We start from the raw sequence: 144179 nt of genomic DNA on the forward strand, positions 1-144179 counted from the left end.
GAAATTTAATACCATTTATTACTTTCCGTACACATTATACAAATTTAGAAATTCCTGATATATCCTTAACCCAATACCAAATTTAATACCATAAAGTACATCAACTAGTACACCAACAATTCTCTTCTGGAATACTACATTTTAGTCATTTCGGCTTAATAAGAACGCTAAACTTCCAACTACCGAAAAAAGGGAAGACCGTTCTGTGGGGGCTATACATATGAAGACTTGGACGGTATACAGAAACGTTTCTGGTTGAATGTTCTTTACCCCCACGGAGACTTCATGCCAAATTTCAGGTTTAATATGGAGGCCACAGCCTTCAAGATACAGAAAATCGGGAGGTACCATTCTAATGGGGCTATATGAAGACGTGGACCTGTACCGACAATCATCAATTTCAGCTATTTCTGTGCCATAGTGAGGTCAAACCCTTTAAAATATCCAAAATCGGGAGGTACCGACCGAAAACCAAATGCTAAATTTCAACCATTTTGTTGAAATAATCAGGCTACAACCTTTAAAATACAGAAAATCGGCAGAGTGGAATAATGAAGCCGCAGCCTTTAAATACCTAAAATCAGGAGGGTGGAATAATGGGACCACAACCTTCAAAATACCTTTCTATAGCGGCTATATGGAGACGTGGACTTATATCTGGAGAAAAATACATGTTAGAAATATGTTTTGGTGCCACCGTAGTGCAATGGTATGCACTCCCGCCTTCCACGCAGAAGGTCATGGGTTCGATTCCCCGGCTAGGCAACATCAAATCTTCAACGGTGGTAAAATACCCCTCAGTAATTTTTTATTTTTGCCTTATTAAGGCGAAGGTCATTTATAATGATTTTAATTAATTCTCTTTCGAGTTGAGCTTATTAGACCTATCATATACATTAAAAATACATTATATACATTGAAAAGGAATGTTGGCGACATTTCCTGAGTATTTCAGCCATGTAAAACTTCTCTACAAGTGGCGTCTTAGGACACGCCGTTCGGACTCGGTGATAAATTGTAGGTCCCATATAATTGAGCTAATTTAAATCGGGGTGCATTTATTGATATGAGAGAAGTCTCCCTTGTCCCGCCTGGAATGTTTGTGGAACAATTATAATATGTTTTGGTCCAAACAAATATATGTTTGCAACATTTTGTAACATATCCCAATTTTATTTGTTTGGGTACCAACATATTTGTTATGTTAGAGTATATTTTTTATGGGTGTGGAGAGGATTTTGTTAAAGATCGTAACAACAGGGCTCTCGCTTATTCTATAACAAAGAGCTGTGTGTATGGTGGTACAGAAGACTAAGAAGCGACGACGGGAGCCTAAAAAAAGTTTGTTTTTACTTTGCTGTACAAGCAGTAAATTTTATCTGTAACTAAGAGTTAACCAACCTAATAAGAAAACAAGTAAGAACGGCGTTTAGTTCGGAGGGGCCGAACTTGTTATACCCTCCACCGCAAGTTGTATTGGAGTAAAATGGAATAATTTGTTTCCTTTCGTGTATGAAGAAGACTTAATACTAAATTTCAGTAATTTCGGTACAACAATGTGAGGCACCATTCTATGTGGGCTATTTCAGAACGTCGATCTATACCGACGAATTTCTTACGGAAAGTTTTTAGGCTCAAAGAAGACTAAATACCAAATTTCCTATAGTTCGGTAAGAGAATGTGGCTAAAACTTAAAAAATACCGAAAATCAAGAAGTACTGATAATATATATCGAAACGTAGACCTATACCGACGAATTTTTTCAGAAACGGGGCAATATGAAAGCGTGGACCTGTACAGACATATTTCTGGCGAACAGTTTTATATCACATTGAAGACTAAATACCAAATTTCAGCCATTATGGTGGAATATTGAAGACACAACCTTCAAAATACGAAAAATCGGGAGGTACCTTTCCATGTTGACTATATGAAGGCGTGAACCTATACCGACAAATTTAAAGGGGAAGTTTGAGTACCCCCAACGAAGTCTAAATACCAAATTTCAGCCATTTCGGTGGAATATTAAGGCCACAACGTTCAAAATATCGAAAATCGGGAGGTTCCGTTCTATGGGGGCTATATGCAGGCATGAGCCGATACCGACAAAGTTCTGGGGGAATGTTTTATACCACCAACGTAGACTAAGTACCAAATTTCAGCCATTTCGGTGTGATAATGAAGCAAAAACCTTCAAAATACCGAAAATCGGGAGGTACCGTTCTATAAATTCTGGGGAAAGTTGTATACCCCTACAGAAGACTACGTACCGAATTTCAGCCATTTTGTTAGGATAATGAAGCTAAAACCTTAAAAATACGAAAAATCGGGAGCTACCGTTCTAAGGGGGCTATATGAAGATGTGGACCGATACCGACAAAATTCTGGGGGAAAGTTTTATACCCCTAAAGAAGACTACGTACCAAATTTCAGCCATTTTGGTAGGATAATGAAGCTAAAACCTTAAAAATACCGAAAATCGGGAGGTACCGTTCTATGGGTGCTATATCAAAACTTGGACCGATATATCCCATTTTCAATACCAACCATCCTGCAAGTAATAAAAACTTCTGTACCAAATTTTGACTCTCTATCTTTAAAATTGCGAGCTGTATCTTGATTTCAACATACGGACGGACTGACGGACGGACATGGTCAAATCGACATAGAATTTTATGCTGATCAATAATATATATATACTTTATAGGGCCTCCGACGAATATTTCGATGTGTTACAAACGGAATGACAAATTTAATTATACCCTCCATATGGTGGAGGGTATAAAAATGGTACGAATTACTTTTGTTCTTTTTGCGAGAAAGGCAGAGAGCATTTTTTCTTCATTTTCGCCAAGGCAGTCGCTGAGTAAAGACGCTAAAGTGAGTGAGTAAATCAATGTTTTGTTTTTTTTTTAAGTAATGGTGATTTTTAGTAAATTAATTGTCCTGTACATTTTATAGTTGGACATTTTATAATTAAAAAAGGTGAATGGAAATATTTTATGGGACAAAGAAGATATCGCATATATTCGTAATAGCATAAATACAATTTTCATATGCATGCATATATTTGAAATATGGATGTACATATTTATTACATTATATAATCATTTGATTTCAGATGCCGATTTCCCATTTATGATGTCAATTTTGAGGAGAATGTGTTTTATTTTACAACTAACGAGAAGCGTTCAACGATGTTTCTATATTTTGTAATTAGTTTTTATTTGTTTTTCTTTCTGAAAGTGTGACACTATTTCTTGTATTTAATATTTTGTATGTACCTCCGCGTCTGTTGTTGCTTTTGTATTTGGTATTTCTATGATTTCAATAAAAGAAAAACCAGTGACATTTATAAATGTTTGTATGTGCGTATTTTTTGTGGATTTTGGGTTTGTTTGCACCCAAGCAAATATTTGTTTGCTCTCAAACATATATTTGTTCGCAGGGCCCAAACTTATGTTTGGAACTGTTGCAAACATATATTGTATCATTGCAACAAAAGATGTTTGGGCATATGTTAGAGAGGTCTTTTTTCCTCCGTCTATGTACTGAAGATCACGGCCGTAACACCAATTAATGGATAACTCAATTACGGAAATAGTGGTAATTTTGGAAATAATTGTTTCCCTCCTATGAAATTAATATTTCGTAACTTCGAAAACATAAATTGTACCAAATGATATACAATGTGTGTCAACTCTTTGTTCAATTGTGAATTATATGTATGTTCGTTCGTCTGGCCCACACTTTATTTGCTTTTCTATTTTCAACTATTACAAATGCATACATATATTATTCAGTTTTATTTTTTTACTTTTATACAGGATTATAAATTTATTGTTTGAATAATTTTTACACAAAACCAGAAATTTGTAATCGAGATAAAATTTTATTTTATTTTTCTTTTGTTAAGTTAGTTTCAAATGGTCCGGATAAAATATGTAAAGTAAATGTGAAAATTAGTTTTAATAATAAATAAAGTAAACTACATTGGATATTATCAGGTGACAGATATTTCTGTAATAAAATATGAGATTTATATAGTTCCGAAAACATTTTTTGTTTCTTTTTTTTGCAATAGAAAAAATACCCATGTCAACAAAGGAATATATGGTTGTATTTGAATATATTTAGTTGTGCTTAAGGATTAAATGGATAACATATCAAAAGGGAAATATTGCAAAGTATTGAAGTAATAATTATGACTCTTTCCTTGGCCATAAATTGCTAGCTATGTAATGATAGCAGATATGCGAAAAATTTAAAATTTCAATTTCAATATCTCAGCATTTATCTGATTTATTTATAAGAAGTTTACATATAATCTCCTTAAACTACCACAAAAATATAAAAAAAATATTTCTACTTGCTGCTTTGTTTATAAAAAACATCAAAGATAAAAAAACAAAACAGTACAAAATAAATTCACAAAATGATCAAAATAATGGTGATAAGTACAATTACGTTGTGGATGAATGAATATGTCAAACTAGTTACCAAACCATTGGAAATTTTATTTTCTTTAGTCTAACTCTTTTAATGCACAGGGATGATGGGGTCATGATGATGATGATGATGACACTGGGGAAAAACTGGACGGAAGCGTTTAACAAAAAGACACAACATCCATGAAAAACCAGTTGGCTGCTGCTAAATAGCAGCTTTCTGTCACAAGCAATAGATATGTTTTCATGTGGTAGGGAATCCAAAAAACAACGAAAATAAAGGAAGACCAATGCAACGAATAACTAGAAAAACTTGTAATATACTACACCGAGAGTCATGCAGTCACCCACTGGCCATGATTGAGGGTAAGGCAAATGGAAATACCGCAATACGCCAAAATAAGAAAACAAAAGGGTTGTGAAAAATGTATTATATTTTTTTATAACGAAGCCGATGCCCATATATTAACATTTTTTCAGTCTACTAAAACAGAATCTTAAAATAACTGCAAATAACTTGAAAAACTCAACGCGAAGAATAATTTAGTATTGTTTTTGTGTGTACATACTTGATATTTTGTATCTGAACAGCATTTCCAAAAAATTTGCACTTTTTTGAAACCCTCAAATATTGGAAAGTGCAAAAATAATCATGTGGCATTTTTAACCAATTCAACTTTAATAAGAGGTCATAAAAGTTATAGCTATTAGGAAAAAATACCAAGCGTAATAGTAAACAACTGTTAGTATCTCAGTGCTGCTAGTAATGCCCAGACTACTCAACTACAGACAGCTTCACTGCAAACTTCAATAAAACTGGAAAACCAACTACAATTTTATGTACTTTGAAGTTTAAAGTCAATATACAATTTTTGAGATGATGTTGAGAGCAAAAGTGATGGTAGTGGCATTGTTTTAGTTTTTAATACCACAGATCATCACGATCGCAACATTTTGTTACGCCACAATGTATATGCAATTGTGTGTAATATTGTTGCCTAAAACAATTCCCATAATTTGTATTAGCATTTCAGAGAGTATTAAGTAAAATATGAGATAATTGAATCGCACCTCAAGCAATTTGCTCCTCATAGCAACATTTTGAGGAAAATGAAAATGGTTCCTTGGCAATTGAAAAAAAAATTGATTGATATCAGATTGAAATGTCTGAGGCCAGAAAAATTAAAAGAATAGTGAAAATATTCCGTAAAAATAGAAATAAATTGATTTTTTTAATCTAAGACATATTTCATATTAAAGCAGAAAACTGAAAATTAAATTTCCTCTAAATACGGCAGCAGACTGACTTATTAATGTTAAATTCTCAGAGATCTTCAATATTTTAAAATACACAATGGTTCAAAAACCGATTTTCCTGGCCAAAAAACCTGTTTTGTGACCGATTGTTAATTTCTATATAGGATTCGATAGTAATCATATTGGAACTAAGGAAATCAAAAACAATTAGGACAAAATATTAGGCGTGCTCCTAAAGACGACAATTTTCCCCATTTTTGAAAACACGTATTTTTTGCAAATTTCTGTTTTTCTGTTAGGTGGATAGAAACGTTTAAATAAATTAAGAAACGTTTAAATAAATTACCGTAGCGCCTAGTCGTAGTGAGCTATTTTTTTCCTCAGGTACTAAATTTTAGTGATTCAACTTTAGTTGAGTAGAACTCATAGGGAACAACATGGAACAATGATTTGTAATCGCAGAAAGATGACCTACATTCAGCCCATATATATTTTTGAGCCCGTCCCGTTCCATCCGTTTAACACTTATTTAAATTTATTGAAGTTGCATAGATAAAAATGTGTGTTTATATCCTCATCTCTTAAAATATCGAGGGTATATACACTTTGACACGATCAAAAATGTGCCTCATCGACATAATGCTTTTAGACCCGGCGCACACTGGTTCAGAAATCGATTTTCCTGGACAAAACACGAATTTTTGTCGTCTCTGATTGCAAATTTCTGTATGGGATTCAATAGTAAATATATTGAAATTAAGGAAACCACAAAATTAGGTCAAAATATCGGAAGGTGTGGGCGTGGCGTGCTCCTAAAGACGAAAATTTTTGGAAAATAAGTTATTTTTCAAATTTCTGGAGGAAGGAATAGCTATTTCTGGGAAACTATAACAGATATTGTGTTCATTGTTTTTTGTTAGGTAGGTAGGATTGTTGACTTTAAGATAATAAATTACCGTAGAGTTTACACGCAGTGACCTATTTTATTTTTCCTCAGGTACTAAATTTAATAAATTCCCAATTTGGTGGACTAGAATTTTTATAGAACAATGTTCCGTTTTCACAGAATGATGCCCGAGAGCATTCTCTTTCAGCCCAAATATACTCTTGTACCAGCCCCGTTCCATCCGTTTAACACTTTTTTAAAATTTTTGAAATTACATGGGTAAAAATTTGTGTTTTTCCATGCCGTTTCCAAATGGACATTTGTTTAAATATATGAGATTTTAAAAGAGCTACATATATGAGTTTTATGAAAACCCAAACAGTATTTTTTAATTTTGGAAATTTTTTAAAAAATGTTTTGAAAAATGTTTTTTCCAATTTTTTGTATATTGAAGGTTTGTTTATTGGTGTTTAACATTTTTTCAATAGTTAGAACTATGAAAAACTCAAAAACACTCATGAACTGATTTGCAGCAAAATCGATGGAAAAATGAAATGGTAAAAACGGCAGCCGTCGTTACATAAGCGCTACAAAAACCGCGGGTCTATGTGGCCCAATTTGAGCCCCACACTATCTACTAATATAAGAAACATCTTTGCAAAATTTTAGGAATGTACGCACTTCCTTGAAAATTATAATGTTATTACAATGTCTACTATGGGTCACTGGAAGCAGCTGGAGCTTTTAAATTTCGTTCTTTTGTTTATAATGGGCATAAAAATACATCTGAAAAATTTGGTTGGAATCGGTTCAGATATAGATATAGCATGCATATATATGTTTTATCCGATTCTATATTTAAGCCACGCAAAGGCCACAATTTGCATCCGATGGCTTAGAAATTTGATTCTGATCGGTTCAGATATATATTTACAAATATATAGAAAATTCTTCAGGTATGCCACGATGTTTGAAATATAAATCCTCTGAAATGGCTGGACCGAATTGGATAACATTTTGTTTGTAGTTTCATTAGGTCTGAGAATAGATCATAAGATAGTTTTTATACCGAGAAATTTAAGGGGCGGGGACCTCCCCCACAACGGGTTTTAGCCAAACACGAAATCTCAGTGATTATTAGACGTATTTGTATACAAAATAATAGTAATTGTGACTTTTATCATTAATTGACGTTTTGGAAATAGAATACCGCGATCGCTTCCGATATTTGCAAACTTTATAATTACAAGTTTAGATCTCGCAATTAAGTAGGAGTTTGTAGTCCCAGTTACTAAATTTAGTGATCTAGAATATTGAAGATTTCTACGACTTGTATCATATTGAGCATCGTCCGTTCACAATGCAGTCCAATATTTAAAAAAATTAGAGTGGGGCGATTTGAACATCATCCCGTCCGTCCTTACCATTTTCATTTTTTCATAGCAATTTTAAAAATGTTCTATGTCTTATTATTGTTATGTTCCAAAACCTGCAAGAAGCTACTGTTTTTTACTACGATAGCATTTTTCCCTCTATGTTATCGGAAAAGGACGAGAACGGAGTTGAGTTAGAGGGATGAAATATTCTACAAAAATATTCACCATCCGATTTGACTGAAGATATATAATGTCAAAATGAAGCTACAATAACGCTTTAGAGCGATATAAAGCTATTTTCTCACATATTGAGGGGCCAAAATTGAACCATTCTTCTTCTTTATTTGCACATCCGGTATTCGGATATAAAGCGATCATACAATATAATAAATATATTCTTTATACATTTTATTTTATATACTTCATTTTATGTTATGTTAGTGATATTAATTATCTATTTCTTGCAGCGTGTATTAGATTTCTTTCATTACTGTATCCAGTCCAATCCTGGATATTTTTAATCCAAGATAACTCTTTTCTGCCTCGAACTCGATTTCCTTCAACATTGCCTTTAATAATGGTCTGGAGAAATTTGTACTTATCGTTCCTCATGAGATGTCCTAGGTATGCAATTTTACGGCTTTTGACAGATTTCAGCAATTGTCGATCCAAATTCATTTTTCTTAAGACTTCTTCATTTGTGACCCGCGCAGTCCAAGGTATTTTCAAAATGCGACGGTATACCCATATTTCGAAGGCTTCAAGTTTTTTCTCATCAGCTTTTTTTATTTTCCACGCCTCTACTGCATATAATAATGTGGACCAAATATAACATTTTACGAATCTGGTCTTTGTCGAGAGACTCAAGTCATGGTTAGTAAGAACTTTCTTATATTTGTAGAAAGCACCTCTGGCTAACTCCACACGACGTTTTATTTCTTTTGACATGTTCCATTGTTCGTTCAACAGTGTTCCCAAGTATGTAAAGTTTTTAACGCGTTCGATTGTATCATCTTTTATTTTGAGTATTGTATTGTAATTTTGATCCTTTCTTTCCTATAAAGCTATTTTCTCACATATTGAGGGGCCAAAATTGAACCATTAATCACGCAATATCTCGGAATCTTGGCCTATGGTGAAAATTTCCTTTTGGGTTCTTACTACACTTACCAAGGGCTTTCATCTCCAAAAAGAATTTTCCATCCACTGACTTTGAGTCCCATTTTGTAGCACAGTGTCATTTATCGATATTTTCCGAAAAATTTGCACCTTCTCGAGGCCATAACTTCCTGGAAGGAGCGTTCCAATGCTTTTGCGATATACTAAAGAGTTCTTTATTATTGTCTTGGCTACAATTGTTGTCTTTGTGTTGGATCGAAAATCTCAGTGGTTTGGTTGTTATATGCCAAAATATGCAAAAATCCTTGAAAAAAATCTTCAAGTCAAAATCCGGGGGCTCGATTTTCACCGTAGACATATGGTCTAGTTGACTTTTTTGCTCAGTACAATCCCAAGAATCAGAAACTCCAGGCGCCCGATAACACTTTTTTCCTTCCATACAAATCGCCCCGGCCTATTAAAAATATCAAAATTTGTAAGTGTCTCGCTATCTGTAAGTATTTTTCTATAAGTTTCCGGGTCCATCCGGGGATTAATTTGTCTATACATGTAGTACTCACTATTACCTTCTACCACATATATACAGTTTTGCGGATGCGTCGCTATACCGGGAGTTTTGCTCCAAAAACCTATAAACTACAATAAAAACTCATCACATGCCTACGCAATAATTCTTTATCACATCTAATTTGGTTTAATTCTTAATAAAAATCTTAATTAGAATACCTTTCCACGTATTATCCAATTAAATAAACGTGAATTATGTTAACTGCGTTAATTGTCGAGCGAAACAATTTTGTTCTCCCTTTGATTGAATATTATACAATTTTACAATGTTAGATGTGACATATTTGACAGCCCGATATGTGATTATGAAGCGTTGCTAGGTTGAAATGTTTTTCTTATTAAGTGGTCCGAAATGTCAAGAATCGAAAGCCGTTACTACTTTATTCAAAAATATGACTTAAAAACAGACTTTTTGACTCAGAAACCTGACATTGGGCCCATAGTGCGACGGTGCATTTTTTTGACAAGTCTATTGTTTCTGAGATAATTTCTCAAAAGCTGCATCCTATTATTTGGACTACGTCAGAATATGGACTACCTCAGACCACACCTTCGGGTACCTCCCACACACATTTTTAGAAAGAGTGCTGATGAAAGACTATTCTCAAATAATTTTGAATTTTTTGCAACATGTTATCTTTGTGGCCCTTGTTACGATGGTGACATTTTGTCGGGTGTCCAAGTCCATTCTTCTTGAGAAAGTGACCAAAAAACCTTGAAACGTTTGAAGTATTGTGTTCACTTATGTTTTTTGTGCCCGAAGCTATGGGTATATCTTTGTAAGTACACTTAACTGAAAGTATTCCGTTTTCCATATTTATTATAGCTTTGTTCCACAAACAGTAATTTTTTATATGTGGAAAGGGTATTGCAAGTTTGTTTTGTTAAAAATTCATGTAACACCGCGAAATATTCGTCGGAGACCCCCAATGTGGTATACCAATCTTCATATCTCGCGAAATAAAGCGATTTTAAGATGTGTGTCCGTCCGTCCGTCTGTCCATTATAAATTGTAATCAAACTCCATGCCGCAATTATGGGCCGATCCCGAAATTTTAAATAATGTAAGATTATATGATAAAGAAGAAGCTTGCAATATGAAATGGCGATCAGATAATATTTAGAGGGTTAAATGGACCATCCATATTTTAATTTCTGGAGCTTACATATGGCAAAATAACTGCTGACATTTCCCCTAATGCAAATTGCAATAATGTGTCTGCTAGATAACGGGCCTACGTCCTAATGCATAATGGCTTTTCTGCAGAGAACCACAATTTCCTCCCATACTACAAATTGTCTCTATCATGACTGAGAATTGTTCAGTTCAGTCGTCCAATTGGATTTTTTTATACATATATTGCAGTATTGGGTCGCTTCGACAACTATTTTATACCCTTAGCCTTTAGGGTAAAGGGAATATATCGTCTGCTCCGTCGGAAAAGGTCGTAAGTCCCTCTCAATAAATTTTTCAGGAGGAAGAAAAAACATTCCCGCGCTTTCTGCATTAAAGATTTTATTATGGTGGTAAAGGCAGTATTCTTCGTTTATTTATTCCGCTTCAATACCTGTACTTTGTTTGATAAAATTCCGTCGCGTTTGGGAGATAATTGGATGTCTTTGGACTTACGACCTTTTCCTTGTATAGTTTTGTATTTTTGTAGGGACTTACGACCTTTTCCTACAATTTACGGACGTTTTTAAAATAAAATATTTATACTCTATAAAACAATGTGGAAAGGTTTGTTTTGTTCAATATTCGTGTAACATCGCGAAGTATTCGTCGTGGACCCCCTCCCCTTGCCATTTTTTCATATCTTGACGAGATAAAGCGATCTAGCTATGTGTCCGTCCATCCATTAACAATTGTAATAATACTCCAGACCTCAATTTTGGACCGATCGACACGAAATGTTGTGGAGAGGTCGGGTTCCGACCAGAAGTGACCCCATTAGATGTTGGTTGTGATCGAAAGGTGTGAAATGGACCAAACCCACAATTTTTACCCTACTTTGTACCTGTCCTGTAGATCGCAGTAATATTCCGATCAGAGCGAAATTTTAAGAACGATTTGAGTTTAAGACAGAGAATAAGCTTGCAATTTAACATGGTGATCAGATAATTATTAGCGGGTTTAATGGACCAAAACCTTTAGGTGAAATATAAATTAATAAAAATCAAATGTAGTTCGTTGGCAATGACATCAGTTTAGAACGGCTGGACCGGGGTCTGTTAGTATTTAATATAAAACATGATTATTTTAATTTACATATCTTTATTCCTTTAATGATAAAATTAACTAAGATATACGACAGAAAAAAACCAGTGATATTTTACAAATTTTTCTATATGTAAAGTATTTGAGCACATACAGCACATCAGTATTAATGAAAAGACCAGAAGACAATCTTTAATAATCACTTCGCTTATAGAATAAAATAGATTTCTTATGTAAAATTTCGTTGAAATATAGAAATTCTCACATTTTTGTTCAAAAGTTTGGTCCACTGGCTCCGCCAAATTACATCCGATTATCATCCAAAGGTCTAGGCTAGTTCTTTGCATTGTACCCCAACCGTGGATGCCGTCAAACATTATATCTGAACTACATTAGCTGTAGCATTATTTTAAAGTATACATTTTCCTGTGGACTTACGACCTTTTCGTACTCAAATTTGTACGTTTTATGGACTTACGACCTTTTCCGACAAGGGCAAAACATATAGAAAAACGCGACATACTACCATTTTCTTTGTATCATACGACGTGTTTTGACTTGTACTATCATTCTGTAACAAAAACGCGATTTCCAAAAAAAGTGGACTTACGACCTTTTCCGACGGAGCAGACGATATACAAAATACAACTAAAGATGTGCCTCATCGAAATAATGATTTAAGACACCAAGTATGTTTGGACGAAATTCGGTTCAGACAAATTGGAGTCCATTTAGCCCTGCCCGTTCATCTGTCTCTCTTACTGTCTAGCTGACTGGTGCGCACGATAACTCCCGAACGGATTTACCGATTCGAACCAAATTTTACACTTCGTAATATGTTGCCAAACTTAGTTTGGTTTCGAATGCGGGCTATATCGGTTCACTCCTTCGGGCAGATCCCCCACAAAAGTTCAAAATTTTTCTGACAAATTGTGTGAACGATAACTGTCGAAGTGAGCAATCGAATTGGTCCAAACTTTCCATATATTATTATTCCTTCCAGATATAGATCAGGTAAGTCTATATCTCTCCACACCTTCGTACCTCCCTCACAAAATTCGGAAAAGTGAAATTTAAAAGTCCTCTCGAATCGTTATGAATTGTTTCAGCAGATTATTCTTGCGGTCCCCTTTACGATGGTACAATTGCAATGGCAATTCCATACTTCCTGAGATTATGGCCGAAAAGCTCCAAGAAACCCTGAAAAACAAACAAGAAACCTTACTAAAATGGCAATTCCGCAAGAAAACTCTCAAGGGGATTTTCTGATTGGTCCAAACTTTGCACATCCCAATATCTCATACAGTCATGTCTTTCGAGTACCTTCCACACAAAATTTGGGAAAAGTGCAGTTTGAGGACCGATCTCGGATCTATTTGAATATTTTTGAAGAAGGTTCTTTTCACGGTCCTCAAACTTTTTCAAAAATGAGAAGTTAGCTTACTAAAATTGATTTGGTATAGTCTTACACTACGAATAATTTTGGGATTTATAAACTTGTTTGCATAGAAATTATTTGAATTTATATTCATTATTAGTTATTTGTACGGGTATAAAATTTATGTTTGATATCACAATATATAACCAAAATAAACTATTTTCGAAATGCTCTGAAAATCACAAAAATGTATAATTTATATAATTGTTCCACAAATATCCCAGTAGGGACAAGGGAGGCTTCTATTATAGCAATGGATTCATATTAGGTCATTGATATGTGACCTAGTTTTTATCGCCGAATCCACAAGGCGTGTCCTAAGGTGCCACTTGTAGAGAAGTTTTTCATGGCTGAAATACTCAGGAAATGTCCCCAACATTACTAAGGGGTATTTTGTCACCGTTGATAATTTCATGTGGACAGGCCAGGGAATCGAAACCGGACATTCAGCGTGCAAGGTGGTTGCATATAGCTAATTCTTAGAGGTTGTGGTGTAGGGTATCACATGGTCCGACTATAGCCTTTGCTTACTTGTTATTAAATAAAAGCAATTGTTTTTGCTTCTTTATATTTCTGTGAAGTACTTGTGTAAAATGTGAACAAAAGTAAAAACATTTCCGCCATTTTTATTTCCAAATTAATGGTGATGACAAGTTAACGATAATATCGATTTTTTGATATGAAATATCGAAAATATCTAATGTTGTTCATCCCCTACATCACTGTTGAAATCAAGATATATGTATGTAGTTCGCAGTAAATGTATAAGATGGAGCCTTATACTTTGGTACAGAAAATGGAGTTACAGAACGGTAACTCCCGATTTTCGCATTTCAAAGGCCGAAATGGCTGAAATTTGGTATTTAGTCTTCCGTGGGGCTAAAAAAATTTTCACCACGATTGGATATAGCTCCCATAGAGCGTTACCTCCAGATTTTTGTATTCTGAAGGCTTCAGCTACTTTATTCAACCGAAATGGTATTTAATCTTTCCCCCAGAAAATTGTCTGTGTAATGGTTAAACTGCAATGGCTAAATTTTGGTGTTAGTCTATGTTGGAGCCATTAAATATTTCTGCACAGAATATAGAATATTACCAATGAATTTTCGGTATTTTTAAAGCTTTAGCGACATTATCCAACAGAAATGGCTGAAATCTGGTTTCAACATCATCATTTAGGGTGAAGGGTATACGAGTTATGCCCGAAAGAACTTAACACCGTTTTCACTTACATATTTTTGTATTTTATTCGAATGAATGTTTCTAAATATAGAGAATGTTCAATACTTTACATACTGTATTAGTTTGGGTGGTACAGGAGGAATTGGTATCGTCTCCGTAGTCTTAAAAGAAATCGGGCTAGAATTGGATGCTAACCAAAAAAAAGACCCCACGCCGCAGCCTGGTTTCATTAACTAACACTGTATCCGTGTGTAATATTTTCCATTAAAATTGCCTTTGCTTATGAAAGAAAATGTCCGCTGTCCCGCCTGAGATGATCGCGGTAATAGACTTTTTCAGGTATTTTTTGAATTTCCACAGACATTGTATAAGATTAGTGCTTATGCGTCATATGGATAATTTTCCAATGTCTAGTTTGAATTTCAAAATTCCAGAAATACAAGGCATAAATTTACAATATTTTATTTCGCATTTATTGTACAATAAAAACCAACTATTCGAAAATTATTTATTATCCACTGACTACATAACATCATCTTCAACTTGATTTCAGTTAAAAAACAATAGTCATGCCAAACAACACCGCACCGCCTGCCTCATCGCGCACATGTGAACGTGCTGGGGTGTAGAATGCGCATGAGCAACTAACTGTCTGGCCAACTGATGCCAAAGATCACCAAAGACCTATCAAAATTGAAATTGAAGAGGGTTAGTCAGAAAACAGGTTTTGAGTGTAACTTGAGGATGATGACGATATGAGAGCTAAGGTTACATTCAGTTTATGAGGGAAATTTTATGTTGGTCATTACAACAACTATGCAATGCTGATGATGATAATGATTGAAATGAAAGCGAAATGAAATGTTGGCCAAGAGAGTTACTGCGGTAAGAGAGTAAAACTGAAGATGAAATGAGAAATGACCATAACAGAGGTGTTGATTTTTTATTTTATTTAACTGTAAGTCAAAGCAATGTTGTGTAAGGTTATTACTGCTGGTGCTGTTGTTGCCGTATGTGAGGTGAGTAAGCAATGCCGCTTGGCTATGGGGAATTCACCACACCTTTGTGGACCTGCATGTGTATTTGTGTGTGCATTTGTAAAGTTGCTATTCATGTTCGTGGTGGTACTCTATGAATTGTAAATTTGCATGAACATAAACAAGTGAAGATCTTTTGCTTGACTTTCTTACCCACACTCTCACTTTTTACTTTTTCTCTGGGGCAAGAGTGCCTTCAACCATCCATCCATTGATCGTAGGACGGTGACGGTAGGCCATATTTTTGTTTCTTCATCATCTTCTTCTTCGTTTATGTTAAGGAAAACGATGTTGTTGTTTGCTAAAGTCATTGTCATGGTGTAAACACTTTCAATTTTATTTGCATTATTTCACAAAACCAAACAACAGCACCAAAAACAACAACACGGTAATCATGGAATGTCTCTCCCCGTTGAACATCATCTCTTTTGCTCTTGGCATGCAATCGATTGATGATGGCTGAAACCGACCGAAATTTCAGCAATGCCCTGGTTGGTTGACTGTCTGGCATGTGATCTTCCGTACGTTGTCGCTGGTTTTGGGGGTTATATTAGTAACCGTTAGCATCTGGGAGGCAGCATTTATTATTCAAAAGCGGCAAGTGACGGTCGTACGTGTGGCCGTATTACCAAAAAGTCGCGAACGGGCTTGTAACACAAGCTTCTTTTAAAACATAAAAGCAAAAGGCGCGATTTTTGTTTAAATTTTAAAACTTACGAAAAAGATTCGACAAAAAACATCATATGCAATAAAACGGATTGAAAACTAAATGTTTATATTTTGTGCAAGCAAACAAACAACGACTTAAGGAATAAATACTTAGTATATCCGCTTCCGTTCGTGTTTGTAAAATATATCTATTTTTAAACTGTACCGGAAGTTTTGTACATTGCCCAGAGAAAAGAATCGTCAAACAAACAAAAAATAGAAAAAGAAAACGTCAACATCAGCATCCTTGTCTCCGACAACATTCTGTCCTACGAACCAGAGCTTAAAGGATTAACAGTGTTTTTTTGTGTGGAATTATATCGTGTGCTTTTTTCGTAAATGGTATGCAAAAAAATAAAATCTAAATGGAAAAACATATATATAGTTACGAATATCTTACAAACAAAAAACTAAAATCTCTTCAAATATGACTATTTGTGTCTCGTTGTGTATATTTGTATGTGTATACTTGTGTGTGTGTGGAAATGGAAAATAGGATTTCTTTTTTATCCTTGGCAAATCGATGTATAATATAACTATAAAGTGATACCCGTTACAGAAAACAAGTAAAAAAGTGAACAGTTTCTGCTACTTTTGTGACAGAGAGATTGTTATGATATTTTGGGAACAACGAACGAATTCTTGTCGGTGTGATATGAAGACAAAAAACATAACAGAATTTTAAAATAAACAAAAAATAAATGCGAAAAACGCTGTCCTTTAAAATGAGAATCGTAATAAGTTATTTGGATAAAATATAATATTTGGATTAATTGGAGATTTTGCTGTTCGGATACAAACAGAAAAATTAAATTTATAGAAATAATTAGAGGGCAATTTTCCAGTGAATTAAGTATTTGGGTTTTATCATACAACCTTAATCGCGATAGATTATTGCAATATTAATTAAAAAGCAACATCAAAAGTACAATAAAGGTAGTGTTTCATGTACATTTGACGTCATGAAATCCGTCTTAAATAAAAAATCAAGATTGATCCCCAGAATTTACATCAAATTTTAAGAATGATTAAACTGAAACTATTACCAGCAAAAAACGAAATCAGTTCCGTGGACAAACCCACCTAGAGAATCAAATTTCAAGCGGGTCGAACTTCAGGCATTTCTAAGTCTTGACTTTATAATATTTGATCTCCAATTTTTATGAAATATCGAAAATGAAGAAACAAAAAAAAAAAAAAACAAATACATACATTTGAAAGAAGAAAAGTTCGACGACAGAGAAGCCGCTCCACAGCCGATATGTCTGCAGAACCTCTGCCAAAGGCGAAACATGCATGTCACATAGTGGTGGTTCTGTGGGTTCGAATCTTCGGCTTTCCTTTTTCACTTGCATCATTGGTCATTGAGCTCAATTCCAACGAGAAATTAATGTAAAAAAAAATCCTCGGAATTTACATCAAATTTTAACAATGATTAAACTGAAACTATTACCAGCAAAAAAACCCGAAATCAGTTCTGTGGTCAAACCAACCTACAGTATCAAATTTCAGCCGGGTCATTCGAAGTCTTCACATTAAAATATTTGATCTCCAATTTTGCTGAAATATCGAAAATGAAGCACTGGAAAATAGTTTTTGCGAGTTGGTTGAGTTATTCTCTTTTCATAATAATTATTTAAGACTTGGACCTTCCAGGGGACGTAGTCAGAAATGCCTCTTGACACCATTTCCGGAGGCGAAATGGACCAAATTTGAACTTTTACAAGGAAAATGTAACAAAAACGTCTAAAAAATACCAATTTGAAGGGGTGGGGGCGTACCGCGCTCTGACTACGTCGGTGGACCTTTCGTATACCTGTAAGACTTATCAAAATTATCAAAACCAGGATAGGAATATTTAACTGAAGCCAAGACTAAGCCCTATATAAGGGAATAAAAGTAAACAAGTAAAAAAGTGTCAGTCGGCTTTGCCGACAGATATATACCCTCAGCCAATGTGAAGCGAAACTTTTATCTCCGGACAGATCGAATGTATTTCAGGTCTCTTCAGAATTTGGCCCTTTTTGGACATTTGAACTTGCCGACAACATCCAACATCCATCCAAGATCCAAAGTGATATTTTTTAAATATAGGGGAGAAGTACCGAAAGTTGTGGACCGGTATTGCCCATGTGACTATGTTTGGATATAATATGACGAAGACCAAATGTTGGAACAAAACGCTTGAACAGTTCTAGAGTTATCGTGTTCTCCGACTGCCACATATGGTGACATAGGGGTTTTTACACCTTTCGGGCTGTTTTCGCAAGAAATATGGACTTGCCCCAGAAAAAACTTTTACCGTCGTAATGGAGGTAGCGAATGCAAATCGCTTCAACAAAAATCAAAGTGATTCGATAGCAGGTCTTAAAGTGAAATTTTGTGTGAGCTGTACCAGAACGAGTAGACAAATTTAGTCCATATTCGAACCTGATCTATATCTAGTAGATATATTAGGATGTGCAAAGCATGGATTACATCGGTCACTCCCTTCAAGAGTTATCGTGCGCAAAATTTTTCCAAACATTTCTGAAGTTTTGTGGGGGAAGTACCTGAAGGAGTGGACCGATATAGCCCATCTTCAAATTTAAACTATGTTTTGATAAAATATTACGAAGGCCAAATTTTGGACCGAATCGACAGTTCCGTTCGAGAGTTATCTTGCGCTCCTACCACTACACAAGGTGTCATAGGGGCTTTCTGCAACTTTCTGGCCATTTTCTCGGGAAACTTGTACCGTCGTATGGGGGGAAGTGAATACAAGTTGTGGCAACAAAAATCAAAGCGATTCGAGAGCAGGTCCTAAACTGAACTTGTCCAATATTTTGTGTAAGAGGTACCCGAAGGAGTGGGCCGATTGAGTTCATATTGGAACCTCATCAAAGTCTGGTAGAAATCTCACGATGTGCAAAGCATGAACCAAATCGGTTGCTCCCTTCAAGAGTTATCGTGCCCACAAATTTTCCGAACATTTTGGAACTTTTGTGGGGGATGTACCAGAAGGAGTGGACCGATATAGCGCATCTTCGAACTTAAACTAAGTTGGGAAAAAATATTACGAAAGCTAAAATTTGAACCGAATCGGTTCATCCGTTCGAGAGTTATCGTGCGCACCAGCCAGCCAGATAGACAGACAGACGGACGGACATTGCTAAATTAACTCCAAATTCTCTGAAACACATTTCGTCCAAACATACTTGGGGTCTAAAACCATTATTTCGATGAGGCACATTTTGCCCGTATGAAAGTGTATATACCCTTTCTAGCCTAAAGGCTGAGGGTATAAAAATAGGTTACGGTAAACTTAGCATCGTCATATCTGTATATGCATATCATGGTATAGTGAGCAATTTCACATAGAAGATATTTTATTATCTTGCAGAATTCTGCTGATTTGGTTTGTCTGCTTCTCAGCCTTAAGTTAAAAGAATATTAGTTTTAGACCCCAAATGACTTAAGGTCCCCAAAGCGCTAAAAATTACTGATGCATACGATAAATCTGTAGTGAGTAATCGGCTTTTCAAAAATATGCATATAGAAATACTTTTTTCAAAGTAAGGTTAAATTCGAACAGGGACAAAAGTTCAACAATTTTGTAAAAAGAAAAAAACGTTTTCCCAAGAATGCCCCTCAAAACCAAGGCAAACATCCCCCATGTAAATGAGTACAGCTTGATTCTATATTAAGCTCAATTTTAAGCGATATCTCTTTTATAGCCAAGTCCTAATGACTACTTTAGGGACATCAGACATAAAGAAATTTTACATGGATGAATAATTTTCGGGAAATGTGAGTAGGAGCTTTCGGGGCACAATGGTTCAGAAAAAGATTTACCTGGTCAAAACCGCGACTTTTACTCGTCGCAGACTCTTAATTTCTATATAGGGTTCGGTAGTGCTCATATTGAAACTAAGGAAACCAAAAAACTAGCAAAATATTTGAAGGTGTGGGCGTGGCTGCTCCTAAAGATGGAAATTTTCCCCATTTTGGAAAATATATAATGTTTGCAAATTTCTGGAAAAAGAAATGGCCAATAACATATATTGTGTTCATTGTTTTTTGTTAGGTAGGTAGGATTGTTGATTTTTAATAAATTACCGTAGCGTTTACACGTAGTCAGCTATTTTATTTTTCTTAAGGTACACAATTTTAGTGATATTCAAAATTTAGTGGAGTAGAACTTTGACGGAACAGCATCGAACAAGTTTTGGTATTCGCAGAAAGATGCCAGAAGGTTTCGTCTTTCAGTTCATATATACTTTTGAAAACATCCCTATTTATCCGATTAACACTTTTTTAAAATTATTGAAATTGCATGGGTAAAAATGTGTGTTTTTCTATATTAATTACAGCTTGTTTAGAAAAAGCAAATTTTTTAAGTATATGAATTAGACTATGCGACACGAAAATTATGAACCATATTTTGACACCGCAGCGTGATATGAGATCAAAAATAAGAAGACATGTGTCTCGACGTTTTTCCCTATCACTTCAACTTCCAACGACCTAAGGCTTTGATGTCAAAAGGGGTCATTTTGTCAGGTACATATCTTTTAAACCGCTTGGAATTTGAGATTACTAAAAGAATAATAAAAGAATAACAGCTTCATATTCAAGGTCAAAATCGTCAAGGTCAAATTTACATTATATTTTTTTCTGAGATTTTAGCCTGTAGATATCAGAGCGATCAAAATTGAAGCAAACAACCAACAAGTAAAATGTTCCTTAGAGCTCAGTAGTCAACTTTCTAGAAACTACGAACTCTGCAGAAACGGTTCCTAATGGCCAAAATGGCTCCTCTTTTCTCCCTCTCTCCCTCTTTTCCGCTCCATAGATATTAAACCGTTCAAAATTCAAGAAACAATTAACAACAATAATGTTGCAAATATATCAGCAAACAACTTTCTGAAACATTCGAAATGTCTATGAACGGTTCTTGAATGCGAAAATAGCAAAAAACTTTTGAAAATATTAGATTTTTATACTTTTTTCTCCTATTCTGGTCCACAGATACCGAACGGAGTCCGAACGGCGTATCTTACGGCACCATTTGTATAGAAGTTTTTCATGGCTGAAATGCTCAGGAAATGTGGACTATATTGGGCAATTTCTTTCGGTACCTCCTTCACAAAAGTTCGTCTATTATTTTGAAGTTTCATCGAAGGTTCACCTTGCAATTATGATAACAATGCACAGTGGTCGCTGCCATTGGCCAAAATTAAAAAAATTAAAGTATAATTTTTGGTACCAAATGCGTTCATATCTACTCCTAACATACTAAATTTCTCTAAAATAATTTTGTTATGTATTACTTCCTACTGTACTCCTTGAGAATAGCATCAAAAAAAAAGAAATTTTAACAGGTTGGATTACGAGGTGAATTCAATGCAAAAGTTAGGTGAAAGTAAAATATTAATATCAAACTAAATGAACTCAATATAGACCCAACTTAATTCGAATATTGAAAAACAATGTATTAACTTCATTTTTATGCAGTTTTGCGTTTGTTAAGTTTTGGGATTAATTATTGAATACGTGTTTTGACTAAAGGACCTTTGTAATGTCATTTCTTCATTATAATTAAATTTCATGTAAAGTTTTAGTTATGTTCCCCCTCTTTCCCCCCAACGAAATTTTTTAGAAGATAAGCAGTAGTCTGTAGCTTTTATTTTCAAAATGTCAGCTGCAACTTTTCGCAAATTTGGAACTCGTTCCCAAAATACTAATCGTACCTTAAGGGTGTTTTTGTCATTTTTTTCAAATGTCACCTGCACATTTCAGTTTTTTAAGTATATAGAAGAGATACTGTGCGGTTCAGTTATATGAAGGATACGTCAAAATGTGGTCCTCAATATAAAATTTGGAAAATTCTGCCATTTTGATTGATCATTACGGTTAGAAGCCTAAAAATACCGAATATTGGGCGGTACGGATTTAGGGGCCAACATCAAAGGGTCGACCTACATTAATCGACAATCTGGGGGTAGCCTACCTCCAGGACAGATTTAGTAGCATTTTGACCATTTCTAATTAATAATTTATATAAAACCTTCAAAATTCCGGTACCATTATATGGGGCCCCTATCAAAACGTGGACCCAATTCACAAAATTTTTGCAAGAAAGTTTTCTAACACTAGGGAATACCGATAGTCAAATTTCAGCCAATTTCATTGAAAGATGTGGTCAAGACCCCAAAATGCCAGAAATCAGGGGGTACTGTTCTATGGGGCTATACCTAAAGATGGACCTATGTTTAATTTTTTTGCTCATTTTTATTTGTGTTGCTAAACTAGCCTTTACTGAAAATTTCTTATTGATATCTCCACAGGAAGTATTTTTGGCCGGTCTTCCCATAGAAGTTCAACCACAGTGCAATGGTACAATTGTCTGGTTGGCACGAGGAATATCAAAAAGGAATTTCTGCCAAAAAGATCCAGCTTCAAGATCGATTATGTTGAACCATTTTTTCAGATACCTCATTCGCAAAAGTACAACACTTTAGTCCAGCTTATGTTCACATTTCCTGAAATAATGTTCCAAAATGCTCTTAAAATCCTTGCTGGCACTAACTGCGATTTGCCGAAGCTTTGCATTGTGTAAAATTTCTTTCATAGATACATCAAGTTCCAAGGTAAAATTTTGGAGTACATACACCTGTAGCGAGTTCATATTAACGGTGGCCAAAAATAGAAGGAGTCATTGTAGGTGAATTAATTTCGGTACAAGTACATATTGTTGTCAACATTATCCAGTGGAAATTACTTAAGTTAGATGTTTAGATTTCGTATATGTATAAGACATTCTTTAGAGAATTGTGGATGTAGGTCCACATAGTGATATATTCGGTATATTGAAGGTTTTATTCATATTTTTCAACCGAAATGTATGTAAGCTTCAAAATCACGTATTTAAAGAAGAGAATTTGAACAAAAACAGAATTGACTGATTTACACCAAAAAAAAAAGACCAATTTTTGTTGAAAAGTGGCATCTTTGACCATTTTATTTAGTTTTCAAATTCTCTCGTTTAAATACGAGGTTATTATGTATTTAATAAGCCCACAAATATATGTGATGATCGGTCCATTCGTTTTCGAGCTTTAATGGACACCGCTTAAGTATAAAAAAAACAGATTGCCAAAAAATATAGGATTTGAACCCTCATATTTACACAACTACTTGCCGTATGAAAATCATAATTCAAATTCCTTCAAATGTTCTCTATAAATTCCCATCAATATATTTTTTTTTTTTTTTTTTGAAGTACTTGGTTTTGGCTATTTGTAATTTTATTCTCCATAAGGTGGGTGCCACCGTGGTGCAATGGTATGCACACCCGCCTTGCACGCTAAAGGTCGAGGATTCGATTCCCAGTCCAGGCAACATAAAAAAAAATCAACGGTGGCAAAATACCCCTCAGTAATGTTGGCGACATTTCCTGAGTATTTTAGCCATGTAAAACTTCTCTACAAGTGGTGTCTTAAGACACGCCGTTCGGACTCGGCAATAAACAGTAGGTACCATATAATTGAGCTAATATGAATCGGGGTGCACTCATTGATATGAGAGAAGTCTCCCTTGTCCCGTATGGGATGTTGGAGGAACAGTTATACTTCTCTTGGTCAGAATGTTCTGAAAACCTCGACCAAGTGGTATTCTTGCAATATATGAAGGATTATGTTTTTGTTGGAGTAGATTGTGTTTATTGGGTATGCATGTCAGTGGAATAATTAGGTTCATTATTTATGATGCTCTGCCCCACAAATGTCGACAAATCTACGCTTAAATTTTTTATAATTTGGGATCTGTTCTAGACTAGGAATAGATCCCAAATTATAAAAAATTTAAGCGTAGATTTGGCTTACCATTACTGTTATTATCTATTTGTACAGTCACAGACTCAGGATATTTAGCGGTCGACAATGCTCACTGATTATTTTTTACTTGTTAATTTTAAATTTTTAGTATTCACATTAAAGTTGGTGATAAATAAAATATTTTTTTATAGAAAATTCTAAATTCTCAATTTTTTGTTTGTTTATTATTTTTTGCTAACATCATAATATTTATTATTGCATTAAACAAACATCTATTTCATCTCTCATTGAACAATAACTTGTTGTTACTTTCTTCAAAAATCCTAGCCTCTGACATTGTAAAGCAATTTCATCACGTAAACTCCATTTCCATACTGTTTCTCATTTGAAATACAAATTTGCAAATTTTCAAATTGTTATCAAAACATTCGAAATATAGGTCAGCAGACTATGAAATCAAATTCAAAGTCAACAATGTCATTTACATTATTTTCGGATACAGTGCTCAGGGCTTAGTTAACTCTAAAATATGACGTCTATTTATGTTTGTCCAAATAATTAGTATGCATAACATACACACATACATATGCTATGAATAACAAAGATATCATCATCCGATTAACAATAAACCGTGTGAATATGACAATTGCCAACATCAATTCTTGTCAAAACAAAGAGCAAAAAATGTCTTTAAAGAATGTTAATGGTTCACTTTCTTCGAAATTTAATGGCATCGTGGTTTGGAATTCTAATGGGATAGAAGAAAAAAATGGAAAGTTATACCATTTGATAGATACTACTGAGAGAGATTTCAGTAAATAAGAGCAATGTTCACAAATCCTTTTCAAAAATTTGATTTGTTATAATTAAAATAAAACCTTTATATGAAATTCTTTGAAACAATTTTTTTTATTTTTTTACTTGCACAATTCTTAAGAAAATAATTTCTACAATAACGACAAACTTTCGCATAACTACAAGTATTTCTCTATCTTCCTTGTCTTGAGAAGTTTTTTTTTCTTTTTCTTTGCTCGCTCTTCTTAATGCTATAAAAAGAAATTATTTTTCATTTACTGCAATTAGTGCAAAAATATGTGTTTTTAAACTTTATCGGATGTACGACAATGTACCACGAAACCAGCACGAGGCAGCAGTAGCAGCAGTCAGACAAACGGACGTACGCCAAGGAACGAACATACGAAGAAAACTACTCAACGTTTTTTTTTTTTTCATTCATAAGGTTGTGTATGCTCTAGGAGCAGTGAACAAAAAAAAAGAAAAGCTTTAGAAAAAACCATGCAACTGAACTCAACCAAACCAAACTCAAGTGAACTCAAATGAAACAATATTTGTAGTTTCCAAGGAAAGTGGCAGGCAGGCTACACAACAGAAAAAAGTGCGTTCATTTCTTGTCTTGGTTTTGTGTTGAGGTCCCTTTTTTATGTGCCCAGTTATCAGCAGCGTCTTATTTTTACTGTTGCTGTTCACTTGCCGTACTAGTTTACTTAACTACTTAGCACAGTATTTGCCAAGGATTACAAGGATAATGAATGTAGACGCATAATGTCTGTTATATGCTACTTTTTTACTACTAACATATAATTCCTTTTAGATATAAATTATTTGTATGTATGACTGTGTGTGAGTTTGTTCTTTATCACTGTTGTTGTTTTTGTTGTTTTCTGTAACATCCAAGTGCATCCGTTTGCTGTGTGTTTCTTCCTTTTTTAACAAATATAATTTCCTTTTTGTTTTCTCTAAAGTTTACAAGAATACTGATACTTTAAGAAGAAACTATTGTTCCAACTCACGCAAAAGGAAGAACAGGAAAATCTATGAAACAACATGAAAATATATTAAAAACTAACTAAGCACTTAACTTAAAGAAATTATGAAATTAGTTTTGTGAAGAAATTTTACTTTATTTTTATAACAAATCAGAAAAAATAGTAAATATTAAAAAAAAAATCAAAAAACAAGTAAAAAAGTAAAAGTCGGCTTTGCCGACAGAGATATACCCTCAGCCTATGTGAATTGAAACTTTCGGACGTTTGAACTTGTCGACAAAACTCTGGATTAAGAATAACGGTCAAGAGTTTTGCGAAGGAGGTATGGAAGTGGATCTTATTTTGGGAGTCATGTCTTTTCGATAGACATTGCGCCCACTAGTTATTTCAGTGTATTTCGTATTATTTTTGAACCAGTATATCAGGACGCATGGACTTATCCACGGAAAACATAATACCGCTGGAAGCAGGACCACAACTAATAGCACCGGTATGCATTTCCAACGGATCTTCGACCAGACTCTAAACAGCACTTAGACACAAATGTTGAACTTTTGTGGGGGAGGCACCATAAGGAGAGAGCCGATATAGGCCATTTTAGAAGTTAAACTAAATTTGGACAACATATTAAGAGATCCAAAGTTTGGACCAAATTGGTTGCCCCAATCAAGAGATATCATGCATATCATTTTAGTGAAATTTTTTAAATATTGGGGGAAGTACCGGATGTTGTGGACCGGTATAGCCAATCTTGGAACTGAAACCAAGTTGGGACAGAATATGACAAAATTTCGGACCAAATCGGTTGATCAGTTCATGAGTTATCGTGCTCTCCAGCCACAACATATGGTGCCATAGGCGTTTTTTACACTTTTCGGGCTGTTTCCACAAGAAGTATGGACTTGCCCCTGAAAAACTTTTACCGTCGTAATTGAGGCAGAGAACGCATGCTGCTTCAAAAAAAAAAAAAAAAAAAGAAAAATCAAAGTGATTCGAGAGCATTTCTTAAAGTGAACTTATCCGAATTTTTTTGTGGGAGGTACCTTAAGTAGTGTTTTGATATTCCATATCTTCGAACTTAAACTAAGGTCGGAGAAAATATTACGAATACCAAATTTAGGACCTAATAGGCAAATCCGTTCGAAAGATATCTTGTGCTCCAACCACTACATATGGTGTCATAGAGTTTTTTGCATCTTTCAGGCTATCAGGAAATATGGACTTACCCCTGATGAAACTTATGCCTTCGTATGGAGGACAGTGAATTCACTTTGTTATAGCAAAAATCAAAGCGATTCGAGAGCAGGGCCTAAACGGAACTTATCCGAAATTTTGTGTGAGATGTACCCGAAGGAGTGCACCGACTGTGTCCACATTTCCGAAATTTTGTGGAGGAGGTAAGCTAAGGAATGGACCGATATGACCCATCTTCGAACTTAAACTAAGTTTTGGAACGAAAGCCAAATTTTGGACCGAATCGGTTGCTCCGTTCGAGAATTATCGTGCGCTCCAGCCAGACAGACGAACGGACATAGCTAAATCAACTCCAAATTGTCTGAAATGTATTTCGTCCAAACATACTTGGGGTCTTAAACCATTAGGCACATTTTGCCGGTATAAAAGTGTATATACCCTCATTAGCATAAATGCTGAGGGTCACTTACTTAATTTGTTAATTTAAACAAAAAAATAATATATATTTTTTATTTAGTTAGTTAACTAATAATTAGTATTAAAAGATCTTTGCCCTAACATGCAAAATTTCAAATAAATAATTTAGCTTTAGCAGGCTGGGATTTGAACCTACGTTCTCGAAAACATATAACATGCTAGCCTTCAAAGTCAAACTCGTAACTTCCGAAGGCTGCGCTAAAAAGCGTTTGTCGTGAAAGCCTTGCAGGTTGAATGGGAAAAAAGCTCATCACTACAAAAAGTACATTACATTTCAAAACTCAAGTTTCGATGGCAAGCTTACCCCCATTATTACAAGTCTTCTTTTGTTATAGTTTGGATTTACCGAACAGATTTATAGCGTTCCGGTTAACTTAAAGTTAAAAGTGATAATTGAATTCCAAGCATTAACTTCACTGGTCAACAGGACTTTTGTTTCAACCGAAGTTGCAGTTGTTTCTAGATCAAATCGGCGAGTTATTTTCAAATCCGGCCCCAGATTTTCTCCATCAGCTCTTGTTTTTGAGATATAGCTCAAAATCGGTTTTTACGAGTTTAACCCAGACATTCGTTATTTTCGGATACAAACAAATATTTTTTGTGGGCTTTTCCACATTATTATATTAAGGAGATGTTGTACGCTCGATACAAATCGTTTTTGACATAGTTATGGTGAGTATATATCAAAAAAATATAGAAAATGTACGACGGACCTTGTAAAAATTGTATATTTTGAGTACTTTAAGCTGTAATTACGTCATCGGGGGAAGTCATAGGATCTTCATATGGTACCCCGGATATGCTTAGGGTGTCTACTATATCATCCAGTATTCAAATGTATAATATAAAGTTCATAGCCCCCATGATTGGGCCCTAACCTAAAAATTGCCATGAAGACTGCTAAAGGGAAATCATTTACCAGTGATATCATTACCACATAAGCCATTTACTTTTCAATGGCAGTCTTCATGATGATTTTTAGGTTATGGCCGAATCATGGGCGCTATGAACTTTATATTATATATTTGAATGCTGGACTGTATAGTAGACACCCTAAGCATATCCGCATTGCCATATGAAGATCCTATGACTTCCCCCGATGACGTAATTACAGCTTAAAGTACTCAAAATAAGCAATTTTTACAAGGTCCGTCGTATATTTTCTATATTTTTTTGATATATACTCACCATAACTATTTCAAAACCGATTTGTATCGAGCGTACAACATCTTCTTAATATATTAATGTCGAAAAACCCACAAAAAATATTTGTTTGTATCCGAAAATAACGAAAGTCTGGGTTAAACTCGTAAAAACCGATTTTGAGCTACATATATCTCAAAAACAAGAGCTGATGGAGAAAAACCGGGACCGGATTTGAAAATAACTGCAACTTCGTCTGAAACATTCAACTTTTTCAATTATGTTGAGCAGTGCTTTCAATGTAAAAATTATATTTGTAATGTCTCCATATTGGTTTATTTTGCGTTTTCAAATCCATCAGATAGTAAAAGAACACATATAATAATGGCCCTTAGTCCCTTTATTACAATATTCACAGTTGCAATATTACAATAACTTCGATATAAGTATAACTTTCGAAGCATTGCCAGAGAAGCCACAGTCGATATGTCTGATGAGCTGTGTAACCAACAGCGAAACCGATAGCATAATTTGATGGTTTTGTAGGAATCTGCTCGGCATTCCCTTTTCATATGCAAAAATCTTCGATCATCCAGCTTAACACCAAACTATTTTGTTTACTGTCAGCACAGCTTTAGTCAATTCTTTTTTGACGTTTTCAAAGGTGATTTTTGGCGTTAGTAGCGCCTGATCGACGTACAGTGCGTCGAATTTACCAAAAAAAGCTGCCGGTAACAGGCAGAGGAGAAATATGTAGAGAGAAATATGATTCGAATGGATCGATCTTATCCAAAATTTGCTACTCGAAATATTTTGTCTAAACTTAGATCAAGTTTGAAGATAGGCCTTATCATGCCACTCCTTTCGCTACATCCCCAGTAAAGTTAACATTTTTTCGCTAAAATGGAGCGCACAATAACTCTCGAATGAGTCAAGCCATTTCGCCCAAAACTTTGTTCACATAATATTATAAGGTTCGAGATTTTGCTGCGGTGACAAATCCCCTCAATGGAATGCTGGCTTACATTTCCTGAGTATTTGAACCCTGAAAAAGTTATCTACAAGAGGTGTCGGCGATAAAAAGTAGGTCACATATCATGGAGCCAATATGAGTCGTCGTTCACTCATCGATAGGTCCCTTTGGGGATGTTGTGGTACTGTTTATACCGTCATAATATATTTCGATAACCATTTCATGCTTCCTGACAAAATGCCCAAAATTTCTACAAATCCCTACGGTGACCAAATAAAATGGCTGATTGACACGATACAATGGAAAGGAATGTCTGCCAAAATTAGATGCAAGAAAAACTAGGTCGCATCATTTCTTGAGGTACCTCCTCCAGTGTTTTTCAAGGTTTAATCCATTTTAAGGGCACTTGTCGAATCCTGTTGAAATGTTGATAACGGGTAGTCTTTGCGGATAACGGGTGGCCTAACAATGAAAACGCGAATTTTCTTATGTAGAATGCAGCATGATTTATACACTTACATGATTTATTACACTCCGATCGAGACACCTCCAAAACATGGGATTTGAGCGCGTCAACAGAATCTTCTGTCGAAAAAATGTTGGTATCAAATTGATATGCTGGTATCAAATGAAGTCATTGGATCCCCAGTCAGGGTTGTACGGCGGATGACCCATCAATTCCTCGTTTTGTCCGGTCAATCAGGCGCTGGTTTGAATCGATGTGTGGGAGCTGATGCCGAATTTCGAATTTTTTAGGAGATTTCAGGCAAACAAAGTTTAGTGTACCACTCAGAATAAACCGTCCTACATTTCTCAAGCCGTATAGTCACCACACGGTGAGTTTTGCCGAAGAAACAGGCGACCATTTGCTTTGAAGTGCTTCTTACAAGAACAACTTTCGTTTGGCTCGCTTTCGATGACATAAACGGTCGATTCCTGCTGTTGTTTAAGGCTCTTAAACATAGATCCTAGATTCGTCGTCTGTGACGATCTTATAAACGTCGTTTGAAGCACCGCGATCGATTTTATGCACAATTTCCTTAAACCAATTCACAGGAGCCTTTTTTGAGCGATTTTCCAATTTTGATGGATCTAACGAGAAATATCCATTTTTGAGGCCATGCGTTTATGTAATATCAAATGTTAGTCGGTGGAAGAAATGCCCAAGGATGCCTCTATCTCACGATATTTAACATGGTGATCTTGCATTATCCGTTCGTGCACGGCATATTTTATTTCTGGCACATCGACGGATTTTGGGCGACCCTCACAACCTTCGTTTTTTGGCGAGTGCCGACCACGTTTGAATTCATTGAACCAGTTTTTCGTAGTCCTAAAGGATGGTCCTTTATCGACATACAAAGATTTAATTAGATCTATACACTCTTGCGGTGATTATCCACGTTGAAAATTGTGAAAAATTCTTTGACGAAAATGTTCACAAGTAAATTCCAATTTCTTTTGCAAAGTGATTTTTTCAAGTTACTGAAAACAACACATAAAATGGTCGTACGACAAACTGTCCTGAGTAAGTCTAGGCTAAAAACTGTCAAACTATCCAAAATTTTTTCAAATGACGCCTGGCAATACGCGGTGTTGCCTAGGCCAGGTAGTTTTCGTGCAGCCCTTGTATGCACTAAATACCCTTTCCCAATACCTCCTTCCTGTTCTACGGGTTGTTACTGATTCTCTTCGGTTGCAACATGACACTTCTAGTCATACTATGGGTTCCTTTGTGATTAAGGTATACAAATATGGATTGTGCAGCTCTTTGCGTGGAGTGAGCAATTCTTTCCCTTTGCACTTATATGTCAGGGGAACAAGGAGTGTTTTGATTAATGAATAGGACCAGTTGAGTGGAGTATGGTTATCTGCTTTTATTGCAGTTTTCTTATATCCAACATTCGGGTTTTGTTTGTTCGTAATTTATTTGTTACGTTTAATAGTGTACGTACCTTTACTCACGGTGCTCTTGAACCAACTTTTAATGGAAGGTGCTTACGCCTAGAAAATTTTTGCGGATTCTGAATCTACAATGTTCATAGATGAAAAAAAATAAATAAACCAAAAAAATCGCTGGAGCGCTATTTCAATAAATCGCGATTCATGTTTTCATTTTTAGGGGGTTTTTAGGTTTTCACGACTTTGCTTGGAAACCGCAAGTCCTATGGAAATGGAATTAGAGAAAATATTGTAGCTGTGAAAATTCTCTACAAGACTGATATTTTCGTAGGTCTTACCATTTTTGAGATATAGATGTTCAAATTGGGACAATGCACTGACTGTATCAACTCCTTATAAATCAATATCATGTACGGTGCACCTTAACTAACTTTAATTAAAAACATCTGGGAAATTTTTGCGGATTTTGAAAGAGCAATGTCCATAGATGAGAAAAATCCAAAAACAAGAAATAATCACCGAATGGATTTTTAAATAAATCGCGCTCAAAATTCACATTTTTTTGGTTCATTTTAGCTGTGAAAATTCTTCAGAGGATTGGCCGTTATGATTTGTTCCTAGGTTTTACCATTTTTTTTATATAGAAGTTCAGTTCATTTTTTTAAGTTTTTTTGTTAGGTTTTCACGATTTGCTTGAAAATCTTAAAGCTGTGAAAGTTCTCTATATGATTGGTTTTCGTAATTTTTTTCTAGGTTGTACCATTTTTGAGATATATAAATTTAAGTTGGGAAACTGCAGTCATGACATTGTTTTATAAGGATACAGTCAGTAAATTGTCAAAATTTGAACTTCTATATCTCAAAAATAATAAAATCTACGAAAGCATCATTAAGGACAATCATGTAGAGAATTTTCTTTGCTATTACATTTTCCTCAGTTCCATTTTGATACGGCATGCGGTTTCCCAGCAAAATCGTGAAAACCTAAAAAATCCTAAAAATGTTAACTTTGACCGCGATTTATTTAAAAGGTGCTCCGGCGATTTTTTGTTTTTTGATTTTTCTCTTCTATGAATATTGTAGTTTCAGAATCCGCAAAAACTGCCCAGGTGTAAGCACCTTCTATTTAAAGTTGGTTCAAGAGCACCGTGTACTGCAACAAGGTAGTAATCCATGGTACATCCAGCACGCTCGATAAATGTCTTCCATTTATCAGAAAGTGATAATTTTTCTTTTATTTGGTGACAGCTTAAATCTGATTTTTTTCCGCTGCGAAGTCTATTAGCCTTATTTCATTGTTAGATGTGGTACTGTGGAGACTAATTTTCCGTCATTTGGGTCGGAATAAGTTGTCATTAAAATCGATTACAATAATTTTAATGTCATGGATGGGACTCCGGGTTTTTAATTTTTCTTGCGCGCAGATGAGGCTAAATGTGAAATTAAAACTAATTTTGTTAGCAAATGTAGATAAACATTTCAAAATACTAGAAATCAAGCGGGTTAATATGAGGGTTATACCAAAAAGTGGATAATTTCAAAATACCTAAAATCTAGTGTTATAGTTATATAGGATAAAACAATGCCTTGGCTAATATAGCCCACCATCGAATCTGATCTGCCTGCGAAAAAGCCGAATCTGAGCAAAATAAAATAAAACGTTATAAAAGCAGTTTATTTTATTTATTTATTTATGTATTTATTACAATTATATTAAATTAAAATAAACTTATAGCTAAAAGCACTAGCGACTACGGTTATAAAAGGAAAAGGAAAAAAAATCACTAAAATTGTAAGCACCTTCATTTAAAATACACCCGCTTAATTCAACTTCCAGAATACCACAAGTAAACCCCAAGAAAATTAATAATATAAACAAGTTCGTTAAACTAAAAACAATCTGAAATAATTAAAATTCAAACCGAGAAAAAATCCAAGAGATTACTACCAAAAAAGAAACCCTAATTAAAATGGCTCTTCCCACTTCTTTTGGGAATGGTCTTCTTTTATGGAAAAGTGTTAAATATTATCAACAACATTTACACTGCAGAGAATACTATTTAAGATCCCTTTTAAAATTAAATCTCTTGAAAAACCTTTATCAAACAAAGTATTTACGTCCGTCTATTCTTCATCAACTGTCAGCGTCGTGAAGGAATGGTTGGTTGGTTGGTTAAGGCTTCGTGGCACAAAATATTGGTGATTAGCACAACGCCTCATTGGAAACAATGACAACAATGGACAGACAACAACGGTCTTCGCTTTTTGTAAAAGACAATGAAACCTTTTATTAAATAACAAATAATTGAAAGTTTTTTTGTTTTGTTTTTCTTACTTTAACACTGTTTATTTGTTTAACAATCTTATTCTTTTTCTTCTTCTACTGAAACTAAACAAATTGTCCCTTTTTCGGCATGTAAATTAGGAGTAGGGAGGGTACTATTAAAATCTAAAATTCTTGTTACATTTTCTTGTCATGATTGTGGAATAGACGACACTTGGATAAAGTATATGCAAAAAAATACAAATAAAATAAACCCAAAAGTATACTAATTATTTCTCGTTGTTTTTCTTTAATTTGTCTTCGTCCATTCTCCGTCTTGCTTGCTTGCAACGTCTTTAATCCTATTCTTATTCAATTAAACATTTCCCTCAAACTTCTTTTTCTTTCTTTTAAATATTTCGTATGCCTTTAGGATTAGGAAAATTATAAAGATTTATTTTTGTTTAATATGCAAAGACGTTACAATGACATTTAGCTTTCTTCAAGTAAGAATAATTGTCACACTTCTTCCTTATGGATAAGCCGACATTTAATGAGACATTTGAGATTTAGTAAAAAAGTTGTTTTTGTTTTAAAATAAAATATCTTCCCGAAAGAGAAAAAATAATTTCTTTGAAAAATAAATTTGAAAACATTGCAAAAAAAAAAACATGCAGCCCTGGGACCAATAATTATGATTTATGAATATCTCCAAGAGACATTAACGCCAAGATTGAATGAATGCTTAAGGCAATAGAGGAAGAGGAAACGACAATTAATATGAGAAAGAAATTAATTTTATACAATTTTTTCAAACTTTTAGATTTGAGTAACTTAAGAAGAACTTTTTTCTGTTCAGAATTGAGTTCACATAATAATCAATGTCCTATAGGTGGATATAGATGATGATAAGACATGCTTAGTTTCTCTATAACTAATGTGGCACTCTATTAGACACGTTTTTCGGATTCGGTGATAAGAATGTTCCATATCATTGAGCTAAAATATTCTGTGTATATTATTCAATTCTTCCGCTGTGATAATTTTAATGTATTCCATATTAGGGTAAATGTGGCATGTAGTGCTATCGTTCAAAATGAAATAACATGAAAAACTGCATACTTTACTTGGTTTTGGCTCAAAAATTTTTAACACATGCGTCATTAGGTGACCGTCTACAGAACATTTTTCCCCGGCCAAGCAACATCAAACAATTTCCAACGGTGGCAAAATACCCCTCAGTAATGTTGGCGACATTTCCTGAGTATTTCAGTCATGTAAAACTTCTCTACAAGTAGTGTCTTAAGACACGCCGTTTGGACTCGGCAATAAACAGTAGGTCCCATATCATTGAGCTAATATAAATCGGGATGCACTCATTGATATGATATAAGTCTCCCTTGTCCTATCTGGTATGTTTGTGGAACAATTATATATTATTTGTTGCTTTTCATTATATTAAATCTAGTTTTCCACTTGTTTATACCATCGGAGCCTTGGCTTGGATCATCATGCGGCCCATAATTATACGCCTTATATGGGTCATCGCTCATTCTCTTGGCATGCATTAACCACCCCCAGCAAGAATACTCATTACAAAACCCACTATTTTAACAAGGGCATGTCGTTCGAAATAAATAGTTATTTTTGACCACCTTAAAAAGTAGTCGCAACTCTAAGTAACTACTTATTTAATTGCTTATAATAACTACTTATTTTGAGTGACATACCCTTGTTAAAGAAATGGGTTAGTAGTTGGTTTAGTAATGAGTATTTTTGCTGGCACGCCATCCTCGTAACTCATTTACTTTAACTGTGTCAATGTGCTTTGTATAGGCAGCACAGTTCCTGGTTTATACGACGTCGATATTCACAGATTGTTCCGTAGATCACAACAAATACTGCCTTCATTTTTTTGCGCAAGTACTTAGGCTTTTAAACTGCCTACTTAGACCCAAATAGAGTTTGTAGCCCAAGAGTAGTCTTCTTCTTATTTCACATATGACGTTGTTTGTGTTTATGGCGGTGTCTAGGTAGACGAAATCTTTAACTTCCATACCAACTTCCACAATTGATTCAAGTGCTGTGAACGAATTGTGCATCGACATCATCAACATGGTCCGATCGCTGTTATTGCCAGCATATTCTCTTTCGAATCCATCCCATGGTGCCAATGTCGTCATAATTAGTTAACATGTGCCCATATAGCGCAATTACATTCTAGTTTCGCATCTCGTTTGACCAGCAGGATATTAAAAAAAATCACACAAAGGGCTGTATTTTTGTCCGAAAGCTTTTCCGGTACTAAACGTTTCTATTTTAACTGATAGCCCAGTATCAGTTAATGTCATCCTACAAAGCAAGATGAAATTTTGAGGAATAAACATATTTTTAACGTATGGGCCTTTTGAAGGCTATTTTGTAATCGACAAAAGTAGTGGTGTTTGTTGCAAAATAAAAATCTACCTTTGAGCAGATTTGGCAGGTCTAAAGCCTCACTGATATTGCCCCATTATTTCATAGTCGTTCACACAATATACTGGATTCTATCTAATATGAGGCGCTCAGCGCCAAAACGGCCTAAACCACATGTTCAAAAAAATCAAAGTGAATATAAAGATCTAGCCGAAACCTTTTGAAGTAAATACTTAAACACTCCATATTGCATTGTTGTAGAAGGTAGTATAACCTAGCGTTTTACAATGTAATAGGGAGTTTTTTAGTATTTATTTCAAAAGGTTCCGATTAGATATTCATAGTCACTTTAATTTTTTGCATGTGGATTAGGCCGTTTTGGCGCTGGGAGCCTCATATACAATAGAGTTCAGAATTACATAACTTATGACTCCTATCATGTCGAATGAACATAGTATGCTAAAATTCCAATGATCCGGTTCATCCAGATAGTGCTAACCAAGTGATGAATACTTCTCATCAGAGTATCGCTATCTGCGCTAGTGAGCCATCGGTACACACTGAAAAAAAGGCCTCTCTAACATATGTCCCAAACATATTTTGCAGCTAACATATTTGTTTGGAAGCAGTTCCAAACATAACATATGTTTGGGTCCTGCAAACAAATATATGTTTGGGTGCAAACAAATTATATGTTTGGGTGTAAACATATTATATGTTTGGGTCCAAACAAATTATATGTTTGGGTGCAAACAAATACAATCCCAAAAGCCACAAAAAAAAAAACAAACACATGCACCAGTGGGCGCTTTCTGAGAGCAAGGGCGCGTAAATGTCAGGGTTTCGGAGTCGGAGTCTACGAGTCGGAGTCGAGCAATTTTGCTGGAGTCGGAGTCGGAGTCTGAGTCGAAAAAAATAACTCGACTCCGACTCCGGGCAAAATTGTTTCCACGTTATGGAAATATAACATCAAATTTGGAACAAGAACATTTTTTAAAAATCATTATTTATTTTAAAAGAAAGGTATAGGAAAACATATATACAAATGGTATATTATACTAAGTTAAAGGACAATTCACAGGATTTTTATTATCTTCTGAAGCGTAGTCTATTCATCCCTATTTTGTTGATCCAATTGATTCTTTACATTTTTGCAAGCAAAAGTAAAGTTCTATGACAATCGAATTAAGATTGGACCTTTAACCTCTTTCGTCAGAAGTCTTACTGATTTTCTCACATGGTATTCTCGTCATGTTTTTTATGAGAAGTCATCCTTGTATTCTATTAAAGACATTGTGGTCTCTACGGGAAATCTTACTAAATACCCTGTGATGAAAAGTGGAAGTCAAGATCTGGGTATGGAAAAAATTCCTTTTCGGAATGAAAGCCCCAATTAAGAACCCCAAAGGATTCCATAGCTGAAATTTCTGAGTTATAACATAATAAATTTTTTTATTGACAATCAATCATTGAGAAAATAGCTTATATTTCTGTTTGGAAATATTGTTTCATCATTTTTATGTCGAATATGCCGTCCTTCTAGCTCAGTTCCTTCCATGTTCTTTTTGTTCTTGAACTCAAAAAGTAAAACAAAATGAAATTTTCTACAAAAATGTTCCACCGAAAATTATATGTAGGTTTCCCATATCCAAGAAATTGACATTGTCACGTTTTCATTGTCCTTTATCAGTTTTACCCGTTACTTTCTCAAAAAAAACCTATGTTTATGTATTTCGGTAAATTTCGGATAATCTATTCACTATATATCAAATTCGGATGGTTACGCTTCTGAATTAGGCATCATAAATTCGTTGTTGGTTAACGACAGATTCATCCCGCTATAACTCAGAAGTCTGACAAACGGCGAATCTTTCTTCTAGGACTCATTATATATTCAATGTGGGCTTTAGATATAGACATTCAAATAACCGGATCTGTCCGCCAGGAACAGATATAGTTCATGTGTATCCGAGTTTTCTACACAGTCAATAGCATATACGAACTTCAATGAAATACATAATCATAGAGTTTTCATGAGAAAGGATCGGGTAAAAGTGATAAAGAAGAGTGAAAACATGACAATATCGATTTCTTGTCCTAGAGGACCGACCATACAAACAATTTTCGTAGCAACATTTTTGTAGAATATTTTCATGAACGAAATCTCATCGTGTGATAATTTTTCAGTTTCAGAAAACATCCATCTGCCTACGTGCTGGGTGGTGTACACAATATATCTCAAATATTTCAATAAAGTTATCCAGTCCACACTTAAGTTCAAAATGTGAGCGCTGAATTATAATTTAGGGGGTGATCCCTACTCATAAATTTCAGAAAAAAGTAGAAAGTATAAATTGCATAGAATATGTGGTCAAATTTTTAAGTCGATCGAAACAATATTGCCTTAGTATGAGCGTTGGATGGGAGCAATTTATTTTATTTTGTATGCAGCATATAAACTGTGTTTTTCTCGAAATCGGCAACAAAAATATATGACAATTGGTTTATTAGTTTTCGAGCTAGAGTTGCCACCGCAAAATGCTTTAATAAAAACAGAGTTTCCTAGATGACCTCAAAACTTCGTAATATTTTTCTCTTTCAGATGAAGAAAAAAATCTGCCAAAAAGTTACGCAGTTTTCTCGAAAAAAAAAATACATTAAAAATTGAGCTTTACAACTGGGGGTCTCCTTTTAAGGCTAAGCACACTAAAATGTTGGCTTACATCCAGTTTGAAACTTGTTCATGAATTGCTTATAATTTTTGTTGCATATAGTCCTTATGATTTGTATTGCCTCTTCATTTTCGCATATTTTGAAAGCTCACGCGGAAGAATTCCGTCCAGAATATACTCGTGCAGAAAAGGAAAACCGACAAAAACTTTCTAACTTTGCTATTTTTCAATGTAAGATTCGGCAGAAACAATATTGATATCTTCCAATGTTTTCGAACGAATGCCCTTTATAATGAATATATAAGGAAAAACTAACACATTAGCCTACTTAGGCCAAAATATATGAAAAAGTTAAAAATTTGTGCACATTTTATTAATTTTTAGTGGTATAGGAATTAACTCTCGGAGTCGACCCGGAGTCTGAGTCGGAGTCGGAGTCGTGAAAAAAACTCGTCTGGAGTCGGAGTCGGAGTCGAGCCAAAAATACCTCGACTCCGAAACCCTGGTAAATGTCAATGTGAAACACATTGAAATTTATGCCCACTTGCTCTCAGCAAGCGCTCACTGGATATCTCTAACATATACACACATTTATAAATGGTGGTGTTTTATTTAAAAGGCATAGAAAAAAAGCAAAAAAAACAACAGACATAGGTACATACAAATTCCAAAGAAAGGCAAAACAGATTTTAATAAAAGAAATAACTTATAAAAAGTCGCTCTTTAATGTAATAAATAGGTACATCAATATTTCAAATATACATATCGCTCATTTACTCAAAGAGTGACACTTCTCAAAAAATCAAGTTTCGAGAAAAACGCGTTTTAAGTTGGAGATGGAAATTTGACTTCCCAACTTTAAAAGGCTATTACAGAAAAACTAAAATAACTACATAGACCATGTTTTGCAAAGAGCTAGCCAGATATCAGTGTTAAATTCCTGTGCAAGATCTAGCATGATTGGACGGGTTTTAGTGCTCCATAAGCTCAAAAAACTTTTTTGTTGATTTATGGCACACTCGTAGTAAATGAGCTGTAACTCATTGAGTTTTAGAGATATCAACATGAAAATTTGACACAAGATAAAATAAAAGTCGTAGCAAAAATAGAAAATACTAACTCAGAAAACGCATTTTTTGAGTTATGCCACTCTTTGAGTAAATGAGCGATATGTATGTTTTGCTCTGTTCCAGAACCTGCAAGAAGCATATATTTTTTACTACGATAACATTTTTTCCTTTATGTTATCGGAAAAAATAGTAAAAATTAGTAGATTCTTGCAGTACTGGAACAGACCATATGTTTATGAAAAATATATTAAAAGCGATTTCTTCCTAGTCCAAAAAAATTCTATTCACCTTTTTAATTCAATTATAAAATGTATTGGGCATTTAATTTACAAAAAAATTTCTGTTGATGAGAGTATTGTTTGCCTTGTTAATACGATTTTTGTTGTTGAGAATTGTTCGGCTGTAGGCTTTTCATAAATAAAAATCCAATTTTCTGATTTTGAAACTTTATTTTCCAATATTTCGATTGGACTCTCCAATCATCTTCAGGGAATTGAAAGATAGTTGTGGTAACTTCTACCAAGAGCTTTCTTCAACTCTTCTTTCAGAAAAGACAAAACACTGATTTATTCACACACTTTACCGTCTTCCCTCAACGATTGTCTCTAGAACACCGAAGAAAGACCAACATAATTAATACCATTTTTTTTTCTTTTCCTCTTCGCTTTCTACGTTGGTTAAAAACAACAAAGCACGAAACACACTTGTTTTAAGCATACACATCACAAAACTTCTGCGTCTGCGATTACACCATATGTACACATAGCTCTTTATTATAAACCAGCATTCCGCAGCCGCGAGAGCCCTGTTGTTACTCTCTTTGACAAACATCCTATCTCCTTCCATGAAAAATATATTCTAACATAAAAAAAGGTACACAAACATATAGAATTGAGATATGTTACAAAATGTTGCAAAAATATATTTGTTTGGACCCAAACAAATTTCTAAAAAATGTAGTGCCGTCTTCTGGGATTGAATCTGTGGTATATTTGTCGTCTTCTTTAGTATTGAATACCAATCGTTTGAAAAAAAACTTAGCACGCTATCAGTAACTGTTTACCAGACTACCGGAAACTATAGGCACCAGTATCTCTTTTCTTGTGGACGAGACATATAAGGTTCATGTTCCAATTATCGGGGATATGTTCCTTTTTACTCTTCAGCTGCTAGAAAGGTATACACCCAATACCATCTTCTTTGGGTATCTTTGTCGTCTTCGCTAGTATTGGATACCAGCAGATTGTAATAGTGTTCTTTCCGTATCCTGGACAAGTGTTCTTTCCGTATATTTGTACCAAAGACATAATTTTTCCTGCGTTTCTAATTTTTCGTGCGATGTGCGTTGCTGCGGATTGAAGAAAAACCCTATGTACCCATTCTTCTCTTCGGTAACTGCACGGCATTCCTTGCCACACCATGGATTCCTTGGTGGAAGTTTCTGGTATTCAAATATGGATTTTGCGGCAGTTTATCGGAACGACGAGTGCTTTCATTATGCATTTGGGCCAGTTGACTGGAATGTACTGTGGCTATATGTTATGATTGCAGCTTACCGATGTGCAACTTCCGTGTTGTGTATGTTCTGTGGCAACCAGTGTGTAAACGGCACTTTCTCTATAAAGAGTCCAAACATTCCAGGTGCAGAATGGCATATCATGGTCCTAAAACGTTTGCGGAGGTTGTCAACTTTAAAGGAGTTTGTGTTTCTTTATTATAACCTCAGCCTTTAGGCTAGAAAGTGTATATATACACTTTCATACGGGCCAAATATGCCTCATGGAAATAATGGTTTTAGACCCCAAGTATGTTTGGACGAAATGTGTTTCAGACAATTTAGAGTTGATTGAGCCATGCCCGTCCGGCTGTCTGGCTGGCTGGCTGGAGCGCACGATAACTTTCGAACGGATCAACCGATTCGGTCCAAAATTTGGCTTTCGTAATATTTTGTCCAAACTTAGTTTAAGTTCGAATATGGGTTATATCAGTCCACTCCTTCCGGTACCTCCCCCACAATAGTTCGAAATTGTTCGGAAAATTTGTGCACATGATAACTTTTGAAGGAAGTAACGATTTGGTCCATACTTTGCACATCGTGAAACTTCTACCAGACTTAAATGAGGTTCCACTATGGACTCAATCGGTCCTCTCCTTCGGGTACCTCCCACACAAAATTTCGGAAAAGTTCAGTTTAGGGCCTACTCTCGAATAGCTTTGATTTTTGTTGTAACAACTTTTATTCACTGTCCCCTATACGACGGTACATGTTTCATCAGGGGCAAGTCCATACTTCCTGAGAAAATCGGTCTACTCCTTCTGGTACCTCCATCACAAAAGTTTTAAGCTTTTCGCTAAAATGGTGTGCACGGTAACTCTCGAAGGTAGTAACCGAGTTGGTCCATACTGTGCACAACGTGCACACGACTATATATATCAACTCCTTCGGGTTTAAGGTTTAAGGGCTGCTCTCGAACCCCTTTGATTTCTGTTGTAGCAATTTGTATTTGTTGTTCCCATTACGACGGAACAAGTTTTTTCAGGGTCAAGTGTGTAGTTCCTGAGAAAATTACCCGAAAGCTGTAAAACTCCTACGACATCAGTAGCTGGAGCGGACGGTAAAGTTCGAACGGATCAGCCGATTGGGTCCAAAGTTTGGCCTTCGTAATATTTAGTCCAAACTTGGTTTAAGTCCGAAGGTGAGCCATATCGGTCCAATCCTTCGGGTACCTCCCCCACAAACGTTCAAAAAATGTCACTAAAATGGTACGCACTATATCCGTAAAACGGGCATTCCGATTTGGTCCAAAGGGATCCAAAGATCTCCTAATATTTTATCCAAATGTAGTTCCAAAATGGTCCATATCGATCTTCTGTTTGGGCACCTTCACACAGGCTGAGGGTATATCTGTGTCGGCAAAGCCGACTGATACTTTTTAACTTGTTTTTTATACCCTCAGCCTTTAGGCTATGAAGGGTATATACACTTTCATACGGGCAAAATGTGCCTCATCGAAATAATGGTTTTAGACCCCAAGTATGTTTGGACGAAATGTGTTTCAGACAATTTGGAGTCGATTGAGCAATGTCCGTCCGTCTGTCTGTCTGTCTGGCTGGCTGGAGCGCACGATAACTCTCGAACGGATGAACCGATTCGGTTCAAATTTTGGCTTTCGTAATATTTTGTCCAAACTTAGTTTAAGTTCGAAGATGAGCTATATCGGTCCACTCCTTCCGGTACCTCCCCCACAAAAGTTCGAAAATGTTCGGAAAAGTTGTACGCACGATAACTCTTGAAGGGTGTAACCGATTTGGTCCATACTTTGCCCATCGTGGAGCGTGTACCAGACTTAGATCAGATTTTAATATGGACTCAATCGGTCCACTCCGTCGGGTACCTCCCACACAAAATTTTGGAAAAGTTCAGTTTAGGAACATCTCTCGAATCGCTTTGATTTTTGCTTTAGCAACTTGTATTCACTGCCCTCCATACGACGGTATAAGTTTCATCAGGGGCAAGTCCATACTTCCTGAGAAAATAGCCTGAAAGTTGCAAAAAAACCCCTATGACACCGTGTGAGGAGGTTGGAGGGCAAAATAACTCTCGAACAGGTCTGCCGATTCGGTCCAAATTTGGCCTTAGTAATATTTTATCCAAACATAGTTTAAGTTCGAAGATAAGCCATATCGGTCCACTCCTTCAGGTACCTCCCCCACAAAAGTTCAAAAATGTTCGGAAAATTGTGCGTACGATAACTCTTGAAGAGAGTGGCCGAATTGGTCCATACTTTACACATCCTAATATATCTACCAGATATAGATCAGGTTCAAATATGGACTATATTTGTCCACTCCACCCGGTACCTCCCACTCAAAATTTCGGATACATGTTCACTTTAAGACCTGCTTTCGAATCACTTTGATTTTTGTTGAAGCAACTTGCATTGCTGCCTCAATTGCGATGGTAAAAGTTGTTTCAGGAGCAAGTTCATACTTCTTGAGCAAATATCCCTGAAGTTCTAAAAAACCCCTATGGTACCATATGTAGTGGCTGGAGATCCATTCTTTTTAGTATCTCCTCCGCAAAACTTTTGATATTAAATCCTAATCAACATTTTTGTTAGTTCAAACGCCCAAAATTTTTAAAACTCCCTAAATACATGCGTTTTTTGGAAAAAAATTGTTTCAATATACACAGGCTGAGGGTATATCTCTGTCGGCAAAGCCGACTGATACTTTTTTACTTGTTTTTTTTATAAGTTTGGATTATTAATGCGACACACAACCCAAGTTTTTATGGGAGAATATGCAGCATATGTTAGCTCAATAACTACAATGGGTGTTCACAATATTTCCCCAAGTGACACAACGGGGAGGTCAGCGTCCACTTAACGGAACAAGAAAAGTCCTGGGCTTTGTCATGTTAAAGCCGGTCAACACCCTTCCTTAGTATTTTTCATTCGCTACGTCACCCAATTTTATTATTCTTACTGAAAGTTGTTTTTATTCCTGACAGGCAGAAATAACGAAGTTCAAGAAATTCTGTTAAGAAATATGAGCGTAAACCTTAAAATTTTCAAAAATCGGTGGCACCGTTATATGGTGTTGATACAATAACTTGGACCTATACTAAAGCTGGAAAACTATCGATAGTCAGACTATCGTTTTGATCACTGTCGTAAAGCTTTGTTTATAACTTTGTTTATAGGTCCTATACACACAATTTTCACAGATTCGTCTATTACCCAATCTGAACCCAAAATTCTAAAACCTTAAAAGTACTGTAAATCGGGATGTACCTATTTACGGAACCATGACAAAACATGGAGATATCTTGACAAAAAGTTTGGTATCATTTTTCTACCCATTACAAGCAACTCTAAGAAAATTCAGATGTTATACTAAAATATTTTTGTCGTTCCTTCCCATACAAGCTAACCATCATCATATAGTTTTTACAATTCAATAGATGCTAAATTCAACCTTCTTTCGATGGCTTACAACATAAACAACATTTGGAAATCTTATTGGTGCCATGATATTATTAAAACACTTTAAATTATTTCATACAGGATATTTTCCACACACATATTAGGTTTGTCCTTGTACTTTCTCAGTAAATATTAATCAGTAACTTCGTTTTAGGGAGTAAAGCATTTTATACTCTTTCAAAGGAAAAAATTAAAAAAGTAAAAAGACAACATTCAGTACAAATTTTCAATTTGATTAATATTGACGATTATGATATTTGAATATTGTAAACTTTTGACAACTGCTAAAGCTACAAAATGTTACTGAACAAAATTCCTTCCGTAAAAAATATAAGTTCTCAGTAATAAAAATTTCAAAACAAGTCTCTCAATTCATACTCTTTTACTGAACTTTGTGTAAAAAACAACATTCACTAATAATTTTTAATAATTATTACAAATTATCGAGTACGCAGACACACTTATTATTTTTCGAATTATTTTTTATTTTAATATTTTTAATATAAAGATATCTTCATTTTCTAATCACTATTATTTTTTTATTTTTTCAGGTACGTACATAAATCATAACGAAAATCGACGGTGTTTTGGTAAATAACCTACAAATATTATTTTTCAGTATTAAAAATAAAAAATAAATAGAATTTGTATGTAGCTTCGTGTACGAAAGAAGTGTGTATAATAATTCGAAATGCTAAGTCATTGGGAATGAACCATTCTACTCAAACCTTTTCACAGAATTGTGAATTTCCCAAATTCGTAAAAATATAAAAGTGAAACTTAAACCTATGCACACACATATTACATCACTTAAACCTATTAGTGATTTCAACACAGTTATTTGTACATTTCCATGATGAAGTCCACAAAACAAAATCTTTTCTTTGGCCTTGACAATTTGAAAATTTTTTCTAAAAAACTAAAAAAACGAAAACAAATCAACATTCCTCCAACACTTTCTTCTCATTAGTTTAGCATAACCTGGGCTATTCATTTACATGTAAATTTAGTATCTAGTCCCCCCAAAGTCAATTGGCATCATAGTGTGAATTTTTTTAAATCAATATTTAATGTAAACAAAAAAAACTACAACTTTTTCGGAGTGGTATTTCAATGTTAAGTAAAAAAGCATTGTAGATCTCCAATTTCATGATTGAGGCAAACAAAACTAACATGCCATTGAGTATGAAGTCGTGTAAGTAATTTATGCATATAGGCTGCAACAACTCCCCCTCCTCCAAACACATGGAGAATCTTTGGTCATAGCTTTAAAAACACAAGCAGACAATACCACCATTATTGAAGTTAAGCAACTACTTGGCTAACAGTTCAGCACTTGTTGCTGCCTTAGTACCACTGATGATACCAATAATGGTGGTGTCACTGATACTGGCTTATCCAAACTCATTTGACTTACATACCATTGGATAACTTTCTTTTAGGGCGCGTGTTATTTTTGCTGCCTGTTGACTCAAAAAAATATATGTATTTTTTATTTGTTAATTTGTCGCCAAAATCTCCCAGCATACTCGTACTTCTCCCCTAGTTTGTGCAAACAATGAAGAAAAATTTCACTTTTTTTGTTCGGAGTCACATGCTGATGCTGAATTGTGTGCTGGATATAAATGATTTCGTTAATGACTTCTTTTATATAAATAAATATTATTTCGATGATGATAATGATTTTGTAAATAGGTTTCCCTTATTTGGTATTTGCTTTTTTTGGGGCGTGGATCCATTGTTACATTGGCGAAACCAAGGAAACAAAAATCATTTTCTTATTGACAAAAGCTTGATATATGATGCCATTTATTGATGAATAAATAATAGTCGTTTTTTGCATACAAATAAAATAATAGAGCATTTATATGGCTTAAGATTATTGTTAAAATTCTTGATAAAGAAAATGTCGAAATTGAAAAGATAATGAAAGTGAATGTTTTGTTGAAAACAATGACTGAATGAATCCATGGGTGTGTCAGGTTTCATGGTGATGAATTTATTAAATATTTTGATGAAATCGAAAATGAGAAATAAAAGCTTAAATTTCTAAAGTGCAAATTTTCAATATTGTAAAATTTAGTATCGCATAATTTATTTCTCTCAGTTTATTTTTTATGTGTCAGTTATGAATGTAGTTCAACTTTCGAAACACATTTCTAGAGGCCTTAAATTTAAAACTTCAGTCTACCCAGAAAGATTCTTCATATAAAAAATGTTGTTCACAAACTCCTCGAAGGAGAAGATGATGACTTTGAGAGTTACCCGTTCTTGTGCTTAAACCAATTACATGGAAGTTATGGTTTTATAAATACGTTTTAAATGCTTGAAGTTCTCGGGAAATGTAGAGAAGTAAGTTAAGGGAATAGCTACAAGAAACAAGTGTCAAAATCATATTGTGCAGATGAAATTGTTTCTGCTTATTGAAATATTCTGATTTATTTAGGGGTTAATATTAAACTCGAGGGTGCCACCGTGGTGCAATGGTATGCACACCCGTCTTGCACACATAAGGTCGTGGGTTCGATTCCCCGGTCAGGCAACATCAAAACACTTTACAACGATGACAAAATAACCTTCAGTAATGTTGGCGACATTTCCTGAGTATTTCAGCCATGTAAAACTTCTCTACAAAGTGGTGTCTTAGGCACGCCGTTCGGACTCGGCGATAAACTGCTAATATGATCATTGAGCTAATATGAATCGGGGTGCACTCATTGATATGAGAGAAGTCTCCCTTGTCCCCTATGTGATATTTGTGGAACAATTATATTAATATTTAAAAACAAATCCATCAAAAAATACAAGCATTTTTTATTTGAAAGACATAATATTTGCTGGCAAAATCGATAACATATGAATTGGAAAAATTAAACAATTTCACTTCGACGGAATCGAATTAAAACATTTCCCAACTCCTTTTAAACCAATATTTGATGAACTACAAACATGTTCGCTAACAAATATTTTAAATTTCTGGCGAGATTTGACCACTATAAAATAATTCATTCATTCATATTGTTCGAAAAGTGTTGCAAATGTTCAGATTCATTCATATTATGAACGCTGTTTCTAAAGCAGAAAATGTTTGATGAACTATTAACATTTATGGTAACAAATATTTTTAAAATCTCTAGCGGCAAATTATTTCTATTGAATCCGGCAAAGGACTACAGAACAAGTAAAAAAGTATTAGTCGGCTTTGCCGACAGAGATATACCCTCAGCCTGTATGGATTAAAATACTTTTTCCCAAAAAAAAACCTTATGGATTTAGGTGGGTTTTCAAAATGTTGGGCGTATGAACCGAAAAAAAGTATGGATAGGATTAAAGCTCAAAAATTTGCGGGGATATCGATAGATAGGGCTTTTTTATCACACTAGCCTACGAAAAACATAATATCGCTGTAAACAGGGCCACTTGGTAAACCTTCGATAAAAATGTCCAAAGGACATTTGTGTGGGTGGAACCACAAGGATTGGACAGGTAGGGCCCAAATTTTAATATAAACTACATTTCGACAATATTTAAAGATCCAAAGTTTGGACCAAATCGGTTGCTACGTCTATGAGAAATCGCGCGTACCATTTTAGCGAATATTTTCGAACTTTTGTGGGGGAGGTACCGGAAGGAGTGGACCTATAAGCACCACCTTCGAATTTTATCTTATATTCGAAGAAATATTACAATATCCAAAGTGTGGACGAACGCAGTATTCGGTTCGAGCTCTACACTACATATGGTGCCGTAGGGGGTTTTTACAACTTCTGGGCTGTTTTCACAAGAAGTATGGACTTGCCCCTGAAAAAACTTTTACTGTCATAATTGAGGTAGCGAATGCAAGTTGCTTCAACAAAAATCAAAGTGAGTCAAGAGCAGGTCTTAAAAATGAATTTATCCCAAATTTTGTGTGGGAGGTATCCGAAACAGTGGACAAATATAGTCCATATTCGAACCTGATCTATATCTGGTAGATATATTAGGATGTGTAAAGTATGGACCAAATCGGTCACTCCCATCAAGGGTTATCGTGCGCACAATTTTTCCGAACATTTTTGAACTTTTGTGGGGGAGGTACCTGAAGCAGTGGACCAATATGGCCTATCTTCGAACTTAAACTAAGTTTGCACAAAATATTACGAAGGCTAATTTTTGGACCGAATCGCCAGATCCGTTCGAGAGTTATCTTGCGCTCCAACTACTACACACGGCGTCATAGGGCAGGCTATTTTCTCAGGAAGTATGGAATTGCCCTTGACGAAACTTATACCGTTATATGGGGGACAGTGAATACAAGTTGCTATAACAAAAATCAAAGCGATTCGTGAACAGGTCCTAAACTGAACTTTTCCGAAATTTTGTGTGGGAGGGACCCGAAGTAATGGACCGATTGAGTCCATATTGGAACCTCATCTAGTAAAAGTTTCACGATGTGCAAAGTATGGATCAAATCGGTTACTTCCTTCAAGAGTTCTCGTGCGCACAAATTTTCCGAACATTTCCGAACTTTTGTGTGGACAAAATATTACGAAAGCCAAATTTTGGACCGAATCGGTTTATCCGTTCGAGAGTTATCGTTCGCTGCAGCCAGCCAGACAGACGGACGGACATGGCAAATCAACTCCAAATTGTCTGAAACACATTTCGTCCAAACATACTTGAGGTGTAAAACCATTATTTCGATGAGGCACATTTTGCCCGTATGAAAGTGTATATACACTCGTTAGCATAAATGCTGAGGTATAAAAAATAATTCATTCATAGTACAAATATTTTTCTAGAAGTGCTGCCAATGTTCAGATTCATGCATATTACGAACGGTGTTTTTAAAGTGAATAAAATGCTGATATTTTCTGAATATAAATCGCTCTTCCAGTACTACCAAGGATTTTGAACCAAATTGTACACTTCTTAATTTGTTGCCCAAATTTTGTTTAAGTTCTAAGAAGAGCCATATCGATCCATTCTTTCGGGTACCTTCTCCCAATAGTTCAAAATTTTGCTGTAAAATAGTGTGAACGATAAATCTCGAAGGGACGATTGAATTGGTCCAAACTGTGCACATCGTTTTACTCCTTCCAGATATAGATTAGGTTCGAATATGGACTATACCGGTATACTATGGCCATCATGTGTAGTGGCTGGTATGCAGAACAACATTCGAACAGGATACTGCGATGGTCCAAATTTGGATATCTTATATTTCTGCGAATTTTAGATAAAGTTCGAAGAAAATAATTTTGTTGTGTAGCCGGTATTCGATCTGTCTATAGATCAGCTTCGCCCAAGAATTTCAATCAATGTTTAAGTATGTGTGTATGTATGGGTGAAGAAAACAACCCAGTAGGAAATTGAATCTGCGATGACTACTTCATCAACGAAAAATTTCAAAATTGACTTAAAACAAGACGGTGTCACCAAACTTGTCACTCTTCCATGTGCGATGTGTGACATTCTGAACGAAAATGTCTTGCAATGTGCCTTGGTACAAGTTAATGTTCATTCTATCGTCTATGAAGACAACTTCGCTTACCTTGTCGCTCAACTTATCGTGCACGAGTTTTGCGACATTTGTGTGAAAATGTCGCCGATGATCGTAAAGGGCTGTCGTCGAGCCGTCTTCAATGGATTGGAGACAACTTTGAAGACACAAGCAGACAAATTCCAACTGGGAACAACCACATGATGTTTATTGTTTGTTTTTATTCACTTATACTGTAAGTGAGAGAGCGAAGCAAATGCAAAAACAACTCAGTGGGCGCCCTCGCTATACTTCTTTGCAAAGAAGTTCGTAACTGCTATAGTTTGAAGTTTCAATTCACACAGGCTGAGGGTGTATCTCCTTTTATTTTTTATACCCTACAAAACACTGTGGTAAGGGGTCCCAGTAGAAAATTTAATCTGCGATTCGTTAACGAAAAATTTCAAAATTGTCTTTAAACAAGACAGTGTCACCAAATTTGTCACTCCTCCACGTGCGATGTGTGACATTCTGAACGAAAATGTCTTGCAATGTGCCTTGGTACAAGTTAATGTTCATTCTATCGTCCATGAAGACAACTTCGCTTACCTTGTCGCTCAACTTATCGTGCACGAGTTTTGCGACATTTGTGTGAAAATGTCGTCGATGATCGCAAAGGGCTGTCGTCGAGCCGTCTTCAATGGATTGGAGACAACTTTGAAGACACATAGCAGACAACTTCCAACTGTGGTATTATGCCTTTGTGCATTTGTATGTAACATACAAAAGGAAACGACTTTCTGAGTCGACTTATGCATGTCCGTCCGTCCGTCTGTCCATGTTTTTTTGTTCGCAACGTACAGGTCGCATTTATTGTCCGATTCAGCTGAAACATAAGAAATATAACTTTTTTAACCATAGGAAGAACGCTATTGCTTTTGGTGAAAATCGGTTCAGATTTTGATATAGCTCCCATATATATTTTCGGCCGATTTCACGAATTTGCTGCACCAAACACGCTATATACTTCCGATTTGAATAAAATTTGGAATGTGTGACTGAATTCGGTCTAGAAATAAATGTGCCAAATTTGATTGAAATCGGTTCTGATTTGGATATAGCTCCCATATATATATTTTGCTGCACCAAACACGCCATACATGTCCGATAGCTATGAAATTTGGAATGTGTGACTGAATTCTGTCTCAAAATTTATGTGCCAAATTATATAGAAATCGGTTCAGATTTGCATATAACACTCATTTAAATTTTGTCAGAGCAGGACTAGCTGTCATCATTATAGTATTTAGGACCATGCTAAAATCAAGAATGTTAGGACTCGTATGTCAGATATATCACTAAACAATAGCCCTAGACTATTCTCGCATTTTCACATACAATATCAGGAACCTATGACTTACCCTGATGACGTTATTTTAGTTTATAGTACTAAAATACGTCATTTTACAAAGTCCGATCTGGGTTATCATTATTTTCCCTATATATACTTACCATAGATTTTCCAAAAACAGTTTGGATCTAGCACACGTAATCTTCTGAAAGAATTTATTATGAAAAAACATCAATAAAATATATTTTGTGAACGCAGATAACGAAAATGTAAATAAAAGCGGTAGAATGTGGTCCTAAATCATAAATAAAAAACGAAAGCTTCTGGAGCCGTTAAATATTATAGCTACAAATTTCTTTTGTTCGGAGACTCATAATAAAATTTGATTTGGAACATTTCTTCTTTTGACACAACTCCCAAAAAGTGTGGCATTTAAGGAGATTTTGACTCAGTATGGAATACATTTTAATTAAGAGTCTAAAAGTTTAACAAATAATATCTCCTTATAATATCTAATTTTGTAACGTCATTTTCTTAACAAAGTGTTTTACTTACATGTCTAGTTTTTTCTAGGACTTACAGTGAAATTTCGTGTAGAATATTTCTTCTTTTAACACCTTCCATCTAAAACTAAATTTCATGTTACTTTCATGCATCAACTCGAAAAAATAACGAAACAAATTTATACAAAAATATTTGAGTGTTTTGTTGGCAAAATTGATGTATATATTTTCTTGATATATATTGCAAATACATATTTCATGTATTCGGCGACTTGATTGAAATTTGATGGAGAATATTTTTGTCTTTGGCGTCTTCTATCTAGAATGATGTCTCGTGGGACAAAACTTAATAAACTCAGATAAAGTACAACATTAACCCTAAAACGTGATTTTAATTTTTGCAGATTCCTGGAGTTTAGGTTCGATTTAGAGTTTTGGTATATTCGGGGGATTATAGTAAAATTTTATGGAAAATAATTTTGTAGAATATTTTGATCTGATACGATCATATTTTAAGGGAGTTTTTAAACATTTTTGAAAAAAGGGACCAAAAAGACCATTTTAGTGACTCGCATGAGAGTTAATTTTTTTCATAAAAAGATACCCCTCATTGTTGTCAGTAATATTGACAAAGACACTTTATACCTAAAATGCAAGGTTTTCAAGGAATCTGATGTCGAATATTTCAATACCTGTAGAAATGGGCGGAAATTGCCACGCCTATTTCAAACGCCGATACACGTGTCTTCATTTTTCCGGTCCTCATTCATAATCGGGCCGAATTATCTTGTAATTATTTTTTGTGTTGTCCAGTGTTATTATACACATAAAAAGCTTGTCCTTAAGCATGAAACGATTTGACGGATTTATAGCGACAGAACTGTACATTTTTCCTTTAAAATCGAAATTTTGACTTTGACAGTTCACCATTTTTTAAATTTATATTATTTAATTCCATTTCGCTTAAATCCGTTTTCACGGACTTATAGCGAAAAAAACTGTCCATTTTTTCTTTAAAATCGAAATTCTGACTTTGACAGTTCACCATTTTTAATTGATATTATTTAATTTCGTTTCGCAAGATTATTAGTTTCTTAATACCGATTAGAAACTAATTTAAACTTTAATAATTCCAGTATTCCCCTGAACCTGTTATTTAGCATCATAAGTTTGTTAGGAAGAATTGTTGGTACTAATTGTATAACCACCTTACTTTTAATTCATATTTAGTAACAACCACGTGCAAATATTTCCCAACAATTCTATAGTTTACCTATAAGAAAAATAACAATTTGTATTAACTTCTTAAAGATGGTTTAGAAAATAAATTCTACTTAAAATACTATTTTCGGTAAGAGGGCTTACCGAAATTAAAAAAAAGTAGCTTAATAAATATTATATCTTTGTGACATGCTCAGACACCTTTGCTTATTTTTTACCTATTTCTAAAACAAAGTCGCACAACAATAACAATTTATACACATCTGGTTAAAAAAAAAAGAAAATAATGATTGAAAAGCTCCCTCTTGCACATTGGCATAAAAGTAATCAAAAAGTCAATTTAAGTTAATTTCACCTGTTTGAAATATTAAGAGAATTTCAGAAGTGTGTCTACAATAACAATAATAGCAATAAGGACAATTTTCAAAAAACAAAAAACGACATAAGACAAAATTCGTTTAAAAGAATCAACTACTTGGCGTTGCACAAAAAAGTAAATTTTGTTTGTTGTCGTTATTGTCTTTTGTATATTAAATTACATTTAACCTAAATAAAGGCAAGAAGGTAAAAAATGTTGTGTTTTCGCCTTTTTCCTTTTGTACACATTTTATCTGTAAGGTATTGAAATATTGAAAGTAAAAGTTGTGTCTGCATACTGCGAAAGGTGCTTGCCGTTTTTCTTGTATGCAATTGTTAACTAACAATGCAATGTCTATTTTTATTGTTGTTGCCGCTACTGCTACGAAAAGATAGTGCGAACATTGCTTAACACACTTATAATGAAGAGTACCATGCGGCAACACAACATCTGTACCACACACCGCAACTAACCGCCCCACACACAACCAGTCTAAAGTCTTACGTACAAGGAGACAAGTTTAGTAGTGGCAGTAGTAGTTGCCAGAATATGTGGCAGCCGACAAACTGGAGAAGCCTTATGAAGTTGACCAAAAGACTGGGCTATCCACAGCTATCCTTTACTGAATTTCTTTTAAATATACAAATGTACATATGTATGTAACAGTGGTTACGAAATCATTTATTTGGGGAAAATTTATGTACAAAGATATTGCAAGGTGAAAATCCATTCAACTCGAAAAGAAGGTTCAGGCAAGGTAACAGTCAACATATTTTAACTAATTTTAGCAGGGGAGATACTAGAAAAAGTCTTCCCATTTAGTCCATATCCGAACTTAGTCTAAGTTGAAATTTAATATACGATGTGGAAAGTTTAGACCAATGCCAGTTGCTCCTTTCGAGAGTTATCGTGTGCGCCGGCTATTTCAGATGGCCGTCGTAAAAATTTTAAGAGCTTTTGGGTCATTATGAAAGGAATAATGGAATTCTCCACCAAAAAAAAAAAAAACAAGTAAGAACGGCGTTAAGTTTGTCCGGGCCGAACTTGTTATACCCTCCACCACGAGTTGTATTGAAGTAAAATGGAACAATTTCCATTTATTTATGACGAAGACTAAATTCCAAGTTTCAGCAATTTCGGTAAAAAATGTGGCTAACTTTCACAATAACAACATTCGGGAGGTACCGCTCTATGGGGGCTATACTAAGATAAAGACCTGTACCGACAAATTTCCGGGGGAAAGTTTTATACCCCCCCAACGAAAACTATGTACCAAATTTCAGCCATTTCGCCTAATTATTATGACCACAACCTTGAAAATACCGAAAATCGGGAGGTACTGTTCTATGGGGGCTATATGAGGGCGTGGACCTAAACCGAAAAATTTCTGGGGAAAAGTTTTGTACCCAACCGAGACTAAGTACCAAATTTGAGCCATTTCGGTGGATTATTGTGGCCACAACCTTGAAAATACCGAAAATCGGGAGGTACCAATGTATGGGGGCTACATGAAGGCGTGGTCCTATACCGACAAATTTCTGTGGGAAAGTTCTATACCCCCAACGAAGACTAAGTACTAAATTTCAGCCACTTTGGTGAATTATTGTGGCCACAACCTTGAAGATACCGAAAATCGGGATGTTCCGTTCTATGGGGGCTATATGAAGGCGTGGACCTACACTGGCACATTTCGGGTGGAATGTTTTATACCCCTATTAATAACTTAATACTAAATATCAGCTACTTCGATGGGGAACAAAGACTAACTACCAAATTTCAGCCGTTTCGGAGGGATATTGAGGCCACAACCTTCAAAATACCAAAAATTGGGAGGTACCCTTCTATGGGGGATATATGAAGAGGTAGACCTATATTTCGGTGGGATATTGAAGCTAAATCATTTAAAATACCGAAAATCGGGAGGTACAGTTCTATTTAGGCTATATGATGACGTGGGTCGACAAATTTCAGGTGGAAACTTTTATACCCCCAACTTTTATACCAAACTTCAGCCATTTCAGTGGTATATTAAGGCCACAACCTTCAACATACCGAAAATCGGGAGGTACGGTTCTATGTGGACTATACAAAGACGTGGACCTGTACCGACAAATTTCAGGTGGAAAGTTTTATACTCCCTATGAAGTTAAAGTACCAAATTTCAGCCATTTCGATGGGATAATGAGGCTAAAACATTCAAAATACCGAAAATTGGGAGGTACCGTTGTATGGAGGCTATATCTAAACGTGAACCCTTCTCAATACCAAACATCCTAGGAGTAATAGAAACGTCTTTACGAAATTATAAAGCTCTATCTGAAAAATTGCGGATTGTATCTTGATTTCAGCAGACGGACGGACGGATTTCGACTTAGAATTTTATGATGATCACGGCATACGATATGTCAAGCAAGTCAAGTACCTTGGAATGCAGGTACTACTTGGCGCCCTTTGACCTTGAAGCGAGATGCAGGAGTGCTTTGTACAAGCTGAAGCGTAGCTTGCAACTGTCTGAGGATGATTGGATCGGGCCTTCTGATTTGGTGGATGGGGATGTTAGGCGGCGTAGTGCAATCCTTCGGGAGCGTGCTGCTGTTAGGTGGCGGACTAGGTGGACGGACAGTGACAAGGGGAGGGTAACGTACGGATTTATTCGTGACGCAAAGTTCGTACTGGACCGCCCAGACTTCGGCTTTAGTATGAGTCTAGGATTCTTACTGACGGGGCATGGCTCTCTAAATGCATTTTTATATGCAAGAGGCCTGTCCGGGACAGATTTATGTGGGTGTGGGATGACTGAAGACTGGCGGCATATACTGACGGAATGGCGGTACTATGATGACATTAGAGATTTAGTCAATATGGCTATCACGAATTGAGGGCGGGTGGTATTTCAGTAGGGCACTGGGAGACAGGTGGACTTTTAGTTGTTTAAGTAGGTTTGCACGTGAAGTGTTTGTTAGGAGAAGACTACACTTAGTGGAGGTAATTCCTAACTGTAGAGATGACTATCTACAGTTAGGCGTGTTGGTGTTCGAGGAGGAGGAGAGTTGGTGGAGTTTGGAGTGGTGCGGCGTCGTGTCCTGGTGTGGATGTCGTGCCGGTCAACCGTGAGGTTGGCGAAATTAATAACTTGCCAAAGAATTGAGATACGTCACTGAAATTTGGTACCTTGTACCTATGGGTAATAATGGGCCAAATATGAACAATATCGGCTGATGTTTTGGTATAGCCCCATATATCGTTACCTTAAGATTTGCGGTATTTTGGGGATTTAAGCCACAATTTAGTAGCAAATTACCTGTAATTTGGTACATAGGGTTCCTAGTGGTCAAAAAATATTTTCACCAACAATTTTGGACATAGGTGCCTGTTTTGATATAGCCCCCATGTAACCGTACCTCCCAATTTAAGGTAGTTTGAATATCATGACCACATTTTTAAACCAACTTGCCTGCAATTTTGCATTCCATGTTCTCACTGCGTATAAAATCTTCTTACAAAACATTTTCAACACGGATTTATGTTTCGATGTAGGCCCTTTTATGGTACCCTCGATTCGTTGAATTTTTACTTGTTATCCCATATTTAATAACATATTTAGCTATAATATGGTATTATAGTGTCTCCGGAGGTAGAAATCCTCCTTGCAAACATTTCTCAAGATAGGTCCATATTTTGATTTATATGTCCCATACAAATGCACAGCTAAATTTGTATGAATTTCATGCAAAATCCCTTATTTTAAAAGTGCAGTCATCAAAAGATTTGCAAATATTTGCAGCCCTAATGTGGTTATTCCGTATCCAGAGAGTCCAATTTCATTCCCCAAAAAATTATCGAACCTAAGTTCGGGCAAGTTTACAAGATGCACTCTATGGAATAAGCGCGTACAACCCATAAAAGCACTAAAAAATTGAATTTTTTGAAAATTTATTGCTATATAACTAAGTACCTCCAGACCCCAAACTATTTTTTATAATTTAACACACACCCTCTTCTATTAATTAAAAATAAATCTTGTCCAGTTTCATTACGAATTTATTTAACATTTAAACAAATATGAAGTTAATTTTTTTGCAACAATTTTTTAAAATCTGATGCAGCAAAAACTATTGTATTTGATAGTGAATAACTGAGTGATTATTTACAACAACAAAAATGAAAAAACAAAATCTTTGTCTGCAAAGTGTCTGTAATCGATTCAATGGAAAATATTTCGCAATTTTATAGTTCGATTTTTTTACTTTCGCGCCGCTAGATCAGTGGTTTCGACCAGTGTGATACGTCTAGAAGATATACTAGGATGTCGCAACCGTTTATCGAAAATTTTTGGAATTTTGTGGTGAAGTATCCAAAGGAACAAAATCTAAATTTGAACATAATATTAGGAGGTGCAAACGTTCGAGATTAATATTGCGCCCAATTCAAAATCAAAACCATAGGTATGTCAATTTTAGATTGTCCAATAGGTATTTAAAAGATAACGATACTCGTCCTTATTTAGTCTTGAAATTACAAATTGCATCATTCCACCGTACCACCTTGCTTTTCGTTCCATCAAAAAAAGGAAAAAAAAAACCTTAAACCTGAGGTATCATCATTATCATCATCACAATGTTAACTGACCCCTCGCTTTCTTTTTGCTGTTGCCTACTACCTTCCTGCGAGAAGACAGGTTATCGAGTAAAAATTTTTGTTTGTTTGCTTCTCAACAACAGCTAACATAGCTTTACATCGTCAGTTTATTACGGCATTTTTCTTTTCACAAAAAATAAAAAATTCCAAATATTTTTCATCCAAAAAAGAAAAAAAAAATACTACGTGAAAGAGGATGTGCTGACAAAGAAGTTGCAAAGATGAAGAAAACAAGCAAACTTAAGACATTTTACAATAAAAAGGAAGCGGCGACTTAAACATAAATTGCTTTTGGCATCTTTTGGGTTGATAATACAAGCCAATGGTTGGTCGGCGGTCGGTCGGAATAACAAATTATAACAAAGAGCGAGGATGTGGGGGGAGCAAGTCCACAAAAGTTGTGGTTTCAAAAGGTGTCCCCACACAGCGACTTTCTGTAAATGTTTGCCTTTTTACCTCAATCATCTTATATCGTTTGCTTCAACTACCACCAACCAACAAACCAGCAGAACTGGTGGCATCTTCCGCTTGTGGAGTTTTTAATGGAATTTCAATTTATTAAACACCACAACAAAAACGTTGAGTTTTACACGTTTCGGGTTTTTGCTTAAAAATCGAAAGCCAACATAACAAACAAACCAAGACATGGAAAAAACATTTGGGTTTCTGTCACATTATATAATCGCGGGAATTCAACTGGTCTTGTCTCTCTGTTTATTAACTTACCAGAGATGTTTTCCAAAAAACGTTTATATGCCGGACCAAAATAACAAAATGGTTTGTGTTGATGTGGTCGCCAGCACTGCCACCACCACAATCATTATTATCATGGTTATGACCAACAATTGCAAGCCAGCTTTGTCATCTTCTTCTCTTTGGGGCATTGACATACATACTAAGTCAAAGGCACTCTATAAAGGAAATGAAAGTAAAGTGGTTTAGTAAATTATTCTTTTGATGTACAAATTAACAAATATTTTTTGGGATTTCAAAAGGTTTCTTAGTATGAAATTATGTGTCATCTTTGATGGAGTTTATTTATGAAGTAATAAATGAAAAGGAAATTGTATAATTCTGAAAGTATAAAGGAAATAAGTACGTTTAAATTCACGGCATGTGTAGTAGAACAATTGTCTAAAGACATAAGAGATCAGAAATTAACATTTTTGTATGTTACAATAGCCGAAATGTTGTTGAAGTTTGTCTTTTTGGCAAATATCAGGCAAAATCCACAGCAATTGTCCATCTATCCTTCTTATACCTCATGGGAAAGCTAAATACACACAGAAATGTTATCGCTTTGTGAAGTTGTTGTAAGTTTTTAATAATATATTAATTAATAATATTTATTGTATGTCAAACAAACATAATAGTAATTGTATATCTTACCATACTTACAATTCCCTATTTTGCTCTCAAAATATGTTTGCTCAGAATATATACCTTCAGACCATGGAGGGAATACAAAAATTCGATGAGATACTCTCGGAAACTTACAGTCAGTGTATGTTCTTATGGGCTGATTCCGCCCCTTAATCTGTTAAATATGACGGTCACCAAATAAAAGGACGGGAACTACATATAACTTTCGAAGGCAGTTTGGTCTAAACGCAAATCGGAATATTTATTTCAAAGTTACATTTCGTAAATGCTCTACCAGGAACCGTGATTTTTATTGTATTTAAAGTCTTTTTTGTGGAAAAATAGTTTATTTGTGTACTTCATCTTGGCTCTGTATATATGTCGAATTAAAAATAAAACTTTTTGACAGAAGACACACAACACGCTCAAAATTAAAAAAGCAACATAAAATCAATAAATTTAGAATTTAAAACTTATTGACGACAATTTTCAAAATCTAATAAATTAGAAATCAATAAATAACAAATTTTCAAGGTAATTGTGTGCAAACAACTTCTACTGCGGATATTATTAAAGTACAGAACCAATCGACAAAAACCCTATTTGGTTTTTTTGTCGTCAGATCGGGTTTAGATTTTGTGGCCTCATCTATACATGGCTAAATATTGACTTTTAGGTGCAAATCGAGGCAATATCTCCGAAACCAATTCGAATTTTATTTAAAGCTCTGAAGCAAACATGTAATTAAGATCATGAAGAAAATATCTGGAGAAATAATCAACTCGAAAACCTGCATTTGTTGCCACAAAATGCATAAAATATCAAAAATTTTAGTTGTGTTCCTTTACCTACCTGAGGTTACAATTTTTAACATTTGCTACCATTTTAACCTACTGCAAAGGGTTCCTTAACCCCAAAAAGTGGTAAAACTGGAAGCAATTTTTAAGACAGTGAGAGAGAGGATAGAGAGCAAACTTGCCTTTCTCTTCTACCACAGGCTACCAGACTAATTTCTTCAGGTAACAAATGGTAGAACTGTTTTTTCGACATTTGTTTAACGATTATTTAACAATGCAGAAAAAAATGAACAAAAACAGAAGAAAACGGCGAACGCTGATAAAACCAAACTAAAAACTGTGAAATAAAAGAAGAAAAATTATTTGTTATGTTTCTTTTTGACATTGCTACCAGATCTACCATTTTTTCGTTCCATTACTTTTCTAGTAAAACTGTTCATGATCGAATTTCTATCATTGGAACGATACAATTCTATATAATAACGTAGCTACAATTAGTTAAAATTTCAAAAATATGCAAAAATCCGATGTCTATTCGTGAGAGAGCAATCTTGAGCAATTTTGACAGTTTTCTCTTTAACCACTTTTACCATTAAAAAAGTAAAGGAAAAAAGCTTTTATTAATTTGTATATTTTGCACCATAGTTGTGTTCCTTTACCTACCTAAGGTTACAATTTTTAACATTTTACCATTTTAACCTACTGCAAGGGGTTCCTTAACCCCAAAAAAACTGAGAGAGAATAGAGAGCAAAAATTCCTTTCTCGTCTACCACAGGCTAAAGGAAAGGAAAAAAGCTTTTATTAATTTGTATATTTAGCACCATATCTTCAAAACTATTAAATTTTTCGTTGACTTCCCTTTGACAAAAATATCCGCTGGAATGTATTGCCCAACTCTTCAGAACATTCCGTACTTTTAAAATGCCTCTATCACGCTGTTTCTAGCACATTTTTAAACCCTCCACCATTATATGGAGGCTATAATTAAATTTGTCATTCCGTTTGTAACACATAGAAATATTCATCGGAGACCCTGTGAAGCATATATATTATTGATCAGGGTAAAATTCTAAGTCGATATAACTATTTTCGTCTGTCCGCCTGTCCGTCCGTCTGTTGAAATCAAGATACAGCTCGCAATTTTTAAGATAGAGCTTTGTAATGTGGTATAGAAGTTTCTATTACTCCTAGGATGTTTGCTATTGCAAATGGACTATATAGCCCCCATAGGACAGTACGACCCGATTTTCGGTATTTCGAAGGCTTTAGGCTCATTATCACACCGAAATGGCAGAAATTTGGTATTTACTCTTCGTTGGGGGTACACAACTTTCCTTAAGAATTACGTCATATTGCCCTCATAGAATGGTACCTCCCTATTTCCGGTATTTTGAAGGTTGTGGCCTCAATATTTCATCGAAATGGCTGAAATTTGGTATTTGGTCTTCATTTGGGGTATTAAATGTTCCATATGAAATTTGTCATATAGGCCGACGCACGGTGGTCAAAAGCACTGATCTAGCGGCGCGAAATTAATAACTTGCAAACGAATTGAGATACATCACTGAAATTTTGCACAAACTTAGCTTGTACCTGTGGGTCATAATGGGCCAAATATGAACAATATCGGCTAAAGTTTTGGTATAGCCCCCATATAACGGTACCTTCCGATTTTCGGTACTTTGAGGATTTAAGCCACAATTTCGTAGCAAATTAGCAGTAATTTGGTACTTAGGGTCCCTAATGGTCACAAAATATTTCCACCAAAAATTATGGATATACATAGGTGCACGTTTTGATATAGCCCCAATGTAACCGTACCTCCCAATTTAAGGTATTTTTAATATCATGACCACATTTTCAAACCAACTTGGCTGTAATTTTGCATTCCGTGTTCTCACGGCGTATAAAATCTTCTTAGAAAACATTTTCAATACGGATCTATTTTTCGATGTAGACCCTTTTATGGTACCCCCGATTCGTTGAATTTTTACATGTTATCCCATATTTAGTAACATATTTAGCTATCATATGGTGTTATAGTGTCTCCGGGGGTTGAACTCCTCCTTGCAAACATTCCTCAAGATAGGTCCAAATTTTGATTTAGCTCCCATACAAATGCACAGCTAAATTTGTATGAATATCATGCAAAATCCCTTATTTTAAAAGTGCAGTCATCAAAAGATTTGCAAATATTTGCAGCCCTAATGTGGTTACTCCGTATGCAGTGAGTCCAATTTCATTCCCCAAAAAATAATCGAACCCAAGTTCGGCCAAGTTTACAAGATGCGCTCTATGGAACAAGCGCGTACAACCCATAAAAATACTAAAAAATTAAATTTTTTGAAAATTTATTGCTATATAACTAAGTACCTCCAGATCCCAAACTAATTTTTATAATTTAAATCACACCCTCTGCTATTAATTAAAAATAAATCTTGTCCAGTTTCATTACGAATTTATTTAACATTTAAACAAATATGAAGTTAATTTTTTGCTACAATTTTTTAAAATCTGATGCAACAAAAACTCTTGTATTTCATAGTGATTAACTGAGTGAATATTTACAACAACAAAAATAAAAAAAAACAAAATCATTGTCTGCAAAGTGTCTGTAATCGATACAATGGAAAATATTTCGCAATTATAAAGTTCGATTATTTGACTTTCGCGCCGCTAGATCAGTGATTTCGACCAGTGTGCGTCGCCTTCATATAGGCCCCATGGAATGGTGCCACCCGATTTTCGGGGTTTTGAAGTTTTTAGCCTTCTTTCCTCACCGAAATGGCTGAAATTTAGTACTTAGTCTTCGTTGGGGGTATACAATTTTCTCCAGAAATTTGTCGGTATAGGTCCATGCCTTCATATTGCACCCACCTTATTTCTGTTATGTTGAAGGTCGTGGCTTCAATATTTCACCAATATTGATGTACATATAAAACGATCCATATGATATTATGGTCCACGCTTTCATATAGCCCCCATAGAACGGTATTTTGAAGGTTTTATCTCCATTATCACACCGAAATGGCTGAAATTTGGTACTTAGTCTTCGTTGGAGGTATACAACTTTCTCCCAGGTATAAGTCCTATAACCCCCATAGAACGGTACCACCCGATTTTCGCTATTTTAAAGCTTGTGGCCGCAGCAGACGACCGAAATGGCTGAAATTTGGTACTTAGTCTTTGTTGGAGGTAAAATCATTTCTGACTGAAATTCGTCGGTATACCGATATCTCCCGATATTCCAGAAGTGAATTGTCAATATAGATCCGCAGTTTCCTATATCGCTCATAGAAGCGTACCTCTTGATTTTCCGCCTTCTTTGAGACTAAAGATTTTACGCCAGAAATGTATAGGTATAGATAGACGTCTTGATATAGCCCCCATAGACGGTACCTCCCGATTTTCCGTACTTTGAAGGTTAGCCGCATTGTTTTACCGAACTTGCTGGTATTTGGTATTTAGTCTTCTTCATAAACTAAAGGAAACTAATTGTTCCATTTTCCTTCAATACAACTCGTGGTGGATGGTATAACAAGTTCGGCCTGTCTTCGGCCAGATTTAAAATCTTTCTCCCTTTGGCAGATGTCAAGTTGGCTACGCGTATGGAAATTCCTTGACGTTGTAATCAACGTTAAAATCAAATGTTCTGTAAGTAGACGGTTTTTTGTCGGGATTTCAGACTTACACCCTTGTGATCTTGACGATCATAACCGCAAAAGTTCATTATGGATTTTATGTCCTTTGGGCGTTATATCACGTAATCTGCATATCATCAGCCATTTCTTCGAACTGTGTATGGGGTTTCTACAGAAACTTCCTGATGTGAAAAATAATTTACGCTGTCATACTTTTTGTAGAGATGGTAGTCTCAGAGAAAAATAAGGCTGTTCAGTTTGATATTTCTTAGATAATATGTAAGGCTTGGAATAAGTAAAAAAATTCCTTGGGAATATAGGTACATTTTTATTCTCCTCACATTCGCATTGATGCAATGTTAGCTTAGGTGGTCCAACAACGAAAATACTCGCCAATCCGCCCCAATATCTCAATTTTTATTCCAAGTATGCAACAGAAAGGGGTGAAACTTATGAAATATAGAATAATTTATGAAACTAAATTTATGAAATTTTTATTTTATTGGCGAATATTACTAGTATTACAAGAGAAAATTATTACAGAAGTAGACCGTGTCAGTCTCTTTAAATTAATACTAACGCTGTTTATAGTCAAATAAAAGAGTTATTACAAAGGGTGTTATGCTACCAAAATTTTAATATTTTCATAGTATTATTTTAATGATACTTATCTTTGAAGACCAGCGGAGCTTTATACCAGTACTAAGTAGATTGTTCGCTACAATAAAATATAAAATATAAAGCGTCAAGATATTCCATTTGTTGAACCTTTAATGTAATCGCCACAGAATTCCTTTAGATGGTCTTCTGCCTATAAAGATCTTTAACGTTCAATATGCCTAAAATCTTGCGACAGATGTGAATTCTGCCAATGATGTGCTCCCACATAACTCTAATATACTTCTTTCTGGGAACTAAATCTCTATTTTATGATATGTATAATATATGAATGATGTACAAACATACATATGTATACTTTTATTTAAATAAAAAATTCCTTCCACTTCCAAAATTTGAAAATTTCTCATTTACTCATTATGTGTCATTTTCAATCACTATTAGTCAACTGTCCGTCTACAAACGATTTATGGTAATTATTCTTTATGTAAAAATATAAATCGAATATTTTTATTTGTATTATTCTCTCAATGACTGTCAAATATTTCACGACGACTATAAGTCTTAACTTTGATGTTGTATCACTGCCATGGAAAAAAAGAAAAAATTAATTTTCTTAGTAAATATTTTTTCAATAATTTTATCTCTTGAAATTTAATTACATATTTTAAAGATTCAGTAAACACATACCTTCCACCCAATTAACTTTGCATTTTAATGAAGTACTCCGCTTTTAACTTGTTCAATTATAATTAAATTAAGAAGGGTTGCGTTTTGAGAAAAAGTGCACAACAACTCTTTCAGATCCTTGTAACTTCTAATGAATATTGAACACTTAATTATACAAAAACAATATTGTTTATCTTTTTCTACTTTGTGAAATTTATTAACCATTAATTTTTTTTCCTGTTGTTTGTCTCTTTACAGGTATGTAAACAATTTTGTGGTTGGTTGCATGGAATTAATTTGTTTGTAACAAGTAAAGTAGAGGAGTATGTATTACCAATACCTGTTTGTTTGTTTACTTTGTATAATGTTCTAGCGAATCTCGTAAAAGGGATATTTTTCAATTTTGCCTTAAAGCTTTTCTTGTTCTTGAAAGTTTAGCTGTTTATTTTGCCATTGTAAAAATGAAATTTAAATAATTGATTTTTTATGAAGTGGTAATTTGGAAAATACAACGAAAGGGGATGGAAATCGGTTTCGTAATACAACAAAAGGGATGTATAGAAGCGAAGAATTTTTGGATGAAGGAGTGAGAAAATCAACAAAAGGTATTTTAGTGTAAAGAAGTATTGCACAAGGTCTTCTGCCTAAAGAAGGCGTTTTGAAAATATTCTTCGTATAGAACTTATCTAGAAGATCTTCTGTCTATAAAAGACCTTAAGAGGATCCTCTGTATATAGAAGACCTTCACCAGGTATTCTGTCAATACAAGACCTTTAGAAGGTCTTCTGCCTATAGAAGACCTTTAGAAGATCTTCTGCCTATGGAAGACCTTTAGAAGTTCTTCTGCCTATAGAAGACCTTTAGAAAATCGTCTGTCTATAGAAGACCTTTAGAAGGTCTTCTGTCTATAGAAGACCTTTAGAATGTCTTCTGTATATAGAAGATCTTTAGAAGGTCTGCTGTCTATAGAAGACCTTTAGAAGGTCGTATACCTATGGAAGACCTCTAAAAGGTCTTCTACCTAGAGAAGACGTTTAGAAGATCTTCTGCCTATAGAAAACCTTTAGAAGATCTTCTGCCTATAGAAGACGTTTACAAGGTCTCTGTCTATAGAAGACCTTTAGAAAGTCTTCTGTCTATAGAAGGTCTTTAGAAGGTCTGCTGTCTATAGAAGACCTTTAGAAGGTCGTATACCTATGGATGACCTCTACAAGGTCTTCTGTCTATGGAAGACCTCTAGAAGGTCTTCTGCCTATAGAAGACGTTTAGATGATCTTCTGCCTATAGAAGATTTTTAGAAGGTTTTCTGTCTATAGAAGACCTTTAGAAGGTCTTCTGTATATAGAAGACCTTTAGATTGACTTCTGTCTATAGAAGACCTTTAGAATGTGTTCTGTATATAGAAGTCCTTTAGAATTTCTTCTGTCTATAGAAGACCTTTAGAATGTCTTCTTTATATAGAAGACCTTTAGAAGGTCATCTGTCATCTGTCTATAGAAGACGTTTAGAAGGTCTTCTGTCTATAGAAGACCTTTAGAATGTCTTCTGTCTATAGAAGACTTTTAGAATGTGTTCTGTATATAGAAGACCTTTAGAAGGCCGTCTGCCTACAGAAGACCTTTAGAAGCCTTCTGTCTATAGAAGACCTTTAGAATGTCTTCTGTATAAAGACCTTTAGAAGGTCTTCTGTCTATAGAAGACCTTTAGAAAGTCTTCTTTATATAAAAGACCTTATATATAAAGAAGACCTTTAGAAGGTTTCTGTTTATAGAAGACCTTTAGAATGTCTTCTGTATATAGAAGACCTTTAGAAGGTCTTCTGTTTACAGAAGACCTTTAGAATGTCTTCTGTATATAGAAGACCTTTAGAAGGTCTTCTGTCTATAGAAGACATTTAGAATGTCTTCTGTATATAGAAAACCTTTAGAATGTCTTCTCTCTATAGAAGACTCATAGAAGGTCTTCTGTCTATAGAAGACTTATAGAAGGTCTTCTGTCTATAGAAGACCTTTAGAAGGTCTTCTGTCTATAGAAGAACTTTAGAGGGTCTTCTGTCTATAAAAGACCTTTAGAAGGTCTTCTGTCTAAAGAAAACCTTTAGAAGGTCTTCTGTCTATAAAAGACCTTTAGAATGTCTTCTATATATAGAAGACCTTTAGAAGGTCTTCTGTCTATAGAAAATCTTTAAAAGGTCTTCTGTCTATAGAAGATCTTTACAATGTGTTCCGTACATAGAAGACCTTTAGGTTGTCTGTCTATAGAAGACCTTTAGAATGTCTTCTGTATATAGAAGACCTTTAGTATGTCTTCTGTATATAGAAGACCTTTAGAATGTCTTCTGTATAAAGAAGACCTTTTGAGGTATTCTGCCTATAGAAGACCTTTAGAATGTCTTCTGTATACAGAAGACCTTTAGAAAGTCTTCAGTCTATAGAAGACCTTTAGAATGTCTTCTGTATAGAGAAGACCTTAAAAGGTCTTCTGTCTATAGAAAACCTTTGGAATGTCTTCTGTCTATAGAAGACCTTTATAATGTCTTCTGTATATAGAAGCATTTAGAAGGTCTTCTGTATATAGAAGACCTTTAGAAGGTCTTCTGTCTATAGAGGACCTTTAGAAGATCTTCTGTCTATAGAAGATCTTTAGAATGTGTTCTGCACATAGAAGACCTTTAGGTCGTATGTCTATAGAAGTCCTTAAGAAGGTCTTCTGTCTATAGAAGACCTTTAGAATGTCTTCTGCATAAAGACCTTTAGAAGGTCTTCTGCATAAAGACCTTTAGAATGTCTTCTGTATATAGAAGACCTTTAGAATGTCTTCTGTATATAGAAGACCTTTTGAAGGTCTTCTGTCTATAGAAGACCTTTAGAATGTCTTCTGCATAAAGACCTTTAGAAGGTCTTCAGTCTATAGGAGACCTTTAGAAGGTCTTCTGTCTATAGAAGACCTGTAAAAGGTTTTCTGCCTATAGAAGACCCTTAGAAGGTCTTCTGCCTATAGAAACCTTTAGAAGACCTTCTGCCTATAGAAGACCTTTAGAAGGTCTTCTGTTTATAGAAGACCTTTAGAAGATCTTCTGTTTATAGAAGACCTTTAGAAGATCTTCTGCCTATAGAAGACCTTTAGAAGGTCTTCTGTCTATAAAAGACCCTTACAATGTTTTCTGTTTATACAGAATACATTAAAAGGTCCCCTGCCTTCAAAAGGTTTTCTGTCACTAGAATATCTTTCCTTTCAAAAAAGAAATATTTTCGTAAGAATTCCCATATCTTTTTTGTCAACCCCTTTGTTTGTGTTCCAAAAACCATATCCTCTCAAAAACCAATTAAAAGATTATTGAAAAATTTTCACAGAAAATTCCAATTCCTTCGAATTTGTTTTTCAATTAATTTATTATTTTCCAACAAAAGAAGGATAACAAGAATACAATACAAAAATATAATGAAAAATAAATTAGGCAACACTCAATTAAATTTAAAACTAATTTTCCCAATAAAACAACATTTCTAATTTGATTGCAGCATTATTTATCAATTTTCACAATTTCCTCTTTCTCTCATGTATACAAAATCCAAATACCATTTGATATGTTTTGCATGTGTGTTCGTTCCATCGTTCATATATTAGACAATGTCCAGCCAATAAAAAATCCGATTAAATTCAAAACATTTTTCCCAAAAATGCCTAAAGTGACAGCCTAACAAGTGGATGCCTAAAACAAACATAAACTTCCAAATGATATGAGGGGGGGAAACAAAACAATAAAATCTGCAATAAAAATCCAATAAATTTAATTAGAAATGCATTTGATTTTTTTGTTTGTGTGTGTATGTTATATATAAAGTGTGTAAACTCTTTTTTTCCTCTTTTGTGTTGCTGTTTTGTTCAAAAGGCCAATAGACCAAAGCATAACAGCCAGGCAGCCGGCCAACCAACAACTCCATAAGATTATACAACAAGTTACCGGCGTTTAAATGTTGTTGTTGCTTTTCTTTTCTTCATTTCAAATTAATAGCTTAGACTCTGACATTGAAAAAAAAAAACAGACAACTTAAAATAAAATGTTATGGCCAAGAGGAAAGAAAGAGTTCAATTTAAAGACAATCGATTGAATCAAAAGAAAATAACAATAAAAAACACTTGAAACTATAAAAACACCAAATAGTAGCAGCCATAGAAGCATTATGCTATGTCCGTTCCGTCTGTCCGGCATTTTTGTCCATTGACCAAAACCAGAAAATCGTCGTTAATGCTAGGCATGCACGCCATGGTAAAGTGTCGTGACGCCACCATTTGTTAGTTACGTTGGAAGTTGGAATTGAATTGATCTGTTTTCTGTGGTTTATTTGGTAGTCAACAAACGTGTCTTAGACCCGTTTCGCACAACACGTTTGTTTGCTGGTTGCTTATTGTTTGTACTTTTTTTTTTTGGGGCACTTTGTCGTCGATACTACGATCTCCTCAATTGATCTTATGTGTCTGTAAATGGATTTTCATGTCGTCTTATTAGCGTTTCTATAGATTTTTTATGTTTATGTTTATTTGTCTACTTGTCAGACAGACAGACGGACGGGTGGAAGTCTCTATGTCTTGCGTTGAAATGTGCCCCCAGGGTAAATGAGGCATATTGTCTAACAGCTCCCGTTTAATAAATACCACTATTAACTAATACTAATGAGGTAGTTTTTGTTGTTACATTAATTGAATACGTAATGATGCATACATTTAGATGCAAATTTAACAAGGGGTGGGGTGAAAAGTTGTATATTTTAAATTTATTTTTTTTTCTTTTGGAACATTAAAGAGGTGGTTAGTTCACCGTATTACAGTTCAAAGAGTACTTACTATTGAAATCGAAAATTTTATAAATATGGACTTCTACCGACAATTTTTGTTAGAGAGGTTCTCTGGTCACTTCAAACTGTGTACCTCAAATTTAACTTTCATAGGAACAGTTTAGTAGAAAAGGGATGTAACGTGGTTTTCTCGTCGGCTGGGGTAAGTTCAGTCGCGTCCAGGGTCTCCATAAGGACCCACTAAAGCTTACGAAATTAAAAGGTATATATTTGTATATATAGGTATATATTTCGATTAATAGTTGGCGTAAGGATTATGCACACTCGCTGGGGTTTGGCAGCTGAGGTTCTCGTGTTGAATTAGCGGGTTCTTCTCCGAGGAAAACGGTATTGTTTGGGTTCGGGTGTGAATGATCGGGAATACAATGTATTCGAAGGCCGGGTGTATGCATTAGCCACCACAACTTAATGGGTAGCCTTCAAAAAGTATTCCTTTGGTACGCTTTAGCACCGAAATGTAGGTTGGCGACTTCGGTTTTACAACGACATCCAAAAAAGGGCCAAGGCTGTGACTAAATAAACAGGACGAAATCGAATCACTCGATATTCCAATTTGGGGGAGGTGTGGAAATCTTTTCTTAGATCGACCTATAGGACAAATGCTCTGTAAAGGTCCACCTAAATAGTAATTTCAATTGTGCAGCTTAGCATTCGAATGATGGGTGTAAAATAGGGTGGTATTAAAAAATCGATGTCGATTCATAAAGGGGACTAGAAAACGAATCCTACAAAAATGTATGAAAATCGGGTAAGATTTTGATATTACTCCAATAGTATATTTGGCCAATTTTAGGTAATATGAGCCCTATAATTTAGCCTTATATTTAAATCCTGCCGATTTTCAAAATTTTTTGTAGGATTAAGCCAGAAAATTCTTATTCTTATAGCCAAAAAATTCTTATCGATTGGACAATAAATGTGGCCTTTAGAGCAAAATTCACATTTGGCTCCATACAAATTACTATGGAAACTTTGAGGCCTCAGTGGCAGGTGTTGACAAATTCCAATACTGCTCAAACTTTGACAATCTTAAAATCTAACAAATCTAAACATATCAGGGGTTGCCGCCTAAAAAATCCGACATCAATTTTTTCCCTTTGAGTTAATACCAGTCTAGTGTACAACCTTTTAAAATGCATAAAGTCTACAGGTACTTTCATATGGGGTATGTATACGGCGACCAATATTTATAGCCTCAGCATTTATGCTAACGACGGTATATACACTTTCATACGGGCAAAATGAGCCTTATCGAAATAATGGTTTTAGACCCTAAGTATGTTAAGACGAAATGCGTTTCAGACAATTTGGAGTTGATTTAGCCATGTCCGTCCGTCTGTCTGTCTGGCTGGTGAGCACGATAACTCTCGAACGGATGAACCGATTTGGTCCAAAATTTGGCTTTCGCAATATTTTGTCCAAACTTAGTTTAAGTTCGAAGATGGATTATATCGATCCACTCCTTCCGTTACGTCCCCCACAAAAGTTCGGAAAATTTGTGCGCACGATTACTCTTGAAGGAAGTAACCAATTTGGTATCACATCACTTTGCACATCGTGATATTTCTACCAGACATAGATGAGGTTCCAATATGGACTCAATCGGTCCATTTCTTCGGGTACCTCCCACACAAAATTTCAGAAAAGTTCAGTTTAGGACCTGTTCACGAATCGCTTTGATTTTTGTTGTAGCAACTTGCATTCACTGCCCCACATATAACGGTATAAGCATCATCAGGGGCAAGTCCATACTTCCTGAGAAAATAGCCTGAAAGTTACAAAAAAGCCCTATGACACCGTGTGTAGTGGCTGGAGCGCAAGATAACTCTCGAACGGATCTGCCGATTCGGTCCAAAGTTTGGTCTTTGTAATATTTTGTGCAAACTTAGTTTAAGTTCGAAGATAAGCCTTATCGGTCCACTCCTTCAGGTACCTCCCCCACAAAAGCTCAAAAATGTTCGGAAAAATTGTGCGAAGGATAACTGTTGATGGGAGTGACCGATTTGGTCCATACTTTACACATCCTAAAATATCTACCAGATATAGATCAGGTTCGAATATGGACTATATTTGTCCACTCCTTCGAGTGCCTTCCACACAAAATTTTGGATAAATTCACTTTAAGACCTGCTCTCGAATCACTTTGATTTTTGCTGAAGCAACTTGCATTCGCTGCCTCAATTACGGCAGTAAAAGTTTTTCCAGGGGCAAGTCCATACTTCTTAAGAAAACAGCCCGAAAGTTTAAAACAAACCCTATGGCACCATATGTAGTGCCCGTAGAGCTCGAAGTGAATACTGCGTTCCTACACACTTTGGCTATCGTAATATTTCTTCGAATATTAGATGAAATTCGAAGGTAGTGCTTATAGGTCCAGTGCTTCCGGTACCTCTCTACAAAAGTTTGAAAATATTCGCTAAAATGATAAGCGCAATATCTCACAAAAGTACCAACCGTTTTGATCCAAATTTTCGATATCAAAATATTTTGTCCAAGCTTAGTTTATGTTCAAATTTTGGCCCTATCGGTCCAATCCTTGGCGTAACACCCATACAAATGTTCAACATATTTGTGTAGTTAAGGGTCGGTTCGAAGATCCTTTGGACATTTTTACCGAAGGTTTTCCTAGTGGCCCGATATTTTGCTTTTCGTAGGCTAGTATGGTACAAAAGCTCTATCTATCGATAACCCCCGCAAATTTTTGAGCTTTAATCCAATCTATATTTCTGTCCGTTCATACGCCAATGCATTTTTTTCTTAGAAAAAAAAAATAATTAAATTCACACAGGCTGAGGGTATATGTCTGTCGGCAAAGCCGACTGATACTTTTTTACGTGTTTGGATGCAAATAGTAATAGTAAAGAGTGAAAAGCTGCAGGCTAAAAAGGGGATTTTAACAAAAACTTAGACTTACACTGTGCAACATTTTTAAGGTAATCTTGTGCAAACAATTTGAGCTGAGGATTTTTTGAAAGTACAGACCCAAACGACAAAAAGCCCTAGTTGGATTTTGTTGTGACGGATCCAGCTTGGATCGCTATTTTTTTCTGGAAAAATATTCGCTGGAATGTAATACACAACTCTTCAGAACATGTCAATGTTGTAAAATGCTTTCATCACGTTGTTTTCAGTATATTTTTCAACGACGATTTAATGCGAGAATAAACTGTTGGTGTGAACTGTGTTTGAAATACGTGTTGAAAAAGATATGATGCAAAATACCTCTGAAACAACATGAAATAAGCATTCTAGAGTTTCAGAATGTTTTGAAGAACTGCTGAGAACTTTATTTGCAACAGGTTACTTGGTTCAAATCCCAATAGTTTAGCCGATACTGACCAGAATTTCAGCAATAATGTACAATTTTCTATATTTTATCGATTTTGATGTCTAAGATGGAGTTTTTCTTTTGTGGTCTTTTCAAAAGATAAGTTCTACTAGTTTAGGGCTACAATAATGCCAAAGATAGCAAGGCCAAATTACTAATCGTTTCTGAGATAAATGCCCGATAAATGCAAAAACTGTAGTTTTAGCCTGGTTTAGATGAGGCCATAAAATCCGAACTGGATCCGACAAGACAAAACCCTACTAGGGTTTTTTTGTAGTCTCAATATGTACTTTCAAAAAATGCATACTATAAGCTGTTTGCATTTTCAGGGTTGCATAGTGTTATCTAAGAATTGAATTAAAATTTCAATGCTAAAGTTATTCAAGCAACTGCAGTAACAATGGAAACTCGCAATGAATAGTTGTTACTCTTATCGAAGCTGCCCACAAAGTTAATTTCCTTTTTCTATATTTTAAAATCAATATAAATATATCTTTAATTTAACTTATTCATATAATGCTACTACAAAGTTACACAATAATATACCATATATACTGTACAACATTCCTGTCTGCGGTTAAATAGAAAAATACACACCAAACACTAAAACTCTATAGCACTTACAATTGAAATGTAAGCAAAACAAAATATGTTTATCTATTACAAAAAAAGTAACGACTATGGCCCCATGATCTCCGAAAATTAAAACTACACCTCGGTATTCGTCAAGAGCAATACAAACTTAACTTTCACCCATCAACGTCTCAAAATTCATCAACAACATCATAATGATGATCATCATCCTCCTCATCTGTTGCAATAACATGAACCGCATTAACACAAAGTCACAAAGACGAAAAATATCAAAGTCTCGCCAATTGTAACTGCACAGACAACATGCAAAAATAACTTAACAATTGCAAATAGTAAAAATATAGCTAACACCGAATGTGGTGAAGATGGGGGCTAGAGATTGTTAATATTACTCCTTAGAAAATGAACAGAAACGAATTTAAATTATTTGCAAACAAAAATGAAAAAAATAAATAAACTTTGTCAGTCATACCACCGACACATTGTAGTTGTATTTTTTAACATTGTGGGAAAGAAAAATTAAGACAATAAATAGGTATATGGAAAATGTTAAAATTGTTTTAAAAGGCAATTTAATTGCACAAGGTTTGTTTTTTAGAGGGAATTTAAAATATCTGAAGTTTTTTGACACTTTCTTAAGTGATTATCACAGAATGTTAGTTCTTGTAGAACAATTCGTGGTAGATATCTTATATTATTATCGCATCTCATATCACTAAGTTAAAGGCCTGCTCTAACTGATATGAAAGATGTCTCTCTCTCTCTCTCTGTCTCATCGGAGATGTTCGTGGGAAATCTGATTTTTATTTTTAGTTTTTTTTAACATTTATGTTTAAATCTTTCAACATTTGCCTGAGAACCAATACAATTGTTTAAAGTAGAAATAATCCTTTTTCGCCACAATTATTTCAACAAATGTCAAACATAATTTTTCATTTGCTAAACGAAAAACAAATAAACAACAAAATAATAGCGGCGCCATTTCAACATTAAAATACCACAATGCAAAGCACAAACTCCCACAATTTTATTTGTTAATGCAAACACCATCACCGTCATTTCTGCATCATTTCATTTTCTGCATAATCAAAGTACAAATAGTTCATTGGCTCTTTTAACAAATGAACACATTGAAGTTCCATGGCATAAATCTTTTGTTCATTAATTCAGTCAGTGGCACTCTGGGTAACCGCTAAAGAAATTAAATAAAAACTAGTGAGCAAAGGCTATAGTCGGGACGGAACCGACTATGTGATACCCTATACCACTATCTATGGGCATAAGCTTTTCACTCGTAAACATCTATTTTAGGGAGATACTAAAGTTTTCACCTATTTGGCTTTTATACCAAATGACTTAAATGACTACTGTAAATTTCGACTCTTAAATATTATCTCTGGGAGCCCTATTAACCACCAAAATTTGGTAACGATCCGATGAAAATTGCGACCTGTACCGAGATTACAACGTTTAGATGGACATACGGACGGACACACATAGCCAGATCGACTCACCTCGTCGAGACATTTATTTTGGTATATATCACCAATATTTTTGAAAATTTAACATAGCTGAAGCCAAGGTTTACCCTTTTAGAATACGCGACTTGTGGTTCTATATTATACAAATTAAATATTTTTGGATAAAATGAGATGCTGTTGGACGTGGCAAAAAATATTGTCCTTAAAAGATAATTTGTGTGGAAGCTGTGGCTATATTTATGTTAAAAAATGGGTTGAAGCCACCATGTATTTTTTTGTTTTCTCTCGATTTGTCAGTAAGCCACACTTCTCTCGATTTTCCTGTCAAAGTAAAAGTAAAAGCAAACTAAATAAGGATCATCTCACTAATGTATTACTTTTCAAAATTTGAACTGCTTCTACCATTAAATGATGCTGACATTTTGAAGCCAGATTTACAGTGTTTTTTGAAATTTTCTTCTAATTTCATTCCGCAAACAGGTTTTTCAAAAAATCATATATAGGATTGTAGTACTTGCGATTCTGAGTTGTTTGATACGACTAATGTGAATGTAGTCTGCACAGCTTCATAGAAATCTACATCCAAATGCGGAAATTTTGTGTGAACATTTTTGTAAAAAACATATTTTTCGAGCCTAATTTTTACAATTGTCATTCGATTTCCTCGTACTTGATTGCACATTTTAGTTTTTTACGTTCCGGATCTAATAAATCATTCTCCGTGAAAATCCATCCACTAAAACGCGAGTTACAAGAAAATCCAAAGTAGAAAAATCAACTAAAATTGTTTTTGGAAATATCGCGTATTTTATCGCGTTTTCTGCGGTTCGTTTCCACTGCAATAAAACAACTAATACAGCATCTTCGTTTTAGCGGAAACAGAGATTTGAAAACTTCACTGATAAGGGAGCTACATTCATTTTATCCCAAAAAATAGTGTGTGATGCTACATCCACGGTTCTTGATTGATCGCCTTGAAATAGATATATATCGATGTAGATTTTCATGGTGGACATTGAAATCGGATGCGGACAAAAATTGTATGCACTTTGCGCAAATTAGCGATATTTTATAGGCATTTTAATGCTAAGATGCAGCTGATGCTACATCTTAGCCTCCAAATTAAATTTCGAAAAATATATACAAATTATCAGATATGGTCTTGCTGTACATGAAAATCACATGCGGACAAAATGATTTTGATAATTACGCGATTTAGACGTATTTTAAAATGCATATAAATAAAAATGGGTTATTTGACCTCTATTTCCATTTCAGAAGCTTTGACATATATCCTCATCGACCCAATTAGCTTCCCTAATGGGAAAGCTTTAATATGAATGTCAATAAAGCAAAATCCGATTATTTTGTTGGGAGATTTAAGCAAAATGAAGGAAGTATTCCTATACATTTTCACAACATTTTCTACTACATAATGCATGTGAAAAAAATATTTTTTCAAACAAAAAATTATTTTTTGACCAAAATATCGTCTGCTCCGTCGGAAAAGGTCGTAAGTCCCTTTCAATAAATTTTTCAGAAGGAAGAAAAAACATTCCAGCGCTTTCTGTATTACAGATTTTATTATGGTGGTAAAGGCAGTATTTTTCGTTTATTTATTCCGCTTCAATACCTGTACTTTGTTTGATAAAATTCCGTCGCGTTTGAGAGATAATTGGATGTCTTTGGACTTACGACCTTTTCCTTGTACAGTTTTGTATTTTTTTGGGGACTTACGACCTTTTCCTACAATTTACGGACGTTTTTAAAATAAAATCTTTGTACTTTACAAAACAATATGGAAAGGGTATTATAAGTTTGTTTTGCCCAATATTCGTGTAACATCGCGAAGTATTCGTCGTAGACCCCGTCCCCTTGCCATTTTTTCATATCTTGACGAGATAAAGCTATGTGTGTCCGTCCATCCATTAACAATTGTAATAAAACTACAAGCCTCAATTTTGGACCGATCGCCACAAAATTTTGTGGAGAGGTCGGGTTCCGACCAGAAGTGACCCCATTAGATGTTTGTTATGATCGAAAGGTGTAAAATCGACCAAACCCACAATATTTACCCGACTTTGTAGCTGTCCTGTAGATCGCAGTAATATTCCGATCGGAGCGAAATTTTAAGAATGATTTGAGTTTAAGACAAATTATTAGCGGGTTTAATGGACCAAAACTTTTGTGTGAAATCTTGTATATAAAAGACAATGTGTGTATTCCGCATAGACTCAAAAACGGCTGAACCAATTTTTTTTTGAAAATTTCAGAGAATATACAAGGAACAACCGAGGTAAAAATAGGCTTTATATTTCTTGAATTTCGGAGGGTGCGGGGGCAGGCCCTATTTTTCAAAAAACGCTTTTTTTTGTAAAAGTTATGAAAGTATCGGTCAGAAAATTAATTTGCGAGGCAACGGTTGTTGAATCTCCAACCCTAAGTACTTATTCCATGTAATTTTCAGATTATGCACAGGGATGTCCCTTGGTTTAAGTAGGCTATATATGTATTTTGTTGAATTTCGGAGGAGCGGGTTACACCTGTGCCCTATTTTTTAAATGCGCTATATATAAAACTTACAAACGATTCCGTTTCCCCAATCCTGGGTACATATTTAAGCAATAAGACCCGACCAGAGTAAAATTCTAAGTCGGTAAAACCATGACCGTCTGCCCGTCGTTTGAAATTAAGATACAGCTCGCAATTTTTAAGATAGATCTTCGTGATTTGGTATAGAAGTTTCTATTACTTCCAGGATGTTTGGTATTGACGTCATCAGAGCTTACAGAATCACCCTTAAAACCATAGGGAACTAGACCCATGACATCGTCTAATTCCATTCCAAATTCATACTGCTCTTTGTTAGCAAAAATCATGATGCTTTCTTAGTTAAATATCATTTCAATCAATTATTATTTTAGAATCATTTAATAATATAAACATTGCACTTACCCGTCCGTTAGAAGGTACTACTTTATTGAATTCAGAATACAAACTAATCTCGTTATGTGAATAAATGTCCCTAGAGAAACCACAAATTACATTTGATAAAGTTAACTAAGATATACGACAGTAAAAACAGTAAAAATTTTGATTTTTTTTTTTTAATTTTTCAATATATGAGGTATTTGAACACATACAGCATCCCAATTTGTATCAATGAAAAGGTCAGAAGTCCATCTTTCATAATCAGTTCGCTTATAGGGGAAAATAGATTTCAAATGTAAATTTTCGTTGTAATATAAAAATTATCACATTTTTTGTTCAAAAGTTTGATCCACAGGCTCCGCCAAATATCATCCGATTATCATCCAAAGGTGTAGGCTAGTTCTTTACATTGTACCCCAACCATGGATGACGTTAAACATTATATCTGAACTACATTAGCTGTAGTATTCTTTTAAAGTATACATTTCCCTGTGGACTTACGACCTTTTCGTACTCAAATTTGTACGTTTTGTGGACTTACGACCTTTTCCGACAAGGGCAAATAGGGCATATAGGAAAACGCCACATACTACAATTTTCTTTGTATCATACGACGTGTTTTGACTTGTACTATCATCCTGTAACAAAAACGCGATTTCCAAAAAAAGTGGACTTACGACCTTTTCCGATGGAGCAGACGATATGTGCTTATTTTGGGTGTAACATCCAAACTATAACACCAATCTGTGTGATTGCAGTCTCATTTGATTCGCTGTGAAGTTTGGATCCACAACAATTTTTTATGTAATTATATGACCACTAAATGGACCTTAATTTTGAAAAAAGTAGACTTATATTCAATAATTTATCGATTTTATGTACATTCCGCGAATTCTGTGTAGCATTTTGCAGGTATTATGCAATCTACTCGCTGAAGTCACTTCGAGAGAACTTTTTTGTAACAATTGTGCTCATTAAAATAATTAGCGTTTTTATAATATTTTCTTTCTTAAAAAGCGAAATAAAAGCACCATATCTTTTGTCCGCAACAACCAAAAATTGGCTCGCGACCAGATTCGTACTGGGAATCTTTTTCTTAACCTACATATCAAAAATCGTTGATGTAGCGCGAAAAAAATTTATCCTTTTTTTCTGAAATGGAATATGAAATAATTGACAATATTCCTGATATAAGTATGGACTTACGACCATTATTTCGATGCGTTACAAACTTTTTGGCATATTTGGTGTAGGGTATAAATATTGCCAAAGTTAGATTTGAATATTTATGTTATTGTGTTTAATTTTTTTGTGGGTTGCCTACAGCAACAACAACAAACACCCACTTTTTGTGGATGGCATTAATTGAATGTTGGTTGTATTTACAAAGCCAGTAAAAAAATCGTGATTATTTTTAAAAATGCATAAGTGTTGGCATTTCTGGATGTTTGTTTGTTTCCGATATGATTTTGCGTTTTATTAAATGCTCTTCGATAAAGTGTTATTGAATAAATTCAAACTTATTTGTAATGCGTGAAATTTGTTAAAGTAACTTTAGCAAGGTGCCACCGTGGTGTTATGTAGGGTTCACTATCAGGCCAGGCAAAATCGCATTTCATCGGTGGCAAAAATACACCTCAGCCTAATGCTAGAGACAGTTCCTGATTATTTCAGCCATTTAAACCTTCTCGGCGATAAAAAGTAGATACCATATCATGAAGCTAATGTTAGCCCCTCGTCCCGGCCATTAGATCGAGTGTCTAGCTAGTCAATATTGAAGTTATCGACTGTGGTTAATTCCCGAGTTTTAAATGACTTTGTGACACTGAGTGAGTCATCTTCGAACTGAAACTGAAGTTTGGACAAAATATAACGAATGCCGAATTTTGGATCAAATCGGTTGATCAGTTCGAGAGTTATCGTACTCTCCAGCCACTACATATCATGCCATAGAGGTTTTTACACCTTTCGAGCTGTTTTCTCAATAAGTATATACTTGCGCCTAAAAAAACTTTTACCGCCGTAATTGAGGCAGCAAGTTGCTCAAACATGCTGCTTCAACAAAAATCAAAGCGATTCGTATAAAGTCCATATTCGAACCTGATCTAAAGCTGGTAGATATATTTGAATGTGTAAAGTATGGACCAAATCCGTCACTCCCTTCAAGAGCACAATTTTTCCGAATATTTTTGAACATTTGTGGCGGAGGTACCTGAAGGAGTGGACCGATATGGCTTATCTTCGAACTTAAACTATGTTTGGACAAGATATTACGAAGGCCAAATTTTTGAACGAATCGGCACATCCGTTCGAGATTTATCTTGCGCTCCAACCACTACACACTGTATCAAATGGTTTTGTGCACCTTTCAGGCTATTTTCTCAGGAAGTATTGACTTGTTCCTGATAAAACTTGTACCGTCGTATTGGGGGGCAGTGGATGCAAGTTGTTGCAACAAAAATCAAAGCGATTCGAATGCAGGTCCTAATCTGATCTTATCCCAAATTTTATGTGGGAGGTACCCGGAGGAGTGGACCGATTGAGTCCATATTAGAACCTCATCTAAATCTGGTAGAAATTTCATGATGTGCAAAATTTGGATCAAATCCCTTCAAGAGTTATGGTGTTCACAAATTTTCCGAACATTTTCGAACTTTTGTGGGGAGGTACCGGAAGGATTGGACCGATATAGACAAAATAATACGAAAGCTAAATTTTGGACCGAGTCGGTTGATCCATTCGAGAGTTATCGTGCGCTCCAGCCAGACAGACGGACGGACATGGCTAAATCAACTCCAAATTGTCTGAAACGGATTTCGTCCAAACATACTTGGGGTCTAAAACCATTATTTCGATAAGGCACATTTTGCCCGTATGAAAGTGTATATACCCTCGTTAGCATAAATGCTGAGGGTATAAAAATGGACCATGTCGGTTCACTACTCCCCCGCAAAATATTTCAAAATTTTTAGCAAAAATACAGTTTAAGGTCGTGTTTCACTTCGCTTCGTTTTGTTTTTTTTTTTTTCAGCGGTTTTTCCTTTTGGTTTTGTTTTACAGCAGTTTGTCCTCGCCGCCAGGGTTGTCAGGTTTTATTCTACATAAATCGCCAAATCAAGTGTCAGAAATCGCCAAAAATCGCCAAACCGAAGATTCTTCAGTTTATGTTAAAAGTAATACTGCATTTAGATTTTTATATTATATAAGTAAGTTTTTTTTTCGTTTCCACATTGAAAAAATTATTTACCCACTATAAGGTATACCAGGGTGAAATTCTGAGTCGATATATTCATTCCCGCCGGTCCGTCTATGATAATCACTCTAGTTTCTAAACAAGTTGAAATAGTACCCTAAAATTTTGCACGGATGAGTCTTGTGTTTGCATGCAGGTCATGTTCGAATATGGACTATATGGGCCAATGTTGCGGAATAGCCCCCATTCAGCCCGATTTCAGAAATTTTGAAGTTTTTCGCTACATTTTCCGACCGAATCAGCTATAATATGGCATTTCACTACTGGGGACCCTTAATGCCTAATTCGGACAGGCTACAAACTACAACAAAAAACTGAAATCGGGAGAATGTGAGCGATATGCCCCTTCTTGGAACTTGACCTGTCTATATAGGGTTCTAGCTCAATTATTGTGGATGCTAGAGTTATTACAAGAGATTGACATGCTAGATCGACTAGTATCCTGATCAAGAATATATACATTGCCATATCTGACAACCCTGCTCGTCGCTAAGACGGTACAATTTTTTGGTTCGCAAGTCCATAACTCCTGAGCTAATAACCCAAAAGCTCCAAAAAAACTCTGCCGACACCAACTAAAAAGATTGATGACCATGATAATTTACGAATTGGTTGTCGAACTTGGTCGAAACTTTGCCCATTTTAAAATATCTTCTTAACATAAATTGCTTGCAGACATAGATCAATTTCGAATATGGTCCACTTGTTCTTGTACATCCCCAAAAAATTTCAAAATTCTTCACAAAAATCTATTTTAAAGACGTGTATGGGATCGTTTTGAAATTGTTTGCAGCGGGTTGTGCTAGGCGCAACTATACTCCCGGATATAATGGATCAATAAATCTGACTGCATCAACAAAAATGACGATAACTAACTAATTGGGTATCCGATTACACCAAGACTTTGCACATTTGAAAATTTCTTCCAAGACTGTCTATGGGCCATTATTATATGTGTTCTTTTACTATTGGATGGATTTTAAAACGCAAAATAAACCAATTTGGAGGAATTAAACATATAATTTTTACGTTAAAAGTTAATGCCAGGAAGGTCCTCCATGAAATTTAATGATCACTTTTAACTTTAAGTTAACCGGAACGCTATAAATCTGTTGGGTAAATCCAAACTATAACAAAAGAATAATGGGGGTATAGCGGACAACATCTTAGGTAAACTTTCTCACAAAAGTTAAAAATTTTAAGTTCAGTTAAAGGGCTATTCGAGGTTCGTTTTGAAATTTTTACCTAAGGAACTCCATAAAGTTATTGATAATTCCGAGCGCAAACACATAAGAAAACGAAAAAACGTAAGCTCCTAATGTTCGAGAGCATGTTGAATTCGTCTGCTCAATCCACGACTATTTGCGATGAGATTAGCAGTAGGCACAAGGTCCACAAATCACTGACCGGTAGCACTTGGAGTGGTGACAAAGAAATCTTGTAGAACTCTTATAAATCAATAGGCCGGTCTGTGATAGGCTATGCGGCACCAGCATGGTTTGCAGATGTTAGCGCTACGCAGTGGAAGAATTGTCAAACCGGCCAAAATGCAGCTATGAGGACTGCATATGGTGCTTCCTCATGACACCTGTGGATCATCTTCATGAGCAGATGAAGGTTTTACAGTTGCATCAACACAACAGCATAACATCTGACAGTGATAACACCCAAGCTGGTAATACATCGAACTTGCTTGGGTGGTATCTCTGTGAGCATCGCTGTAACGATTTAATGGACTTGTTTCCCTTCACCCAGGCACGTCAGGGGAGATCTGCATAATCTAAAAAGAGATGTCCAAAGGTATAAAAGGAAACCACTAGACTAGCGAGCCTATCAGGCGGGCATGGATAGCATTCACACTTATGCAGTCGTGCAGGCGGAACAGAGATACCGTGTGAATGCCGCGCTTGGGGATCGCCAATCGCTGCAGAATAATGCCAGCTTCCAAGGAAAAACGAGTGGTTTTAGCCCAGTTAATATTCGATCGATGCACCCGCCTCAATTCGTATTGGGCCCGAATTGACGCCACGACTCAACCACTCCAAGTTGCAGAGTGTTTGAGTCTGGATACAAAGGAACCAGAACCCGATAACTGCTACAACAAAAACTGATAACCCCATGACTTTCGAATTGAATATGCGATTGGACCGTAACTTTGCACATTGCAACGTTTCTTGGAAAGGGTTTACGGGTTGTGTAAGGTTAGTTTTGTAATTTTTAGCGATGGCAATCCTTCTGGTCCTGTTTACAGCGATATAACGTTTTTGTGACCACTTCCGCGCTTCTTGTCATAATGTTCCAAAAGCTCTACGGTAACTAACTAAAATGACTTGTTGGCACAATGACTATCGAAAGGAGTGACTGCCATTAGATTAACCTCCGTACGTCGTAATATATCTCTCAAACTGAAATCAAGTTCGAAGATGGACTATACCGGAGAAAATCTAATGGTCTGTCCTATGATTGTTTTGAAATCATTAATCATTAAACGTAGTTCTTGTGATTCTGATAACAAAGATTTTTTCGTGGGGAAATTCATTCTTCTTGAGAAAATGAAGCAAAAGCTCTAAAAAAACCTACGGAGACAAGTTAACATGACTATTGGGAATGATGCAAATTGATAGGACTGACTGACAATGGTTTAGCTTGTGAAGATGGTAATATTTCTCTCAAACGTAAATATAGTTGAACAACTACGGGCAACTTTTTTCGTTAATTCCATTGCAAAAGTTCTAGGGAAAGTTTAAGGGATGTTCGTTGACTGCTTTGAAATTTAAAATCGTAGACAAGTCTATGACGTAATAATCCTAATAAAATTAGTGGATCTAGGCTGAATCTTTTTGGTTTAACTTATTGTATGGATTTTATTTTCAATTGAAGACTTAAATATATAACTCTGAAGTCCCGACGCAGCCAGAGGAAAGGAAATTTTGTAGGGCAGTTTCTGTATATATTACGCGGAAGAGTTACATTTGCCAAATAATTCCTTGACCTATTCTCGATCCTACCGCTAATGAGTTGATGTTTTATTGGACCCCCAATATCGCAAAACATTAGTCATTTCCGTTATTTAATATATATTTTTATTACACAAAATTGTTGTTGTTATTTCTTATCTAACAGCTTTATTACCCCAATCCCATAACCCTTTAGGCGAATTGTGAAAACGTTGTTGGTGTTGCTTTTATTATTACTTTGAAATAGTACTTAATGTAATGTAATTGCTTATATTTTATTGATGCACACTCGTATACTCGCACATTCACACAACTACCTATAACACCTACTACGCACTCAAAAGTATTACCGATAACAGGGCGGACATTCGTGCTTGGCATATAACTTGAAGATAAATTGGCTGTCAGTTATTTAATACGACAGATGTAACAATGTGCTGCAGATATATCGACAGCATAATTAAAATTAAAGAAAACAGAGAAAAAATAAGCAAAAACAAAAATTAAAACCAAACAGTAGGCGGAACTAAATATAGGTCAAATACATAGGTGGAAGATACACATTCACATGATAAGACATATAAACATATGTATATAAATAAATGCTGGAAAGTATATATTAAAGTTAATTATTCGTTGTTATTCGTTTAATTGTATTTAATAATAAATTAAATAATTGTTTTTGAAATTGCCCCTTAAACAATGCCTAGGACCTTTAAAGTAATTGTTAAATATTTTTAAGAGAATAATTGCATTTACCATAAATAAATTGATTTACATAGTCGATACCCATACATGCATAGAAACTGCTAATTTAGCAGTAAGTTTAATTTCCTTGTGGCAGTGGTATGCATGGTAATTACCAACGATTAACATTTAATTATTTCGGGTAATCGATTGAATTAATTAACCATTACCAATCAACTAAATAATGATATTAACAAATTTCATTAAAAAATCTAATGGTGGATGGTAGTTAAAATTGATTTGCTTTTGGGAAATTCAGAGAAGACAGCTCTCTATTTTTTTGTACTTAGTATTGGTTTGCCTTTGGCACGACTCATGGTTAGTGGTGGCACCCATTAACAAATTCCGAGATATGAAAAAACTATCACTGCCCAAATTCGCTTAAAGGACAAGGGACTTATCTCATTTCAATGAGAGTAGTCATATGCTATATTTGATTCAATAATTAGGGGCCCTCTTTTTTATCGCCGAATTAGAACGGCGGGTCTAACATAGCTGAAAAGCTAAGGATATCACGGTGCGCCCCAACTACATTTAAATTAAAGGCGCTTACACCTGGGAAGTTTTTACGGTTTCTGAAACTACAATGTTCATAGATGCGAAAAATAAAAAAAAGCAAAAAATCGCCGAAGGGATTTTAAAATAAATCGCGTTCAAAGTTCACTTTTTAGGGCTTTTTTAGGTTTTCACGATTTTGCTTGGAAACCGTAAGTCCTAGATTTTTCTTTATTGTGTTTTCGTAAGCATTACTATTTTTGAGATATAGAAGTTCAAATTTTGACAATTTTCTGACTGTATCGTCTCCTTGCGGTTTCCAAGCAAAATCGTGTAAACCTAAAATAGCCCTAAAATGTGAACGTTGACCGCGATTTATTTGAAAATCCTTCCGGCGATTTTTTGTTTTTTTTTTTTATTTTGCTCATCTATGAACTTTGTAGTTTCAGAAACTGCGAAAACTTCACAGGTGTAAGCACCTTTCATTTAAATTTAGTTAAGGCGCACCGTGATATGTATGCAAACAATACACTGGGGTTTTTACTCTGTTGAAAATATGTTTTAATGATGTCTAGCCTAGGAAACGAAACGAAACGGATTAATGGTTTTAGACCCAAAGTATGTTTGGACGAATCCGTTTCAGACAATTTGAAGTCGATGAAGCAATGACCGTCCGTCTGTCTGTCTGAAGAGCACGATAACTCTCGAACGGATTAACCGATTTGTCCCAAAATTTTCTTTTCGTAATATTTTGCACAAACATAGTTTACATTCGAAGATGGACCATATCGGTCCCCTCCCTCGGGTACCTCCCCCACAAAAGTTAATTTTTTCCCTCGGGTACCTTCCCCACAAAATTTCAATTTTTTTGTAAAAATTATGCGCACGATAACTCTCGAAGGGAATGACCGATTTTGTCCATACTTTGCACATTTATACCAAGCATAAAATTTATACCAAGCATAGATCAGGTTCGAATATGGACTATATCGGTCCAGTCCTTTGGGTACCTCTCACACAAAATTCCACAAAAGTGCGGTTTTAGAACCACTCTCGAATCGTTTTGTTTTTTGTTGTAACAAATTGTGTTTGCTGACCCCTTTACGATAGTACAACTTTTTTCAGGGACAAGCCCAAGCTTTCTGAGAAAATTGCCCGAAAGCTCTAAAACCCGCTATGGCACCATGTGTAGTGAATGGAGCGCACGAACGGATAAAGCGATTCGGTCCAAAATTTGTCAGTAATAATATTTCTCCCTATCTTAAATTAAGTTCTAAGATGGGTCATATTGGTCCTCTGCTTTTGGTACCTCCCCCACAAAAGTTCAAAACTTTTCGCTAAAATGGTGCTCACGATAACTCTCAAAGAGCAGTTAGCGATTTGGTTGGATTAGCTTCCTCCTTCTGGTACCACCCACACAAAATTTCGGAAAAGTGCTGTTTAGGGCCTCCTCTCGAATCGTTTTGTTCTCAAGGCCCCTATTACGATGGTACAAGTTTTTAGAGTGGCAAGTCCACATTTTTTGAGAAAATGATCTAAAAGCTATAAAAAAAATCCTACGGCCAGCATATGTAGTGGCTGGTGCGCACGACAACTCTCGAACCGAATACTGAATTGATCCACAATTTGCATATCGTAATATTTATTCGAATATTAGATAAAATTCCAATATGGTGGAACCTATATGATGGACCTATAAGCGTCCACTCCTGCCGATACCTCCCACACATAAGTTCGAAAAAATTCGATAAAATGGTACGCGCGATATACCTAGACGGAGCGACCGATTCGGCCCAAACTTTGGATCTCGAAATATTTTGTCCAAATTTACTTTATGTTCGAAAGTGGTCCGTATCGGCCCACTCCTTAGGGTAGCACCCACATAAATGTTCAAAATTTTTGTTTAAGTGCGGTTAAAGGTCTATCCAATCCTTTGGAAATGTTTACTTAGTGGCTCTGTTTAGAGCGATATTATGGTTTTCGTGGACAAATCCATGTTTTCTGATATACCAACCAACTGAAATGTCCGGTGGCCGCGGTATCTATCGAGAGGAATGACTCCTAAAATAATACCCACTTCCAAAATGGACTATGTCAGTCCACTTTTGAGCTTTAACCCAAATTTATATTTTTGTCAGCAAGCTCATGCGCCCAAATTCTGAAAACCCCCGGAATACATAAGTTTTTTCAATTGACACAGGCTGAGGATATATCTCTGTCGACGAAGCCGACTGATACTTTTTTACTAGTAGATATATTCCTTTATAAAAATAGCATCTTCCATAGTGTTTTTGGCCTTGCCGTAGCGATTTTCATCTGGATTGTTGTCCAAAAATATTTCAATCGTTTTGCTTATAAGTTGAATAGTTTCTGATATTTGAGTGACCTTTAAACATCTATTTGCTGCGCTTATATTATCGGACGCAACTGATTTTTCCTCTAATGCATGTCCCGAGGTAAATGGAAAATAAATAACTGTTGCTAATTGTCGCATCGTGTGACTTTAAGAACTCATCGATCTTCTCTTCACGATATTCGAAGTCAAATATATTAAGTTTTGTAACGCAAATCGAAATAAAATCAAAATCGAAGCAAATAATATTCTGTAATCTTAGTGTTATATTAATATTTCATAGATAACATTCTAATTTATTTTCTTATTCTTGTCTTTTCAGGTAAGCAAAACGTCCCTGTAGCAAAACATTTTATCATAAAGCCGAACATAGACTAGACATCAAAGTCTCTTGGCCTTCTGAAGTAACTTCCTTTTGACCGTGTCCATTCGACGTACATCATCTGTGCGGTTTGTATTCATACATCTTTTTCCCGAAGTACATTCCGTCATTCTCACAATATCACTTTGTAATTGGATATTTTGAATAATGTCATTGTTTGAATATATGGTATACAGCTTACTGTTTATACAACTATTTTCTATTTTCTCCGTGATATAAAATGTATACTAAGGTTTGTCAAGCGTTGTATCAGTCCAGAATATTGTTACGGAATTGGGGTTTGACTTTATCCAGTGTAGATGTTGTTTTATTCCCCAATATGCTTTGTACCAAATAAAAGGAGGGTTCGTTCTGGATTACGATTCTACAATGCTTTATTGACGTTATTCACTTCAGTTACTCACGCAGGACTTTATCTCTCTACTAGCACACAGCTAATCTCTAGTAACTAGTAAGCACACATCTTTACTGTACTCAGGTTACTTATTTACCCTTTCGATTATACTGACAACTTAGTTCGTGTATAGATTTACAACTAAACTCCCACCCGCTACACACCCGTATTTATACACGCTTGCTTATGCATAGGCTGTTCCATCACCCTCCATCTGGGATGTTCTTCAATGTTCAATCGAGATCCAGATGCACATATTCGTATACAAACAGACGAATGAATGTAAACAATGCATCAATGCGCCAGCGGTTATAAATACGAGGGAGTACGAGGGGTTACAATGTCGTCACAATGTAGGAGCACAATTTAATAGTCTAAATGAAAGAGAGAGAGAGAATACAGAAACAGGTTAGATATGTATAGCTATAGCGACGAAATCGTTGACCACGCCTTTTTTTCTTGATGCGCCGGAATCAAATGAAGCCATTGGATCCCCAATCAGAGCTGTAAGGCGGATGACCCATCAATTCCACTTTTTGTCCAGACAAACAGCCGCTGGCATGAATCGATGCGTGAGAGCTCGTATTGTAATGATGCAGAATATTTCGTCTTCTCTTGTTCGTTTTTGGAATTCCACAGAAGACTTCAAGCAAACAAAATGTGGTGTACCACTCAGAATTAACCGTCCTACATTTCTCAAGCCGTATAGTCGCCACACGTTCAGTTTTGCCGAAGATACAGGCGACCATTTACTTCGAAGATGTTCTTCCTTCGCTTTCGAAGACCCAAATGGTCGATTTCTGTTTTGTTTCGAGATCCTAAGCATAGATCAAAGATTCGTCGTCTGTGGCCATCTTATAAATATCGTTTGAAGCACCGGAATTGTTCTTTTTCACAATTTCTTTGCACCAATCTACAAGAGCCTTTTTTTGAGCGATTGTCCAATTTTTCCGGAGCTATCGAGAGAAATCCATTTTTGCAGTCAGATGTTCATGAAATATCAAATGTTAGTTGGTGGAAGAAATGTCCAAGGATGCCTCTATCTCACGGTGTATAACATGGCGATCTTGCATTATCCGTTCACGCACGGCTTAAGTTTTTTATGGCACAACGGTCGATTTTGGGCGACCCTCATGACCTTCGTTTTTTTTGCGAGTGTCTGGTACGGTTGAATTCATTAAAGCAGTTTTTCATAGTGATATAGGGGCCACTCTATATATCGAAACACAAAGATTTAATTTGATCGATACACTCTTGCCGTGACTATCCACGTCGAAAGTTGTGAAAATTTATCAAACGAAAATGTAAATTCCATTTTTTTGCAAAGTGATTTTTTCAAGTCACCGTAAACAACACAACACCTGGTCGTATGTCAAACTGTCCTGAGTACGCTTAGGCTAAAAACTGTCATACTTTCCAAAACAAAAATGTCAAATGACGCCTGGCGACACTGTGTGTTGCCTAGGCCAGAATGTTTTATAGTGCCCCTCGTAGACACGTACTATTTACTAATCACAATTGTGCATTTGTATGTTACATGCATAAGGAAACGAGATAGACCAATAGTTCCTTTTGGTGATATACATAGAATCATTTTCTGAGTCGATTTATACATGTCCTTCCATCCGTCTGTTCGCAACGTACAGGTAGCATTTATTATCCGCCTCAGCATGAAAATTGGGGATATCATGTTTATCAATAGGTAGAATGCTATTGCTATCGGTAAAAATCGGTTCAGATTTGGATATAGCTCCCATATATATTTTCGGCTGATTGCACCAAACACGCTATATATGTCCAATTTCGATGAAATTCGGAACATGTGAATACATTTAGTCTAGAAATAAATAAGCCAAATTATATCGAAATCGGTTCAGATTTGGATTTAGCTCTCATATATATTTTCGGCCGATTTCAGGTATTTGCTGCACCAAACTCACTATATATATCCGATACCGATGAAATTTGGAATGTGTGACTGAGTTTGATGTGTGAAGGAATTTGGTCTAGAAATAAATGTGCCAAGTCTATCGTAATCGGTTCTGATTTAGATATAGCTCCCATATATATTTTACATATTCACAGTGGTGTAGGGTATCGTAAAGTCGCCTCGCCCGACTTTGATCCTTTCCTTACTAGTTAATTATTTTATGGTTTTAAAGTTAGCTCCAGATATACAAAAGAAGGAGCCAGAATCGGCTTGAAATTAAGGATGGATCGTCAGCTTTATGGCTAATAATATAGGCTTTATAGTAATCCGTTACAAAAGTGTTGGGCGGATTCAGCAATGTCTGTCCAGCCAGAATTAGCCTAAACTTTTCCTCGTTTTGGTAGAATACCCGCATTTCCAGTTTTGCGCATTTTGAAGATGCGAATATGCAATTCTACAGTTCGACTTGTCTATGAACCATGTTTCGTTATAACTGTGACCACCGATTTCATGTATTTTGCATTTTCTGTACAAAAAATGTTTACATATGTATGTATAGCTATAGCGACGAAATCGTTGACCACGCCTTTTTTCTTGATGCGCCGGAATCAAACGAAGCCATTGGATCCCCAATCAGAGCTGTAATGCGGATGACCCATCAATTCCACTTTTTGTCCAGACAAACAGCCGCCTGCTTGAATCGATGCGTATGAGCTCGTATTGTCATGATGCAGAACGATTCGTCTTCTCTTGTTCGTTTTTGGAATTCCACAGAAGACTTCGAGCAAACAAAATATAGTATGCCTCAAACCGTGTAGTCGCCACACGGTCAGTTTTGCCGAATAAACAGGCGACCATTTGCTTCGAAGATATTCTTCCATGAAAAACTTTCGTTGGATTTAGCTCGCTTTCGAAGACCCACCGGGATTGTTATGTTTCACAATTTCTTTGCACCAATCCACAAGAGCCGGATCTAGCGAGAGAAATCCATTTTTGCAGGCAGATGCTCATGCAATATCAAATGTTAGTTGGCGGAAGAAATGCCCTAGGATGCCCCTATCTCACGGTATATAAAATGGCGATCTTGCATTATCCGTCACGCACGGCTAAAGTTTTTTATGGCACAACGGCCGATTTTGGGCAACCCTCATGACCTTCGTGGTTTTGGCGAGTGTCGGGTACGATTGTTTTCATTAACGCAATTTTTCATAGTGATATAGGATGGCCCTTTATTGACACACAAAGATTTAATTTGATCGATACACTCTTGCCGTGATTATCCGTGTCGAAAGCTGTGAAAAATTATCGGACGAAAATGTTCACAAGTAAATTACATTTTTTTTTTTTTGCAAAGTGATTTTTTCAAGTCACTGTGTTGGTGTTATGTCAAACTGTCCTGAGTACTCTTAGGCTAAAAACTGTCAAACTTTCAAAAAAAAAAAAAAAAAAAATGTCGAATGACGCCTGGCGACACTGTGTGTTGCCTAGGCCAGAATGTTTTATAGTGCCCCTCGTATACACGTACTATTTACTAATCACAATTGTGAATTTGTATGGTATATGCATAAGGAAACGAGATAGACCATAGTTCCCTTTGGATATACATAGAATCATTTTCTGAGTCGATTTTTTGCATGTCCGTCCGTCCGTTCGCAACGTACAGGTCGCATTTATTATCCGATTCAGCTGAAAATTGGGGGATATCATTTTTTTATCGATAGGTAGAATTCTATTGCTTTCGGTGAAAATCGGTTCAGATTTGGATATAGCTCCCATATATATTTTCGGCCGATTTTACCAAACAAGCTATATGTATCCGATTTCGATGAAATTCGGAACATGTGAATACATTTAGTCTAGAAATAAATGTGCCAAATTATATCGAAATCGGTTCAGATTTGGATATAGCTCGAGAAAAACGCGATTTAAGTTCGCGGTTGGAATTTGACTTTCCAACATGAAGAGGTTATTACACAAAAACTGAAATAACTACTTGGACCATATTTTACAAACAGCTAGCCAGATATCAGTACTAAATTTCTGTGCAAGATCAATCATGATTTGAATTGTTTTAGTGCTTCATAAACTCAAAAAACTGTTGTGTTGAATTATGGGAAGCTCGTAGTAAATGAGCTGTAACTCGTTGAGTTTTAGAGATATCAGCATGAAAAAATAGAAATTGCTAACTCAGGAAACGCATTTTTTGATTTATGCCACTCTTTGAGTAAATGAGCGATATGTTTCGCCGATTTGATTAATTGTATGTATAAAGCACCCTATATATGTCCAATTGGTCTAGAAATAAGTATGCCAAGTTTTATCGAAATCGGTTCTGATTTAGATATAGCTCCCGACTTTGATCCTTTCCTTACAAGTTAATTATTTTATGGTTTTAAAGTTAGCTCCAGAGATACAAAAGGGGGAGCCAGAATCGGCTTGAAATTAAGGATGGACCGTCAGCTTTGTGGCTAATAATGCAGGCTTTATAGTAATCAGTTTTAAAAATTTTGGGGCGGATTTAGAAATGCTTGTCCTGCCAGATGTTGCACAAAATAACTTTCAAAACGAATTGAATTGGCCTAAACTTTTCCACGTTTTGTTAGAATACCCACATTTCCAGTTTTGTGCATTTTGAAGGTTTTTTAGATCTCCGTAGGTAAAAGGCTTTGGCTTATCTCCTCATATGGCGGGCGATATTTCTATTTTCAACCTCAATGTAATTTGACTCTTTGGGTCTTCCGAAAGCAGCGGCAAATTATATATTGCATTAAAGTGTTACTCTTGGTAGAGTATATAAAGAAAAACCTTTTCACATATTTCTATAAATTAAAATGTAACCTTCCAATCCAATCCTGCAACAATTCTATGGTATGTAAGTATTTTAAACAGCTGCAGAATATAAACTATAGCAGACAGCCCTGACCTTTATGAGTGAGGTGAAATGCTAAATGCTTTCAAATGCAAAATCAAATTGAAATTTTACATATGCTAAATTAGTAACTAATCAAACATAATTAATTAGTTTTCAAATATAACCGAAACGAAGTGTAAAAGTCAACACACAAGATGTTGCAAAATACATACACGATACATATGTATGATTATATGAAAATGTACATGTTTAGCTAAATTTATGTACATTAGAATGTAATGAAATCCAAACAAATTATTTTACTCAGAAACCTTTAATATGTCACGAAAAATTGTTTTTTTTATTGTCTCACATGTCACACAATCTAAAACTATAGATACGTTTTTCCTAGTATTAACAAATTGGGTTGTTGTTTTTTTTTTTAATTTTCATGTTCGGAATCGTTTTAAAAAAACACACTATGTTCAAATATATTTCGATAAATTCTTTTGCATCTGTCTACTTATGTACCGTGTTCATGTATACATATGTACATATCGTCACCATAAATGCCCAAAGACGTAACCCGCAAAATCAAAACTTTACAGGAGAAGCAAAAAACGTTATAAAAAAAGAACTGTTTTATATAATATAACTCTTATGGGGGCGAGTATTCGAGATATTATCAATCCTATACGAATGGGAGTAATAAATGAAACCAAAACAGCGGAAACACTTGGTTTTGGTATCCGTAATTACAACAAAATTTGCAATATTATACCATTTTCCGAAATGCCATTTCTTGAATAGGATCGTTGTTTTTGAACGTAGAAGCAAGAGCATGTATTTTAACTTTATGTATCAGATCCCATCAAAAAACGAATTTCGATTTGCGTGTGGGTTTCATCTTCGGGCATTTTTGGTGACAATATAATAATTTTACCTTATACATACACATATGAGGGTATATGACTGTGTGTGTTTTGCGGATTTATATATGTACCTTTAATTGGCACAATATTTTAAACTTACACAAAGTTATGTGCATACGACAAATATAGAATCAATGATTCCGAGAAAATTGTTTAAACCTTAATACAAGGTTAACATGAATGTGGAATGTAAAAAAAAGTTATTCACCAAGAAATTTTGCTGGTTAAACCACAACAATTTTTTTCTTTAGCTTATCTTAAATAAAATGAATATCATTACGAGGGCTCCACCAGAAATGAAAGGGAACAAATGAAACATCACTCCGATATTTTTATGATGCGTTCGTCTTTGATAGATTAAACAAGTAAGAAAAGCGTTAATTTCGGCCGGGCCGAACTTTTTATACCCTCCACCACGAAGTGTATTGAAGTGAATTCCAAACAAGTAAAAAAGTATCAGTCGGCTTTGCCGACTGAGATATAACCTCAGCCCGTGCAAATTGAAACACTTTTTCACAAAAAAACATCTGTATTTAGGGGGTTTCAAAATTTTGGTCGTATGAACAGACAAAAATGTTGGTTACGATTAAAGTTCGAAAATTTTGCGGAAAAGGTACTTAAAGGAATGGACCGACATAGACCATGGGGGTGCCATAGGGGGTTTTTACACCCTTCGGACTGTTTTCTCAAGAGGGATGGACTTACCCTTGAAACAACTTTTACCATCGTAATTGAGGCAGCGAATATAAGTTGCTTCAAAAAAAATCAAAGTAATTCAATAACAGGTCTTAAAGTGAACTTATCCAAAATTTTATGTGGGAGGTACGGGATGGAGTCGAAATCGTGTGCACAATTTTTCCGAACATTTTTGAACATTTGTGGGGTAGGTACCTGAAGTAGTGGACCGATATGGCTTATCTGCGGACTTAAACTAAGTTTGGAAACAATATTACGAAGGCCAAATTTTGGCCGGAATCGGAATATCCGTTCGAGAATTATCTTGCGCTTCCAGCCATAAACATGGTGTCATAGGGTTTGTTTTTCAACTTTCAGGCTATTTTCTCAGGAAGTATGGACTTGCCCCTGAGGAAACCTGTACCTTCGTATAGGGGACAGTGATTACAAGCTGTTACAACAAAAACCAAAGCGATTCGAGAGCAGGTCCTAAACTGAACATTTCCTAAATTTTGTGTGGGAGGTACTTGAAGGAGTTTACCGATTGAGTCCATATTGGACCTCATCTATGTCTGGTAGAAATTTCATAACGTGCAAAGTATGGTCCAAATCGGTTACTTCCTTCAAGAATTATCGTACGCAGAAATTTTCCCAACATTTTCGAACTTTTGTGGGGGAGGTACCGGAAGGAGGGGACCGATATAATCCATCTTTGAACTTGAACTAAGTTTGGACAAAATATTACAAAAGCCAAATTTTGGACCGAATCGGCAGATCCGTTCGAAAGTTATCTTGCGCTCCAACCACTACACATAGGGTTTTTTGTACCTTTCAGACTATTTCCTCAGGAAGTATGGACTTGCCCCCAATGAAACTTACAACGTCGTATAGAGGACAGTGAATACAACTTGCGTAAACAAAAATCAAAGCGATTCGAGACCAGGTCCTAAACTGAACTTTTCCGAAATTTTGTGTGGGTGGTACCCGAAGGAGTGAACCGATTGAGTCCATATTGGAACCTCATCTAAGTTTGGTAGAAATTACACGATGTGCAAAGTATGGACCAAATCGGTTATTCCCTTCAAGAGTTATCGTGCGCACAAGTTTTGCGAAAATTTTTGAAAATTTGTGGGGGAGGTACCGGAAGGAGTGGACCGATATAACCCATCTTCGAACTTAAATCAAATCTGGACAAAATATTTCGATACCCAAAATTTGAACCGAATCGATTGATCCGTTCGAGAGTTATCATGCGCACCAGCCAGCCAGACAGACAGACAGACAGACGGACATTGCTAGATCTACTCAAAATTGTCTGAAACGGATATCGTACAAACATACTTGGGGTCTAAAACTATTATTTCGATGGGGCACATTTTTGGTCGTATCAAAGTGTAAATACCCTCTTTAGCCTAAAGGCTGAGGGTATAAAAATTCCGAAAATTGGGAGATATCTTCCTATGGGGGCCATATAAAGGCGTGGACCAATACCAACAAATTTCATATGGAACGTTTAATACCCCAAATGAAGACCAAATACCAAATTTCAGCTATTTCGGTGGATTAATGTGGTCACAACCTTCAAAATACCGAAAATCTGGAGGAACCGTTCTATGGGGGCTATATGAGGGCGTGGACCTATACCTACAAATTTCTAGGGGAAAGCTTTCTAGGGGAAGACTAAATACCAAATTTCAGCCATTTCGGTGTGATAATGAGGCTAAAACCTTCAAAATACCGAAAATCGGGAGTTATCGCCCCATGGGAACTATACCAAAACGTGGACCTATATAAACAAACTTTGGCAGAAATGTTTCTTAGCCTCTGGAAACACAAAATACAAAGTTACAACCGATTCGATGGTCAAATGGGACTAATTCATTCAAAATATCGTAGAGTGACGCGTACTATATACGGGGTGTTATATGGGTGCTATACCAAAACGTGGACCTATATAAACAAACTTTGGCAGAAATATTTGTTAGCCTTTGAAAACACATATTACCAAATTACAACCGATTCGATGGTCAAATGGGACAAATATCTTAAAAATTCCTTAAAACGACGAAGCGTCACGCGTCACTTTGTATGGAAGCTATACGAAAACGTGGACCTACATAGCCCCCTTTCAATACCAAAAGTCCTACGTACATATAATAGATTTTACCAAAATTTCACCCATCTTCCAAATCAAAGTTAGTCAAGAGCAGGGCTTAAAGTGAACTTATCCGAAATTTTGTGTGGGAGGTACCCGAAGGAATGAGCGGTACCGGAAGGAATATCTGGTAGATATATATTAGGATGCGTAAAGTATGGACCAAATCGGTCCTTCACCTCAAGAGTTATCGTGCGCATAATTTTTCCGAACATTTCTGAACTTTTGTGGGGGAGGTACCTGAAGGAGTGAACCGATATGACTTATCTTCGAACTTAAACTAAGTTTGGACAACATATTATGAAGGCCAATTTTTGGATCGAATTGACATATCCGTTCGAGAGTTATCTTGCGCTCCAACCACTACACACGATGTCATAAGGGTTTTCTGAACCTTTCAGGCTATTTTCTCAGGATGTATGGTTTTGCCCCTGATGAAACTTGTACCACGGTATGGGGGGCCGTGAATAAAAGTTGTTACAACAAAAATCAAAACGATTCGATAGCAAGTCATAAACTGCACTTTTCCGAAGTTTTGTGTGAGAGGTACCCGAAGGCGTGGACCGATTGAGTCCATATTGGAACCTCATATAAGTTTGGTAGAAATTTCACTATGTGCAAAGTATGGACCAAATCGGTTACTCCCTTCAAGAGTTATCGTACAGGAAGGAGTGGACCGATATAACCCATCTTCGAACCTAAACTAAGTTTAGACAAAATATTACGAAAGCCATGTGCGCATCAGCCAGACAGACGAACGGATTTCGTCCAAACATACTTGGGGTCTAAACCCATTATTTCGATGAAGCACATTTTGCACGTATGAAAGTGTATATACCCTCGTTAGCATACATGCTGAGGTTATAAATAGAGGTGAAACATTTTCGGACCAAAATTGCTGTAATTTGGCACTTGGGGTTTCCAGTGATCAAGAAACTTCTCCACCAAAAATTGTGGGCATAGGTCCACGTTTTGTTCTAGACCCCATATAACGGTACCGCCCGATTTCAGGTATTTCGACGTTTTTTGAACAAAACGTAAACCCATGTCCATAATTTTTTGTGGAGACATTTCCTGACGATGGAGAACCCTAAGTGTCCAATTATATATAATTCGGTTGGAAAACGTAGGTAAAAACGTCAAAATACCTGAAATCGGAAGGCACCGTTATTTGTGGGCTATAACAAAACATAGACCTTTGTCCATAATTTTTGGTGGAGAAGTTTCTTGGCAACTTCCAACCTTAAATGCCAAATTATAGCTAATTCGGTTCGAAAATGTATTTAAAATCGTCAAAATGGTTGAAGTTGGGCGGTACCGTTATATTGGGGCTATACCAAAACGTATATTCATATATGAAACAAAATACCCATCTATCCAAAATTTCAACTTCCTATCTCAATTTTTGTGGATGCTAGAATAATTACCAAAGACGGACGGAGGGACGGATTTGCATAAAAAAACCAAAAAGTAAAAACACAAAAAATTGCTTAACATATCTATTTTTCAACCGATTTCGAAAGCTAAGTTAATTACCTGTTTCATAAAAATAAATAATTATACAAGGAAAAAACATTTTCCCGTTTTTTGATGCGATTTTTTTCGCACTTCAACCACTATAACTTATCTATTTGTTAACCGATTTCAAAACTTAATGGCCTGTTTAAAAGATATTATTTGCCCATTTAATTGAAAAGAAATCCAATAGAAATCCGTTTTGAAAAATAGAGGTTATGCGTCTTTAAAGTTGAAAATATTAGAAACCCCATTTTTCACTACATTTACCGTTATGAAACAAAAAAAAAACGAAGTGACCCAAAGGAACCAATGGTATTGTTGTTATCCTTGGACCCCAACACGATAGAATTTTTGCATCAGAACCCTTGAATATTTTTCGTGTAGCACAGTGTTATTGTACTCAGCAGAAATATTATTTGATGGCCTCAGGGGTTTTAAAAGCTTTTGAACCATTATCTCTGGAAAAAGAAAAAAGAAATTATATCGTTTTAATCTGGACCTTAAAAACAAGCTTCGATAATTTCAAAACGAACCTCCATATGTTTGATGTTTTGTGGGGGATAGAAAATGGTGGTACATCTTCGGACTTGCTCTATTTTTGGAAGATATATAACGTTTACAAAGTTTGAATGGCATCGACAGTCAACTAAGCAGGCAGACAGACGGTCGCATAACTCCAAATTGTCTAAGTTTGAATTTGACCGAAAACTATAATTTTGACGACGCTAATTTTAGATCTATCAAATTGTATACAGCCTCATGAACCATTATGTCCACCATTTGGTAAAAAGTATAATAATTATGTATATTTTCCAACGCCTTGTTTCGAACCTCATATTCCACACAAATCCATACAAGTATAAAAAGTTTTCATCAAATGAGTTCACCTCTTCATATGCGGCCTACATTTACCTCCGCTTTGCACATTACAACCATGTACATACATACTGCTCATCAATATCTAACCCTGCCATCTTCCTTTCTGCTGACTGACTTAAATGGCATCTGTGTAAATTGTCACACATTTACTAGATACTTAGAAACGCTAAAGATAACACATAACAGATAGCAGCTAGTTACAGATACTAACATGTAATATATGTGCATGTAAATAGTAAACATACATACATACATCCGTATGTACCTGTAATATATACACAGAGGTCTCATTTCGACATTATGTACATTGACAATACGCACATAACACCTTTGAGCAGCACCACCACAACTACTAACCCACCCAAAAAAGTGATCGAAAAAGAAAAGAAAAGCGTATGTTGGATGGCAAAAGCAAAAAAGTGGAATCCACTGCAAAAAGCGTGTCATTCCTGCCATACATTTATGAAAGGTGTGCGCAGCAAGCCAGTCTATGAGCAAACCAATGTATGTAGAGTATCAATCTAATACACATAAACACCTAATGTTACAAGTAGCAGCATCAGACTTATGAGTTTGCGTTTGACATTTCGTCGTAACCGTGTTGTAGTTTTCGTTACACATTTTGAATTTTAATAAAGTTGTTAAAGTAACGTACCATCTAGCCATCCATCCATCCATCCAGCTATTCAACCAACCAGCCAGCCAGCCTGCCATCATCTATCCATTCATTCAAGCACAACGTCTGTCGTCTATGTGCTTAAATGTGGTTATTACTTCATACAGAAAACAGCTGGTGCTTGTTTTGTTTGTCGCTGCTGCTGTTACTCTGTTTTCGTTCTTTGGTGTTGTCGCTTGCTTGAGGTGGGCTAAGGTTTATGTCACACGGCGAAAAGATAGTGGACAGTGGTTTTTTTGTTATCGAATTTTTATATTATAGTATGTATTACATAGTATGAGGAAAGAAATGTGTGTTTTTGCTTTGGCTGCACTTCTTTTTAAATTAATTTGGTAATTTCTTAATTTGTGGTACGTAATTTCCAAGGTATGCAAACAGTATTTTAAAATGGTTTCTCCTTCTCTTTGGAACATATAATTATAAAGTGTAATAAATCATTTTACAATCACAATTAAGCAAGACCCTATCTAACAACGATAGCCCTGGGTACAAACTCAAACAATATAGACATCAATTCTTGAATATTGATTTATTATTTATTACTGATTAAACCCGCTTGCACTCAATTGGTTCAATCCCAGACCTCAACATAAAAATTGTCGGCGATGGCAAATCCCTTCTGCGTAATGTTGGCTTATATTTCCTGAATATTTCATCCCTAAAAACTTCTCTACAAGTAAATTTGTCTTGACCAGTAACTAATGTAACACGTCGAATTATTGGTCGTAGGCCTACCATTCAGTTATGTGTATCCGTCAGCCCATTTTAAATTGTAATCAAAGTCCAGTAGTGGAATTCTGAAATTATTTTAGTAAACAAAAATTTTTGGTGTAGAAGTTTTGTGACTACTGGAAACCTCAAATGTCAAATTACAAGTAGTTCGGTTAAACAATCTAGATCATATCTTCAAAATACCTAAAATCCGGAATAAAAAATTCGGTACATAAGCAGAAATACATATTTTCTATCTTCAGAACTGATGTGGTGAATTTATGTTCAATTTCATCACACTTCACATTTTGAACGATATCCGTTTCACATTTCTTTTGGTACCTTCCTTACCTTTTTATACCCACAGCCTTTAGGTTAGCGATCGTATATAAACTTTGATACGACCATAAATGTGCCTTATCGAAATAACAGGTTTAGACCCCAAATATATTTGGACGAAATTCGTTTCAGACAATTTGGAGTTGATATAGCCGTGTCCGTCCTTCTCTGTCCGACTGGCTGGAGCGCACGATAACTCTCGAACGGATCAACCGATTCGACCCAAATTTTGGGTATCGTTATATTTTGTCCTTAGTATAAGTTCGAAGATGGGTCATATCGGTCCACTCCTTCTGGTACCTCCCCCACAAAAGTTATAAAATTTATTTGTAAAATGGTGTAAACGGTAAGTCTCGACGAGATCAATCGATTTGGTCCAAAATTTGCACATAGTATTATTCCTTCCAGATATAGGACGGGTTCGAATATGGACTATATCGATCCACTACTTCGGGTACCTCCCACACAAAATTCGGAACAACTGAAATTTAATATCTCCTCTCGGAAAGTTTTGACATTTTTTTCAATTGGTTGTCCTTGCTGCTTCTTTTACAGTGGTATTTTTTTTTGCGCATTTCCATACTTCTTGGGATATTGGCCTTAAAGCTCCAAGAAACCCTGACGGCACCAACTAAAATGGCAAATCAGCAAGATAACTCTCGCAGGGAATTTCTGATTTGTCCAAACTTTGCACATCGTATTATTTCATTCAGTGTATCAGGGTGGAATATGAACTATATCGGTGCACTCCTTCTGGTACCTCTCCCACAAAAGTTCAATTTTTTTCTGTACATTGGTGTGAATGATATCTCCGAAGGTAGTAATCGATTTGGTCCAAACTTTGTACATCGTATTATTCGTTCCAAGAATATGGACTACATTGGCCCATTCCTTCGGGTAGCTCCCACACAAAATTCGGAAAAAGTGAAGTTTAAGAGCTCCTGTCGTATAGTTTTGAATTTCATTCAATAGGTTGTCCTAGCCACTCCCTTTACAACGGTAAAATTTTTTCAGTGTAAGTCCTGTGCCGGTAGGATTTTTGGAGCCATTATCTCTGACGGTACGGACCTATTCCGGAATTTTTTTTAAAAAATTTCAAATAGGTCGGAGACGTTTCCTCAAACTGCAATTTTCTTTGTGTGGTAGGTACCAGAAGAACGGGACCGATATAGTACACGGTGTGCCTTAACAAATTTAAATGGAAGGTGCTTACACCTCGGAAGTTTTTGCTGATTCTGAAACTACAATGCTCATAGATGAGAAATATCAAGAAACAAAAAAAATCGCCGGAGGGATTTTCAAATAAATCGCGATTTAAGTTCACATTTGTAGGGGTTCTTTAGGTTTTCACGATTTAGCTTGGAAACCGCGAGTTCTATGTAAATGGGTCTAAAGAAAATGTTGTAGCAGAGAAAATTATACACAAGACTGGCCTTTATGATATTTTTGTAGGTTTTACCGTTTTTGAGATATAGAATTTCAAATTGAGACAATGCAACGACTGTATCGCTTCCTTATAAAACAATGCCATTACTGCAATTTCCCAAATTAAACTTATATATCTTGAAAATGGTACAACCTAAAAAAAAATATAAATCATCCACTCTTGTAGAGAATTTTCACAGCTTCATTATTTTCTTTAGTCCCATTTTAATATGACTTGCGGTTTCCAAGCAAAATCTTGAAGACTTAAGATAAAAACCTAAAAATTTGAACTGAACCTCTATATCTCAAAAATGGTAAAACCTACGAAAAAACCTAAAGGTCAGTCTTATAGAGAATTTTCACAGCTACAACATTTTCTTCAGACTCATTTCGATACGACTTGCGGTTTCCAAGCAAAATCGTGAAAAACTAAAAAATCCCTAAAATTGATTTGATTTTTTGATTTGATTTGATTATTTTTCTTATCTATGAACATTGCTGTTTCAGAATCCGCAAAAACATCCCATGTGTAAGCGGTTTCCATTAAAAGTTAGTTAAGGGGTACTGTGCATAATATTGTTTTATAAGGGGACGATACAGTCAGCGCATTGTCCCAATTTGAACTTTCATATCTCAAAAACGGTAAAACCTACGAAAATATCATAAAGGCCAATCTTGTGGAGAATTTTCTCTGCTACAACAGTTTTTTAGGCCCATTTACATAGAACTCGCGGTTTCCAAGCTAAATCGTGAAAACCTAAAGAACCCCTAAAAATGTGAACTTAAATCGCGATTTATTTGAAAATCTCTCCGGCGATTTTTTTGTTTCTTGATATTTCTCATCTATGAGCATTGTAGTTTCAGAATCAGCAAAAACTTCGGAGGTTTAAGCACCTTCCATTTAAATTTGTTAAGGCACACCGTGCCTTAACATGACTGGATCTAATAATACGATGTGCAAACTTTAGACCAATTAGAAACTCCTTGCGAGAGTTATTTTGCGGATTTGCCATTTTGGTTGGTGCCGTCCGGGTTTCTTAAAGACTTTAGGCTTTGTACCGTTGTATACGAGGCTGCAAGGACAACCTGCTGATTCAAAACCTTCCGAGAGGAGCTCTTAAACTACGCTTTTTTCGAATTTTGGGTGGGGGAAACCTGAAGAAGTGACCGGTATAGTCCATATTCGAAGCCTATCTATATCTGGAAGGAATAATACGATGTGCAAAGTTTGAACCAAATCGATTGCTCCCTTCGAGAGTAAAAGTTCACATCATTTTACTGATGAAAGTTGAACTTTTGTGGGAGATGTATCTCAAAGAGTGGACCGATATCGCCCATCTTCGAACATAAACTAAACTACAGGACTGTTAGAAATGTTCCTATATTACCTATGTGGGATCTTATCTACATTCGACTATTGGAAGTCGGACGTATAGGTTATCTTCTGAACATATAGGACGCATTTTATTCCGATAATCTAGAGAACACCTACTATAAATACCTATGAAAAGGGCACTTCGAACTATTTTATTTATAGAAGGATGTTTGGAGGTATTTCTAATTCTAAAGGCTAATTGCAGTTTTTCTATCTTTAGAATAACGTTTGAAAGTAACTTTCTAACTGCAAAAGAGTTGTTGAAAGTTTTCAATCTATAACAGAGAAAGTCTGAACAAAGCCAAAACGAAAACGAGGACCGCTTGGAGATGCATAGAAAATCGTATACTCGTATAAGGACTTTTGGACATCGTTCATTGATGTAGGCGGACTTTAGCGAATTTAAGACGTATAGAACCTCATCTTCTTCTATCTACGTAGAAATACTTTGAGGTCTTCTATATATAGATAGTTAATTTGTTAATTTTCTATCTATAGAATGTCTTTGTAAGTATAGAATGCCTTTGGAGTTTGATGCCGGTCTGTAGAAATTACTGTCCCCAAAAAAATTCCCGCCTATGAGTCTGATAGTGGCAGGAAAAAAATCCACGACCATGTGCCTGATAGTGGCAGGAAAAATATTCTTAAACTATCAGGCCCATGATAGTGCAGGAAAAATATTCTTAAACTATCAGGCCCACGATAGTGCAGGAAAAATATTCTTAAACTATCCACGCTTATGGGTAAGGAAAAATATTCTTAAAGAGACCACGCCTATTGGCCTGAGAGTGGCAGGAAAAAAATCTTAACCAACCCACGTCTATGGGACTGATAGTTGCAGGAAAAATATTCCTTAAAAATCCACGCTTATGGATCTGATAATTGCAGGAAAAATATTCCTTAAAAATCCACGCTTATGGATCTGATAGTTGCAGGAAAAATGTTCCTTAAAAATCCATGCTTCTGGGTTTGATAGTGTGAGGAAAAATACTCTTTAAAAACCCACGCTTCTGGGTCTGATAGTGTAAGGAAGAATATTCTTTAAAAATCCACCCTTCTGGGTCTGATAGTGTGAGGAAAAATATTCTTTAAAAATCCACGCTTCTGGGTCTGATAGTGTGCGGAAAAATATTCTTTAAAAATCCATCCTTCTGGGTCTGAAGTGTGAGGAAAATATTCCTTAAAAATCCACGCTTTCGGGTCTGATAGTGTGAGGAAAAATATTCTTTAAAAATCCACGATTATGGGTCTGATAGTGTGAGGAAAAGTATTCTTTAAAAATCCACGCTTATGGGTCTGATAGTGTGAGGAAAATGTTTTTTAAAAATCCACGATTATGGGTCTGATAGTGTGAGGAAAAGTATTCTTTAAAAATCTACGCTTAAGGGTCTGAAAGTGTGAGGAAAAATATTCTTTAAAAATCCACGCTTATGGGTCTGATGGTGTGAGGAAAAATATTCTTTAAAAATCCACGCTTATGGGTCTGATAGTGTGAGAAAAATATTCTTTAAAAATCCACTCTTATGGGTCTGATAGTGTGAGGAAAAGTATTCTTTAAAAATCCACGCTTATGGGTCTGATAGTGTGAGGAAAAATATTATTTAAAAATCCACTCTTATGGGTCTGATAGTGTGAGGAAAAATATTCTTTAAAAATCCACGCTTATGGGTCTGATAGTGTGAGGAAAAATATTCTTTGAAAATCCAAGCTTATGGGTCTGATAGTACGAGGAAAAATATTCTTTAAAAATCCACTCTTATGGGTCTGATAGTGTGAGTAAAAATATTGTTTAAAAATCCACACTTATGGGTCTGATAGTGTAAGGAAAAATATTCATTAAAAATCCACGCTTATGGGTCTGATAGTGTAAGGAAAAATATTCTTTAAAAATCCGCGCTTATTGGTCTGATAGTGTAAGGAAACATATTCTTTAAAAATCCACGCTTATTGGTCTGATAGTGTGTGGAAAAATATTCTTTAAAAATCCACGCTTATGGGTCTGATAGTGTGATGAAAAATATTCTTTAAAAATCCACACTTATGGGACTGACAATGTGAGGAAAAATATTCTTTAAAAATCCACACTTATGGTCTCATAGTGTGAGGAGCAATTCTTTAAAAATCCACGCTTATGGGTCCGAAAGTGTGAGGAAAAATATTCTTTAAAAATCCACAATTATGGGTCTCATAGTGTAAGGAGCAATTCTTTAAAAATCCACGCTTATGGGTCCGAAAGTGTGAAGAAAAATATTCTTTAAAAATCCACGCTTATGGGTCCGAAAGTGTGAGGAAAAATATTCTTTAAAAATCCACACTTATGGGTCTCATAGTGTGAGGAGCAATTCTTTAAAAATCCACGCTTATGGGTCCGAAAGTGTGAGGAAAAATATTCTTTAAAAATGCTTATGGGTCCGAAAGTGTGAGGAAAAATATTCTTTAAAAATCCACGCTTATTGGTCTGATAGTGTGAGGAAAAATCTTTAAAAATCCACGCTTATGGGTTCTTAGAAAACTCATCAACAATATTCTTGCGTTAATTTTTAATCATTTTGAATGTTTCATTTTTAAACGTAATTGTATAGCTTCACCTTGGAGGCATGATCAGAGATCTTTCATATATTGCAGACATTTGGAAGGGGTTAAAATAAATCCTATAGGTCTTCTGTCTCTATAAAATTTATTAAAGTATTTTATGTATCGGATGTTCCTTCCTTTAGAAGACTAATTTGATGTCTATCTAAGACCTTCCGAAGGTCGACTTTGGAATATAATAATTAGTCCTTCTAGAAAAAAACCCCATACATTTTATTTCTCCCCAGAGACCACAGTTTTCATTAAACTATTTTCTGACATTACCTTGTCTTGTAAAATACAATACAACAAACCAACTCACGAAAAAAACTCAGTTTGATATGATTTTGACTGTCTGTCACATTGTTTACCACCACATTCTACGGAATGCTTGTTGTATCTCAGTTTGGAGGCTTCTTATTTACGCTGTTATAATGGAATGAATGACTGACTGAATGACTGGCTGTGAGTTTTCTTTCCTCCTTTACCTGGGGCCACATCAACGTGGTTTCCAATAATGTCAGTTGTATGAATGTATGCATGTATGTTACTTCGCATATGTTGTGACTCTGAAGAGTGACGCTTGACAAGTTAAAGCCATACTGGAGAACGAACAAATGAATGAAACTCAGTTCCGATATCAGTCCACAATTTCACAATAATTCTGAAAAGGAACGAACACCAACGAAGGAAAAAAAATAATAATGACAACGTTACCCATACTGTTGGCATACAATGATGACACTCTGTGTATCATATGTTAAACTTTCGTAGCCAACAACAAGAACAGTTTTGCTTTACCCCTTTTAATATTTTTAAGGGAATATGTCCCCGATATTTTCCTACAAAAAGATGTGGGTTATTTGTTTATGTCAAGTTCCATTTTGGGTATGGGGAGATGGGAGTAAGATGCTTGCAAAATTCAGTGGCGCTTACTGATACAAGGGGAAATGGAATGGTTTTTAAGCTGCCGGCAATCTTGCTGTTGTAGCATCATCAGGTTCACATATCAGCTTGACAATGTATGGTTAAGGTAAAGTGACAGGGAGGAGTTAAATGGTTAAAAAAATACAACAATACAGAACCGAGAATGTACAATATTTGTTTAGAATATAAATTAGTCTTCGGGATATACGATTTTCTTTTCCTCTTGTTTCTGATTCGTGAGCGACCTAAAATTAATTATTTTGTTGTGTTTTCTTTTCCAGATGACGTTACATTTTGCCCTGCTAACACTGCTGTTAGCATACTCAGCCCAGGCTATTCAGAATCAACCAGGACCCTCATATGGACCCCCACAACGTTTTCCCCATCGTGAATATGGCGTGCCACAGAAAATGCCTTTTCGTGAATATGGTCCACCCGCGTTGAAATATGGCCCACCCAAATTGAATTTCATTGGTGGCGGCAGTAGCAGTTCTTCTTCGTCGTCGTCATCATCATCTCTACATGAACAAATTAAGAATCACTTTGGTGTACCCAAGCCATTCTATGGTCCTCCCCATAAACCAGCCCAACAATATGGTCCACCACCAAAGCAGCAATATGGTCCACCACCACCATCACAACCCAAACCCCAATATGGACCACCTAAACCCCAATACGGACCACCACCACCTCAGAAAATCCAACATATTCCTGCCTCCGCATATGGCCCACCAAAACAACAATACGGTCCCCCACCACCACAAGCCCTACCATTGGTACAACCTGGCCCATTGTTCAAACCTCAACAACATCAGCCAGCCACATCATATGGACCCCCACCATCAGGACCCTTGAACCAACCACCTAATCAATCTTATGGCCCACCACCTGGTAACTATGGACCTCCACCATTGCCAAACTTCCAAAAGGTCCAAGAAACAACCATTGTTTTGGGTAACAATCAAAATGGTCATGGTCATCAGCATCACAGCCACAGCGGTGCTCAACAGCAACAACAACAAGTACAAATTCAAATTGATGCCTCTGGACACACACATTCCATTGCTGGTTCCCAAACTCCATTCCATACAGCCTGTGATGGTTGGAAACCCATACCCGCCCCTGCTGGTTCTTATGTAGAAAATAATCATATTGACACTCAGTCTGGTTACAGCCAGGTATCACAAGGTTTTGGCCACAGCGCAGGTGCCTCGTCATTCTCTTCGGCTCAAGCATCACAAGGTTTTGGCCACAGCGGAGGTGCCTCATCATTCTCTTCGACTCAATACAGTGCAAATGGTGGTGGTGCTGTAGAAGGTATCCATTCAGCAGCTGGCGGATCTGGTGATTCTTCTTCGACTATTACTTTGGGTATTTCTGGATCTGGAGGTCTTGATGGCTTAACTGATGAACAATTAGTTGCTGTAGCTTTACAATCTGGAAGCTTTGACAACGACAACAACATCCATCAAGAAATTCTACCTCAAGCTTTACCCTCAACTGGACCAGCTGGTGATTTCAATAAGAATATTGGTATTACTCCTCTTGAAGCTCAAGCATTAGAGGTGAGTATGAAAGGGGAAGATATAAAAATAAACACTGTCAAGAGGGCCACCAGAGTCAGTTCCACACAACTGTTAAAAAAATGTGGTAGAACTTCAAAAATATTCTTAAAAAATCCACGCCCATGGATCTGATAGCGGCTGGGAAAAATATTCTTAAAAAAATCCATGTCCATGGATCTGATAGCGGCTGGGAAAAATATTCTAAAAAAATCCATGCCCATGGATCTGATAGCGGCTGGGAAAAATATTCTTAAAAAATTCACGCCCATGGATCTGATAGTGGCTCAGGAAAAATATTCTTAAAAATCCACGCTGGGAAAAATTTTTTCTTAAAAAAATACACGCCCATGGATCTAATAGTGGCTGGGGAAAAATATTCTTAAAAAATCTACGCCCAGGGATCTGATAGTGGCTGGGAAAAAAATCTTAAAAAATCTACGCCCGTGGATCTGATAGCGACTGGGGAAAATATTCTTAAACAAATCCACGCCCATGGATCTGATAGCGGCTGGGAAAAATATTCTTAAAAAAAATCTACGCCCATGGATCTAATAGCGGCTGGGATAAATTTTTCTTAAAAAATCTACGCTCATAGATCTGATAGTGACTGAGAAAAATATTCTTAAAAAATCCACGCCCATAGATCTGATAGTGACTAAGAAAAATATTCTTAAAAAATCCACGCCCATAGATCTGATAGTGACTAAGAAAAATATTCTTAAAAAATCCACGCCCATGAATCTGATAGTGGAGGAGAAAAAATTCTTAAAAAATCCACGCCCATGAATCTGATAGTGGAGGAGAAAAAATTCTTAAAAAATCCACGCCCATGAATCTGATAGTGGAGGAGAAAAAATTCTTAAAAAATCCACGCCCATGAATCTGATAGTGGAGGAGAAAAAATTCTTAAAAAATCCACGCCCATGAATCTGATAGTGAAGGAGAAAAAATTCTTAAAAAATCCACGCCCATGGATCTGATAGTGGAGGAGAAAAAATTCTTAAAAAATCCACGCCCATTGATCTGATAGTGGCTGGGAAAAATATTCTTAAAAAATCCACGCCCATAGATCTGATAGTGACTAAGAAAAATATTCCTAAAAAATCCACGCCCGTGGATCTGATAGTGGTTATGAAAAATATTCTTAAAAAATCCACGCCCATGAATCTGATAGTGGAGGAGAAAAAATTCTTAAAAAATCCACGCCCATGAATCTGATAGTGGAGGAGAAAAAATTCTTAAAAAATCCACGCCCATGAATCTGATAGTGGAGGAGAAAAAATTCTTAAAAAATCCACGCCCATGGATCTGATAGTGGCTGGGAAAAATATTCTTAAAAAATCCACGCCCATGAATCTGATAGTGGCTGGGAAAAATATTCTTAAAAAATCCACGCCCATGAATCTGATAGTGGTTATGAAAAATATTCTTAAAAAATCCACGCCCATGAATCTGATAGTGGTTATGAAAAATATTCTTAAAAAATCCACGCCCATGAATCTGATAGTGGAGGATAAAAAATTCTTAACAAATCCACGCCCATGGATCTGATAGTGGCTGGGAAAAATATTCTTAAAAAATCCACGCCCGTAGATCTGCTAGGAAAAATATTGTTAAAAAATCCACGCCCGTGGATCTGATAGTGGCTGGCAAAAATATTCTTAAAAAATCCACGCCCATGGGTCTAATAGCGGTTGGTAAAAATATAGTGGCTGGGAAAAATATTCTTAAAAAATCCACGCCCATGGGTCTAATAGTGGCTGGGAAAAAATATTCTTCGAAAATCCACGCCAATGGATCTGATAGTGGCTGGGAATAATATTCATAAAAAATCCACGCCCATGGGTCTAATAGTGACTGGGGAAAATATTTTTAAAAAATCCACGTCCATGGGTCTAATAGTGGCTGGGGAAAATATTTTTAAAAAATCCACGTCCATGGGTCTAATAGTGGCTGGGGAAAATATTTTTAAAAAATCCACGTCCATGGGTCTAATAGTGGCAGGGCAAAATATTTTTAAAAAATTCCACGCCCAATGGTCTATTAGTGGCTGGGCAAAATATGTTTAAAAAATCCACGCCCATGGGTCTAATAGTGGCTGGGCAAAATATTTTTAAAAAATCTACGCACATGGATCTGATAGTGGTTAAGAAAAATATTCTTAAAAATCCATGTGTATCGATCTAATAATGGTTGGGAAAAATTTGGTCTACATTAGTTTCCCTAAAGGTATCCTGAATTTCTAGTTACCCTTTTAATATTTCCTTGTTCTCTTTTCTTTACTTCAAGCTCTCACTTGGCACTGAAGAAGATACCTATAGCAAACCACCTGCTGATTCATACGCTCCTGGTTCAGTTCATGCTGCTAAATTCGGTGGCTCCAGTTCATCCTCCTCCTCATCATCATCCCATAGCTTTGGTATTTCCGGACCTGGCGGCAACTATGGACCTCCACCACCACCCAGAGGTAATTATGGACCTCCACCACCACCCAGAGGCAACTATGGACCTCCACCACCACCCAGAGGCAACTATGGACCACCACCACCACCAAAGGGTAACTATGGACCTCCACCACCACCCAATGCAAATTATGGACCCCCACCACCACCTTCAGGCCCTGGCGGTAACTATGGTCCCCCACCACCACCATCAGGCCCTGGCGGTAACTATGGTCCCCCACCACCACCTTCAGGCCCCGGCGGCAACTATGGTCCCCCACCACCACCACCCCATCATGGTGGTGAATTCAGTTCCTCTGCCGCCTTTGTTCAGCATCATGCTGAAGCTGGTTTAGGTATCCAATATGGCAAACAATCTGGTAATGCTGGCAATTTCCCACCACCACATGGTGCTCCTCCCAGTAAACCCGTTGCATTCCGTCCACCGGTACCACAAGGTTTAATTGAAACTATTGGCAACACTGTACAACATTTGGATCAATTCGGCGTGAAACCAAATAATCAAGCTCCCACATATATACCACCAGCAGCCAGTGAAATTCCTCAAAGTGGACCCGGTAATTTGAACATTGAATATGGACCACCACCACAGCAACAACAGCAGCACCAACAACAACAGCAATTACATTTAGCTATAATTGAACAACAATTGCCAGAACAACAGCCAGCTCAAGTATTTGTGCAACAACAAGGTCAACAACAACAACATCATCATCACCATCATCATGAACAACAGCAGCAGCAACAACATCACTTCCAACAACAGCAGCAGCAACAACAAAATGTCCACATTGAATATGGTGTACCTCCACCACCACCCCCACCACAAGGTATTCCTCCCCCACCCCAATACTTGCCTGCTGCACCACCAGCCCAACTCCATGAACAATTCTTGCCACCATTGCCCACAGGACCTCAACAATTTGCCAGTGGATCCGGTGCCAGTGTCTCTTATACATCAAATGCTCAGGCTGCCTTTGAGAATGCATTCAGTGCCACACAATACAATCACCAAATAGTCCATAGCCAGGCTTTGCCATTGCAACAAGAACAACCACGTTTCCATGATTGTGGTCATGGCCCCAATTTGGTAGGCGGTGGAATTTTCAATTATCAACAGCAGCAACAACAACAACAAGCTGGTTCCACTTCCATATCCCAAAGTATACCCGTTGCCGAACAGCATTCTCAAATTTTAGCCGGCCCAGCCAGCAGTTATGGTCCTCCAGCCTCCGGCAATGAAATTGACCACATTGGCTATGCTTCACAAAAATCACAAGTTACAGCCTTGCCAGATGGTACACCAACAAATGGTCTGCCCGGTTTGGAAGGTTTAAATGTTTTATCAGCCCAAAAATCCCAATCGATTCACTTTAGTTCTCAAACCGGAATTACCGGAAACAATGGACAAAGTCAAACATATCAAGTACAATTTGGTGGCAATTCCGGTGCAGGATCAAATCATGATGAAATTTTATCTGCTGACCTTTTGCAAACCGTACTCAATGCTGTAGAACAACCCCAGCAACAACATCAACCTTTGCCACCAAATCACAAGGCTGAGGCACGTTCAGATATCGATATACGTGAAGAATCAGCTGGCATTGATGAAGAAGATGAAAATGAACCCGATGTGGCCAAGCAAGCATCACAAAAAGTGGAAGTTAAAGTGAAACCGGACGGTGATGAAGAAACCCCAGCTGATGTCAAGGAACTGACACCAATTGTGGTGCAAGACGAAGATGAAGCTAAGCATTAATGAGTTGCATAAATTATGCATATCCTCATGGAGTAGAGTGTCACAATTCTCTCTTTAGTCATTTAAAGCTTAAGCTCCCTCTTTATGTTTTGCATAATTCTAGTTATGTCATTGTAGTTATATGTAATATGCCTAAGTTATAATTTCTATTTATTGTCATAAACATTATGTATAAGTTTATAATTAAAAAAAAAATTGTCGAACGTTTATTTATTTTTTTCACGCTCATAAACTGCCACTTAATTAATTTGTCTTATTTCAAAAAGAGGCCAACAGTTACAGCTCTTTTTGATGATGCCATACATTTTTAACATGTTTTTAACAAATAAATAAATTATAATAATCTATCATCTGTCCCTCTCCCCTCCGCGTATCCCCCATCACTTTGTTTTACACGAAAACCTCAATATTATTCATAATTAATGTTATGTTTTATAAATTATATAAATTGTTGTTGTTGTATATTTAGTTGTGTAAATCGTTTGAGTTTACATATCACATAAAAATATACGCAATATTTAACGTAAAAAAATTAAATATAGTGACAACAACAACAACAAAAAGAATAAATTAAATATATAATGAAATTTATTCAATAGGGGATTACGTACGCACAAACACACACACAGAAACAAATTAAAGTCCATAAAGTGTACAATCAACAAAACAAAATTATTTTTAAATCATGTCCATTTGTATTATATATGTATGTATGCGATATTTATATGTATAAATTAATAATTTATTTGAAATAAAATAAAAATTAAATTTAAAAATTGTGAATTGTGTCCTCGTAATTGTTTTGTGAAGGGCAAATTAAATGAGTGCTCGTGAGATCGAAGGATATTTATGTGGTTATGAACAGATCGAATACCGGTTACACAACCAAAACTGATGGTTATATCAGAGATCAAATGAAATCAAATGTTCCTCATCGAAGTCATACTTTGGGGACCATTTACTTGGAATGCGTAATTTTATCAGAAAATTTAGAGTCGAATTAGCCATGTCCGTCCGTCTGTCAGTCTGGCTGGAACGGATCACCCAATTCGATTTGGCATTCGTAATATTTATTCCAAACTTCGTTTAAGTTCAAAAATGGGTCATATCGGTCATATCCCCACAAATGTTCAAAACTTTTCGCTAAAATTGTGAGCACGATAACTTTTGAAACCAGGAACCTAGTTGGTCCACGCTTTGCACATCGTATAATTTCTACCAGACATAGATGCTGTTCTAATATAGACCCTATCGGCTCACTCCTTCAATCCACTTCTTCTCCCACAAAAAATTTCGGAAAAGTGCAGTTTAAGAGCTGCTTTCGAATCCCTTTGATTTTTGTTGTAACAACTCGTAGTCACTGCCCTCAACGACTTCACAAGTTTTTTCAGGGTTAAGTCCATACTTCCTGAGAAAATAGCCCGAAAGCTTTAAAAAATCTCTATTACACTATTGTGTAATTGTGTAATAATTGTGGCTGGAGCTCACGAGAACCCTCGATCGGATCAGCCGATTCGATCTACAATTTGGCCTTCCTGATATTTTTTTGTACAAACATACTTCAAGTTCGAAGAGTGCCAAAAATTTCACTAAAATGATTCCTACGCACTCGCCTTAATGTTGCTGCAAACACAACAGATAGCACAGGCCTATTCCGCTCAACTGACTCACATGCTGGAAGACGGCTTTGCTTCTCCCGATAATGTGGAAGCGCAGTGGCAAAGAATAGCCCATTCACTTCAAACTGCCGCAAAATCTGTGCTTGGGTACCAAAAACCACCACCTAAAAATCTGTGGTACGATCAGGAGTGCCGTAAGGCTACTGAAGAAAAGAACGCGGCATACAGAGCAACCCTGCATTCAGTATCAACACGAAGCGCGAAAGAAAAATATCGGGAGAAGAGGAGAGAGAGGAAAAGCATATTTTTAGAAGAAAAAAGAAAGAGCAAGAAAAACGTGAGCGTGAGAAACTCGAGATGTTCTGGAGTCAGAATCTTCTTCTTCTTTATTTGCACATCCGGTATTCGGATATAAAGCGATCATACAATATAATAAATATATTCTTTATACATTTTATTTTATATACTTCATTTTATGTTATGTTAGTGATATTAATTCTCTATTTCTTGCAGCGTGTATTAGATTTCTTTCATTACTGTATCCAGTCCAATCCTGGATGTTTTTAATCCAAGATAACTCTTTTCTGCCTCGAACTCGATTTCCTTCAACATTGCCTTTAATAATGGTCTGGAGAAATTTGTACTTATCGTTCCTCATGAGATGTCCTAGGTATGCAATTTTACGGCTTTTGACAGATTTCAGCAATTGTCGATCCAAATTCATTTTTCTTAAGACTTCTTCATTTGTGACCCGCGCAGTCCAAGGTATTTTCAAAATGCGACGGTATACCCATATTTCGAAGGCTTCAAGTTTTTTCTCATCAGCTTTTTTTATTGTCCACGCCTCTACTGCATATAATAATGTGGACCAAATATAACATTTTACGAATCTGGTCTTTGTCGAGAGACTCAAGTCATGGTTAGTAAGAACTTTCTTATATTTGTAGAAAGCACCTCTGGCTAACTCCACACGACGTTTTATTTCTTTTGACATGTTCCATTGTTCGTTCAACAGTGTTCCCAAGTATGTAAAGTTTTTAACGCGTTCGATTGTATCATCTTTTATTTTGAGTATTGTATTGTAATTTTGATCCTTTCTGCTGATTACCATATATTTTGTCTTCTTTATATTAATTTTAAGGCCATATAGCTCGCTTACGCATGTAAGTCTATCTAATAGTGTTTGCAATCCTGATAGGCTTCCAGCTATTAGTGTGGTGTCATCAGCATAACGTATATTATTTATTAATGTTCCATGCACTTTTATACCTATTCGTTCAGTTTCAATCGATTCATGGAATATCTTTTGTGAGTATATGTTGAACAGCAGAGGTGATAAGATGCATCCTTGTCTGACCCCCTTAGATATTGATATTTCATCAGTTAGTTCGCCATTTACTTCTATCCGGGCTTTCTGATTCCAGTACAGGTTTTGTATGCATCTTATTTCTTTTTCTTCAATACCAATGTCTCGCAGAATAGTCATTAATTTATCGTGCTGGACGTTGTCAAAAGCCTTTTCATAGTCAATGAAACATATAAAAACGTCCTTCTGCACATCTCTACATTTCTGAACAAGTACTTGTATGCAGAGAAGGGCTTCTCGGGTACCCATAGCCTCTTTGAACCCAAATTGAGAGTTTCCCATAGCAGCTTCACATTTGGCATATATCCGTTTATGGATAATTTTAAGAAACAATTTTAGAATGTGGCACATCAAGCTAATAAGTCTGTAGTCGCAACACCTTTTTGCATTTGATTTTTTCGGTATTGCAATAAAGGTTGAGATTAGCCAATCATTTGGATATTGTCCTGTATTATATATGCGATTAAGTAATTCCACTATCAATAGCATATTATTTCCATCTATTAATTTCAGTATTTCTGAGGGGATTTCGTCGGGCCCTGTTGCTTTCTTGTCTTTTAGAGACTTTAGAGCTTGTTCCACCTCAGATCGCGTAATAGGGGTTCCAGTGACGTCAGCATTCAAGTCGGTTATATTTTCTGATCGATTCTCATCTGTGAACATTTGTTTAATATATCTTTTCCATAAATTCTTTTTTTCAGTTGCTTCGAAGATCGGCTGGTTATTTTCATCTACGAGAATTGCTGGAGATATTTTTCTGTAAATTCCTGCAGTTTCTTTCAACTTTTTATGTAGGTTGAAGTCGTCATGCATGTATTGAAGGTGTTCAATTTCTCGGCATTTTTGATTCAGTAATAAATTTTTTGCAGCCCGTGTCGCAGCGCGGATTTCCTTATTTATTTCCCAATATTTTTCGTAATCTACGTTTTTATACTTGCTTCGTTCTTCTCGAAGTTTTATGATTTCATCTGTCATCCATTCCTCTTGATTTTTTCTTGTATTGTTTCCTATGGAGTTGTTTGCTACATTGCAAATTGTCTCTTTGACGCTATGCCATACATTATCCATATCGTTCACATCAATATCTTCAAGTTTATGGTTTAGGAGGTGCTTGATTTAATTTTTTGTTGTTGGATTGTTGAGTTTCTCTGTGTTCAATTTACGGGATGTTTTCTTTTTTCGGATTACTGTCAATTTTATTCGCATATTCATCATCAGTAGGTTGTGATCTGAGGGTACGTCCGCTCCTGGATAGGTTGAGCATTTTGTCACAGAGGATCTAAAACGTCTATTGATGATTATAAAATCGATTTGGTTCCGTACTATGTTTCCTCTATTATCTTGTGGCGATTTCCATGTGTAAAGCCTTCGGGGATGTAATCGAAAAAGTGTGTTGGTAATAGTCAGATTATTTTCTTGACAGAACTCTATTAGCCTATCTCCTCTATCATTTCTTTCTCCCAAGCCATATTTTCCTGTTATACCATATACCTTCTCGCTTCCAATTTTGGCATTAAAGTCACCTTGAATAATCGTTATTTCATGTGATTTCGTCATTTTTATCAGTTCGTTGATGTCATTGTAGAAGTTTTCAACTTCATCGGTATTTCCATCACATGTGGGGGCATAAACTTGAATTATGTTTAAATTTAATGGTTTTCCTGTGATTTTTATCATCATTACTCTATCTGACATCGCTATCGAGCCAGCTACACTATTAGCTATGTCTTTTCTGACTATAATAGCTACACCTTTCCTGTGTATTCCATCCATATTTCCTGAGTGATACACCATAGCATTTTGGGATTTAAACTCTCCTCTATCTGTCCACCATGTTTCACTGACACCAAGTATATCAATTTGGAGCTTATTCATTTCATTAATGGTATTGTTCAATTTTCCAACTTCGTACAAACTTCTGACATTCCACGTTCCAATTTTCAGCTTCTTGTTGTTTTTACCTCCGGGGATTCTTAGCACCCTCGTTTGGTCGGAGACTGAGGGCCGTGTATTTTGGTTTTCGTTTTGCATATTGTATGATTTTCAAGGGAAATAATTACTTCAGTGGTTTCCCGTTGCCTTCTGAAGGGTTTAAAGTTGTCCTTCTATATTATAAGCCGCTCCTCTGGAGTTCAGACGCTGTTTGCAGCCGCCCAATGTGGGAACAGACGCTGCTCAATGATTTGTTACGAAGTTTTCTCTCCGTGCTGTTTGGTCCGCGGGAGGTATTTGATTTCCCTCCTACCACCCATATGCGAGAAGTATTGGTAAATCCGCCACCCTCCGCATATGGGAAGAATTCGCCATCCGCCACCTGCGACGCGCTCTCTAGGGGTTTCAGCCTCCCCCGAGAAGGAGTCAGGAGTCAGAATGAAGTCCGCAAATTTTACCAGAGTGTAAAACAACAGATTGAAGGGTATGGTGCAGGCACATTCTTGTGCAAAGATCATGAAGGGAATCTAGTAACTGATACAGATAGCGTACTGAGGATCTGTAAGGAGTATTTCATGATGCTCTTAGTATCGAATATGGGCGGCGATGAAGATACACTAGACCCAATCGCAAACGACGACGTTGAATGTCTTCCACCTAGCCAAAGCGAGGTCATGACAGCAATTAATCGGCTGAAAAACAATAAAGCAGCAGGAGCTGATGGGCAGCCCGCCGAACTGTTCAAGACCGGTGGCGAAATGCTGATAGGGAGTATGCATCAGTTAATTATCGAAATTTGGCAGGAAGAGAGCATACCCAGCGATTGGAACCTCAGCCTCCTATGTCCCGTACACAAGAAAGGAGACAAGACGGTGTGTACAAGCTAAAGAGGCATAAGTCTGATCCCAATCGCATACAAAGTGCTGTCGAGTGTACTGTGTGAACGTTTAAAACCCATGGTCAATTACATAATTGGGTCATACCAATGCGGTTTTAGATCTGGTAAATCGACAATTGACCAAATCTTCACACTGCGCCAAATACTGGAGAAGACCCACGAAAGACAGATCGACACATACCACCTGTTCGTCGACTATAAGGCCGCCTTCGACAGCCCAATTCAATCAAAGGTGTTTCAAGCCATGTCTGAGTTTGTTATCCCTGCAGAACTTATAAGATTATGCAGGATGACATTGGCTACTACAAGATCAGCTGTTAAAGTAGGAAAGAATCTCTCGGAAACTTTTGAAAAAAACGAGGTTTCAGGAGAGGTTACAGCCTATCGTGTGACCTATTTAACATTCTATTGGAAAAGGTCATACGAGAAGCAAATGTATATACCGATAGAGATAAAAAAGGACGCTGATACAACCCGTACTTATGTATGGATCTGAAGCATGGGTACTTGCGAAAGCAGATGAGGCAGAACGTGGTGTGTTTGAGAGAAAAAATATTCGAAAGATTTATGCTTTGGCAGTCGTTGTAGTTCGATACGTTTTACTATACCAGCCGACCGACATTGATATAGTAAAACGTATCGAACTACAACGATTGCGTTGGCTTGGACATGCCAGCAGAATGGATAAAGATGCCCCCACCAAAAAGGCATTTGAATACGAGCCACTCGACGGTATACGCCCCAGGGGAAGGTCAAAACTCCGATGGAAAGACCAAGTTGAAGAAGATATCACAAAACATGGCATCCAAAATTGGAGAAGTAAAGCAAAAGATCGGTGCGTTTGGAAATCTATTCTTAGTTCGGCTTAGGGAACAAGACGTTCTGTTTAATATAAAAGCCATCTAAGTAAGTAATATGTACGATATCTCTTGAACGGAGCAACCAATTGGGTCCAAACTTTGGATCTCCTAATATTTTGTCCAAATTTAGTTAACTTCAAAAATGGTCCATATCAGTATTCTTCGTAGGGTACCTCCCCCACAAAATTTCGACATTTTTGTTTAATTGCAGTTTAGGGTATGTTCGATTAAATTTATACCGAAGCTACTCCTTGTGGTCCTGTTTACAGCGCTGTTTTGTTTTTCGATATAATGGTCCAAAAAGCTCTAATTTATACGGTGTCCAACTGATACCTTCAGGTAACTCCTCCTCAGCATTTTTGAGCTTTAATCCATATCCGTATTTTTGTCGACAAGTTCATATGTCCAAAAAGGGTCACAAATTCTGAAACACCCTTAAATACATTATTTTTAGGATATGGATTTTGGTTTAAATTCACACAGGCTGCGGGTATATCTCTGTCGACAAATCGAACTGATACTTTTTTACTTGTTATATTGAAAGAATACCACTTTGGCGGAGTTTTTGGAACGTTCAAACCATTATCGAATGTAGGCCAGAAGTGTGTGAAGGAATGGTCCTAAATATTGGAACATTTCGGGAGCCATAAATAATTAGCTCCCAATAGCACTAAAATTTAATTAATTGTCAAAAGTGTTAGACTTTTGACTGGAAGGAGCATATGGGAATTGACCGACATGGCCCATCTTGTAATTGGACCTAATTTTCAGTGTCAGCCATGTTAGTTGATGACCTTAGGATGCAAATTTCAAAACAATCCTCGAACTCCTCTTAAACTGCACTCTACTCTAAGGTTCGTAGTGTGGAAGTTCAGAATGGGGTGGATCGGAGGGTGGAAGTTCGGAGATGTGAAGTTCAAAGGAGGTTGCTTTGGAATGTCAAAGTTCAGAAAAACTAATTCAATCGTTTGTTAATTCAAGCCCCTTCCGAAATAGCTTTTTTAACAAATCGTAGGACATTGGGGAGGTACCCCGTCTCCTGCGAAATTCAACAAAATATATAGCCTATTTTCACCTAAGTTGGGTTATGACCACTGTTGGGCAGAAATGCTCGGTCTCATACACAAAAGTGTAAAAAATACATGAGACTCTCGCAATTTGCCCACCATTGGTTATGGCAAACATTAAAAAAAAACAGAGTTATCCAAATCGGCCCAGCCGTTCTCAACTGATGCAATTACCAACAAACGATATTTAATTCTTATACATAAAGATATAGCATTTTAAAGAAATAGGGTATAGGGGAAGTACCCCGTCCCTTCAATTCCCTGACAATTTCAGGAAAATCGGTTCAGTATTTTTTGTAGAAAAATTAAAATTGAAAATTGAAAAAAGTGGGCGTGGTCGGATATTCTTTGCATAAAACCCGGTCCATATGAAATTTATTAATGTAAATAAAAGTTGATAACACTGTTGCTATCGGTGGGAACTAGCGACCACTTTATGTTGGTCGTTAACTTACCGACAAATTTTGTTAATAACGGAAATTATAAGCATTTTAAGTTACCGATTTTGTCGGTAATTCGACAGGAATATGGATTATATCGATCCCGTCCTTCGGGTACCTCCTACAAGTCTAAAGCCACATAGATACCATACGTTCCCGTCATCGGGTACGCGTTCCTCCTGCCTGATTTTACTAACAAGCTAATGCATACACCTCATCAACGTGTGGCCACCGGGCCATTATTATTTATACCTCCACCATAATATGGAGGGTATAATAAAATTTGTCATTCGTCGGAGACCCTATAAAGTATATATATTCTTGATCAGTATAAAATTTTAAGTCGATATAACCATGTCCGTCTATCCGTCCGTCTGTTAAATTCAAGATACAGCTCGCAATTTTAAAGATAGAGCTTTGTAATTTGGTATAGATGTATTTTTATACCCTATACCACAATGTGGAAAAGGGTATAATAAGTTTGTTTTCCCAAAAATTCATGTAACGCCGCGAAATATTCGTCGTAGACCCCTCATGTGGTATACCAAACTTCATATCTCGACGAGATAAAGCGATTTAGCGATGTGTGTCCGTCCGTCCGTCCGTCCGTCTGTCCGTCCATTAAAAATTGTAATCAAGCTAGAGGCCGCAATTATGGACCGATTGTCACGAAATTTAGTATGGAGGTCGGGTTTGGACCAGAATAGAACTGATTAGTTTTTGGCGATGATCGTGAAATGTTAAAGGGATGAAATGGACCAAAAACAAAATTTTTGCTCGATTTTGTAGCCGCTCTGTAGGTCGCAATAATAGTCCGATCGGCGCGAAATTTTAAACGTAGTTTTGGTTTGAGATGAAGAAGTAGCGTGCAAGTCAACGGTATGATCGGATAATATTTAGCGGGTTAAATTGATCAAAACTTTTGTGTGAAAATTGGTAAAATTTCTAATGCACATCTTATAACAGCTAGCCCGGAAAGCTAGTGCACAGGGATAGTGGTATAGGGTATCACAGGGTCGGCCCCGTCCGACTATAGTCTGTTCTTACTTGTTTACTTCTAGGATGTTTGATATTGAAAATAGGCTATATCGGTCCACGTTTCCATTCAGCCTCCATAGAGCAGAACCTCCCGATTTTGAAGATTTTAGCCTCATTATCACACAGAAATGACTTCTTCATTAGGGATATACATAACTTTTCACCTAAAATTTGTCGGTATAGGTCCACGCCTTCATATAGCCCCCATAGAACGGTTATAACTGATTTTCGGTATTTTGAGAATTTTACCCTCACTATCACACCGAAATGGCTGAAAATTGCTATTTAGTCATCGTTAGTGGTAAAAAGCTTTCCACCTGACCGTGGTGCAGGGCCGAACTTAATGCTGTTCTTACTTGTTTTTTCTTCAGTCGGTTTATTGCTGTCTTTTCGTCATCCTGACCGGGTGGTATGGTCACTCGTTTACGATTGATGTTTGAATATTAAAAAGTTTTTTGGTGAAGAAGTTATTAAAAAATAAATTCGGCAGAGAATAAACCCAAACAAAAAAAAGGAAAAATAATGAGAACCTGTTTCGAAGTTCGAAACTATAGTCTTCCCTGCTTTATCCCTTGCCGAACAATATCAAATGTTTAAAATATTAAAACTAAAATAATGGGATTAACTAGGCGTTTACACACAGACAGTATTGGCAAGACAATAGCAAAGTTACAAACCATTTTCACCAATACATTCATAATTTTCTCTATACATACCCAGCTAACATTTTTTTCCGAATTCGGACAGAATTTCTGAAAAAATATCCGATTCTGATGCCGAATGCGTACCGAATTCGGTACGAAAGTTGTATGGACGTGGTCACCGAATTCGGATAGAATTTTCTAAGGAAATTCTAAAAAAATATTAGAGTTTCGCGACGAATTCTGTCCGTATTCCGAAGTAAATTCTTGGAAAATTCGATGAAAAATTTAGATTTTCTTAAGAAAATCCGTCCGAATTCGGAAAGAAATTCGGAGAAAAGTTCAGATTTTCTGAAAAAATCGGAAACAATTCTGACGCTGACGCCACGTGTCGTACTGTACAGAACAAACCCCACTCAGAGACAATTTTCTTTCAATGTGCTATTTATGGAAGATTCTAATTTCAAACTTTCTAATGATTTTGCCTGTTGTTATCATTTTATGATTAACAGTAGAACAATATGCAGAAGTATACTTCTACATATATATTGAAGCTATCAACACTAGCTTGAATTATTATATGTAGCATTTATGTTAAAAAAATTTTAAAATTGTATATGCGAATTTTATGACCAGTCATTTTGTTCTTCGACATCAAACGAAAAAAAATTCCCTTAGAAAATCCATTAGAAATCGGAACGAATTCGGAATGACGATTCTTAAGATTCTTTAGAAAATGTGCAGAGATTCTTAAAATAAACTTATAGAAAATCGGTCAAATTTCTAGGAAAATATTAGAGAAATCGGCCACAATTCTAAAAAATATTCAGAAAAAATCTGATATCAGAGCCCTCGGAAAAAATTGTTAGCTGGGTATTTAAAGATTTATAAATGTATTTGTGAAAAAGGTTTGTATTTTTGCTATTGTCTTGCCAATACTGGCATTTGTAAACGCCGGGTTAGCCAGGGATGGCACGGTGGTGTTTAATTCCCGGGTTCGATTCCGTGCAACATCAAACTTTCAATCGTGGTAAATTACCAATCCATTTCCTGAGTTTTTCAGCCATGTAATACTTCTCTACAATAATTGATAATCTAAATCGTTGATATGAAAGAAATGTTTTTGGAACAATTATTATAATGGGATTGAGCCAGACTAATTCGAAAAAAAAAAAACAAAATAGAAAAGAATATCAAAAGGTTTTTAGAAATTGCTTTCGGTGCCGGAATTTGTTTCGCCGAATCGACCTAAAAACAAAGGTTTTCTCTATAAGGACAATATTCGGCACATGTACATATTGTTAAGGAATTAGAGTTTAACTAATATCCGTGTAGACGTTGTTTTATTCCCCGAAATGATTTGTACCAAATAAAACAGGGTTCCTTTCAGATTACGATTCTACAATGCTTCATTGACTTTTTTCACTTCAGTTATTTACGCAGGACTTTATCTCTCTACTAGCACACAGTTTATCTCTAGTAACTAGGTAGTTGTTTGTGTGTATAACAATTGTATTAGCAAAAATTATACATAAATAAATAAGGACATATATAACTAGTAAGCACACATCTTTACTTCTCTATTAAGGTTACTTCTTTACTCTTTAGATTACACTTACGACTTAGTTCGCGAATTGATATACAACTAAACACCCACCCGCTATATCAGTGTTCAGCAACAACTACAAATGCAACCGCTCCGTTTGTGTTGGGCACACACACGAGATTATCTATCACTCTCTAGATCAGTGTTAATCACCACTGGGCTCCCGAGCCGTGTCTGTGTGATCACACACAATCTCAATTGTGGTGAGTTTGAACGTTACTCTCACCACCGATCATCTTCTTTGTTTTAGCAATGAATTAACGCACACGCTGTTTATCGAGAGAGCGAGAAATAATCTCGTGTGTGTGCCCAACACAAACGCAGCGGTTGCATTTGTAGTTGTTGGTGAACACTGCTCTAGGGATTGTGATCAGCGTCAAGCACCATACTTTTCTATTGCATACTTTACGGGGTGTCATTGTGTGAATGCATGCTTTTTCAATGGGTTGAATTGTGTGTGTGTGGAGAGAGCAACGTTAAATGAGCGCACGTGGGAGCTCTCTCGCCTTACGCTGATCTAGATAAACATCGTGTGCGTTGATCCATTGCTAAAACAAAGAATATGATTGTTGGTGAGAATAACGTTCAAACTCACCACAATTGAGATTGTGTGTGTTCACACGGACACGGCTCGCGAGCCCAGTGGTGATTAACACTGCGCTATACTCTCGAATTTATACCCGCTTGTGTATGCAGGTACTCCAATGTTCAAATGAGATCCAGATGCACATACACCAGTGGTACTCAAAATATTTTGTGCATTAGCCCCTCTGAGCGAGCCTTTCCTTTGCCAAACCACGACAGAAGAGAATAAAGAGAACATATGTTGTTGTTGTAGTCACGTTAACGTGTATGGGTGATCCTTGCTGAAATACACACGTACTAGTATACGAACAGGCCAATGAATGTAAACCAGTGTTCACCAGCAACAACAAATTCAACCACTGCGTTTGTGTTAGGCACACACACGAGATTATCTATCCTTCTCTAGATAAACATCATGTGCGTTAATTCATTGCTAAAACAAAGAAGATGATCGGTGGTGAGAGCAACGTTCAAACTCACCACAATTGAGATTGTGTGTGTTCACACAGACACGGCTCGCGAGCCCAGTGGTGATTAACACTGATGTAAAAAACGCATCAATGCGCCAGCGTTAATAAATACAAAGTAGTAAGAGGGGTTACAATGACGTCACAATTTGTAAGCATAATTAAATACTTAAAAATAAACAAGAGAGAGGAAGCACAAAAACAATTTAGCTAAGTAAAGAGTGTAAATTAATATTAAGCAATAATTTCGTGATTGTTGTAATAGTTGTTGTTGCAAAACTGATACGTATAAACAATAAACTAATTCTTAAATTAACAGAAATTCATCTAAAATTACTTAAGTCCTCCAGTTACATTCGTAACAATATATTAAACAAATTTAAATAATTTACTTCACAAAGTTCAAATCTGTTAACGTCATTATGGAATTAAAATTTTCAACTTATGACTGCGTTCTCCGATTGCGGTTGCCCGAAATGATTTAATTAATTATATGCATATGTAATCGCATTAACACACACAAACATTTATAGTTTGTATATCCACAAATTATGTTCCTTATTAGCGACTGAAAACCACTAATTTTATTAAAATTACCAAATGTACTTATCAATATTTTATCTAGATGACTTCTTTTGTTCGACCGCAGAACAAATGAGAAAGTACCGAAACCACATTTTCCATTGCAATACTACATACAATAACTTAAAATATATTTTTGTGTGTTTGAATGTATTTTTTCTCCATCTTCTTCTTCTTCTTATTTTGTGTGTGCAAACAAATTAAAGGTAATTTTCAAATAAATATCGTCGTGCTTAACGCCAACGTGCTTAAAGATTGTTTGCCGTTTGCATTTTCCATTTGGATGTTGACACAAAAGCTTAAATGCAATCAAGCGCAAAAGTGATTCGTAATTTAACATTGCAAAGTCGGTTGGTTTAAGGTGAAGTATAAAGAAAATTCAATGTGAAGATATATAAGAAAATATCTGATTTGTTTGTTTGTTTGCATCAAGACGAGACATTAAAGCTGTCAGTGGTTGGTTATATAACACCATATGGCTTTATTTAACCATAGACCGACCATGAACAAAGCTAAATACATAATTGTTGAATTATTTTGTTTTGAGTTGTGGTTACTACTATGATATCTATGCATTTTGTCATTAGAATTATTATTTTAAACCCACCGGATAATGATAGAGTTTGTTGATGTATTTTAGGAATATTGCATTCATTGAAAATTATTTTGTTTCACACATATATACATTTTCAACCACAAATTTAAGGAAATATCTGTTCTTTTTAGAAAACTTTTCTCTCATTTAGTTGTAGTACAGCAACAGAAACTCCTTATCAACAAAAGTTTTGTTTTAAAGCTATGAAAATACTCCGATGGCACTAAAATAAAAAAAATGCATGGCAAATATTGTGGAGGAGCGGTCAGGAAATACACAGTTACTATTTAATAACTACCGTCGATGAGAATAGTAATGTAAACCAGAAATGTTCAGTTTTACTGCATCATTGCCTACAGCTATGCAGACTTTATGTAAATGTAAAACCGTACTTTATTGTTAAAAAGGAATAGACTTTTCAAGAGTTAGTCAACGCTTTTAACAAAGATTTTGTAACATAAGTTCGGTCGGGCCGAACTTTTTTAAATCCTTCACCACCACTGTATTGGAGTTAATATGAACAATTAGTAACTACTAAAGGTGACGTAGGGGATGAAAGATACCAAGGAACGGCCCTGACCGACTTTAACATGGCAAAGTCCAGGATTTATCTTGGTCGCTCTCTCATCTGAAGTGGACACTGACCTCCCCGTGTTGTCACCCGCGGTAGCTGCCTTTACCAACCGTTAAAGGTAGTGAGCTAAAATGTGCCGCTCGTTCGCCTATAAGAACGTTGAAAACTAGGGTGTGGGCGCCGCGTTAGTAACCCTCGCCTAGAAAAAAGCAGACTACTATGAAAAAACGAAAGAAAAGAAAAACAACCCCTCTAAAGTTGATGAATCCCGCAAACGTTTTAAGGACAATGATCTGCGAATCCGCACCTGGAATGAAAAAAAACTGTCAAATGAAAAAAAATTATAAAGGAATATATTTTCATTTCAAATTTTCATAGAACAAGAATCCAGCTTCATCCCAGTGAATGAAAGACTCGCTATAATTCGATTAAAAGCTTTTTATAATCAGCTTTATTTGCTCTCATATACTTTACGAGCGCTTAAAATAAACCTATGACCATTGACCTCCCCATGACATTAAAATTATTGTAGGCGATTTTAATGACAAAATTGGAAAGGAAAATTTCTTTGGCCCAACTGTAGGGAAATTCAGTGTGTATAGTGAAACATCTGACAATGGTATGATAGACTTTGCAGCTGCAAACAACATGGTAGTTAGCAGTACATGCACCTGACTGTCTCCAGATCAAAGAACAAGTGATCAAATTGATCATGTTGTGATAGATGGTTGCAGCAAAGGTACAAGAAGCTGCAATCACAACAAATAGCCACAACATATTCCACTCAACTGGCCCAATTGCTTAATCAAAGCAATCGTCTCGATAACATATCAGCACAATGGCAAAATATTGCCCACTTTATGCAAACAGCCGCAAAATCAGTACTTGGGTACCAGAGACCTCCATAAGGGAATCCATGGTATGACCAGGAGTGTCACGCAAAAAAAACGGCCTCTCTAACATATGTCCCAAACATATATATGTTTCCAACAGTCCCAAACATAATATATGTTTGGGTCTGCAAACAAATATATGTTTGGGTGCAAACATATATATGTTTGGGTGCAAAGATATTTATGTTTGGGTGCAAAGATATATATGTTTGGGTGCAAACAAAGATATGTTTGGGTGGAAACAATTTTATGTTTGGGTGCAAAAAATGTACAAACCCAAAAGGCACAAAAAAAACACATGCACCAGTGGGCGCTTACTGAGAGCAAGGGAGCGTAAAATTCAATGTAAAACACTTTGAAATGTGTGCTCACTTGCTCGCAGTAAGAACTCACTGGCTATCTCTATAGTATACACACAAATGTTGAGGTTGTTTATTGAAAGGCAAAAGAACAACAAACACATAGGTACATACAAAATCCCAAAGAAATACAGAACACACTTTAATAAAAGAAAAACTGATTGAAATAATTTGTAAATAAACACACTTTTAAAAAGGAACCAGTAAGGAAAGGATCAAAGTCGGGCGGGGCCGACTATATGATACCCTACACCACTGTGAATATGTAAAATATAAATCGGAGCTATATCCAGATCTTAACAGATTTTGATATTATTTGGGACACTTATTTCTAGACCGAATTCAGTCAAACATTCCAAATTTCATCGAAATCGGACATATATAGCGTATGTGGTACAAAAGATACGTGAAATCGGCCGAAAACATATATGGGTAAATCCTGCGTGACGAACGCTACATTTGTACGCGTTTTCGGGCAAAAATATTAACATTTTTTGAACTTTCCAGATAGATGCATTGAATCTATACATGGTATTTAATAGAATTTGAGAGCACTTTCAAATGCCATAAAACAATTTTTTTAACAAGTATAATTAGCGGAAAAAATTGATTATAAGTTATTGTGACGCACGCCACAAAAAGTGGAAGTAGCTTCCGACCTTGTGCTATGTTTTCATAATTTTTAGCAAATTTTGCATAATAAAGCACACAAAATGAAAATTTTAAAAGAAAGATGAATATAAGAGAATTCTAAAACAATTAATTTTTAGGCAAACAATTTTGTATTTTTTTTCCAAAATCAGCGAACCTAATGTGACGCACGCTACGTGATGCACGCTACATTTTTTCCAGTATATAGTAAATAAAAACCAGTGTATTTATTTTAACGAAACAATGTATATTTCTTGTAAATAACGTTATTTAAGTCATATTTTATGTTCATAAATAAGTTTATCAATGCGTATATGTCTATAAATAAATTTTATGTTTTAATGAATCTGACGTTAGTGCGATTTTGAGCACATTTTTGTTATATGACGAAAAATAATGTTTGCTTTTAATTCCGGGAATGCTCTTAACGTTAGCCCATCTCTCCGAAAGAATTCCAGCTGATTTTTGTATATAACTTCTGCTTATATATAAAATGAAAATACCATTTGTATTCATTTTTGCCAATTTAAAAAAAAAAAATCATGGTCGTTATTAAGAACAATATTCGGAGCTTTTACCATTTTCCAATTTTTTTTCTTTACGACAGCTCCGATTCCGTCTACTGCACCCTTTCCGTGAGCAGTTGCAAAAAATTCCACTCAAATTTTTCTTTGAAAAAGTGTATACTACTTAAAATGAATTTGTTTTTAAATCGACTTGCACATTCATCAGAAAATAAATATAACTTTGAAATATCATTTCATTTTTTTAATTTCTTAACAATTAACTGAACTCAAATCGCTACGAAAACAGAATAAAACAAAAATAAAATACAAGAGAAAGTGAAAACAGAATTAAAAGGCAAAATTTTTTTTTTATTTTTTGGGAGAACTCAAATCGTGACGAACGCTACAGAAGTTAATGCACTGTAATTTTTTTATTTTTTAAAAGCAGGATAGTAATTTAATTTAAATTTATAGATGAATTAAAAAAAAAAAAGAAATTTCTGCCCACAGTATAAAAAAAACATAATTTTTCGTGACGAACGCTACACCACTAGGATCTGTCTTTTCATACCTAATTTCACTTTTTCCAAAATAGTAAAAGATAATATTTTCTGTCAAAATCTAAGAGAATTGAATGAATAACAATATAGCTTTTGAGTTTACCACTTATGTTAACACTAAAGTAATAATATGAACATGTAAAAAATGTACAATTTTTGTATAAAATTAAAAAACCTGAGGCAGGGTAGAATTTTGTAATAATTTTTGTGTTAATAATGATAGAAAAAAAAGTTTTTAACATATTTCTAAAATTAGATATCCAGTCTAATCTTCTGTGAAAAAATAAATTAATTTGGATAAAATAAAAAAAATTTTGGCTGGTAGATGTTTCTGGGATTTGCCCATATGGGAGCTATATCCAAATCTGAACCGATTTCGATATAATTTGGCACGCTTATTTGTAGACGGAATTCAGTTACACAAGCAAAATTTTATCAAAATTGGACGTATATAGCGTGTTTGGTGCATCAAATACGCCAAATCGGGCGAAAATATATATGTGAGCTATATCCAAATCTGAACTGATTTTCACCGAAAGCAATAGCGTTCTTCCTATTGCTAAAAAAATTATAGTCCCCAATTTTCAGCTGAATCGGACAAAAAATGCGACCTCTAGGCTGCGAACAAAAATACATGGACAGACAGACGGACGGACATGCATAAATCGAGTCAGAAAGTGATTCTATGTATATCCCTCAAAGGAACTATATGTCCATCTCGCTTCCTTCTGCACGTTACATACAAATGCACAAAGACATAATACCCCTTACCACATAGTGGTGTAGGGTATAAAAATATATAGAAACGTAGTTGAACGCTTCTCCTTAGTTGTGAAATAAAACAAATTGTCCTCATAGTTGAAATCATCAGCGGGGAATCGGCATCTAGAATCAAATGATTATGTAATGTATTAAATAAATATAGATATGCCATATTTCAAATATACATAGTCATGTATGTAATTACCAATATTAAATGCGATTTCTTCCTTGTCCAATACAATAATTCCATTCAACTTTCCGATTCAATTATAAAATGTATTGGGCATTTAATTTACTAAAAACCACAATTTCTTTAAGAAAACACAAAACACTGATTTATTCACTCACTTTACCGTCTTGACTCTACAAAGGCATCTAAAACACTGAAGAAAGAAAAAAATATAATTCATATCTTTGTTAATTTTCTCGTTTAGAGTTAAGCTTGATGATCTGAAATTATTTGCAAGTGAAAAAGGAAAGCCAAGGACTCGAACCCACATAGTCACCAAATTACGTTACCTGGTTTCATTGATGGTAAAGCAAATCTTCGGACGTATGGACTATGTAATGGCTTCTCTGTCCTAGAACTTATCGTTTTTCAAATGCAAATGTGTTTTTGTACATTAACGCGGATACTTGGCCACAGAAATGTGTTTTCTTCACGACAAACGCTTTTTGCGCTGACTTTGAAGTTATGAGTTTTGGCTTTGAACGCTAACACGCCATGACAACATTTTTTGATATGTTTTTCAAGGACGTGGGTTCAAATCCCAGCCGGGCTCAGCCTGTTTTTATTTTTCGAAATTTTGCCTTTTTAGGGCGAAGATCATTTTTTTTTTTCACTTGCAAATAATTTCAGATCATCAAGCTTAACTCTAAACGAGAAAATTAACAAAAATCATTAAAAAAATGATCTTCGCCCTAAAAAGGCAAAATTTCAAAAAATATAATTCATATCATTTCTTCTTTTCTTCTTCGCCTGCTAGGTTGGTTAACAACAACAAAACAAGAAACACACGAGTTTGTCGCATACGAGTTTGTCGCCCCCATCTTCGCTTCTACGTCTTCTATTATACAATACACACAACTCTTTATTATAAAACAGCATTCCACAGCCGCGAGAGCACTGTTATTACTCTCGTTGACAAACATCCTCTCTCCACCCATGAAAAAAATGTTCTAACATAAAAAATATGTTTTACCCAAACATATCAAAAAATGTTGCAAACATATATTTGTTTGCAACCGGTCCCAAACATATATTTGTTTGGATCCAAACATATTTCTAACATAAATTTTTCTGCGTGTACTGCTAAACAACAAAACAAAACATTGTTCCACAACATCCCATACGGGACAAGGGGTGCCATCGTGGTGCAATGGTATCCACGCCCGCCTTGCACGCAGAAGGTCGGTGGTTCGATTCCCCGGCCAGGCAACACCAAACATTTTTCAACGGTGGCAAAATAGCCCTCAGTAATGTTGGCGACATTTCCTGAGTATTTCAGCCTTGAAAAACTTGTCTATAAGTGGTGTCTTAGGACACGCCGTTCGGACTCGGCGATAAACAGTAGGTCCCATATCATTGAGCTAAATATGAATCGGGGTGCACTCATTGATATGAGAGAAGTCTCCTTTGTCCCCCCCCCCCCTGCGTGTACTGCTACCGAAGAAAAAATGCGGCATATAGGGCTACTTTACAATCAGTACACGGAGGAAAAAAGGCCTCTCTTACATATGTAACAGACAGACACATGGGTACATAAAAAATTCCAAAGAAATACATAACAGACTTTAATAAATAAACTGAATGAAATAATGTATAAAAAGTTACACTTTTAAAAAGAACAAGTAAGAACGGCGCTATATCGAAACGTGGACCTATACCGACGATTTTTAGTCGGAAATGGGGCACTATGAAAGCGTGGACCTGCACAGACAAATTTCTGGCGAACAGTTTTATATCACATTGAAGACTAAATGCCAAATTTCAGTCATTTTGGTGGAATATTGAAGCCACAACCTTCAAAATACGGAAAATCGGGAGGTACCTTTCCATGGGGGTTATATGAAGGCGTGGACCTATGCCGACAAATTTAAAGGGGAAGTTTGAGTACCCCCAATGATGTCTAAATACCAAATTTCAGCCATTTCGGTGGAATATTGAGGCCACAACGTTCAAAATACCGAAAATCTGGAGGTACCGTTCTAAGGGGGCTATATGAAGGGGTGGACCGATATATCCCATTTTCAATACCAACCATCCTGCAAGTAATAAAAACTTCTGTACCAAATATTGACTCTACTTACTTACTTAGCTGGCCCATTACAAAACATTTGTTCTATAGGCCGAACTAAGAAGAGATCTCCATTCCTCTCTATTTGTTGCTTCGCACTCTGGAATACCGCGCCTCTTCATCTCATCATCCACTTGTTTGCGCTATCTATTCCTTGGCCTGCCAATTCTGCGTGCACCGCCAAGCGGTCCGTATTTATACGCCTTTTTAGCGGGTTCAATCGCTCATTCTTATGATATGGCCTAGCCAACGCAATCGCTGCATCTCGATACGTTTAACTATATTGATGTCGTTGTATAGCAGATACAGCTCGTGCTTCATGCGACGTCGATATTCACCGTCAACGCAGATTGGTCCGTAGATCTTTCGAAGAATTTTTCTCTCAAACACACCAAGCACTGCCATGTCTGCTTGCGCAAGTACCCAGGCTTCGGAGCCATACATCAGCTCGGGTAGTATTAGTGTTTTGTAGAGCGTTATTTTTGTTTGACGAGATGTGGCTTTGTTTTTAAACTGCTTACTTAAACCAAAGTAGCATCTGTTGGCCAATACAATTCTTCTTTTTATTTCACAACTGATGTCGTTTGTTGTGTTTACGGAGGTGCCGAGGTAGACGAAGTCTTTTACTACCTCAATATTATAGGAATCAACACCATCAAATTGGTCTTCTCACCGTTTACCGCCAGACCCACTTTAGCAGATTCTCCTTCGACCTTTATAAAGGTATCAGTTACTTCTTTTACTGATCGGCCCATGATGTCTATATCATCAGCATAAGCAAGTAACATGTGGCTATAGGTGTAGATTGTGCCACTTCTTTTGACGTTTGCCTCTCGTATAACCTTTTCTAGCAGGATGTTGAAGAGGTCACACAAAAGGCTGTCTCCTTGTCTGAAACCTCTTTTGGTACCAAACTCTTCGGAGAGGTTCTTTCCTATTTTAACTGAGGACCTCGTGTCAGTTAAAGTCATTTTACAAAGCCGGATGAGCTTTGCGGGGATACCAAATTCAGACATGGCTTGGAATACCTTTGAACGCAGCGGGCTGTCTAAGGCTGCTTTATAATCGACAAAAAGGTGGTAGGTGTCGATCTGCATCTCTTGAGTCTTCTCAAGGATTTGCCGCAGGGTAAATATCTGGTCAATGGTGGACTTGACAGGTCCAAAGCCGCATTGGTATGGTCCAATTATCTCGTTGACCATAGGCTTTAGTCGTTCGCACAATATTCCTAACACGATCTTGTAGGCAATAGGGAGTAGACTGATGCCCCTATAGTTAGAGCATACAGTCTTATCGCCCTTCTTGTGGACGGGGCACAGGATACTCAGGTTCCAATCGTCGGGTACTCGTTCTTCCTGCCATATGGTGCTAACTACCTGATGAATACACCTTATCAGCGTGTCGCCTCCGGTTTTAAACAGCTCGGCTGGTAAGCCGTCGGCTCCTGCTGCTTTATTATTCTTCAGCCGGTTTATTGCTGTTTTTACCTCATCTTGGCCGGGTGGTATACATTCTATACCATCTTCGGGGATTGTATCTGTGGTATCATCGTCTTCGCTACTATTGGATAACTGCACATTGGAAAAATGTTCCTTCCATATCCTGAGTACGCTATATGTGTGTGTTACCAGATTACCTTGCTGGTCTATACAGGAGGATGTGCCTGTACCAAAGCCATCTGTTTGATGTTTCACTCTTTGGTAGAATTTTCGGACTTCATTCTGGCTCCTGTACATCAGCTTTGAACAAAACAGTACTCTAGCGTCGATACATGGCACAATTACTAAAGTCACACATATTATTTTGTGCATCATTGCTGTACATCTCGATGTTTTCACACTCCCGCTTTTCCATTTCTCTCTTTTTCTTGCGGAAAACACGTTTTTCTTCTCTCCATTTCTCCCGATATCTCTCTCGTGCGTTGCGCGTTGCTACTGATTGTAAAGTAGCTCTATATACCGCATTTTTCTCTTCGGTAGCAGCACGACACTCCTGGTCATACCATGAATTCCTTTGGAGTTTTCTGGTATCCAAGTATGGATTTTGCGGCTGTTTGCATGGAATGGGCAATATTTTGCCATTGTGTTGTTATGATATCGGGACAAGGAGTGCTCTCATTAAGCAATAAGTGGAATATGCTGTGGCTATCTGTTGTGTTTGCAGCCTATCGATGTCCAACTTCCGCGTTCTGTCTGTTCGTGCTTTATTTGCAACGTTTAGATGGGTACGTACCTTACCGAATCAATGTTTGATTACTTTGATTACTTGTTCTTTGATCTGGAGACAGCCAGGTGCCCTTATGAATATCGAGATGCTTAAATCTAGTACTGCTAACTACCATGTTTTTTGCAGTTACAAAGTATCAGCCTCATACCATTGTCAGATGTTTCACTGTGGAGACTGAATTTCCCGACTGTTGGGCCAATTTTATCATTCAAATCGCCTAGAATGATTTTAATGTCATGGGCAGGCAACGGTCATATGTTTATTCTAAGCGCTCGTAAAATATATCTTTGGTCTGTTCGTCCTTTTCTTCAGTGGGAGCATGAGTGCAAATAAAGCTGATGTTGAAGAATTTAGCTTTTATTCGAATTGCAGCAAGTCTTTCATTCACTGGGGTGAAGCTGGTTACCAGATGTTTTAGCCTCCGATTAACTAAGAATCCGCAACCAAACTCATGCTTTATGTCATAGCAGCTATAATACAGTGCGTCACGTTTAGGTGTTGTTGTGACGCCTTTCCAAATCCATCGTATTACCTCTATGGCAGTAATATCGGCCTTGTACTTTTCAAGTACGTCTGCCTATGCGAAGACTTCACCTTCTCTATAAAGAGTTCGAACATTCCAGGTGCAGATTCGCAGATCATGGCCCTTAAAACGTTTGCGGGGTTCGCCAACTTTCGAGGGGTTTGTTTTGAGATGAAGGAGGGACCAAGATAAATCCTGGGCTTTGTTATGTTAAAACCGGTCAGGACCGTTCCTTTGTATCTTCCATCCCCTACGTCACCCAAAGAAAATATGCAAGCTGTGACAATTCTCTACATCCTTATGATTTGTCTCTATTATTCCCAAATATTTTTTCTACTTTTTCGAATCAAACCAAAAAATATATTTGCAACAATATTTTCCAACAATAAGTTTCTCTCTTTTGTTGTTGCTATAATATTGACATTGATTTTTTTAAATGGAATTGCAAAGGATTTTTGGTTTTTGCAATATACTTTATAGGGTCTCCGACGAATATTTTGATGTGTTACAAACGGAATGATATATTTTTTTTACCCTCCATATAATGGTGGAGAAAGAATTTTATTTTAATACTAGCTGACCCGGTCCGCGTTGCTGGCCCTTGAAGCAGTTTTATGTTACCTTAAGTTAGCGATTGTATTTTTATTTTAGTCGGGATCTGCAAGTGATTATAAATAAAAAATATTCAGAGAAATTTAAATCATATTGACCCGTTTCGAGGACGTACAATTGGGTACTATATCGAACAACTGAGTAGGCAACTGTAATTTATTACTCATTGATGTTTTCAGGAAATTCTGCTATTATTTTAGTATTTACAATTACTATAACTTGCCATTTTTAATTTTTATTTAATCGTTTGATTGTTTTCAACAATTAAAAGTTGTAAAAAGAGTACACTGTTTGATTACAAAACGGTTTGTTGGTCACCTATTTGGTCCAGACCCAAATTGTAGTCGTCAGGCAGTTTACAAAATCTTTGTAGGGGATGTGTTTCATCATAAATATTGAAAGTATTTGGTTCTATTGGATAGATATGATTTAAATTTTAAGGAAAGTAACAAGAATTGGTAATATAGCTTATTTAGATTACACGATTTTTGTCCACAACGCAGTTTCCAAGATTTTATTGTTTTCCTGGGCTGTAGCCAGAGACCGAAACCAATGCGAAGCATTCCAATTGTTCCTAAATTGCATGTTTCCTTATTGTACTCAATCCTAAATACATTTTATGTCAATAATTTTGATCAGGTCTTTGTAGTTAAATTATAACATTAAAAATTTCCCCTGTACCATATAATTATTTCCAAAGAAAAATTAATTGTAATATTATTACGGATATGTATATAAGGCACACAAGGTCGGCAGTCATAGGTATGAACAAGCACACTAACCACTACTATCGTAAATAAATAACATCTGGATAATAGTCCTTAACTATAAGTTTAAAGATAATCATGCCTGTACCATATAATTATTTCTAGGGCTGTATAACTGGAAGTGTTTGTCTGAAATCTAAAGGTGAATTGCTTCTTAAATTATTAAGTGCCATTGTAAATTCGTTCCTGGTGATAACTTATATTTAGGATTGCACATGTGCCCTTCATTCACATGAATGTTCAGTGGCAACTTAAGGGCCAATTGTGTCGTCCTTCCACCTTCTTATAATGTATATCTTATATACCTGATGAAGCTATAGCTATCGATATGTTGCCTTCTAATTTGAATACTTGCTTTCCAATAAGACCAAAGCTTCGCTATGCCTATCATCTGGTATTTCCATTGATTTGTAACATATATAAGAAAGTAGGAGTGATTGGGTCTTATGGTTTATACATTTTACATATATAGCGCATTTAAAAAATAGGACGCAGGGTATAACCAGCACCTCCGAAATTTAACAAAATGTATAGCATTTTTCCAGCAAGGACCATCCCTGTACATCATCTGAAAATTACATGGAAATCGGTTTAGAATTTTGAAGATATAACACGTTAAAAAAGTGGGCGTGGCCGGGTCTTAAAGCCACAAATAAGTCCCTTGGGTAGGAGACACAACCACCATTGTCTATCGAATTAATTTCAAGCCACGCTCCGCCGAAATTCCACAAAATATATATTTTATTTTCACCAAGACCAGGGGACATATATGCAGCCTATTTTCACCGGGATTACCCCGGTACATTCCCTGAAATTTGTAGGAAAATCGGCTCAGAAGTTTCAGAGATAGAAATTGGGCGTGCTCGGGTCTTAAGGTCCCAAAATGAGTACCTAGGGTCGGAGAATCGAAGGATGGAAGTTCGGAGCCGGGTGGATTGGAGGGTGTGGTTCGGAGGGTGGAAATTCCGAGCGGGGTGGATAGGAGGGTGGAAGTTCAATGCGGGTTGGTTCGGAGTGTGGAAGTCCGCAGCAGGGTGGAAGGTTGAAGCAGGGTGTATCGGAAGGTGGAAGTTCGGGGCGGGGTGGTTCGGAGTGTGGACGTTCGGATCGGGTGGTTCGGAACGGGGTAGTTCAGAGGGTGGTTGTTCGGAAGAATTAATTCAATCACTCGTTTCATTTTTGCTAAAATACCGGTTTTATTAAATTAGACATATTGGAGGTACCAAACCCCTCCGAAATTCAACACAATGTATAGCCTATTTTAACCACGGGTCTACGAACTTCGGAAGGTGGAAGTAGAAATGAGAAAATTTGAAAATTCAAAAAGTGGGCATAAAAGTGGGCTTGGCCAAATTTTCTTTGCATAAAAACCCAAGTCGGGTTATGGAGCACATTTTACAGAAAGAATTGTCGAAATCGATCCAGCCGTTCTCAACTGATATCATTACCAACGAACGACATTTGATTTTTATTTATATAGATATAGCATTTTTAAAGAAATAGGGTATAGGGGAAGTACCCCGCCCCTTCCGAAATTCAACAAAATGTTTAGCCTATTTTAACTGGGGGCCATCCCTCTACATTCCCTGGCATTCAGAAAAATCGGTTCAGTAGTTTTTGTAGAAATCATAAAAATTGAAAATTTAAAAAAGTGGGGATTAAAGTGGCCGTGGTCATAAAATCCAAGTCGGGTTATGGCGCACATATTACAGACAGAATTATCGAAATCGGTCCAGCCGTTCTCAACTGATGATTTTAAAAACGTGTCTTTCATATTTGAGTTTTGAGCAACTTTTGACCTCTTTTTTTGTTTGCGGCGTGGCTAATGACACTATGTTCTCACCAAGTATGCTTGGTGACCACGCAACTCAATATAAAATCCCAAAAAAAATACAAGTTAACAAATATTGTTCTGGCAAAAGGCTACATGGGGTTAGTCTTTGATGGGAACTATATACTTAAAAATATCCACGAAAATATTTTCATTTTTCCAAAAATCGTCTTCTACATATTTTAAGTTATCGATTTTGGGTGATTTGACAGCGCAAAAATTGAGTAATCCTTCGCCAGTAGTTTGTTTTGTCTATGTCAATACTAAATAAAATATTCCATTGAAATTCACTTAATGTTTCTAATTTTAAATTGTATAACAGTTTTGCATTTAGCCAATATTCCTACCCACTAATTTTACATTTCCCGCCAAAAAGTATGCTTTAAAATTTTAATTAAATTTTTATGTAAAAATAAATGCTGATGGCTAGCTTAAATGAAGCCATAAAATAAATCCAACAAAACATATTTTATGGAATCTTTTTTTTAATCTTCTCCAAAAGTACGAACAAAAAAAACACATAGAAAAAACTCAACTAACAACACTCAGCTCAAACACGCTTTATAGTGGTCAGCCCCAAACGACAAGAAGCACAGTGAAATAAGGAAAACTTTGTTAAAACTGTGACTGAAGTATAGACTGGAAGAGAGTGCAGTGGGGAGGAGGACCACAGCAATGTGCAACTTCCTCAGTCACTTAATTTTGGTTGCATTCCTTCCTCCGCCGACTACTCTGACTTTGACTACTAGTATAAAGCTGGTTTATGGCGTTGGTGCTTTGTAAAACGTTTACAACTTCCTACAATTAAGTGCAACAATGACGTGACAAGCATCCCTATTGACATGATGCTACTACTTACTACAGCACAACTACTACTATGCAGGCTACTCTTTTCTACCAACTACAACTGGTGGGAACAAACTTTGAAAGCTAGAGAGAAAAAAAAACTGGTGAACGCTGGCCAGTTTGTGGGTGTTCGTTCATTCTGTAGAACATTGCAAAAACCTCCCAAAATGAAAACTTCCTTCAAGTGGTCTTAAAATAATGATGTGTAAGTCTTTTGGTGTAGTTAAAAATTACTACAACAACCTAAAGTAACAGCAGCAACAACACAAACAATGACAGAACATTACTTAAGCCTTACATGCTGGAGATAAGAGTAAACCCCCACTTGTGGAAATGAAAATAAGCAGTTAACATTTAATATAAATTTTGACGTTGCTGGAATAGGGCAAAGGATAGCGTGAGAGAGTAATGGGGGTACTTTTAACCGCAAAAATCCCTGTTGTGGAAAACAAAAGTGAGTTTACGTGCCTTATTGCACTTGACCCGTATTTTAAGAAATCAAATGTGGGGATTTATTTTATTCATGATGCCATGGTGACCAACGAACATTTTCGCGAATGCAAATTTGTGATACTTATAACAAATAATTTTTATGCAATTAAAGTTTTTCACAATAATTACAATAAATAAATTTAGAGAAGTGCATCACTCTTATGTAAGATATTTACTTACTTTAGATAGTTGACCCTCTACAGAACATATGTCCTATAAACCGTACTAAGGAAAGCTTTATATTCCTCTCTATTTGTTGCTTTATTTCTCCAATTTGCAATACCGCGCTTTTCGACATCCAACTGTTTTCTCCATCGAATCCTTGACCTTCCAGTTCTACGTGTACCGCCATGCGATCCGTATTTATACTCCTTTTTACCGGGTTCATCATGTCTCATTCTTGTGGCATGACATAGCCAACGCAGTCGTTGTATCTCGATAAGTTAAACTATACTTATGTCGTTGTAAAGCAGGTACAGTTCGTGGTTCATACAACGACGATATTCACAGTCAATACATATTGGCCCGTAGATCTGGCGCAAGTACTCGGAACTATACATTATTACGGATATTGTCAGCGTTTTTTAAATCGTTATTTTTGTTTGACGAGATGTGTCTTTGTTTTTAAAGTGCTTACTTAAGCCAAAGCTATTTTGTTCTTAATTCACAACTGATATTGTTTGTTGTGCTTATGGCGGTGCCGAGGCAGATGAAGTCTTCAACTGACTCAAAATTTTATAAACCATCTTCCACAGTTGGTCCAAGTTCTATTTTCAAATAATTAAAATCAGCTGAGCCAGTCTGGGGTTTGAACCCACGTCCTTGAAAAACACAGGAAAAAAGTGTTGTCACGGCGTGTTAGCGTTCAGAGCCAAACTCTTTACTTTCAAAGGCAGCGCTAAGCGTTTTTCATGAAAGCACAACTAAATGGGGAAATCCCCATTGTTGTTGTAAAAAAACTAAACAAAATGCATTTGAAAGAAGAAAAGTTCGAGGACAGCTAAGCTGCTCCACATCCGATATGTCTGAAGAGCCTTTACCGAAGGCGAAACATGCATGTCACATAGTGGTGGGTATGTGGGTTCGAATCGTCGGCTTTCCTTTTTCAGATGCATTATTGATCATTAAGCTCGATTCCAACGAGAAATTAATTTAAAAAAGTGAAAATTCATCATCAAAAATGTGTTAATTGTTTTTCAAAGTATTATTTATATACTTGTTTATGCGCTCAAACCAATTGTTGCAGCACTTTTCCACTCCGATTGAGACACCTCCAAAACATGGTTTTTGAACGCCTAGCATACATTTGAAAGGAATATTATTGTCTGTTCTGTTCAATTTAGTGTATATTATGTGTTTTTGTTTTCAAATTTTCCTAAAAAAGAGGAAACGCGAAGTGAGAAAGAATGAAAAATGTTGCTATGAATGATGAATGGTGTCGTGGGAATGAGTTAATTCGTGTACGTCGCTCGACAAGCGAACAACGTAATTCTAACACTCGTGGGAATATGCTAACTAGTTCGGCTTTAGACCCATCACAGTGCAATCAACTGTAAACTTTAACATCGGGATGTCATAGGAGGTAACCAATTCAACCTATATGCATTACCTAGGCTAGAAAACTTTTTAGTCCCCCTCGTAACATGTAAGATATCACAGGATAGGCCGTCCCCTTGTCTTAAACCTCTTTTTAACTGAGGACCGAGTATCAATTAGAGTAATATTACAAAACCGAATGAGCTTTGCGGAGATACCAAATTCAGTCATGGGTTGCAATACCTTTGAACGCAAGAGGATATCGAAATTTGCTCTACAATCTACAAAAAAATGTTAAGTGTCGATCTGCATCTTTTGGGTCTTCTCCAGGATTTGTCGCAGGGTAAACATCTGGTCAAGGCCAGGTCTAAGGCCGCATTGGTATGCCCAATTATTTCGTTGACCATAGGCTTTATCCGTTCGCACAATGTCCCTGACACAATCTTATAAGCAACAGGGAACATACTTATGTCTCTATTATTAGAGCATACAGTCTGAGCATCCTGTGTTCCGTCGACAAGAAAGTAGACAGTTCTTGTCGACGGAACACAGGATGCTCAGGTCCCAATCGTTGGGTACGCGTTCTTCCTGCCAGATGGTGTTAACTAGCTGATGCATACACTTTATCAGCTTGTCGCCTCCGGTTTTAAACAGCTCGGCTGGTAAGCCATCGACACATGTTGCCTTATTATTCTTAAGCCAGTTTTTTGCTTTCTTAACCTCATCTTGACCGAGTGGAATACATTCAATGCCATCTTCTGGGATTGGGTCTATGGTATCTTTGTCTTCTTCTTTAGTATTAAATGCCAACATTTTGAAAAAATGCTCTTTCCATATCCTTAGCATGCTATATGTATCAGTTACCAACTTACCTTGCTGGCCTCTACAGGAGAATATGTCCGTTCCAAAGCCATAAGTTTGATGTTTCACTTTTCGGTAGAGTTTTCGGACTTCATTCTGGCTCCTGCAA

General features: G+C 36.0%; 1 protein-coding gene across 1 annotated transcript; it reads left to right on the forward strand.

Annotated features, from left to right (window-relative positions):
* The first annotated feature begins 16104 nt into the window (after window positions 1-16104).
* LOC141396818 (uncharacterized) lies at window positions 16105-114841 on the forward strand. Its single transcript, XM_073972480.1, has 3 exons — window positions 16105-16578; window positions 108574-109857; window positions 112147-114841. Exons 1-3 carry the CDS (start codon window positions 16576-16578, stop codon window positions 114076-114078), a joined length of 3219 nt encoding a protein of 1072 aa, XP_073828581.1. The 5' UTR covers window positions 16105-16575; the 3' UTR covers window positions 114079-114841.
* The last annotated feature ends 29338 nt before the right edge of the window (window positions 114842-144179 follow it).

The sequence above is a fragment of the Musca autumnalis genome, unplaced genomic scaffold, assembly GCF_047663935.1.
Source record: "Musca autumnalis isolate F117 unplaced genomic scaffold, ASM4766393v1 scaffold_3, whole genome shotgun sequence".
NCBI classification, from domain to species: Eukaryota; Metazoa; Arthropoda; class Insecta; order Diptera; family Muscidae; genus Musca; species Musca autumnalis.

Coding starts and splice junctions, on each gene's coding strand:
- LOC141396818 (XM_073972480.1), top strand. Junction 109,858..112,146: donor TTGAAGCTCAAGCATTAGAG/GTGAGTATGAAA, acceptor CTTTACTTCAAG/CTCTCACTTGGCACTGAAGA.